This window comes from Alexandromys fortis, unplaced genomic scaffold, assembly GCF_014885135.2.
Source record: "Alexandromys fortis isolate MF-2015 unplaced genomic scaffold, M_Fortis_MF-2015_v1.1 scaffold_1, whole genome shotgun sequence".
NCBI lineage: Eukaryota > Metazoa > Chordata > Mammalia > Rodentia > Cricetidae > Alexandromys > Alexandromys fortis.
The window spans coordinates 39,153,801-39,291,972 of record NW_026067927.1 but is presented as its reverse complement, the minus strand read 5'-3'; the positions used below and the strand labels follow the sequence as shown (position 1 = coordinate 39,291,972).

The window sequence follows — 138,172 nt, the reverse complement described above, 5'->3', positions numbered from 1 at the left end:
AAGAAACTAGACTGTAAAAGGCTAATCAACCCAATTATAAAATGGGGCACTGAGCTGAACAGAGATCTCTCAACAGAAGAAGTTCAAATGGCCAAAAGACACCTAAGGTCATGCTCAACTTCCTTAGCGATCAGGGAAATGCAAATCAAGACAACTTTAAGATACCATTTTACACCTGTCAGAATGGCTAAAATCAAAAACAAAATACACTTTAAGAGTTTATTGAGAGAGAGAGAGAGAGAGAGAGAGAGAGAGAGAGAGAGAGAGAGAGAGGGAGAGAGGAGACGTTACCGCTTCGGAAGAGGAACAGAAAAAGAGAGCTTGGAGTAGGCGTATCCAGCTTTTAAAGTCTGCCTAGCGCATGTGCACAGGGGCTTAGGTAACTGTAGCTGTGTCATGTGTAAATTACAGGACCATGCTGCATGCAAGTCAAGTAAGGCTTGAGGACCCCTTGTGGCTATGTAAATTGCTTGAGTGCTTGATGGTGCATGCGTGGCCTTGGGCGCTGACTGGGAGAGCCGTCCCAGCCTTGTGTAGATTTCTCTTTGTGTGGGGAATGCTAGCCTTACCTTCAGGATTCATGTCAGAATACAAACTTCACAAATGTCCTCTGAATTGAAACAGCCTATAGGACTACCCCGTCTCTTTGGGTTTCCAGGTTTCAGCTCAGATGATTTGAAGTTGGGACTTCAAGAGGGAAAGACCTCTCCGTAGTTTTTCTGGCCCCTCTAGGACTAATAAAAGCTTGAAATCTTGCAACAGGAAAATACAGTCATGTTTTAGCACAGAGCGTTAAGGAATGAATCAGAATGAGTGTTTTCTCACAAGGACTGTATCTGAGGGCTGGAGAGAACCAAAGAACTGTCTGCAGCTTGGAGCACATCCAGGGTCACTCCCACGGGCAGCCGAATGGGCAGTGGTGGACCCTGAAGTCTGGAAAGTGGGAGAGGACCTGCTGTCACCGTGAGTGACCTGCTCTGACACTGATGGCCACTCCCAACATTCCTGCCTGGCCAGTGTAAGGAGGACATGGTGTTTGTGAAGGTCATAGAAGGGTCAAGGCTTCCATCAAAGTAACGAGGGCTGCAATGAACACGGATAGGACAGTGGGCCAGCTCACACTAACTCCAACATGGATAGGACAGTGGGCCATCTCACACTCACTCCAACATGGATAGGACAGTGAGCCAGCTCACACTAACTCTAATATGGATAGGGCAGTGGGCCAGTTCACACTCGCCCTGGAAGACAGGCAGCTGGAGAGAGCCTAGCAGGGAAAAGTGGCTTTCTTGATTCATAGTCATTAAGTAGATAAATTTCTTCTTACACTGAACGGATTTCTCTAGAATAGTGTAAGACACGTTGCCTTCTTTTTACCAAATGCCAAAATTATTTTCTGTCAGTGGTTTCCTAATACCCAGGAGAAGGAAAGCAGACTTTTGCCTTGAAGCTACGGGCAAGCATCCTCCCCGCCAGCATCAGCTCAGGAATTCTGATTTATCTTATCTCCTCAGACAGCTGCCAGGAAAAAATGCTAAGAAGACAGAAGGTCATTTGAGCTTACAAAAGAGACGGGAAATTTTTATTTTGCCTTTTCACCATTAATTTTGGTTACAGACTGTCTGTCCTGTACAGCTAAGAGGTGATTTTAGTCACCAAAAGTCTCCCAGTCCACTTGGGTCCACCGTCTCAGAGCAAACCCCCGCATTTCAGGTCTCGCTTTCCTTCTTTAGTCAGAGGGAGGGGATCATGCAGAACTTGTCAACCACACCGTTAGGTTGTTTGGTGGCTTTCACAAATGAGGGCCTCTATTAACTGGCACTGTTGGGTATTTTCTGCCTTAAAATGTCCTTGATTAGAACTGCCCTCATCTTAATCTGATTCTTGAGAGCATTAGAGTCGAATCATCTTGTTCCATGCAGAGAGGTCCTGCAAAGGTGTTTGTTTTGCATCTGTTTTAGACATTATAATTTACCTACGGAATGCCATGTTTTAAGGAGGAGATAAGGAGCAGTTATGTGCTTAAGGGCTTCAGAACGTAAGTCCTTCTGAACAGACAGATCCTGCCTCATTAGTCCAGTCGTTTGCTTTGGCTCATCTCTTTATTTTACCCAAGCATCACTTGTGTTGATGGAGTCTATCTGCTTTCTAGATGCGCTCAGGGCTTGAACAAGGAGACAACGTACTTTGGACAACTGGTGTTTATCCTGCTTCAAATGGCGTTCTTCCTTCTTCCAAAGGATCCTTGTTGTTCATTCATTGGTACTTCTGCAGGCCTTGGGATCTACAGCTTGACTGACTGCAGATCTCACTCCCTACTTTGTTTGCTGTTTGTGTTTTCTCCCTCACGTGAGATATGCTTGTCACCCTTTGGTGGAAAGATACCCAGAAGAAAACAAAAAAAAAACTCTAAAAGCTCTTCAGTCAGCTCAGATTTGTACAATCTGCAGCAGGAGGAGCTCCGCTGTGGATGTATAGAAGCTGACTCCCCGTCATGTCTTACCCCCAGGAAGCACAGGGCTCTGAGAAGGTGGCTGATGGGAGAAGAGAGGGAAGGGCCCCCCGTGAGAACAAACTCAGATGAAACTCCAATGGTTTCCTTCAAAGGGCAATCACAGCAGTCTATAGGACAGTGTGGGGCTCTGGATCTTGCTTGTGTGACCTTACGAGCATCCCAGAATATGTCCAGAGACCTGGAATAGTGTGCAGGGCCTGTTTGTGCTTCAGTCAGGCTGACAGGGTTGAAATGCATGCAACCTTCTTCCTTGGCCACCAGGGAGTTTCCATACAGCTCTATCCCGTGGAGATGTACCACCTCTGACCATATCTGTGAAGCTTGGATTACTAGGGAAGGACAAGAAGACCATTTCCTCTCATAGCCAAGTCCTTGTCACCTGGATTCTGTGGCTATTGCTGACTCTAAGCTTTATTTTAGTGAAAATGCTATAAATAAGTTGTCATGCTGGTATCAAGCGAGAGACCCAGTTTCTCCTCAGATGGTAGCGTGGGGAAGGTCGGTAATTCCAGTTAACAGAGAGTGTGCCAGTTGGCTTTAACCATCAGCTTGACATGGTCTGTAACCACCTGATAAGGTAGTCTCAACCAAGGGATTTCTCAGATACAACTGACCTGTAGGCATGTCTGTGTGTGTGGTGGGGGTAGTTTAATTATTAAATTACGTGTGAGGCCCTCGTCTACTGTGGGCGACGCCATTCCCTAGGCCGGTGGGGGGGGGGGAGTCGTGTCAGAAAGCTAACAGGGCACAAGCCAGGGAGGAGCCAGTGTTGCTCCATGATCTCTGCTCCAAGCTCCTGCCTGAGTTCCTGCCCTGACTGCCCTCAGTGATGGGCTCTGACAGGAAGCGTATGACACATAAATCCTTCCTCCGCATAGACTCTTGACCACAGCTGCAGAAGGAGACTAGAACAGACAGTCCTATGGGGAAAGTGTCAGCCTTTATGCTGGAGGGCCATCCTCGCAGAGGAGAAATACGTTCAGAATCGTCTGCGTGGAGATGGTGGAAAAGGACACAGAAATGCACAAACCTGGTGTTTACCAAAGTTTCATCATCATCACACAGGCCTGAGGCCTGGAGGTCGGATCCCCGGGCCTCAAACATGGCAGCATTTGGGGCGCAGTGAGAGGGGATCCCGGGAGCAAGCTGCCTACTCGGTGAGCTCTGGATTCAGTCGAGAGACATGATCTCAGTTTAAAGGGTGGAGAATGAGAGGAAGATTCCAGCATCAGCCTTGGCGTTATATACATGCACGCACGCACGCATGCATGTGCCTGTGTTGGAACATGCATACACTTGTGCAGGCAAACCGCATACCTGCGCATACACAGGGGAAAGGAACTGAACAGACAAATTAAAAATGTTTGTCAAGCCTCTGTTAACCTTGAACTGTAATATAGAAATAAAACAAAAATACCTTGAAATTAATATTTTACGTTGTACTCATGTGTTCAAAACTTCATAGCCAAATTTTAGAAACATATAACATAAACCCCGAAAGTACCATTTTTCTACAATTAAATTTAGTGTTGGTCAAATTCAAATTGAGTTCATTTGTCATGAACAGAATGTCTCCCGTTATCCCACTGTTCCAATGGTTCAGTCTTACTTTCATCTATACTTCCTCTGAGAATTTATTTTGACTCTTCAGTTGTAGGAGCCCCACAGCCTGAAGAGGGAAGCTTGGGTTTGTGCGGCGCATCACGCCCGTCTGCGCTCTATGCGCCACCATATAGTTCATGAACCGGGCAAGGGGCTGGAGATTGAAACACACAAAGACTCACAGACAGAGACAAGGTCATCCTTGATGCCAGAATGCTCCAAGAGCACCCCCTTTATTGTGTCCAGGGGCAGCTTATATAGGGATAGCCACACCCAGCCAAACGCACCAGAAACCATTCCCCTGCCATCAGGAACTCCTGAGGGTCTCGTGCTCAGAGCAGCTGTAGGCACTCAGATCAGGGAAAAGCGAGTTGTTTACAAGAAATTCAGGATCTGGGGGTTCGCAGCTCCCAACAGGTTTGTGTCCCTTTGTCTTTAAGAAACCCTAAAGCTGAGTTCTGTCAGAAGTCGAACTGTTTCTCCATCTTCAAGGACTTAACTTACCCAAGCTGGATGAACAAGGATGGCCCGAAGTCCTTCTGTGCTGGGGTAATGGTCTCAGCACCAGGAATGAAACTCGTGGTCTTTCTGAGCTGTGTTCCCTGGCTTGAAAATAGAGCTGACATCCTGCTGACCACCCCACCACCCGACCCTTAGAAGCAACAGAACACATTTGCTTGAAGTAGGTTACGTGGCATCTTTTTTCTTACTAGGAAGGTCTCTCCTTAAAGGCAATAGGATGAAAACCATTTCCACCCTGTTTCCCTTCCCATTGTGTTTGGGAATCCAGTCCTTCTTAGCGTCTACCCTGTTTATTTTAAATCTGTGCATGATTTTAAAATGAGCCAGATGGCTAGTAATAACATATTTCAAAATCACTAAGAGAAGAGAGTTTTAGTTTTTCCATCACAGCAGAAAAGCGTGTGAGGTGATGGATATGTTAATTATCTTGACTTAAGCATTCTGTAAGGTGCACACGTGTGAAACCTCACATTATACACTGTAGACCTTTGTAATTCATCTGTCAATCGAAGCATGAGTCAGGCTTTTACCATCCCAGAAACTTCAAGCTTCCCAGCAGTGGGACTTGGGAGGCCAACAGAATGAGATTTTGGCAGCTGCACCTCAAACAGCAGGGCCCCGTGCCAGGAAAGGTATTAAAGTCCTCAGTGTTCTCCCCCACCTGCTCTCTATGCCCCTTCTCTCTTCTCCCCATCATCCCCAAATCCTCTGCCTTTTTCCCTTCCTCTCATTTTCCATCTCTGTGTCTTGCATTTCCTATTCAAACAGCGCAGGTTCTCCCAAGCCTCCCAGAGAAACCATCTCAGGAAACAAACAAAGCTGGCAGGTCACCTTTGTTTCTAACTATCCTTCATTTGCTAGAAGTTTGTTGTATTAAACTTCTTCTGGGGGTGGGAGAGGTTACCTTCTTCTAAGAGAAGTGGGGATCCCTTTACTTTAACTAAAATTTAAAAATGAATTCACAGCTGATGCAGAGAACCCTTCATTAATGGCTCATCACACAAGTCTGGATTCCTCTGAGTTCCTGTTAAATTCAATTAACTTGAGGGAGAGGTCCAGTTTTCAATGGTCCACATTGAAAACTGGACCACATAAAAAAGATAGCCCTGGCTTTACTTCGTGTATTTTTTTTTTAATTCTTCACACCTGTCTCGGCCATTAGAGGTAAAGACACAAACAACTTCTTACTGCTGAGCATACATTAACAGTTAGAACACCCTGATCAAACTGGCCAGACTTGGATGGCGTTTAAAATATCCCACCAAGGGCTGGGGAGCTGACTCACAGAGCCCTTGCTACACAAACATAGGGATAGTAGTTTGGGCCCCAGGATCCACGTAAAACCTGGGTGTGCACCTGCAGCCTCAGTGCTCAGAGTTAGAAGGCGGCAGATTGCAGGGTCTCTGCCTAGCCAGTGTAGCTCGGAGAAGTTTCAGGATGACTCCCTGGCTCTACCTTGTTTGCTCATCCTCATAAATTTATTGCTCACTAGGAGCAGAGTAGAGGAATGAGTGGATTTGTGTAGACAAGCCCTTGACAGTTCTCTGTCCAGTATCCAAGAGATCGATAGCCAGGGGCATGCCACACCCTGGTACACTCGTCACCAGGTACAAGAAGTCAAGAGGTCTTGCTTCTGCTCCCCTCAACATAATGTAGCCCACGATTTTAAGTTCTCAGGGAAAGAGTCACCAAATTCCCATAAGTCAAGGTATCCGTCTCGTCCACACCCTGTGATCCGTGTATTGATTCCAGGACATCACACCCTGTGGTCCGTGTACTGATTCCAGGCATGTTCCCACTACCTTTGTTCTTACTCTGAGGCTCAACATGGATTGGACTCCATTTCCTAAGCTTATGGTGGCAATTACTTTGTACCCGTGTTTCCAAAATATGCTTAATTTTGACATCAGACCTAACAAAGAAGAATACTGACTTTCAAATAGTCCAGGCATTCCCATCACCCACTTTCCTTTGACCTCAAGAGACTCAGTGTCTTAAAACCCAAGTGTCAGATGTTGGTGAGAACTCAGGTCTTGTTCTCCAGCTCTCCAGAGGACTTCCACACCTCACCACAGGGTGGACATCCCATGGCAAAGGAGCCCCCAGAGCATGACCACACTGAAGATCAAGGTTCCATTATAAAAACTTTTAGTAGGCACACCCATAGCATCCTCACAACCATATGGAAATGGAAGAGGACCATTCAAGACAAAACTGAGCTGGGAACGGAGAGAAGCATTTCAGCAAGCAGCAGAATAGAATAGAAGGAGGCCACAAAGAGATGAAAATGCCTGGTTAACAAGATCCAAGGCTTAGTTATAAATCTCCTGCAGCTATAACTATCCATATGAAATTGGAAGCATTCCTAGTTGATGTCATTTAGTGTCCGGGGAGTGATTCCTACTGAGGTCTGTTTCCAGGCGAAACCTCTAAGGATGTGAACTGATTCTGAGAATTTTCCTGGCTGTAGTTATGGTTGAAGTCTGGGATCTTGATGTCTGTGCATTTGCTTCAGATCTCTGGAACAACTGTTCCAAGTCATCCCACTGAGAAGCGGGTAGTGGATATTCCACTACAGACTTACAAGGGTCTGAGGGAGTGGGTTCCCAGACTCCTTCTCCTTCCTTCTCTCTTGTGTGTTCTTACACGTAGGACTGCCTCTCTGTCCATTGTGAAACCTGTCCTCAAGGCCTGACAGAGCCCTGAACCTGAGCAACCGTGGCCCTCATATGTGAGACTCTCACAAGATCAGACATGTTAGCATTGTCTCGAACTAAAAAGAGAGAGAGAGACAGAGACAGAGGTCAACCTTATGTGACATTCCAGCCACTCACCTTCTACCACATTTCATATGGTCCTGCCCAGCTGCGCTGGACTGGAGGTGTGGGGCCCGGGATGGGATAGGGTACTTAGGAGGTAGAAGGCTCACTAAAGAGAGGACTCAGCCTACGTAGCTTACAGAAAACTTTCACCCAAGCGTGATTTTAGGAGTCCACCCACATTCCTTGCTCCTGGAAGCCAGCTCATTGTGTCCCCAGGCTGAGCTTCAGTGAGCTTCAGTGGAGTGATTGCTTTGATGTGTTGTTGGTGTCCACCACGGTAAAGAGATGCTTGTTCCTGTCTCTCCAGAAAACATCCACGCAAGACTGGCCCAAGACCAACTTGGGTTTCCTGTTTTCTCTTTAGCAGGACAAGCTTGACTCTTGTCCCTCGCACTGATCAGGCGACCTGGGGGGAAAGCTGTTAGGTTTTGTTGGGCATTCTCCATTTCTTCCCAGACTGAAAGAATAAAAAGCTCTAGGCGATTCCTTGTTGTTTAGATGTTTTTGCATTTCTTCTTAATTTAAAGAATATTTTAAGCTGAGTCTCTTTGGGTGACCATTCTAGCTGATTTATTATTATTCTAACATTCTACTCTTTAACAGAGATTCACTAAAAATCTTCAGGAGATTTTAAAAACCTTAGCTAGCATGTGTAAGACATGGAGTGATTTTGCAGAGACAGTAAAAGGTGAAATTACGCCATTGAGAGGCAATGGACTGCAAGCGTGCAAGCTCAGAAATTTTGTTCTTTTAGTATTTGCCTTGACAGAGAAGAATGTAATCCTGTCAATTCTCCCAGTTCCCCACCTGGAAGAAAACCGCCCAGCTTCCTGCTCTTAGTGAGGAAGGTTACTGTTGTTTGCTGTGAACGTTTGCTGTGAGTTATAGGCCCACGTTTGTTGACCTTTGATGTAGTGAGATTCGTGTTCTTAGAGCTTAGGTTTGTGGAGTAAAACAAGCACACAAGGTTTCTCTTGCATCTTTAGACCCTGTCCCCTACACCAAGGCCTTGAATACACTGCTTTGCCGCAGGCCCCCGTGGATTTTCTTGCTCCAAAATGCCATAAGCATAGAACAGTGAGTAACATCTTCAGAGCGAGCGGCCTTTTCCAAGAGCATATTTTATTGCATTTATTGGACATTTGTTCTTTTTAAACGTGTATTTCAGTTTGACCCTTCAAACGGTCCCTTAAGTTTGGTCTAGAAGACTATGAGGAGTCTCAGCAGGGGTCAGGTGACCTACAAGGTCTCTCTAGAGAGCAAGTGTGCCAGCCTGGGCTCTAGGACATCCTTGGTACAGGAAAAAGACCTTGGTGCTGCAACTAGTTCACACTGGGATTCTCAGATGTGCGTGCTGACTCCAGAAGGAAAGCCCTGTTCTGCATCTCCTGCTACACAAACCACTGTTCGTGGCTGAGCAGTGGCAGCACCTGGAAGGCTATTGGAAACACAGATTCTTAGATTCCTACCTAGAACCTTCTGGCTCTGCCCTAGGGCCCAAAGGCTGCGGGATATTGCAGAGAACCTTAGCTGGACTTCCTTAACTAGAGTGGGAGGTGACACCAAAGACCCAAGAGTGGACACTGCTTCCGAGTCCTCTCTTCACATTTGCTTCCTGCAATGCAGTTATGAGCTGATTTTCCATCCCCAGAGAGTAAGGGGGCTTGGGCTGACAACAGGCAGCAGCTGATGGGAACCGGCGGGGGCTGGCTTTCCTCAAGTCAATAATTATATCAGAAAAGACTTGGTTGAAAGCATGCAAGCTTTGGGGCCTCCTCGCTTTTTAAAAGAAAGAAAATCTTGTTCTTGAAGTCTTAGCGACATGTTTATCTGCTGAAAAAGCACACAGAGCAAATGATGTCTAGATTTTTTTTTATTGTGATGTTCAGGGCTGGCTGGAAAGATGGTCTAGTGGATAAAGTCCTTCCCCCGCAAGGGTGAGGACTAGAGTTAAGGGCTTAGAACTCATGTACGTGTGGGGGCAGGGAGACTTTTTGTACTCCTTCCACTGGAGTCAGACCCTGGCTCCCCAGGGCAAGATGGCTAGCCAGACTGATTGGCATTGGTGAGCCCAGGGCTCAACAAAGACCTTGTTTCAATAAATATAGCAAAGAGTGATGGAGGGAGACACCCAGCATCAACTCAGGCTTCCCCCACGTACACACAGCATGTGCATGCACCACACTCGTATGAACACGAGTACACACGTGCACACCACACACACATTTTTTTCCATGACTTTTCTAAAAGAAGGTTAAGGAAAGGTTTCCCACCTGCTGAGCTAACAAAGAAGAGCTCAACATAGGATTCGGTGCAGGGCACAATCTGTCTCTTCCACCCAAGGGTGGGGCCGGCGCCGATGGTTAAGGCTGGCACAGGGACCTATGAGCCATCAAGGAAAATCAGCTCATACTCCTTGTGCACGAGGGTGAGCTGACCTCTCCTCTCCCTGCGGGTCTGTCTTAGGGATTTCAGCTTTTCTAATTAACTATTAACGAGGCAACTGTAATTTATTGAATAGGGCAAGGTGAGCTAGCTGGGCCTGGAGCTGAGTTATGTTTCCTGAGGGAAGAGAACAGTTTGGGAGTAAATCTCGCCCCCTTTAATTAGTAGCTTTGGCTGGCCCGCTTGAGATGACGGCGCAAAAAAATGGCAAAGGAGCCAGCACTTCAGTCTGAACCCAGCTCGGGCCTCACGTGCTGCTCACCGAGAGATTTATGTAGCTGGGGATGAGTGTCAGATCTGCCTAATGACAAGAGGGCCGCCATGACATGTTCTCACTCTGCTCCGCCTCTGGACAAAAACCTAGAGGCAGAATCTTTGCTTTTGCAAATGAATGTTGTGTTCAAACTGAAAAAAAGCCAGAGAACACTAGAAGTGAGCTGCCATTCTCGCATCTTCTGATTGGTTAGCTTTGCCTCCCTCTGGCAGATCAACTACCAGGGCTTTTCTCCTTTATCCCATTTTTTTTCCTGCCCACCCTCTGTTTGACCTGAGTGCTCTGAGCAAAGTAAAAAGTGCTCGGTATATGCTCAGCTTGTGAGCATGCAATCGGTGTGGTGCTGGCTGTATAGCCCTGGGTTTGTGGTCAGCATGTGAGCATGCAATCAACTGTGGTCAGCATGTGAGCATGCAATTGGCATGATGCTGGTTGCATAGCACTGTGGTCAGCATGTGAGCATGCAATCGGTGTGGTGCTGGTCATCCTTTATTGGGTGCTGACTATCACATATAGGATGCTGGGCTACAAGTCGTGAAGATGAGCCTCTGAGTTGGTAGATGATATTGGAGAAGTATCTCTGGGATTTCAGGAGTAACTATACTGAAGCAATTATAGAGACACTTTGCTTTTCTTATCATGAGTTAGACTCATTGAAACAACCCTTTCAGAACACAGGTTACACTCAAAAGTTCAGCCACAGCCTTCCACACCATAAACCGCACAAGCAAAATGCTCACTCCACTGTTCTGGTGCTTCTGGGGTCTTGAAGCCGGCATTGCATTATCCTGTGTCAGAGCCACTGTCTGGGGCCCACCTCTCTTTTCATGCAGAAACCACAGCAGCAGGGTGGGCCTGAAGCTTGGTTATCTAAATCTGGATGACCTCAAAACTCACAGATTACACTTTCTTGAACACGTGTGAGATTTTAACACCAAATAAATCCGGCCTCTTGAACGTTCTGTCTGAACTCCCAATCTTAGCAGGATGCCCGGAAGGGGTGGGGCACCACCTGCAGTTTTCAGGCTGGTGGGGGGGGGGTTATCAACCATCGCTGTCTCCTTCCTGTTACCTCATCTGAAGGCAGTCTAGAGGAGTCCACTCAGGGCTCTATCTCCCGCTGGGCAAGTGCTGCACCCCCACCCCATCCCAGCTTCAGAACTCGGAGGAAAGGGAACACCAAAACTGTTCCTGGGGCTGTGGGCTGCCTTAACAGCCCCGGCCTCCCTCACTCCCCATCGTGTTCATTTCATTAACAACAGCAACAAAGCAGGGGCTCTCAGAAGCCTGTTTCTGCCTCTGTCGCTGTGTTTTCCCTTTATTTTGTGTCTACCCACTTGGTCAGCAAATATTTCCGCAATTAAACCTGATCCTTCAGTCCCTTTCCCGTGCGTGGTGTGGAAGAGAGAACTGGTCCTCCCAGGGATTAGTGTCTTCTCTTGTCCCCGTGATGAAAACTGTCCTGGCCCACCTGCTGCCGGGGAGGCAGAGGCAGATTAAGCTGAGGCTGGGCCCCAGGGGTGAGCAGAGGGGAGGGCTCCAGTGAGGAAGAACAGACCACTAATAAATTGCACAGCCATTACCCTTTATGCATACTTCTCCTAATAGGTGTTGCAGATTCCTGCCTCCTAATAAGGAAAGGAAGTGGGAACACATAAATTCTCTCAAGGGAGTCAGACAGCCTGCAGCCACGCTCCACAGCCTGCAAACGTTACCATGAGCACACAAGCAAAACAGGGCTCTAAAGAGCGGGCCAGGGCCAGATCCTGGCGCGCTTCCCTTGGATCTACACTGTGTTTTGCATTGCTTCAGCTGAAAAGGAGAGGTTTCTCCTGCCTGCCACATGGGCTGGGCTGGGTAGATTAAATAAACAATGGCATTAATTGATGGAAAAAGGGCTTTATTGAATGCATCCCAGCCTTGGTCTTTATCCCATAGATTTGTTTGTTTGCCTGCTGGAATGTTTAATTGTTTGCTTTAACTGATCTCTCCCTCTCTCTTTCCCTCTCTCTCTTTCCTTCTTTCCCTCTCCCTCTCTCTCCCTCTCTCTCCCATTCTCTCCCTCTCCCCCCTCCCTCTCCCTCTCTTCCTCTCTCTCTCTCTCTCTCTCTCTCTCTCTCTCTCTCTCTCTCTCTTGGCATAAGAAAGCAGCATTTCACAATTTTTCTAGCCATTGCTGCTGCCGTGCCACGTGTCTGTCACTTTAATAACGCTGACGGTTACCCCACCACCCCAACCACTGAGGCTTGTCCCCTAGAATCTGCTTTCCCTAGATCATCTAAGGCATGGTTGGAGATGGGCTGCCCCATACCCATATGGTGACTGCAGCGAAGGAAACAAGGCCCTGTTTAACAGGCCGTTACTCCACCCTACTGCCTCCCACCCAGGGTTTATGGTTTGCTGAGAAAATTTTCGAGAACATGGAGGGTCAGAGTTTACAGGGAGCTCAGAAGGCCAAGGCAGCAGACAAGAGTTTGCTGCTTATTTCTATTCTGACTAAGTCTGCGTTTGGGCTTTGTTAATTATGCCTGAGCTCAGGTGGGTTCTCCACAGTGAGGGCTTCTTTCTCACCCAGTCTGGCTCACACCAGCTCTGCAAAGTGACTCAGACCAACAATGTGTGATCCTGAGCTCTTCCATTCTTCCTCAGGTTCATGGTTATTTTGTGCTGTTCTTCAGAAGCAGATGCTGGGATGCTATAGTAAGGCCCCTGCTCCCAGGACCAGCAGAGCTCTCCATCCCCCTCAGATGACAGGAGGGGCTTCTTTCCACCATCCTTTTATAGGGTACCCAAGTGCTGCAAGAGACTGCTCTCTGCCTGTGAAGGGGCCTCCATCCACCTTCAGATACAAACTCACTCCAGGCAAACGGGAAGCCAAATCTCACCAGGTCTTGTTTGTTTGTTTGTTTTCTTTTGTTTCTCCATTCTATATCAAAACAAGAAAAACAAACTCTCAGACAGATGCACACATACACCTCAGATTATAGCGCATGTGTGGAAGGAAGCTTCAAGCCAGTGATCTTCATGGAGGTCTAGGAACAGCAAGGAGTCCGTGACGGCTTCAGAGGGAGAGTACCAATCTAAGCACAGGACTTATGGGAAATCCCAGTGATGTTTACTAAAATTGCAAAGCTGTTCAAGCCTCTGCAGATGCAGCTCCCTTTAAAGTGCTTGTCCCAGGAGCATGCAAACCAGAGCTCCAGTGCCACAAGAATAAAGCAGCAAACTGTGCGGCCTGACTCAGTCCCACACATTGGAGGGTCTCCTCTTAAACATAAAACGCCACTAGAATCTATCCTCCCCATATTTCATCTGCCATCTATGTATCTAATATCTATCTATGACATGTTATCTATCATCTATCTTTCTGTTATCTATCTAGATATCATCTTCTATTTATGCACCTATCTATCATCTATCTGTTATCTACTTACCATTTATCCATCAGTCTACCTTCTGTCCCTGCTTGTAAACACACAAGGACACACACATACACACATACACACACACAGGAGTCACTTGTGCATTGCACACCCTGCTACTTGGTCACTGTTTACAGACCAAGATTCTGGGGATATTTAGCTGCCAGCAGTAAGGAAAAACTGAAATATAGAGACACATCCTTCTAATGTCCCTGCTGTGTCTTAAATAAAATCCACAGATGAAGAACTTGACATTCTAACCTTCAGTCATTGTGATTTGAGAATTTTGTTTTAATTTGTTTTTTTTTTTTTTTCCAAGACAGGGTTTCTTTGTGTAGCTTTGGAGCCTGTCCTGGAACTCACTCTGTAGATCAGGCTGGCCTCAAATTCACGGAGATCCACCTGCCTCTGCCTCCCCAGTGCTGGGTGCCATCACTGCCTAGCTTGTGATCTGAGAAATTTAGTTACAGATTTTATGGTATGATTCTGCTCTTTATGTGTGAGAGAGTTTATGCACATGAATGCAGCATCCACAGAAGTCAGAAGAAGTCACCAAATTCCTTGAGAGTTGGAGTTACAGATGGTTGTGAGCTGACAAACACGAGTGCTGGGAACAAAACTCAGGTCCTTTGAACAAGCGCTCTGTGCTCTTAACTGATGAACAATCCCTTTAGTCCTTATATGGTTTTTAATGGATACACAATAAGCACATATTTATGAGGTACAGAGATATGGATTAACCCACACACTTGAATAATGAGCAAAAAATTACATCTGCCATTCACTGCCAATATCAGTCAGTCCTTCATAGTGAGAACATTCAGAATATACTCTTCTGGTTCACTTCCAAGCTGTTAACTGTGCCCCCACCCCCCACTGTTGAACAAGACTCCAAACTTATTCCTTTATTTAATCATGTGGTTCTATCAGTTGACCAGCCTCTTACCCATCATCCTCTTCCCAGGCTCTGGGAACTGCTATGCTACTCAGTGTTTCCATGACATCAGTTTTTTCAGATTCCACAAATGAGTGAGATCATGTGTCACAAACACAACGGAATGCTATTTGGCCATACAAAATGGATTCTGACGTATGTAGCAGCAGGTATGTACCTCGGGGATGGCATGCTATTCACTATTCTCACTTAGCATGAAATCCCTGTCAAACATAGGTCATGTTCTGATTTTACCTAATTATCTGTCATCAGTTAAGCCAATGTCCTCTCTTTCTATCATAGTGACATGGACTAAGTGATTCCACATTGTTGGAGTCGGCTACATGGACTGTGAGGTAAAGGGATGTCAGGATTGCCTGGTAAAATCCTTCATGTTTACAGGGATGTGAGCACAGACAAAAAGGAGAATGTCCCGTGCTGCAGCTAGTGGGGGACAAAGCCTCTGCTCCAGTCTCTGCCATCAGCTTCTGTGTCCAGTTTCTCACGACTGTACCACACCACACTGTGGGTCTCAGAACCTCTCCCCAGCTCGCTGGAATTAAATCATCCTTCTACAGTATCAACTGTTCTACTTTCCCAAACTTTCTCCTGTGGGAGGAAGCAAAATGCAACCAAGCTTTGCCTCTGTCTTGTAAATATTTAGAAGGATGGGAGTGGACTGTTGGAGCGAGCGTCTGTTCCCAGTCAGAGGAAGCTGCCTTGTGTAGTGATGAACCAAAGTCCCTAGCCTCGTGGGTCAAGAACAAGCTTAAGTTTCTAGAAAGCACTGCTCTGCTTTCCAGAGAGCTCAGCACACGGCACAGAAAACAGCTTTCAGGAGACTTGACAGTTGCCATGACGTAAACTCAGCAAAGCTAAGTACATACTGATGTGATGTTGGTTGTAAGATACAAGGATTCAGTTTCAATTAACTCAGATGCTTTAAACTGTAGAACGCCCAGATTTCCCCAAGGGCTCCTTGGCAAGTCCCTGGAGCCCAACACAGTACACGACGTAGATTGAAGGAACTCAAACCCAAGGCATGCCACAAGCTCTGGGAGATCTGATGCCCTCTTCTGGCCTCTAAGGGTAAGCATGAACACGTGTGCATGTACGTAAAAACAGAGCAAACTTTACAAAAGCGCTGTCTTCTAGCCCATGCGCAGGAATGTCCCCATGCATACTGAAGGGTGTTTCTTTCATTGGTGCATCAAAACTTCCACAATTCACATTTCTACCTCATTGGTCACCTTTTTTTTTTCAGGGTATGTGTTTTGAGGGTACTGCAATCAGCAGAATTATTTTTATAATTTCATTTCCATTATTAAAGCATAGAAACATAATTGATTTGTGTAGCCACTTTGTTGCCTGTAACCTTGCAGAATTCATTTATTGGCTCTCCTAACTTTTAGCAAGAATCTCAGGTTTTCTCTGCGTAAGATTACTGTCGTCTCAGAGTAGACATGGTCGAGTATTCTGTTCCAATCCAAATACGTTTTATATACTTTTGTTGTCTAGAGACTCCACTGCCAGGTGAGGCAGTGGTGGTGAGAAACTGCGCCTGCGCCAGAGGAAGATGCGCAGCTGTTCTGAGTGAGCCACGGCTCACCACAGTGGGAGAAGCCAGGAGTTATCTATCGCATCAGAAGATGGCAGTTACTGGTCAGAGAACCAAACTAAGGACTCAGTGAACAGCTTGTCTGGGTGCAGGGAGGGAGGTTAGCTGGAGATGGACAGCTGGCTCTGAACCACCATCCCTCATGCAAAGGCCCACTGCTTTGATATTCATTCTGATGTTATCTGGTGCTCCGCAGTCTGTAGATCTAAAGATAGCCTATGGGCCAGGTCTCCCCGCTGATGTTTCTCTCTTTCGTTTTTCCTGGAATAGTGGACTCTAGCTAGTAACAGTTTAAAGTTACACGCAGGCCTTTCTGTAGAGAGGGGCAGCAAAGGGAACAGAAACAAAGGATGATCTACCAAGAACAAATTACTCCCTCAAATGACTCCAGGAATATCTGAGAGAGAAGGGAAGGCAGGTCCGGCCTGCCCACTCCCAAAGCAAGTGTGCAGTGACTCACACACTCACAACATTTCTCAGAGAAAGAAACAGATTTGTCCCCTTGTCTCACTGCTTTGTGGGATGATTATATAATTACATCCCTTTCCCTCTCTTCTGAAAAGCCTCTCGTTTGCCCCTTGTGCTGGCTCGTTTTTATGTTAGCTTGACAGAAGCTAGAGTCTTCTGAGAGGAGGAAGCCTCAGTTGAGAAAATGCCTCCATGAGACCAGGCTGCAGGCAAGCCTGTAGGGCATTTTCTTAATTCATGATTAACATGGGACAGCCCAGTCCACTGTGGGTGATGCCACCTCTGGGTTGGTGGTCTTGGGTTCTATAAGAAGGCAGGCTAGGGGAGCAAGCCAGCAAGCAGCACACCTCCGTGACCTTGGCATCAGCTGCTGCCTCCAGGTTCTTGTCCTGGCTTCCTTCAGTGATGAACAGAGGTGTAGAAGTGTAAGCCCAATAAACCCTTTCCTCCCCAAGTTGCTTTTGGTCATGGCGTTTCAACATGGCAATAGAAACTAACAAACTTTTATCTTTTCCAAACTCATGACCTCTTTGTTCACTAATTGTCAGATCCAGATACGTAAGAATGTAAGTACAACCTGCTCTCTGTGTTACTTGTGTGTTTTCAGGGTCAACCATTCAGCACTGGATAACCAGTCCCTGTGCTCTTCCCTGGAGAAGAGGATTTCTCCTGCTCTGAGCAGTTCATAGATGCCTGTAGTTCTTTGTGTAGGGTTGAGACCTCCTGCCCAGCCCCACCTCCCCCTACCACTCTCATCCACGTTAGTGTGCCTATCGTTCGTCGTCTTTGCTCAGCTCTTATTTACTGTTGGTGAGACTTTCTGGGTATAGCTTCTGACGTTACTAGGAGACACCATCTCACCACAGATTCCCTTTGCCTCTGGCTCCTACAAATTTTCCCACCCCCTGATCTGCAATGACCCCAGCCAGAGCCTCCAGTGCAGGAGGTATGCTGTAGATGTGTCCATGGGGACTGGATTCCACAGCTTTGCATTTGGAGACCTCGTGGTTTTCTGTGATGGTCTGTTCGTTACAAAGAGAAGTTTTCTTGATGGGGTGCTGGGATCTTTAGTGGGGAGCATTACCATCCTGAGTGGTATACGTTTGTATTTACACACACACACACACACACACACACACACACACACACAAAGCATCATTAGTGTTATTTCCCCTTCCCGTTCCATCTCTTCTGCATTGTCTTCCTTCCCCCCCTCCTAGCTAAAGCCCTCTCCATATTTTCCCCTTCAGATCACCTGTAGCCTTAACATACAATCTTCTCAACACTGAGCTGAGGAATTCCAGGCAGTTTTCACTGGTGCCATGCAGTATGACGGCATACACAGTGGGAAATGAATAAGGTGCTCATTTAGAAGCAATGCTGCAAGTGCAGCTGCGTGGTACAGCACGGGTGAGCCCTGCCAAAATATCTCAGAATCGGTTCCCATTTGATTTTGACTGGATTCTGGTTGTTGCACAGGCAGACACCTTTTATTGTTTCCAAATGTTTGGTGATCCCCATGAGCAGCTCTGCAGCCCTCTGTGGGGCAGTAATTTTAAAAAGGCAGGACTTTATCATAAATGTGTTTCATTTTACGTTGGGTAGAAGCCCTAGAGGCCCAGATGCTGCAGGTGAGTGGAAGCTGACTTACTAGACTACACCCTTAAACCCTCTCCATCATCAGCACCAGAACTGGATTAGCCATCACCCTGTAGCTCCATGCTTTGACACTTTCCAAAGCTGGTTCCTTCTTCCCAGTGGTGCAAGACCCTTCTCGCTGGTCCTGAATTCCTAGACATGCATTCCTTTATGGTCACCTGACCTCAGCTACACAAGAAAGGGTCTTCACAGGGAGAGAGAAACTATGGCCAAAGCAGAGAGCACTGATCACAAGAGCTGCTTTAAAATACATTTAGTAACAAAACAAACAAAAGACTCTGGACCTGCCATGGTTTAGCAGATGAAGGGACGAGACAGCCGGTGGAAGGAAGGAGGCGACTCCTGTACGTTGTTCTCTGACATCTACGGTGAACTGTGTGATGTATCCCCTCCAGTAAATAAATGACGTAGAAAAAAATTTAAAACAACATATAGGGGTGTTATTACTCTGTCACCCTCGCTATGCTGTCTGGTCTGGTTGATTGCAGTGGCTGTCACATGAGGCTCTGGAAGGGTACAGGAACACAGTGCGGTGATCAATTTCACCATGCCTGGCAGGATCACAGGCAGCCTGCTTGGTGTTTTCTGTTTTATTTTGCTTCTTGTTTGTTTTGTTTCGTTCTCTAAGGCAATTAGCAGTGAGTCTCCTCCCAAAGGTGACTGTTTTTTGCAAAGCAAGCAATGTAAAGAAGAGAAGGGAGGCACTTCCTAGTCTAAGGAGGGGATTAGACGGAGTGCGGACATGCAGAAAAAACACAGTGATATAGATGAGAAGAAAATAAAGCCATAACTGAGAAATGAAGCAAGACAGAGCTGGCTTTGAAATTGCAAATAACCCTGGATGAAATCCCTACCTGGGACTATCGTGGGTGTGGCTGCCATGATGCAGGTCTGTTGCAGTACAACATCCTCTGAGCAGAGTAACAGGACCCAGAGAACAGAGGACCTAGAAGCCTCTGGACTGAGTCTGCCTGTGACCCATGATCTGAGAGGAAAGGCGGTTTCTTGTTTTCCTCTATGCCTATTCCCTTCTGACCTGGTACAAGAGGTGCCCCTGAAAGCTCAGATTGGGACGTGCAATGAGCAATGTCTCCTAACTGGTGACACAGGGCATGGGCAGGGCGTATGGGAACCCAGGGCAGCAATTCTAGCTGGTGGGTCACAGGAAGCCATCAAAATGGTGATGAAAATACCAAACACCAGCCACGGTCGTCTCGATGGCATGTGCTGGCCACATAGAGCCAGACTGGAGGTCGAGGGCTGTCTGTACATTTGTTAACTTGAGAATATTCCAGACAATGTCTCACTTCATCTCTGCATTTCTTTGTGTGTGAAAAGGGCTGGCAGCAGTCACTGACTCTGGATTGAGTGACATATGTGGTATTCATGCAATCTGAGACTGTAGAAACGCATAACTGCATCTTATCAGGTTGGATGCATGCGCGTTGAGCTTTAGGTGCGAGAGTTCTTTGGTGTGGGTTAGAAGTTCGTTTTTCTTCATTTCTAGTCCTGTAACCAAACCATCCCTGAGTACGGGGAAGAGATCAACACCAGCTGGAGAGACAGAACACAAATCAAAGGTTTGTAGGACTGGGACAAAGAGGCAGAGGAAGCAGGAAAATGTGCTTGGCAAGAACTCCCAGCACCCAGGGGCCTGACCAAAGACACACAGGATGCAATGCTAACTACTCACCATCTAGGACTGAAAATCCTCACCCAGGGCTGATGGGATGGCTCAATGCGTAAAACATTTGCTATGCAAACAGTGGTAACTGTGCTCAATCCCTGGACCCCCCCCCCCCCCCACAGCACACACCACATCTCTCTCTCTCTCTCTCTCACACACACACACCACCACCACCACCACCACCACCACTACTTCTACTACCAATAATAATAATGATAATTTTAAAGCAGAATTCTTTAGCCATTGGAGGGATTGTGCCAGGACTGGGTCAGGATACTGTATATTCCAGTATGTGTAACTTCTTAGGCTATTTCAGGCTTTCTGAAAGAGTCCTTTAATTGGCTTCAGTTGCAAAACTGCAAAGATAAAGTCTGGGAGCCCTGTGCTAACTGTCCCAGGACTCAGACTGCACCAAACATTCCTGAGTCTCACGCAGAAGGAGCTCTTGATTTATAATTACGCCATGATGGATTACCTGGAGACTCAACCTTCAGGCAACTGTGATTAACTTGACCAAAGACATCTGGGAGAGCCATCCGTGGTCTGGAATTATGATCTTAGTAAGCTACCCTGAAACTAGACACCGCTGATTCGCTTTCCTGTGAGACGCCAGCACGGGGCCTCTGTGGGCTAATCCTATAGCCTTTGTTTCTCTCTCTCTCTCTCTCTCTCTCTCTCTCTCTCTCTCTCTCTCTCTTTCTCTTTTTTTCCTTAGAGCCTATTAACAAACAAACAAACAACAACAACAAAACCCCACAAAATAAAATCAACAAAGAAATAAAACAACTGTCACAGGGACAATCCACAAAGAGACACCACAACTTCCCAGCTCTGCAGCTGCTTTTAGAAAGAAAGCAACCTTCGTCTTGTTGGCATCCTAGAAGAGCAATTAATGCCTCCGTGATTAGCAACTGCTGAGTAAGGCCTGTCAGAGCCATGGACTAAATATAAAACTGGATGCCGAACACTCATATGCTCACAATTAGCTGGGCTCTGTTGCCGGATACGGTGAAGCTGGGAGGTGCTGAGGAGGGGGTGCTTTTCCGTGGCTATTACGTGAGAAAGGTTAGAACGGAAGGCAGGGCAGCCATACAGGTGCTAACACCCTAGATGATCAACTTGAAGCACCCTCCTTTGTTCCCGGAGCCTTGGGAACTTCCCAGCTTGTTTGGTGCTATGGAGTTAATGATCCAGCAATGAGCAAAGAAGTTGGACTTGGAAAGACACTAAAGACATTTTGAAAAATTTAAAAAGCCCCTCCCCTTCCAAAAGGGCCTTTCAAGAGACTGTTTGGGCTTAAAACAAAAGACCTTTGGGGACACGTCCTCTCCTTCCTGCCCCTCCCACCGACACACTGGTTTCTAATCTGGGTCAGTTGTTCTAAAGGGATTTGAAATGACTCTAACTGGGCCTTTGAGGCCCCAAAGCCTGTGCACTAAGGACAAGGAGACTACAGAGTGTGTGGCCATTGCTTCTTAAGGGAGACAAGTTGACATGCGTGTTTGTTTGATACTTGAGGGGTCTAAAAGACTCTGCAAACAAATTAAATGGAAATGTCCAGCGTTATAAAATCAGTCAGCATCAGGTAGGGATGGGGAAGCAGGAAGAGGGAAAATCTTTTTCCAGGAAAGAATGAAAGCTTTCCTCCTTCTAAAAGACTCAAGCGCATCCTCCCAGAAGAATGTCAACATAAATTAAGGGATTATGTTGAACTCCGAAGCAGAGTGGAAGGTATTAAATGGCTTTGTAAACACTGAAAGTTTTACTAGAGTTTAAAACTTTTAAATGATTTGGTAGCATTTTCCTCTAATGGGAAAGAACACGTGAGGATGGAAAATACAAACAGATAGAGGGTACCAACAGCCCAGAATAGAGGTACCAACAGCCCAGGATAGAGGGTACCAACAGCCCAGCATAGAGGTACCAACAGCCCAGGATAGAGGGTACCAACAGCCCAGGATAGAGGTACCAACAGCCTAGCATAAAGGTACCAACAGCCTGCCTTTGCAGCCATTTTCACACAGGATTAGTTATTTTGTTTAGTTGCTGTAGGGTCAGAAGGGACTCAACTCATCATGGAGGAGAAGGCGTGGTATGAGCCTGTGAGGTAACAGGTCACATGGTCCCTCAGGAGGCAGACACAACTGAGCTGGTGCCCAGGATACTGTTTCCTTTTCATTCAGCTGGAAGCCCAGCCCGTGGGATAGTGGCACTCTTCCTCAGCCAAAGCTTCCTGGAAGCAAACACACAGATGTATTTCCAAGGTGATGGTCGAGTCTTGCCGACAAAGAAGATCAGCCATCACAGTGAGGAGGACTGGAAGACTGCAGACCCACAGCCTATTGGGGACTCATCCCTGGGAAAGACTCCCACTCTCGGTAGTTAGTCTGCAGTTACCTGTAGTTCTTCAGCTATGGGTGGGGTACCATGAGATGTCCCCTCCCACGCTAGCATGTCCATTGGTATTGTATTTCTTTAAGGTTTGTTTAGGCAGACATATTGTTAAGGTATCACGGGTGTAGTTCCCTGTGGTTTCAAGGGGGCACAATCTCATAGCCCCTTTCCTGGTCTTCCGATTATTCCAGTCTTTCTGCTCCCTCTTCTGCCATCTTCCCCGAGCCTTAAGTGCGGTCAGGTGGAGCCGAGCATACCAGAATCCGTTGGTCCTTTCATTTTCACCAGCTGTGGTTTCCTGTAGTGGTCTCCATCAGTTGCAAGAAGTCTTTTTGATGAGGGAGGAGTGCTACACTTATCTGTGGGTATAAGGATAAGTATTTAGAATGCAGCTAGAAATTATGCTGGTCTAATAAACTGGTGATAGTAGGCTCTCCTCTTAGATCCATGACCTCTTAGCCTTGGGGAATTGGCTTATTTGTATTTTTGACCTGGCCTCTCTAAAGTTTTTATCTCATACCCTATGTATTAAACCTAGAGCATTGCCAGCACAAGGGAACAAGACTGACCAAGGGTGCCATCTCATCTTCTTCCTCTTCTCCCATCCCTCTCCTGGACCTGCTAGGTGTTGGGAAAGGAATGCCTAGAACACACAAGAGGTAACCCATCCCCACAGCCACGTACCACCCTGGCTAGGTTGGTACCTAGAATCAAATGCTTTGAACTCCCTTTCCCCCATACACACCCAGCATGGTTCCCCAGGAGGGCCTCAGCCAGGGAAGCAGCTATGGTAGGTCAGTCCAAGTGCAGCCCGGGACGGAAAATTCCAGGTTACATGGACAAACAGAGAAACTCTCAGCCATACATTCAAACTGCCTTCTACCACATTCCTGAGTTCCGTCAAGCTAATGGAACACAGAATACTAACCACAGTCTTCAAGAATTTTGTTCCTGAATCCCAGAAACAACAGAGATTTTTTTTTTGGGAAATGGAACCTCACCTTTCCTGCTGCTCAACCCCACACTCCATCTTTATCACTTCCAGTCCCTCGGCAGACTCTGTCAGCACAGCCTTCACAGCACACCCCCAAGTCAGAGCTCCTACACCCAACCCCGCCTGCCTGAAACCCGTCAGCAGGCAGCTGGGTCCTGTCAGATTGCTGTCTCAAGTTCCACACTTGCTTCCTGTCCATCGAGTGAAGATCAAGAGCCCTAACATGGCCCGGGGAGCTTCATCCAATTGGTACCCATCCACCCCACGAGCTCTCTGACCTCATCATCCCCACAGCATCCTATCAGCCCAGTCCTCCAGCTTCATTGTCACTCCACCGCCGGCTCTGGCCCCATCTCCTTTGTCTGCTTACATCATTTCTTTTGCTTGGCCACCCAACTTTCCTTATACAAACCCATGAAAGTCACTTTCCCAAGGACACTGACCCAGATCCCCTTCTACTATGATTAAAAGTGCCCCCCCAATTTATATACTAGAAACTTAATCTTCAAATTCATCTGTACGTGGTATTTGGGGTAGAGGCTCAGGAGATAATCAAGCTATGATGAGCTCATGGGAGTAGAGTTCCTCTATAGCAGGGATGGCTTTTTCTAAGAAGAAAAAGAGGGACCTGCGGCCGACAGGCATGTGTGCTGTCTCTCTGTTAGGGTGCAGCAAGAAGGTCCTCCCTAGAGACTGACTGCGGTACCCCACAGCCACTGGCAAGCTCTTGGACACCACCCTCTCCGGACCACGAGGGCAGGTAAACCTCTTCATAAATTAATCAGCCTTAGGTATTTTGTTATAGCAACCAATAGTGAGCTAAAGCTGCACCCTCGTCCCTTCTTATCTCCTCCCGTGCTGTCTGCCCCGTGCAGCCTAAAACACGCCTGCCTTTCGGTTTTATATTCTACAGCAGCTAGAAGTGATGTGCCCGAGAACTAAGGTGATTTTTCCCTACTTCGGTCCTTGGCGTACGTAATCCCGAGGACTTTTAGTAATGAAGACGTGAGAGAACAAGTGGGCGCGTCATTAACAAAGATCAGACTTGTTGACCGTCGAGGAAGAAGCATAGATTGGTTCTAACGGAGCAATTACATGGAGACCTCACTCTTGAAAAGAAAATAAACAAGCAACTCTAAAGTGGGAGGAACTTGATTTAAGGACTAATTTGTTCTTTTGGGTTGGCTTCATGCAGCTCTTTGGCAAATTAAGACAGTTTAAAACCCCACTCTTCAGAAATAATGGCAATGCTGCTTCTGACCCCTTTTCTGAACTCTGGTATTTGTTTATTCAGGAGAATGAATTGACCCATTAGAAGCAGGTATTTGGAATTCCGTCTCAAAGTTGCACTTTGGAATTCATAACGGCATTTAATCACTGCTGTGATTGTTTAAACTCATGAAAATAATTTGCAAAGGGAAGCCGCCCAGTATTTAGCACAGCCTGGCAACAGACTCGGATGCTGTAAGATGAGTCTCCAGCCATCTATTGCCCAGCTGATTTAAGTCTCAGAGTGGAGCTGGGCATCCTGAAACATGGGATCCTACAGGAGAGATCACGGGCATCCTCTGGGGATGCTAATCTCAGAACCATGGCCACAAGGCACAGGAGGGATTCTTTCCCCATCGTACAGGAGGTCACAATTATGAAGGGGGAAAAGGCTTGAGAGATAGAAGGATGGGTGTTCTGAAAATGTAGCCTGCTTAAAGAGAGAAAAGCCATCTGACACAGAAAACACCGGCCCCTTCCTTCATCCACAAACACAGCTTCATCCTGCCCTATGCCCTGAATAAAGAAACTGGTTTGGACTGATAAGGTAGAGTAGAGCTAGGCAAGGAACACTAAACTGAATGCTGGGAGAAAGGAGGTGGAGTCAAGGAGAAACCATGGAGGCCCCATAGGAGACAGATGCACTGAAACTTTGCTGGTTGGCCAGGACCTCCTGGTGATACACAGATTACTAGAAATGGGTTAAATTAAGATATAAGAGTTAGCCAATAAGAACTTAGAGCTAAGGGGCCAAGCAGTGATTTAATTAATAGAGCTTCTGTGCAGTTTTTTCGGTTCTGGGCAGCCAAGACAAATAAGCCTCCTCCTTCTACACCAGTTTGTCTTTACCATGAAATGGCTTTCAAGTTCACGAAGGAGGAGACAGGCTGGTTTAGCACCCTTCCCAGGCTGGGTTGCTGCTCAGCCTGGCGGCTGGGGCCCGGTTTCCCCTTAGTTGTGTCTTCCTCTTTCCAACTGCCCATGAGCCACACTCAGTTTCCATCAAGAGAAACTTACGAACTGAAGCAGCTAGGCAGACAGAGGCTGACTTCTGCATTTGTTCCTGGTACAGCTGCCATCTTGACTGGATACCAAGGACAAACAAATTAAACACAGAGCTATCTGCAAGCAGAGTGTTCGGGTCAGGGGCTGGAGTACTGGAGAGACTTCTCCACAGCATCCAGCAGTGGGTAAATATGAGGGGGGGGGTCAGTAGGGGTGAGGAGAGAGGAGGAGAAGTAAAGGAAGAGAAAGGGGGAGGAGAAGGAACAGGAGGAAGGGGAAGAGGAGGAGGAAGGGGATGAGCATTTCATCAATGTCCGGTATGTTTCATTGTTTGTTTTTTATCGTATCCTATCAACCCATCCCATATCTTTCATCTTCTCTGAGACAATTCAGATATCAATATAAGAGTTATTGTAAATTATCTTTTCTTTTTTATTAAACATCAGAAATAAGAATAAACTCATAACTAGATAGAAATTTGAAGACTGAAAAGAGAAAATAAAATGAAAAGGAGGAAAGGAGGCTGTTTAAGTGACCACCCTGCCAGCACTTCTCACCATGGCTGGCTCTGCAGCACAGACCAATTAACTCCACAGGGAAACACTATAAAATAGACTAGTTATGTACAGACACCTACTGCTCAAACATTCTGTATGAGGATGGGCATTTGTTGCTTACTTATTTCATTAGAAAGTAAAATGGCTATATTTAATTTATTCTCATTTATTAATAACTAGAGGGTATAGTTAATATAAGTGATTATTTATATTCATATCTTTATATTTTCTCAAAATTAATGAATGTGTGATAATGTATTTGTTACTAAATAGGCATAAATTTAAATATGATGGTTTTTTTCCTTTCTTGGAATATTTATTTTGATTTTAAGATATGTAACCCTTAAAACTATAGAAAATAAAGCTGTAAATGTCTTAAATAAGTCACATGCTACTTCAACTTAAAATACTATCATTAAGACTGTTTTGCATATGTTCTAGGATATGTACAAAAATGTTTAAATGAAGAACATAAAAATGTATACATGGGCATATATATGTGTATATACATGTTTCTTAATAGAAAATGTAGATTTATAAGTATCAGCACATTTATAGGTATAAACATATATATTCATGCATGGGTCTATTTTTATGCACATGTAATAAGTACACAAAAGCTAGCATCTGTTCTCTGAATTTTTAATATATTGCTATATAGCTACTTCCAAAAATTACTATCTAAAGAATACAGTTTGTCTTTTAAAGATTATGAAGCTGGAAGTAAGCTTCCACAGCAGAAGAGAATTGTTGCTGGGAGCACACTTGAACTGTCCCCATGGCAACCAATGCCATGCGTAAACAAGCAAGTAAAACATAAAGATGTGTCCATTTATGAAATATAAAAGTAAACAAATAAAATCATGCACATTTCAGATCTATGGGATTTTCATTAGGAAAAAATAGAGACAAAAGCCTATTTTTTGTTGTTGTTGTTCAGAGACCTGTTAGTGGTTCGGGAAGTCTGTGAAGAAAGATTGACAGGGGATGGAATCACTGGTTTGAAAGATTGCGGGAAGACATGAGAGGAAGAGTCAGTAGGTCCCAGAAGAGATGGGTTCTCTACACAATAGTGACAGCCATTCTAGATTACCAAGAACACTTTGAGCTTCTATCCACGCCTACTTTCTGAGAGGCTCCTTTCAGAAACACATTTTTTCCCCAGGAAGATGAACACAGCTTCTCTGCTGTCAAGGAAAATTATAAGGATTTTTGTAACTTCCTTCCTCCCTGAGGACCCTTCCACCACGGGAGCTAAGAGGCACACACTTGGGAATTCCACACTGTGATCTTCACCCCAACCCCCAGTTACAACCTCTCTTTGGTCCCTAAGGAAGACAGTCATGGGGGAGTAGAGTCTAAGACTTGTTCCTTCTCCGTGGCGGAGCCCTTTCTGTTGTCCTCCCCATCAAGAGAGCGAGCCCACGGAGAATGGCCGCCTGCACTGGATTTTACTAGCCTCTGCAGCCCCCACCCCACACCCCAGAGAAAGGGAAAGAAACACACCCGTGGATAAGCACGAGCTCCATCAAAGCTCGAGAAACTTTTCTGAGGCACGTTCAAGGCGCCATTGCCCTCTACAAACTCAGGGTTTTCTTCTGTTGCAGCTGCCTCGGTCTGACTTCCTCCCTCAGGGCAAATGAGTGTCCCACCCAGAGACCTCACAGACCTCCAGGGCAGCCTCCGGCCCACACGATCTTGTCATTTGTCGACGCATCTTGGGAGGTTTGTTCGTACCACGGCCTTGACCCCTGTCTTCTGAGGCACCTTTTCCACGAAACCTCCTTCCTACTCTGTGGTCTCATTCTGTCTCTCCCATACTCACTTATGCAGAGAAGATCTACTGAGAGAAACATCGGGCAAGCTTTGGCCAAGGAGAAGAGGGGATTTCAGTCATCTCTATCAGTGGGTTCCCCACATCCGTGGATTCAACCAACCACAGATACAAATATTTGCCAAGAAGCTACATCTGTACCAAATGTGTTCAGAATTTTTTTCTTGTCTTTGTTCTGGGAACAACACAGCACAACAACTATTTACTCAGTTGCACGCAGCTTTATGAATAATCTAGGGCGGAGCTGAAGAGAGGATGTGTGAAATGAGCTTTGCGCCGTCCTGGAGCGCAGACGTCCGTCTTTGATGTTTGTGGGAGATCCTGCAGTGAGTCCTCTGTGGATCCTGACAGCAACTGTCCAGTTCATTGATGGAGGTGGGTCTTGTATCTTATCTGTTGCTTTCATTGGTTAATAATAAAGAAACTGCCTCGGCCCTCATAGGACAGAAAATTAGGTAGGTGGAGTAAACAGAAGAGAATGCTGGGAAAAAGAAGCTTAGTAGAGGAGTCGCCATGATGCTCCCACTCCAGACAGATGCAGGTTAAGATCCTCTCTGGTAAGCCAGCTCGTGGGCTACACAGAATATTAGAAATGGGTTAGAACAATATGTAAGAGCTAGCCAATAAGAAACTGGAACTAGCCGGGCCAGGCAGTGTTTGAAAGAATACAGTTTCCGTGTAATTATTTCTGGGCATAAGCTAGCCATGCGGGCAGCCGGGTGCCGGGGACGCAGCCCTGCCGCCGCTCCTAATTCAACAGTTCATTAAACCTCTATCTCTACACAAAGCCATCATCACACGAGCGTTCCCTGGATCGTCAGTCCTGGGTCCTGTTCTAGGTGTAGGAAGAAAGAGCCCCCTGAAGAACTGCCTTCCAGTATGGCACCTCAGAACCTGGAGAGGCCTTTACCTACCCCAGTCCATAGCGGTGACACTAAGAAAGACGCATTCGTTTGGTTTACACGTAATAACATATGCCAGACCTAAAATCTGGGCTCAGAGGCACTGGGCATAGAATACGGAATGTTCAAAAATATAACAACCAAAGAGAAAAAATATTTTTAAAAAATTACTTGAAGGGGCTGGAGAAATGGCTCAGAGGTTAAGAGCACTGACTGTTCTTCCAAAGATCCTGAGTTCAATTCCTAGCAACCATATGGTGGCTCACAACCATCTGTAATGGGGTCTGGTGACCTCTTCTGGCCTGCAGACATACACACAGACAGAATACTGTATACATAATAAATAAATAAATATTTTTAAAAAAATTACTTGAAGTTGGGCCTCTGCTAATATTAAGCATTCTCATTTAGGGTTTTTAAAATTTCATTTTTGATGTAGGGTGTTCTGTCTGCGTGTATGTGTTACAGCTGCATGCAGTAACAGAACAGGACATTAGATTTCTCTGGGGGTAGAGCCACAGTACACACAGGAAGTGAACCTACATGTGGATGCTAAGAATTAACCCTTGGTCCTCTGCAAGAGCAGCCGTGTCCAAAGCCTCAGTCATCCTCACTCAGGTGAGAACTAGTTTTGGCCTGTGAACGCTCTTTCCCACAGGTGCACTATGGGAAACGACTTTGTTAACTAATTAAAAATAACTATGAAGCACAGAGCTCTGCCCCCAGCACAGCAGTGGTGTCAGAATGTACGCACATCTGACCGGCGTCATGGTCAGAGTCAGATTGAAGGGTTCAGTCATGAGCAAACTGTGCTGCTCGTGAAACCTGGTACCTTCCCTCAGGATCGTAGTCTTCAGAGAGGCGAGACCACTCACTGCTGACCGTGATGGGGAAGCCTCTGTCCTCCTGTCCAGTGTCTCGGCCCAAAGTGACTTCCAGCAACCCACCTGTCTCTGCCTCCTGAGAGCTGACCTTTACAGATTTTTAAAATCACCCCACACCCCTGTGTATGTGTGTGTGTGCGTGTGTGTGTATGTGAGTGTATCTGTGTGCATGTGTGTATGTGTGTGTATGTATGTGTTCACAAGGTATTTCCTTCCCTTCAACCCTAACATTTACTGATTTGTTTAAAAGGGAAGTCTTATATTCCCTCACAAGAACAAAAGCAAGGGAGCTAGGGAGGAGTTATCAAAGCGACAGCGGAAGAGTGGTGAACACTCTTGCCGGCCCTACCTAGGAACTGAGCCTCAAAAACACTGCTTATGAGATTATGTGGGCTCTTTAACATCCCCAGAACTCTTACTTTGGCGAAGCGTTTTTCCCATCATCTGGTTAGCATTTCTGGACCGGTGAGCTCAGCTCTACTGTTTCCTCTGCAGTGCTCCTGCAGGCCTGGGGAGGAGAGGCCATTATTCAGCAGGATTCAGGAATGAGAGGCAATTCCAGGGCCTGGGCACGGGGATAGATGAGCACAGAAGGCTGCTTGTCTACACTTGGGAGCCACTGATTGGATGTGACCCATGTGTCTGCTAAGTCACTTCTCAGGTGCTCTCCCTGTCTCTAAAAAGAAACCATTGTGGTCCTGACAAGACAGGACTACCGCTGCCCTCAATGAGATGGATTTTCCGGATGGACACAGGACTGCACCTCGCTATGCAGACATGTGCATGCACACACACACAGAGACACACACAGAGACACACACAGAGACACAGGCACACACATACAGACACACACACAGATACGCAGGCACACACATACAGACACAGGCACACATATACAGACACACAGAGACACAGGCACACACATACAGACACACACACAGAGACACAGGCACACACATACAGACACACACAGACACAGGCACACACATACAGACACACACATACAGACATACACACACACAGGCACACACATACAGACATACACACATACACACACAGGCACACACATACAGACACAGGTACAGACACACACACACACAGGCACACACATACAGACACACATACAGAGACACAGGCACACACATACAAACACACACATCTCCTGAGGCCTCCTGCCTGGTGCCAGGGGTGTATGCAAAAACTGCACTGGAATTCGGGTGAGGTGCCTGGGTCTCATGTGTGCTTTCTTTGGCCTCATCTGCTTAATTGAGACCTGCTTTCTGGCTGGCTGCCAGCATTCACAGCACATGTGGGCACCAGACTGACTCACCTCTATTTCTGTCCACTGAGTGATACCACACCTCCCACCCTAGCCTCCTGCCCTGGGGGAGTCGTGTGTTCAACTAACTTGCCTGAAAATAAGTTGAAATTTGTAGTGCCTGAAGATAAGGGTCGAAGTCTCTGTTTCTACTTGGACGGCTGTGCTCCGCCAATGAGGACGGGAGATCAGAACCCACCCTCATCTACTGAGCAGCTGTCGGGTTCTGGTAGCTTCGGGGACTGCAGGTGAAGAGCCCCGAGACGTGAGAACCACCAGAGAGTGATGTGTGGACAGAGGATGGTCATGAAGACAGCCTCGGAGCAGATCTACGGCAGAACTGTGAGCAGTAGGGTCGAGGAGGGGACTCGTCTCGTGCTGGAGGACTGGGTGGAGCTTTGGAAGAAGCCACTGCTACCTGAAAACTACGGCGAACATGCATGTGCACAGACCTTTTCTAGACGAGAATTTGAATTTGATTCCTGTATGTTAAGTATTCATATATTCCAGTTTGTGTGTCCATACTTAGTTTTCAGCAGGTGGCAGACATGGTGGGTGCAGTGCAAAACTGAGGCAGTGGGATTGCGCCCATCATTACACAGTCTTAGAACACTTTCTCCACTGCACTATGAGACATTGTTGTTCACCACTCACTGTGACCAGCACACAGGTGAACTAAACTTGGTTGTGTGTCTATTGACATAGATACCTGTTGGTGGAGTTCGGTACTGCAGACTTCCACAGAGGTCTTGAATTATGTCCCTTGCAATCAAGTGTACAGGACTGGGGTGGTGAGAGGATGGAGAGGGAGGGACAGAGGGACATTACAGTTTCGAGAGAGTGGGAGAAAGCTTACAGTTTCTACAAATATATACAGGTTTAAGTGTGGGTGTTTGTATTTAAGCAGAGAAAATATTAGGATCTTTAAAATTATATTTTTTAATTATTAAAGCAATGTGATAAATTTACAAAGAGAACATGGTTGAGCTAATCTTTTATTTGTGAATATGTGCATCCCTATTGGTCAGGTTTATACGTATCTACCGGGAGAACAGAATAATACTCAGTGCCTATGTGCTACATGAAGTAGTAAGGGAGATTGTTGTCTTTCTGTTACACATTTGCTTCTTTTACACACATTACTGAAGAGCTAACCTGTTTTATTTTCAAGAAAGGGTAGGAACAGTGCCTGCAGGCTGTCCATTTCTATTTGGCAAATTTGGAGAAATTATTCTATGATTGACCCTATCTTGACTAGTTCAAAATTTTGTACTTAAACCGCTTCCTGTCATAACTTGTATTACCATCCTAAAAATATCTTTCAGGCCTAAAAACATTTTCTTAGATGAACAACTTAAGCTTTTATGTCTCTCAACCTTATAGACTTTACATCTCTTTTGTAAGTCTCTGCTTAGGAAAGCCCACTGGCGCTGTTTTCCCACACTTTTTGTTTAATTTGCTACAGATCGCCTTTAATCCGAGCACTCAGGAGGCAGAGGCAGGAGGATCTCTGTAAATTCAAGGCCAGCCTGGTCATCAGAGTGAGTTCCAGGACTGTTGGGGACTACAGACCACCAGACCCTGAATTTCTTGTAAACAATTTGTTTCCCTTTGCTCTGAGCAGCCTGCAGCTGCTCTGAGCACAAGACCCTGACGGTAGGGTGTAGGTTCTGATGAGTCTGCAGCTGAGAGATCCCGAGAGCTGGGGCGTGGCCAGAGCCCTACATAAACTGCCCCTGAGCACAATAAAGTGGGCATTCTTGGCATTCTTGTCTCAAGGATGGCCCGTGTCCCAGTGTCTTTGTCTGTGTGCCTGTGTTTTTACGTCTCCAGCTTAGTTCCTGGCCCGTGTACCATCCCGTAGTGCAGGCGCTACACAGGAGGACAAGGACTGTATGCAGAGAAACCCTGTCTTGAAAACTCAAACAGACAAACAAAAGAAAAGTTAATCCATACCGACGATGCATATTGCTCATATTCTCACCCATTTTGCTAACTTTTGCCTGTGTTTGTTAATCCCCTCTCTAGGTTCTGAGTAGACCTCATTTGCTTCTTGCCTCTTCTTTAACTTTAAGAATCTTCATGGTCGTTTTTTTGAAGTAAGTTTTTGAAACATTCTTCTGGCCGTGTACCCACGTTAGTATGTTTAGATTCTGTAGGTGAAGATCTTTTGGGGGAGTCAACCAAAGGCAATTGGGCTTATAAAGTTTTGGGAGCCTCTTGGACAACCATGACCAAGAACTCAACAGAGGACTTCTCACGCTCAGTGTTGAGGCCTATAGTTCTTGGGGGGAACATTGTCTAGCCAGACAGGAGATTTTCCTTTAAACTATATGTGCATGTGTATATAAAGGCTTAGAATGTATTGTAGATGATTTTAGGTAGATACAGTATGATAAACTGTCCAAGAGACAGGGAAAGGTGTTTTTAAATAATGACTGAAACTTTTGTCTTTTGCACCCTGCCACACACACACATACAGGAGGAAACTTGATGATCTCCCAATCAGAGGGAACATGAAGTAAGCAACAAAATATAAGAAATTATTCAAAATCCATAAAACAGAAAATCTTAAAGAGACCCCCCCCCCCCGGAGCTGGAGAGATGGCTCAGTGTTTAGGAGGACATACTGCTCTTACAGAGGACCAGAGTTCAGTTCCCAGCACCCACATGGTGACTCACAACTGTCTGTAACTCCAGCTCCTAGGCTCTTCTGGCTGTGTGGGCAACTGCACATATGTCCACATACTCATATACAGACATTCATGCAAACAATAATTAAAAATAATTGTTTTCAACTTTCCAGTATAAGTAAGCAGACAATGGCATGGGACTTCTAAGGTATAAAAGAAAATAGGCATCAGATAATTCTGTATCTATAAAAATATTAAAATAAAAAGAAATTAAAGAGTTCCTTTTCAAATGTATGAAACTGAGACAAGTTGGCTCTGGTACCTTCTGGGACAAGGAAACAATTCCAGATAGAATTATGAATCTACACAAGGGATGAGAAAGTTAGTAATCATATAACAGATATATTTTTCCTACAATTTACCCTTAAATCTCGTTGTTTAAACAAAAAATACTTTTAAATTATGCGAGGTTCACAGCATAAATAACAAAATGAATTGGAGCCAAGCTACCTCCTAAATATTTATGTTGATATCTGGTGACAGATGCTCACCTCAGCCTTCCTTGGGAAGGAAGCTTCTCCTTGAGGCAAACGGTGGTGATAGCAGAATTCATGGATGCTCAAGGGGATGCCTGAGCTGAGGACATTTGAACCATGTTGCCTGAGGCTCAGGGAACAACACAGAAGAGGGAGAGAAAGAATCTAAGAAAGTCTGTGAAAGTCTGACCTCTGGGCCCCGGCACAGCCATTGCAAACCCAATCTCACAGCAGCTGGGGTTGCCTGCACTGTGGCTACAAAGATTGGGCCTATCAACAGTCAACCATGGATCTGGAAGGAGCTTCCTGCTGAGCTATGGAGACTGGTGGGTTCTGGGGGAGGGGCAGACATCTTCTTCAGTTGTGCACCCACAGGCAAACCTCCGGGCTCCAGCAGCTCGCTCTACTGTAGTGGCATTTCATTTGTACTTCAAGAAATAAAGTTTGCTTGAAAATCAAAAAAATAAAACAGCCACACTGGCCAGCTTTACAGACCAGGTATCAATGACACACACCTTTAATCCCAGTAGCCACACTAGTTTGCCATAGAAACCAGGCGGTAGTGGTGCACACCCGTAATCCCAGAACTAGAGAGGAATATAAAGCAGGAGGAGTGCAATTGGCTTGCACTCTGAGTATGAAATCTGTGAGAGTTTTGCTTGGTTTTGGTTTTTAAAAGTCAGAGAAGAGGCCTATTCAGGTCCCGTGGATAGGGGAGTCAAAAGGTCTCAGGCTTAGAGCACACATAGGCAGACCTGTTCAAAGCAGCCAGGAGATGGAACCTGTTGTAGTCCTGTAAAAAAGTTACCCTGGCCCAACAATTTTTCATAATTCCAATTTACTAATTGAATGGGGGGGTCTGTTGTAGTCCTACTTATTGATTACGGAATTCATTTTTCTATCCTGAATTTGACATTCATCTCTAAACTAGGCTTCCCCATTGTAAAAATAGAAGGCTTGGAAGAGTGGATTGACTTATGTCTTTCTAGTCTTGGGAGTTAAAAAGGTGCTACTGAAATTCTATATAATAAACTTAGTCCAAGGGAAAAAAAAAAAAAAGCAGGAGGAGACAACCCTCAGGCTCAGTCTCATTCTGAGACTCCTGGAGGCAGGATCGCCATTTCCGTCTGAGGTAGAAGTAAAAGCCAGTGACTGGCTGTTTTGCTTTTCTGACCTTCAAATTGAACCCCATTTTCTCTCTCTGGGTTTGTATTAATCGTTCTTCACTCTAAACAGTGATCACACAGCTTACAAAAGGATAAAAATGTGAGGAAGGGAACTGGGAAATGGGGAAAGGAGGGGGGAAGATGGCAGGGGTGGAGAGAGAGAAGAGAGGAAGCATAGGGTAAGCGTCAACAGGAAGCCTTGCATGCATACACGAAAAGGTGTGGTTACAATAGAACAATTATGGAAGAATAAATGTGTAGCATGATAAAGTCCTTATTCCATATGTAAGTGGTAAGTATACTAATAAATGGACTATGGTGAGGTGAGTTAAATATAAACTATAACCTGTAACCAACCACCCGCTTGACAAAGTACGGATTTCAAGCTATTAGCTAACAAGGGAAACAGTGAGACAAAAGTTTACACAGCTCAAAATGGAATATAAGAGGGTGGGTTGTTTTGTTTTGTTTTTAACAAATAAGCAATAAGACAGACGGGAACCAAGGACCAAAGTGGTAACTTTACACTTAGCCCTCACTAATATCCATATTGAGTGTGAACAAGTGAGATACCCTAAAATGAAAAGACAAAGCCCTTGAAGAGCTGAGGGTGTAGTTCAGCAGGAGAACACTGGCCTCGCCGGTGTGAGACCCTGGCTTCCACCTCCAGCACCACAGAAACAGAACAAAACTCTAAACTATCAGATGGAATAAAAATCGAGGCTCAAATCATTGACAACGTAAAACACAGGCTTGCATGTGACCTAAGTCAGATGTGTGTGCAAATGTAAAGATGCATTGATTAAAAGAGAAATGTCATGGGGAAGGACACGATGAGCTTGACGAACACTACTGAAGCTGCACACTGATCACACTAGCCAATGTCACAACCGGAAGCACCGATGGTAACTAACAGAAACACCTGAAGACAGGGAAGAATTGGCCAACACTGTCAACGTAGCCTGACGGACACAGCCACCCAATGACAGCAGGAAACGCACTGTAAGGCGTGCAGAGAAAAATCACCAGCATGGGTTCTACTGGGAGCAGAAGTCAAAGGAGGGAAGGCACACCAGGTGTTGTCTCTGACTAAAGCGAAACCAGACGGAGAGCAACAGAAGACCATCTGGAGGGGAAGGATAGAAACTTAATGTCATATCTGATGAGATGTAAATGATAAAATGATTTCCAACCAGAATGCAAGATGTTAATAAAATGTCTAGAAAAACATTGTAGAAGTAGAATGACCATTCAGAGGAGCAGAATACATATTTAATAAAATATTCACTCAAACGTATCTAGAAAAGAATGGCTTTACCACAAGTCCAGCCAAGTATTTAAGGAATGACTAATTCTTGTAAGACAGACATTATTCTAGCTCAAAGAGAGGGCTGCTCAGGGGTCTCATGTGCAGAATGTAGGGTTCATTTATATGGTTCAGTAATAGGCAGAAGCTAATGGAGTAGCCAGGAGGCATGGGAACAAACACCCCGTGACATAAATATTCTAAATACATGTTGCAGGGAAATACCTGGGCTTTAATTCTTAAAATTTATTATGCTGAGTGTGTGCACGGGGTGGGGACAGGGAGTACAGATGGCAGGAGCTGGTTCTATCCCTCCACCTTCATGTGGGTTCTGAGAATGAACTCAAGGCGTCGGGTTTGCAAGGTAAGCTTTACTACTGAGATATCTCTCTGGCCCCAGGTGATTTCCCATATGTGGTCATCAGAAATTATACTGAGAATTTTGTAGTTGCTGCTTTATTCAAAATAGCAACACATCTATAAATGTTACCTGTGTGCATCAACGGCCACTACACACACTACACAGGCAAAGAGGTATTGTTCCCCAGCCACCACCAGTAGATATGCATGGCAAACATCACCGAGGAATCTGTCCTCCTGGTTTATTGACACATCTTACAGTCAATGTGTGAAATAAGAGGTTTTCTTAAAAGGCAAATGGGTGTAGAGTTTATGGGAGCCGCTGTTCCTGGAGGAGAAAAGAGGCAGCTGAGGTGGGGCTTGCCAGTGCTTTCTACAGTGTCAGGAACTGTGCTTTGGGGGCCTCTGTTGTAACTATTTAACTCTGCTACGCCAAGGAAACATAGGCAATGTGCAAAGACACCCCCATCCTGCATACCAATCAAGCATTATCTACCAAACACATGGTGTTATAATCTGCTGGCCTGGTCTGTCACCTGGGTACTCTGACCCTTTAAGAGACAAGCTCCGCCCACTCCCAACCTTCCCCCACCTCCACCAAGGCAAAGGATCTCCTACCTCCTCTTCTGCCTGCTCTCTTCCCATCCCTCTTCTAAAGAGATACTACTCCCTTCCCCCTCCCCTCATTTTCTCCCTTCTTCCCTTCCTTCACTTCCCCCTTCCTTTTCCCCTCCATAACCCACTAAATAAACTCTATACCCAAACTCTCTCGGCATGATGTATCTGTCTCGCACCCAGGGAGACCACCTGTCAAGGAGACCCATGGAGGCCTTGGGTGACCCCCCCCCATGGGACTGATTACCATATCTTTATAAATGATAATACAAGCAGGAGGCTGGAATTGGCTGATGGGTTTCCTGATTCTTAATACAACAATGTATTTGCCACAGATTTATGAATGTTCAATAATTAAGCAATTAAAGAGTATACACATATCTGTATGTGCACACACACTTATATACATTCATTGTGTGTTTCAAAGTAAAAGCTCTAAAGCGTGTTATTTGAGTATTTAAAATAAGTCAAGACTTGGTGTATCTTTCCCAAATTCCCCAAGAGTATCAGCAACCATTCTCCCGGTAGATTCTCCGGGCCCCACATTCCGCTTGGATGTCCCTGTCACCCCTCTCTTCAGGTGTTGTCACCGGTCACCATCAGATGCTCTGGGCTGCCTCACTGCGGCATCTGAAGTTGGACTGTTTCAAGTCAGTCTGAGACTCTACCACACCATTGCGTCCCTTGGACAAACTGCCCACATTCCCTGGGTCTGGCTCCTCATCCGACAGGGGGAGTAGGCTACAACTGTAGATTTAATCTAGGATTGTAGCCAGGTAATTAATTTAGCACGTATAGTGCTTAGGAAACCGTACATGTTGGTTTTAGTTACTGCATTTATCAAAGGATTACGTTGACGGTGTTGCTCTCGCGTGTTGAATACTGCCTGCTTTCACAGGAGAGATATTCCCCCTTAGAAACCGTGACCTCTGTTGAAAACGCGGGATAGAACCTAGAATAACTTGAGGTTCATTTTCAGGAGTGTTGCTCTGCTCCCTGCCCTCTTCGTTCCTTATTTTTCTATTATTTCTCAGCACAAGTATGATAAAAATTACCCACATCTGTTATTTATCTTTCTGCCCGGGGCAAGGCAAATGTGTATAGTTCTCCTCAAGATAACAGGAACCATATGGGGCCCATGGAATTATATATATTATCAGTTTACAAATTTGAATTTTTCCAAAGATCATCCACAGGCTACCCTGGGTTCGTGGGTGTAAGAGTTTGCTCTGGTGTGTTTACGCTCAGCGAAGTGTTGGTGTGAAACACACTTGCCACCAGCACCTCCCCTGGTGAGGCTTCATTGTGGTAGGCTGTGGGTTCTGGGGCTTTGCACCTTAGTGTTGCCTTGCATGCTTTAAAAGCCCCAGTGCCCAGGCCACACCCCACCCAACTTAAGTTAGGATCTGTTGAGCAGAAACAGCAGTGTCGGTCTTTGTTGTTCTGGTTTAGTTGTTGTTCCCTCCAGATACTAATATTGTGCAGGCACGCTCCACCGAGAGCTTCAGAACTAAAAACAAAACAAGAGACTCGGTCGTTTGGCCTCTGCGGAGGAAATGCACACACTGAAATGGAGCATTTCTGGCAGTGATTTTGTGTTCTGATTACATCATACATATGTCTGATAGAAGCTTTATCTTACTCAAATACCAATTAACCCTGAAGTGATGTCCCTCAAGAACACACTTAGAAATATAAGCATTGAGTTGACAAGGCCCAGAGAACTCAATCTTGTCAGAGAAAGAGAGAGAGAGAGAGAGAGAGAGAGAGAGAGAGAGAGAGAGAGAGAGAGAGAGAGAGAGAAAACACAATCCATTCATCCAATTTTCAACTCAATTGCTATTCATTCAACAAGTTCCGTCCTGGACTTAACACAAGCTTTGTATCTGTCGCCCGTAATCACATGCAGTTGGCCTTCAAACGGAGACCAGAGAGTGACCCAGGAGTTACGTTCCAGACACCAGCTGGCTCCAATTCAGCCTCCTAGAGGGAGCTGAGCCCAACAGTGGGTCACTTTTCAGAGGATGGCCCTGTGACGCCGCTCTGAGGACAGCCCGCTTTGATCTCCAGTGGGCATTTTCACCCTCGTGGAAACCTCTGGGGCCATCGTCCCTGACAATGGTCTCAGTGTCTATAAATTCTTTTCCCAAGCTGTCTCTCATTGCAGAGGGACAATGAAGCATTTGAAATCTGATCCACAGCTTCATTGCCTTCCAAAGTCAGGTTCCTCATCTCACATTTTTGAAAACGTATTTATTTTTTAAAGTTGTCATGCACATATGTATTGGGCACATTCACCCATAGCCGCTACCCTTCCTTTCCTTACTCCTGTCCCATTTAGTTAACCTCCTTTGTCTCCCTGGACAGTGTTTCTTCACTCTTAATTTTTTAGTTAATTTTTCACTCTCTGAGATTATTATATATGTACACAATGAAATATGATTAGCTCTAGCCTCCATTTCCCCCTTCCTTCCTTCTATACTTCCCCAACACCTCCATCTCCTAAGTCAGTGTCTTACTTTATATTTTCATAACCCACTAAGTCCAGTTAGTGCTGCTCACAGTGGGCATGAGTGTTGGGAAATCCACCAGGGACCACATTCTTAAAGATTCTCACCACTTCTGCAGCTGCCATCCGCCAATCATGCCTCAGCATGGAACAGGCCTATTGATCATCTAAACGTCTATGCTAGGGTTTTGGCTGACTTGGTCTCGTGTCGGTCATGTGATGATAATCATTGCTGCTGTGAGGTCACAAGTGCCACAGCCCTGTCATGTCTGGAAGAGCACTCTACAGCCCTCCCCCATCATACAGCTCCTGCATTCCTCACGCCTCTTCTCCTGTGATGCTCCCTTGGCACTGGTGGCAGGGAAGGTGATAGAGATGTACATTTAGGGTTGATCCCTTTCTCAGCACTTTGACCAGTTGTGGGTGCCTGCATGGACGGACTGCTGCCCGATGGAGAAAGGCGCTTCTCCAGCCCATGCTTTTAACCCTTGCCTATCTTGGTTGTCAGCTTGACACACCTGGGACAGCCACCTGTTCTTCTGTGCTAGAATAATAATAATAAGGTGTGATTTGGCCTCTCCTCTCTGAATGTCATGTCCCCTGGTCTGATGTACCCAACCACAACCCTTTGTGCTCCTAGACAACCTCTTATTAGCGACTGTCAAGCACATCGGCAGATAAACAGTTCTGGTCATTCCCCCAGGTCCCTCCAGTCTCATTCCCACGGGAACCTGAAGCTCTTCTGGGGCGCTGTGCCAGTCCAGGCTGCTTTCTGCTTTATCCTCCCCACAGTTTCCACCTTAGTTAATGAGCTGAGAGCCATGTGGCTCTGATGTCCTTCTGGGAAGCCCTTTTCCGTGAAGCTGGGCTCCTGCTGAGCGCTTCTTCTTCTTCTTCTTCTTCTTCTTCTTCTTCTTCTTCTTCTTCTTCTTCTTCTTCTTCTTCTTCTTCTTCTTCTTCCTCTTCCTCTTCCTCTTCCTCTTCCTCTTCCTCTTCCCTGCTCTCTTCATTCCATTTTTGTTTCCTCCTTTCAAGCTCAAATCTCTTCAGTGACTTAGTTATGATGATGAGTTTGTATTTAGAAGGATTCAGATGTAAATTCCAGCTATTCCCCACACTGCGCATTTGGGTCTCAATGGGATTATCTCCAAATTAGCTGTGACAGTGGCACTGACCGCACAGAACTGTAACGAAAACCACCACAGTGTGGACCTGAAGTCACAGCTCCAGGGAGGCTGAGCGAGAAGGAGGTCTAGGAGCTAAGAGGTTAGTTAGGGCCAGCTTGGACAATACCACTAGAGCTCAGCTATAAAGAGGTAGATAAGGAAATAGATGAAGATTAGAGGAAACAACATATCCAAAACACTTGGGGCAGAGCTTGGGACATGGGATGTAGTCACTGAAGCCATTGTTGCTAGCGATCCCTGTGTTGTTCAGGGCTGGTCATTCCCAACACCACACTGTTGGGTGACAGCAAGAGCTTTTCACACATGCTCATGCCCACATCTTCTCTGCTGGGTTCTCTGAGCCCCATGTTCATAAGAATGGTGTGTATGACCCAGCATCAGGCCGTAAGCGTCGACTGCATCTGAAGGAACCAGGCTGGCTCGTGGCTCAGCTCTCAGTCTTTCACCCTGTAGACAGTTCATCTGCACACACCACTGACTCAAGTACAGCCTCTGTCTCGCTGTCCTTGTCCAGGGAAAGATTGAAACTCCAGCAATTTAGTCAAAGGAAAAGAAAAGCTGACGAACGCGCGCGCAGCCAGGGAAGGAGGCAGAAGATCCAGCTGTGCCCGTAGAATGGCCTGTTCACTGCGGTTTCCCATTTAGCAGCATTTCGCCACCTTAAGATGATAACCTTGCACCCTCCGGGTGGGAGCTAAGGGTCCCGGTGTGAGCCCTTATTTTCTTCCTTGCCATGGACGATCGAGAACTCCTGATGCATGCTAGATGGCAAGTGCTAGCTGGGTTCTCTGCGGGTGTCATTTGCAAATCTTCACGAGGTTCTAGAAGCAGAGGTCCTTCAGCTACAGCTAAGAGACATGTACTGTTTCATAGAGAAGAACATGAGAGGGAATGGCCAAGGTCTCGTTCAACAATCCTGCGATGTCACACAAGGCCCAGGCTCTTTCCCAGCATCCCCCACCCCCCGCCGTCATTAGCACACCGGTTTCCATTCTTGTATGCATCACCTCATAGACGCAGGACAGCTGCAAACTCTCCAGGTGCTGTGCCCAGCAAAGCAAGGGCCAAAACCTTTTTCCTCTTACATCGTCTGTCTCCATTTCTAGAGTTCATAATTGTGCACACATTAGGGCAACCAGTAATGAAGAAAAACATTATTATTAGTAGTATCATCATCATCATTATCATCATGGACTGGGCTAGGATTGCTGAGATTGCGGGACCTCTGCTAGCTACCTGGACACGATATCTGGGTTATCTGCGCAGAGAGGATGATGCTGAAGGCTGGAGCAGGAGCTTCGTGCATGAATGCCCATTTAATGCTCACAAGGCTCTGGATCTAAATCCTCAAAATGAGAACAAGCGAGGCACTGAGTAGCTGCGTGGCATTTACGAACGGATCACAAGTATCGTCACCAGCTCATAGATGGAAGAGATTAAGCAGGGCCATCGGCATTCTGTGTTTGGCTCACGAGCGGGACAAAGACGGCATCCGTGATACTACCTCCAAAAAGCAAACAATAATAAAAGACTAGGGATGAAAAAAATAGAGTAAATTCTTTAAGATCAGAGATGAGGACATTCCAGAAAAAAAAAGAAATAAAGAGGAAAAAAGGTGAAGAGAAGAAAGTTATTTTCCAGATTCTCATGATAGGCTAAGGCACTGTGTTATTTCCACTCTGTAAGATTTAGCACCACTTACTAGAGAGTGTGGCCCAGAAAGACATCCGGTAAGACCTACACATCACAGTGAGACAGCCCAGCCATTCTGCAGACTGTGCCTTTCCATGCTCCTGCTCTGCCCTTTTAGGTGACAGTACAAAAGATTTAGTGTTTGAAATCAGCACTTACCACCAAAAACCATGGGCTGCAAGATCCAAAATTAAGCGAGGGGTTTCTAGGCAGGAAGACCCATAGGTACCCAGAATTGCTGCACTTGTCTAAGTGGGGCAGTCTGCGTGTTCAGACTGGATTAACTTTCCCACTACCCCTGAACCTGGTCTCTCGGAGACAAGTCTGACCCCTACCACAACGTAACACAGTCCCAATTCCTACTGAAAAGGAGTCACGTGTCTGAAGTCCCCCGAGCTGCACACCCATGCTACAGGGTGAACAGGTCTTCTAGACTCTGCGATATCATCGCCTTCTGTCCTTCATGGTTGGCCAGAGAACTACCTTCTGGGTATGAAGGTGGTTGATTTTGAGTTGAGCATTGATCATTACAACAGCCAAGCCCTTCCTACTGCACGCAGCTCTCTGTGACCAGGCGGGACAGGAAGGATAAGATTTAAAAAGCAAACAGCTAAGTACCTTCTCAAAGTTCTCTCAGGACTAAAGATGAAGTGTTGTGGGCCGAGAAAGCTTCACAGGTTGGGAACTTTGGTTTGACATTACAACTTTGCACTTCCTGTCAGCTACCAAGGGCTGGCTCTTCTCTGTACTCCTTGTTGGTTCGAGATGTGCCCTCCAAGTTGGTCCACTGAGGGAAAGTCAGCACCCTGGCAGTGTGGGCTAGGCACGGGCGGCCATCTTGTCTTGCCCTGGATTCTTGTCCGGACCACCAGATCAAAACTGAGAAGCAGACTGCTCCAAGGCCTCTGGGTCCAGCCTGTGAGTGGAGATGAGTGGAAACCTGAGAGGCCTCAAAACACTCGGCAGCACAGACACATCGCCGAATGCCGCAGGTCAGACTTCTGCACTGTGGCTGAGGAACATGGTTGCCCTCGGTGTCTGGAGACTAAGCAAATATATAGACATTTCTAAAACTTCTTGGGGTCAGGATTGGAGAGAGGAAGAGGTAGGAATGGCGTTATGTTATTTTATCAAAGGCTCAAATTAATCCAGATCCAATTAGGACCACTTCCCACAGATGTCAAAAGTCAAGGAACCAACGAAGAAAAGCCCTCTCCAGCAGCCAGCACACAGTACTCATACACATTCCATTTGTCCACCTCCCCTTGCTCGCTCTTGTTTTCATCCACAGCCGCTGCAGGAAAAGCCTTGGGAAGCCTGGGATGACCACAGTCTGGGATAGCATCTCCCTCTGAAATCCGGAGAGCAGCTGGTTTTTGACTCTGCAGCAGATAGGAATGTCATTTACTTACTTCTCCAGGCATGCCTGTACCATGGAAACAGCTGTGTCTCCCCAATGAATATTTCTGTATTTCTGCACACAAGCCCTGTTGCTTCTTCCTCACCCCCCCACTTTTTTTTTTTTTTTTTTTTGCACAGACTTCTAACTTAATAAGGAACGGCTGGATACTGTAACTTTTTGGCAGAGAGAGGGGGAGAGAGAAGGAGGGAGAGGGAGGGAGGGGAAAAGAGAGGGAAGGAGGGAGGGAGGTGGAAAGGGGAGTTCTTTTTCAAGCTGGAATTGTTTGCCCTCTTTGTCTGACTGGTGCCACCTGACCCCCTGGGAAGGGTAGGGTTTCTCCACATCCATCACGCCTACAGAGGGCTGTGTCAAGAGCCCTGAGGCCCTCCCTCTGCCCATCTATGACTGATGAGCCACTACACTGTGCTCTGAGACACCCCGGCTGGGATGGAGAAGGTGCATTCCTGCCTCACTGCACCAGACACTGTAGCTTTTGTGAGCTGACTCCTCTCTTAGGTCCGTATCTAGATCCTCCATCTCTTCTCTGTGGAGACCATCCTAGCATACATGAGCAAGGGATTGCTTTTCCAGCAATGAAATAAACTCGAGCCTAGCACAATGGGATCCTGGAGAGTGACTTGCAACGTGGACTTGGGGGAAGCTGATGTGAGGCCAGAGTGTTGTTAATCTGGTAAGAGGGGAGGCAGTTCTCCAGCCTGGCTCTGCACCCAGGCTAACACTGCAGAAGGCTGGACTGCTTTTGTTCTGTTGGAGCTCAGCGGCTAGTGTGCTGGCTGCGTTCCAGCCTGATTTATAAACCGTTTGAAGCTCCTCTGCTTATCTGTTGAAGTGAGATCTAGATAAGTTCCTCTGCAAGCAGAGATCTGGCTGATCAGAACTGCAGCCATTAAACAGGCCTGGAAATTCCCCGCTGGACACCAAAGCCAGCGAGTCTTGGTACGGCCTAGAAGAATCTCGAAGAACTGGGGGACCTGGCCACACTATTTCATCTCTGAGAATCCTACCCCTAAAATTATTAAAGGCACTCTTTGCTACCGCATCTGATAAAGTGTTGAAAATTGTTAGATGGCGTTCCGTTCCTCCCTGTAATTACAGCAGACTGGAAAGTCCTCTAGACACAGGCCGCGTCTTGGGAACTGCAAACTCGGGTGGGGCCCGATACTAGAGTGCGCAAAGGTGTGAGACGTGAGATAGCAACAGCCAGAGGGAACTTGTCCTATCTAAAGGGACACTCACCCTTCCACACCCTGAGGAACAATCCTGGCTAGTTATGGATTGTGACGCTCGGGTGAGAGTTTTGAATATTTGCCTCCAATTCAACTGCAAGCCAAACATCTAAGTGTGTTCCTAAATAACCACAAAAGTGTGAAATTCCCCAGCATGGAGAAGTGATGTGCATGACACAGTAGTGCTAATTACTTTGGTTTGATCATTACACACTGTACACATACATTGAGTTATCAAACTGGACTCCACAAACATGCACCAAAAAGTGCGGTGAGGTACGCAGATATAAGCCTCAGATCCCAGCCCTTGGAAACAGGAGTTCAAGGCCAAGCTAAGCTAAATAGCAAGTTCCAGACCAACCTGGTGTGTACACAGTGAGCCTCTGCTTCCAGAATCAGTCAATGAACCTATTAGGACACGGACAATCTAACTCTTGAGTCTGGGACATGGGACATCAGTTTAAATATCTGTACCGGACCAGGACTTGGGAGTTTCTCTGGCCACACAATGCAGGGCTTTGAGTCAGGAGATGCCTTGGTCTTTTCCAGAATGGATGAAGCAAACCTGTCTCACATGGGCACCCCATGCCCCATCTGCCAGTCAAGATGAACACACTGTGCTTGCGCCTTGACCAGACAAAGAGTCACGCCAGCTTCCAACCTAGCAAGAGGCTCTGGTTGTTGTTCTAAGCCACGGTGTTTGAGGTAATTTGTTGCAGGGGATGCAGACAGCTAAGAACTGCACCGGGAACCTGCTCCAGTATGCTCTGATGGAGAAACTTTGTGAGTACTGAGTGTCTAGAAGGTGTTCAATGAAAGTGTAGTTTGAGAAGCCCACCACCCCATCTCAGGACATCACAAGGACACAGGCTGGGGGGGGGGTCCCATGAACTTCACCCCTGTGGGCCGTGCCTGTGTTTGTAATATATGATGAAGGCTGATAATCATATGATCTTGAAATAATGAGGTATCCCTGGATTGAGAGGCTGAATTCTCTGTAGTCACAGGGTCCTAAAGAGCAGAGGAGGAGGGGAGATGAAGGAACAGCAAGAAAACTAGGGGTACAAGAGGTGTGCCTGGTAGAAACTGTCGCAGTGTTCCTGCTTCTGAGCTGTAAGGACATCTACAAAAAGTGGCAGAGACTTTGGAAGTTGAGGGTAGCTCCAGACAATTGCCAAGAAGGAAGCTGGAACCATGGCCCCACCCCACCCTGTGGACACACAAGAGCCCTTCCCCACCCCACCCTACCCTGTGCACACACAAGAGCCCTTCCCCACCCCACCCCACCCTGTGCACACACAAGAGCCCTTCCCCACCTCACCCCACCCTGTGCACACACAAGAGCCCTTCCCGACTCCACCCTGTGCACACACAACAAGATCCCTGACCCCACCCCATCCCATACACACAGTTGGTCTCAGCCGGAGAATTTGCTCGCAGGTCCAGCCCTCCCTTCAGATGTCCGCCAGTCCTAGCAGCCCCTTGTGGTTTCCTCTCAGAAACACAGACCATCCTCAGATCAAACTCTTTAGCCCACCAGTCCTCTGTGGTAGCTTCTCCAGCCAAGGTTCCCCTGTAAACCTATTTTAAACTCTTTTAGCAGAGAGAAATATTTGGATCTCTGCCTATTTTGCGAAGGCTTAGCATCACATTACATAGTCAGAGCTTCTGTTTTTTTAATCTTATGTGTCTATGCTGTTTAAACACACATGGAAAGTAGGACCTCTTCCCTAACACACTAAAGCTGACTGGCGCCAGTTCTGCAATGGGAACTGTGACCGTTGTGTGAGCCATGGTCCCCACCAACTGTAGGACACAGTCATCTGGATGTTCAGGATGGAGCTGGAGCCAGAGCCGAGCTGGAAATGTCAGCCTTGCCTTTGCCTGTCTGCACTGACAGTGACTTTCCAGTAATTTCTCAAATTTCAGTCTGCTTCTCACAGTGCGCCCCAGAGCTGGTCTCTGGACAGAGAGATGTTATTCCCCTTATATTTGTGGAGGATCTCTCTTAATCAGAAAGGCTTTCCCCCCCCTTTCTGTAATCTTGTCTTACATTTTATATTAGTCTCTGTTCTACTGCACCACATTCGTTAGGGTTTCTATGGCTGTGATAAATGCCATGACCAAAAAGCAAGCCGGGGAGGAAAGGGTTTATTTGGCTTACACTTCCAGATCAAAGTCCACCATTGAAGGAGGTCAGAACAGGAACTCAAGCAGGGCTGGAACCCAGAAGCACAGGCTGTAGTTGGACTTTCTCATCAGGACCGCTAGCCCACAGATAATGGCATGGAGAATTATTACTAATTATGAAAGCTTGGCCTTTAGCTTAGAATTATTCCCAACTACTTCATGTAACTCAAATTAGCGGGCTTTTATTAATCTATGCTCTGCCACGTGGCTTTTACCTTTCCTCAGGATGGCACACACAGCCTGCTCTGAGTCTGTCAGAATCTCCCCACCTCTCTTTTCCCACAGTTCTCTCTCTTCCCGGAAATCCCGCCTAGCTATTGGCCATTCAGCTCTTTATTACACCAATCGGAGCCACACATCTTAACAAATATCCCACAGAAAGAGACCATGGAGGAGAGCTGCTTCCAGGCTGGCTTCCCCGGGCTTATTCTAGAACCCAGGGCCACAAGGTGATGATGGCACCACCCACCATAAGCTGGGCCCTCCCCCGTTGATCACTAAATGAGAAAATGCCTTACAGCTGAATCTCATGGAGGCCTTTCCTCAACTGAGGCTCCTTCCTCTCTGATGACTCTAACTTGTGTCAGGTTGACACAGAACCAGCCAGTACGGACACCGTAACCAAGGCAACTCTTATAAAAAGGAAACATTTCATTTGGGGCTTGCTTACAGTTTCAGAAGTTTAGTCCGTTATCACCATGATGGGGGGCATGGCGGCACTCACTGTGCTGAAGCAGTAGCTGAGAACTGTGTTCCAAGTCTCAGGCCAAGAGAAGGACTGGGCCCACCTCCAGGGACACACTTCCTCAAGCAAGGCCACACTTCCTACTCCTCCTAACCCTTCTTAAATAGTGCCACTCCTTGATGACTAAGCACTCAAATATATGAACCTACAGAGGTCATTCTTATTCAAATAACCACAGGTTTAAACAGCATTCTACCTAGGTGTCTAGGTTATGAGAACACGTGTACTTTGTAATAATGCTGTGTGCTTCGAGAGGTCAAGAGAGAGCAGCTCGGAACAGTTTCAGCTAAGCCCAGTTGATTGAGTTTATTTCATAGGGACCAAGAGGATGACTCAGCAATTAGGAGCACTGGCTGCTCTTCTAGAGGAGCCTGTGTCACAACCACCTGTGACTCCAGTCCCAGGAGACCCGACACCCTCCTTTGGCCTCCTCAGCCTCTCGGTACAAAAGTGGTTCACGGATATAAATGGTTCACAGAAAAGACTCATACACATAAAATGAAAATGAAATAAATATTTCTAAAGGAATCTGTTTTATCTTCTATATAGTTTCTCAGTGACACGGTCAAAGTCTTCCACTCCTGGACAGCACAAGGGCAAACACCTGAGCAATGATGCCCTGAAGGTCCCAGGCTTTATTATATGAATTATACCCCAGCAGCGTGTGTGTGTGTGTGTGTGTGTGTGTTGTACATGTGTGTACACAGGCACATGGAGGAGTGCATGTGGGCACCAGAGGGTCAATATCAGTCATCCCTCTTGATCTCTCTCCAGCTGGCTCTTTTGGAACAGGGTCTCTCATTGGTCAGTCTGTAGCATACTGTTTGGGCTAGCCCGACTGGCACCACCTCCTGTATACTTTGAAGCATCTCTGAACTATTTACAATGCCTAAAATAATGCAAATGCAGAAACAGCAATAAACTATTGTAGAGAATGATGACAGGAAGTAGTCTATGTTTAGCCCAAACATCCTCTGAGGCGTGTGTGTGTGTGTGTGTGTGTGTGTGTGTGTGTGTGTGTGCGCGCGCGCGCGCGCCAGTGTGCATGTACCAAAGCCCCTGCACGTATATGTGCCCGCCACGGCACACGTGTGGAGGTCAGAGGACTAGCTTGTGCGTCAGCTCTCATCTTCCCTTATTTTGAGACCAAGCCTCTGTTGATCTTTCCACTGCACACATCAGGCTAACAGTTCCACAGCTTCTCCCTGGCCTAGTCCACAGTATTAACCTTTTAGAACTGTTTCAAGCCACAGCTGGATGGAACCTGGATTGAATCTGAACCTGCAGGTGTGGAGAGCTGGCTGTTCACATGAAGGAATTAATCCTGTGACTACAATCAAAGATCTGATAATTGCAACATCTTTAAATGAAAAGAACAAAGGATTTCACAAGTCATCCACTGTGGGACAGAACGTGTCGCTTATGGGAAGAACTGCATCATGGGTAGTGCCGAAAATTGTTATAAAATGACAGTGGGATTGGAGCCACATGTTCCGAACCTGTTGGATGTGGCTCCCACGGGGCCTAAGGCTTTGCTTTAGAGCATCTTACAGCACTCACAGTTTGGCTTGTCCCCTATCGCAAACACTCCTGGGACCTGGCTCTGTAGGAAATTAACTGCATCTCCTAGGTAGAGCAGGGCCCCTGCTTCCCTGCTCCCATCATGCCTTGCTGTAGCACCTCTTCCCAGAACCCACCATTCTTCCTTTAAGTTAAAGAGACACTGCCCCACCGTATCCCAACGCTCTTCCCAACTTCCGCAGCTCCTCCAAGCGCTGTATAATTCTACCTTACATGAGTGCTCCCAGCTTGCCTGGGTTCTGCCCCACCTCAGAGCACTGCCTCGTGACATCGAAATCCCCATTCTGCCTGTCGACTTTATCCAGACAGTAATCTTTACAAGGTGGATGCGAGCTACTATTCCTACAGCTTTATTAAATAACCTTGTGGGGGTGCGGGCTGATAAACCATTCCCATTTGAAGCCATCCTGAGGTCCATAAACCCAGGTTTAAACAGCAGAAGTGGGCAACAAATGGCAGAATGAGGAAAGACTTATTTTGTTTACTTGTTTGATTGTTGAGTCAGGGTCTCATTCATCCCAGGCTGGCCTCCAACTTGCTAAGTAGTCCTGGGTAACCTTGCCTTTCAGTCACCCTCCTTCCCCGCCCCTCTAGTGCTGGGGTGACAGGCCCACACCACTACATTCCATGTATGTCGTTCTGCTGGCGATCCAGCCCAGCACGTTGAACTTGCTAAGCGAGTACTCTGGCCCCTGAGACATGTTTCCAGCCCTCTGGCTTGACTTTTAATCGAATGAAGGAATTATCAGCACTGATGGAGTTCTGGAAACCTGGCCTTAGCCACCTCAACTAGAAAGATTTAAGACTCTGCTGACTTTAGATGATGTCACCAACATCTTGAAACAGTTTCTCCCTCTCTGGAATGCCGTTTTCATTACTCTAACGTTGAAGTCATTCTCACCTTGACTTCTCAGTCAAGAGCCTAGCAATGTGAGCTATTGTAAAAGTCTCCAAAGTCTCCGTTTCCAACATTTCTTACTAGTTTTATCAGAAGGAATGGCCACAAGAAATGTTGTAACTCCACCCCACCCCACAGTGGAGACAAGTCGTGGAGACAGGTATTTGCTAAACACAAGTTCATAGAAAGAAAGGGTTTTCGTCTCACAGTGTTGCAGGGCTCAGTCTGTGGTACAGAGCCCCTCCCCATCTGCACCTGTGGAGAGAGAGACAGCAGGGTAGCAGAGCCATTCACCTGGGAGAAGAGAGTGGGGACCGGGCCTCAGTATCCCCTCAGAGTTACCTTGTCAGGGTCAGAAGACTGCTCACTTTGTCCATCTCTTCAAGCTTCCCACTGTCTTCCTAAGGTGTCACTGCTTATGGTCCACGGACAGGGACCTCAGGGGGCAGTGTAACCACAGCAAACGCAAAGGTAACGCTTCGCTTACAGAATTCACAGGGTGTGACTGTTGATTGTCAAAACTGTGTTTTGTCATCGGTAAAAAGATAAAATATCCTGACGAATGTGACTTTCTAAAATGGAGAAATATTTAAAAGAAGAATGTGAGCCTAAGACAGGAGGTTGTTGCTTTGTTATTAGTTTGAACTGTTACCACCTGTGCCTGTGGGTTCCACGCCTGGGGATTCAACCGCTGTTATTTGGAAAGTTTTTAAGAAGTAAAATCTCATCTGCACCAAAAAGTAGGAACAAACTTTTGTTGATTATTTCCTGAGTAGCTAATTGCACAACCACTTACCTGATTAGGAAATAGAAATGGTCCTCAGAGTGTTCAGAGCCATGTGTGCAGGTCCCATGCTACTTCTCCACTTTATTATCGAAGGACTGCAGCATCCTGGCATCCTTGGCACTCTGGGGGGCGGCGGGGTCCAGGCATTAAACTCTGGGTCCAACATTATGACTGCCTTCAAGGGGTGCTGACCACACCAAACAGTGTGTGAATCCATCTCATAAACCTCGCCAATAAAAAGTGCATTGAAGAGAATTTCCTTCAGGCCAGTTCATACTGCGTCTATAGGAAAGAAAAGGTAGCTTCAGAGCATGCCATAGCCACCCCAGAATAGAATCTGCCCTTCCAGGGAAACCAAAGCATTCGACAAATTACAAGACACACAGAGTATCTGAATTCAGGACCACAGTGAGAGTACTGCTGTTAGCACTGTCTTGGAGGAGCCGTCCGCTGTGAATCTGTAGGGGTGAGATATGGTCTCTTTCTGTCCAAACGAGGTGCACTCTCATGATTTCCCACAAAACAGCTGCAACAACACCGCAGCCAGGCATCTGGATTTCTTAACGGTGACTTGAGGATTGTGGCTCGTGAAACATTGTGAAATAACACTGGGCATGTTGTAAAAAGTACCCTCGGCCATTTATTAGGACTTTAGAGACAGAGCTGAAAGGTGCTCTGAGCACAAAGGAACAAAGAAGCGATGTGAGGGGACGGAGGGCCAGCATGGACTCTGAAGCCGCCGCATTCAGGCTCACTGAAGGTTCCGGGGCCTGTTGTGACGGCTGGAGCATGATCATATGGTCAGTCAGCCAGACATCATCAACAATAACTTGTTTGTTCTTTTAAAATGTGGTTTTTATGTGGACGGCAAGCATTGGCTATGTGTAGGGAGCCAGGGTGATGGAGAAACAGAAAAAACATCTCCTAAAGATGTTTTTCGCTTTTACCTCTCACAAAACAGGACTGTCAAAATGTCTTTCCATGAGAACTTGGGTTAAACAAACTATGAACCATGCCATCATAAGATGGAAAAGCTGGCTGGTTTAAGAAGAGCAAATGTTTCGTCATTCTTGAACATCTAACAGAAAGAGCTGAAATGCAAAATCTACAAGTCTTTCCAAGCTAAACACAGGTCGGGGAGGAAAACTAACAAGTTATTTTTGACACAGAAAAGCCAACGTGGAGGTAACACAGTAAATACAAATTCCACCGACGAGAGGAGGCAGGATTAATTCTCCCCAGGAGTCTTTTTATACGCGTGGGAATGACGAAACCGTCAGCAGGGAGAGGCATTTAGATGGCCACAAATCGAGAGCCTAAGGGAGCAGCTGAGGTAGCCCCGGAACTCGGAGACTCCATGAGGAGCCTTAATTTCTCAGCTGAAGCAGAGGGATGAAACTGTGCAGTGGAGACAAGCGGGTGTGGTCATAGCTTGCAGAGGGACAGGATGGAGGGACAGTTGTCCATCTCTTTGTTCTTTCTCTGGGTTGCTCTCTCCTCTATGGACATGTGTATGGACAGGAGTACGGACAGGTGTCTGCCTGTACCTCCTGTGCCGGCTCCCACACTCCCCCAGTCCCTCCGTCCTTTAATGTGGACCTTGGCTCATGCTGCCGACATTCTCTACCTGCTGCAATGTGCCTGGCTGGGGGTAATGCTTTCTCTGCTGCATCCGAGGACCAGGAAAAGCATGAGATGCCAGCTTGTGACCTGGCCGCACACATCCTTGCTACATGGATGATCAGATTTCCTCCAATAGAAGAGGTATCTTAAGGCAGTTATATCCTCAGAAAATATGATTGGGCTCTAAATCCGGCAGCCTTGTCTCCTTGTCCTACCCTCTCTCCAACACTCCTCATTTCCATGGCCCAAAGCTCTGGGAACCTTTTGGGAAACCTAATCTTCCACTCAGATGTGTTTCAGTCTGTTCTCCTTTGCCCACCCCCAGATCCTCACGTTTAAGAAGCTTTCTGTGTTTGAGGAAGAGGTCAGACACTGCAGACTAGCCCACGCTGCCCCTTGACCTCTGGGGTTGGTATAACAAGACACTGGTATGAAGGAACTACCATCAGATTTAACAAGCATACCAGCATGGCTCGTACTCCTGACTCTGAAGTCCCAGAGGCTCATGGGAACTTGGAAGATCAGGACCGTTCCCCAGCACCCTCCCAGATCAAACTCCGCCGCTGTACGCAGAGGACTGTCCAAGCCTTTCTTAATCTCTAACCTTCTCCTCCTTCTCTCTCTCTCTCTCTCTCTCTCTCTCTCTCTCTCTCTCTCTCTCTCTCGGCAAATATTAAAAGCGAACTTTTGTTTGTAGGGTAAGAACACTGATGTTATTTGAATTGTTTTTGGACTCTGTGAACGTCCAGGAACTCTCCATTTTTCTGGGAAAAATCTAGGTAGTCATTATTTAGTACTTGATTGTTGAAGGAATGGCAACATGGGTGGAATCACCGATAGTCCAAACAGCTCAGTGTTGCAATTCACTTGGTAAAACTGACTTCAGAACACACCTGCCGCTAATTTGGAAGCGGTTCTGGAAGCAGTTCCAATTAGAGAGAGCTTCGCTTCCAGGCAGAGTCTCAGAGCCCTAGCTCCAAAGCAGAAAATGGTTTTGGGGAGAAAAGTAGCTTTATGTGTTCTCTGAATTTACCTGTCTAGCATGAAAAGAAGAGAACCCGGGGAGAGCTGAATCCAGAGAGAGAGAAAGGGGGCAATAGCAGCATACGAGACACCTGGGTCGGTAGAAATGGGCCTCTGCTGCGTGCTGCACAGACGCCGCCAAAAACCAGCATCTACAGCTTTCAACTCCTTAAGCACAAGCCTTGTGTTTGCGGAATGCTATCTACCGACATCCTCTGCTCTACGGTCAGATCTACAGTCAGAAACGTCCTTAAAGAGGAGAATCAGGAGGGTGGGGAGAACGACCTCTGTAACTGCTTTAGCTTCAGTTTATCACCAGATTTGGTGTTTCCATGCTGCTGAAAGAGAAATGCCTGAATAGAATTTCCAAGCCTGCTAAGGCATCCAGTTTTGCCCATCCTTTGAAACCGAATCACTGTGATACCCAAAGGTACCACTTTGTAAGGAGCCAGATAGACTATCTATTTGATCTTCTTTGATTGATACTACAAGGGGGCTGCTGGGTAATAACCTCCAACTAGCCTATAATATTGATGGGGTGTCAAGCGAGACAGAGGCAAAAATGGACACTACACTTGAATTTTAAAATACAAGTGCACGATAAGATCCTGATCTAAGAAGAGGAGTGAAAATGAATGGAAGCTCCTGCTGCCCTCCCCTGTGGTCCTCATGCCTGCTCCCCCCTTTCTCTCCCACCCCTTTCTTCTCTGATGCTGAGTAGACACAGCTGAGCTCGCTGAGGGGGCTGCTCTGGGAATCCAGCAAGGGGAGTCAACAGCCTCCTCCAGCTCTGAGCCTAACAGGAAGAGGAGGCATGGTGAAAAGCTTTGTCCAAGGGCTGCAGCTCACCTGTGAGCCAGCCAATGACTCTGGCCACAGCAAGGCTCTCTCTTTAATGGCTCCTCCCGGAATAGAGTGCTTAGTAATATATACAAAGACTTGTGGGCGTGTCTTAGCCAGTGGATATTCACACAACATGTGTGCCACATCCTGTCATGACGGTCCTAGCCAGTGGCTTCTTTGGCCCCTGCAAAGAAAATACCAGTTAGGTTGGGAAAACACAGAATGCTTTCCCACATCTCCTCTCCTCACCCTGCTGAAAGGCAGTCTGCAGGGGAGCTCAGGCAGCAGTGTCCCCACCCCCACCCCACCCCTGTGGTGTTGAACAAGGCGTAGGCAAGGAGAGAGGCAGGGATCTGAGAGCCTCACAGAGATGGAGTGTGCTAGCCTCCGCTGCGCTGACACTGGGTGCTAAATGATTTCATCACTGACACTGGGTGCTAAATGATTTCATAAAGGAGAAGGGAACAAATGAGCAGGAGTCAGCGTGGGTGTAGATACACACCTGCCTGTACCAAGATGGCTCAACGCATTCAGTGAGAAACTCGTAAAAAACTAGATATGGGGATGTTTGAAAAGTTGTGAAGTAATTTTACCACTCTCTTCTCTCTTGCCGAAATGACCAAGAGCGATCTGGTTGGATATTGTTAGAATTACCATCCTCAGTCCAAAGCAGCTAACTACATAATTTCCTTTGTCTTGTGGGGCTATCCAGGGAGTGCCTACTTCTCACACATGCTTTCTGCTCAGCTGCTACCTACACGAGCACACACGCATGCACACTCAGGTCTCAAAGTCTGTGATGGTGCCCGGCTTGTTGCTAGACCACAATACTGTGGCGTTGGAAAGTAGGGGCCGTGCCAAGCTGACTTCACCATGATGGTATCAGAGCTGGGGTGGAGTTTCCAGTTTCAACATGCTGATGTCAAAGCCAGCCCACACCTCCAGCTCCCTCTATCTGCTGGCTAAAATCACTGGCCAACATCAAGCCACGGGCTACAGCTGAAGGATCATTTAAGGACCTGGTAGACTAGGTTCCCCGTGCCAGTTGCTCCAGGTAAGCCCTGTATAGTATGTTGTGCGTGCTGAGTCTAGTCTGAGACAGGCAGCTGTCACTCCAAATCCCTTCTCTTCGTGTACCAGCTGGCAGGCACTGGTTGCACGTCCGTCATCTGTAAAACAGAAAGAATAAGGTGAAGCTTCGGGACACAGGACACACGGAAGCCCACGAGGCTTCCTAAGTGTTTGGCCAGCAACACCTCCTGTAAGTGTGGGTGTTCATTCACAATTAATCATTGATAAAAATGAGATCCTGAATGAGTTCTAGTGACAAAACTGTGTCCCGGTCCATTTTTTAAAGCTGGCAAGATTGTCCTTCCCCCACACCTTTCTTCCTTTTTATTGAAAATAGATTTTTTTTTTCTCACATAGTTTATCTTGACGGCCGTTTCCCTTCCAGCTACTCCTCCCAGTTCCTCTCCACCTCCCCTCCCATCCAGATCCACTTCCTTTCTGTGTCTCATGAGAAAAACAAGTAGGCTTCTAAGGGATAATAATAAAATAAAATAAAATAAAATAAAAAAGATAAAACAAAAACTAATACATCAGAACTGGACAAAAAAAAAAAAAACCGACACAAGAGCCCAAGAGAAGGCACAGGAATCAGAGACCCTCTGGTTTGCACAGTCAGCACTAAACTGGAAGCCACAATAGAAGTGCAGAGGACCTGGAGCAGACCGTGCAGGCTCTGTGCACGCTGCCTCAGTCCCTATGAGTTCCCCAGGGTTTTCATCGTGTCAATTTAGTGGGCCTTGTTTTCCCAGCATCCTCCATCACCCCTGACTCTTGACTATTTCTTCTACTCTTCTGTGGGTTTCCCTGAGCCCTGAGAGGAGGGATTTGACGGAGACATCCCTTTTAGGGCTCAGTGTTCCAAGCTTCCCTTGCTCTTCATGACAGTCCAGATCCTGCAGGAGTTTTCCAAGCATAGGAATAAATAAAGAGTCAGAGACACTAGCAATGGTGGCCTGCCCCACTCGGGTTCACCAGCACTGGGAAAGACTAACTGTGGGTATCTTCCCTTCTGGTCATGTAGAGGGTGCCATGTCCATCTGAAAATGATGGCAGAGCCTCTGCGATTGCGGTTGTACTAATCTGGGCACCATGAGCCACAGTAAGTCAACGTTTGCAAACACGGCACTATGCCGTTCTCAGAACCCAGCATTTCCCTGGTCCTCCCTTCTTTCTGCTGAGCGGCTTTGCCCTCCTCCTGGGCTCTCTTCTTCCCTCCTGCCTCATGCACACAGCACCTCCCCATGAAATTAAATCTGCTGAATTTTGTGGAGCAAAACTTCCAGGAAACCGTCTTTAAAACTGTGGTGCACATCCAAATAATTATTTGAGGATCTTGTTATTTTCATTTTTCAGAAATCTGAACACGAGAAGAGTCCAAAAATCTAGGCAACTGCTTTTTCCTTGAGGGAGTATGTTGACATATCCAGAAAATAATTTCCAAAGCACTGTGAGATGTTTGAAGTTGTTTTTCTGTCTAGACAATGTGTGTGGCTTGCACAGCACATTTGTTCAGTGTGTCTTCTTAGACGGCCTTGCCAGGTGATTGGAAATAAGAAACAGGTTCTTTAAAATCACCCCCTCCCTTGCCCATCTCCCCCAGCTCAGGGGCTTCCGTACATTCCAACCGTACAATGTTTTACTTTATCGCCCTGTGTGGCCTTGCTCAGTTTAGATTTGAACCCGGTTCAAAAAAAGCCCAAGTGGGGAAAAGGGTTGTGCAAGAGTTGCGTGTTTATATTGCACTGTATGTTCTTGACAATCTGGCTATGTGATCCATAAACATGAATCTTAAATTTTATGAGATTACCAATCAACTTTTCAGCAAATCTTACAGATTGCAAGTCAAAAATGGGGAACATGCTAGATAAACCAATATAAGCCCTAACCGAGTTTATATAAGACAGTGAACACAAGGGCATTTATCAAGCCAGAAAAGCAAACTTTTATGGAGCCTCTACTGCGGCATCATCCTGTTGCTAGGTTATCAGGGATACAGACATGAGCAGGACCTGGGCGCTCAGGCAGAAAAGCCAGTGTGTGCGCCACGTCTTTATAGAAAGATTGGTTCGAGTTCTCATGAAAAGGCAAAAGAAGAAGAAGGGGAAAAAAAAGACCCTGGAGAATATAATACAAGCATTAAGCTGATTAGTTCAATTTCAAATCAAACAATTCCTCATGCTGACTTCTATTTACATGGGAGCAGCTCTGAGACTGGATGAGACTTGATGAATCTTGTTGGCTACAGTTTCCTGACTTATTACTACACACCATCCTCTCATAGGGCATTGTATTACAGGTTGGATATACGGTCCAAACAGACTTATAAACTTGGCAGATGCCTTTTGCCTGCTCAAACATAGAACAAAAACCATCATCTTTAACTGATTTATGCACACCTCACATTCCATACTTGTGTTACTACAGTTATGTATATTACCTTTAAAAGTTTGTGTGTTTTCAGAAAAAAAAAATCAAACACCAATGAGGACAAGTATCCCAAGTGATCCACTTTCTCAGAATGCCTCTGTTACAGTTTCAATCTGCTGCGTGACGTGGTCCAGCCTCACAGACTACTCCAGTAAGGATCTTAAAAAAACCCTGTGCTTTCCCATTACTAGACAACAAAGGACTTGACTATTACCCAGAGTTCCCTAGACATGCAGTCAGCCCCAGACAACAGGAAGCAGTTTAGAGAACACAATAATTGTTTAATGGATGTTTATCACCAAAGTTTAGGAGGGTTGGTTGTAAGTTGTTGTTGGTCATGGTCAGGAAAAAAAGCTGAACAAAGGTGACCAGATTCAGGAAACTCATTTTGAAGGGCAAAGAGGGGGTGTAGTACAGAAATGATGGGTTAAAAGGGTGGCGTGTTGTGTCTACTTTTGAACAAAAATCAACTACTAGTCTCAAATATTTTATATTGATATGGGTTTTTATATATTGTTACAAATTTAAGGTTATTTTTGTTATACTGTATATGTTTCTACTCTTGTTCATGGTGTTGGACTTATGCAGATCATTTAACAATGTAATGCAAATTTTTATTCCTTGAAAGCAATTATTATAACTATTTAGGATAATTTAGAAATGCAGGCTTGTAGATAGTCATCTATGACAATCAAACTTAGAGTCATGCTAGCACTGTTTTCAAGGTAAAACAGAGATACACTTTAAACAGATATAGGCGGTCTTCAAACACTTCAAAGACTGACAGAATGTGGCAATTAAAATGCTTTAATAACATAAGGCTTTTCATGATAGTGAGACCCTTCTCTTTGCAGCACCAATATACTTCAAAAAATACTGATGTACATCAAAGAACTTCAATATTGAGGTTGCCTTCTTTGTAGCAAAGTTAGTCATTGGGCAAGAAACTGTTCTTGCCTCAACTGCTAACAGTATGCTGACCAAACTGAATAAAGAGGACACAAAAGAAGGTGACTGTCAAACTTGCCAAGACAATGTAGGACAGTCCTTCAAAATTCCTGCTTCACAGAAAATTTCATCAGATATTCTAGGCCTGTAGGCTGAAGATGGATGCCCCAATATTGCAGAGGAACCTTGGGTGACTGTCCAGGCAGCCAGAAGTCTCTGTTGTTTCTATAGTTTTGGAAGGTGCTTGTTCTGCACTTCCTATTTACTCAGGTAATATTATATCCTGCTGAGGTATTTGATGGGATTGAAGACTAGATAGTTATAGTGACAGTTTTTCTTGCTACCAAATGGAGAAAAGAAATTACATAAGATGTGTAAAGTATATAAGGTTGAAAGACATAAGAGCTTAAGTTTTTTATCTAAGGAAATATTTTTAGGTCTAAAAAGGTAGTTTTGGGTTGGTAATACAAGTTAGGTTATAAAGTAAATTAGGTACAAAACTTTTGACTGGCCAAGTTAGGTTAGATAATGGAGAATTTTCTCTGATTTTGCCAAATATAGACAGACTGGACATTGTAAATGTGATTCTTATCTGACAGTTGTTCTTCTTGTATGTAATTTTACTGTGTTACAGTTACAACTTTACCTTTTATTTCTATAAAAGGAGGAAATGTGGGATGTCTGCACACTGTGGATGGATTGCTGTGATTGGTGTAGTAAAAAAGCTGAATGGCCAAGAGCCAGGCAGGATGGGCAGGACTTCAGCGCAGAAAGAGAGAACAGTGCCATGAAGAAAAGTGGGGGAAGCAGAAAGGGCAGTACACAGACGAGGTACTGAGTCACACAAAAGAATGTAGATTAATAAATACAGGTTAATTTAAGTTATGAGAGCTAGTTAGGAACAAGCCTAAGCTGAGGCCGAGCTTTCATAATTAATAATAAGTCTCCATGTCATTATTTGTGAGCTGGAAGGCCAAAGAGAGATCCAACTACACCCCTTCATATGCAGTAGTGGTTCCAACCCTCCTAATGTAGTGACCCTTTAATACATACAATTCCTCGCGTAGTGGTGACCCTAACCATAAAATTACTTTCATTGATACTTCATAATTGTAGTCTGGCTACTGCTGTGGGGAACAAAGACAAGCAGGAGACAGTGCCTCTTTCCTTCCTCCAGCGTGTAGATGTCTGTTGGTTGCCTCGCTGACTCTGGACCACAGGGCCCTCCTCAGCTGTCCCTTCCTGCTGGCCCCTGTAAGCCACCTTTGCTTGCTCTATGCTACCTGTAAGTCCAGTTTGCCACTTGATTCAGCTCCTCAAAGAGTGGAATCTGATTGGCTGCCAGATACCAACCTGCAGGCTAGCCCACAGCTAGGATCTTCAAATGGACATCTGCATGGCACTCTCCACAGGATCCTCTCTGTGGGAGGGACTCTCGGAGAAACTTCCACCTTTGTGGATCACGTCATTGCTGGTGGCAAAAACGAAAGTGACTGTTGTCCTATGAACATTCTTTGACAGTGAACTTCTAGTTACTGAACATTACCAAAGAACTGAAAGAAAAAGGGAGAAAGGGGCAGGGAATAAAAAGGAAAGTTAGAGACAGGCTGACAAAGAGGGACTTCTCCGTGGGAACTGCTTCCCCGTGTACACATGCCCACGAGAGACTCACAGCTCAGCAGGAGAGGAACAGGTCTGTTTTTAGAGAAACAATAATGTAAACGTGAAAAGTAAACAAAAGGGAAGCCCTGGCTGGATTGGAGCCAGTTTCTCAGCTCCACACATCTGGAGCAGAGACAGGACCAGGTGAGGCGCTGTCCCAGCTCCGCAGTTCTTGCCTCCCTGGGAACCGGCTGCTGGGGATATTTACATTACTAGACCGTGGCTGGCTATGCTGTGCTCGGCACTTGGATATGTGGTTAAATAATCTGTGGTTTGGCTGCTGGTTTCTTTAGTGTGGTTAAATAATTGGTGTTGTCTTGGTTGCTAGCTACTTTAAAAACGTCTGTGTGCACTTGTCTCTCCCTCGCTCACTTTTTTCTTCCTCTCGAGCAATTCTGACAAGCCCCTGGCAGAAACTGGCTGCCGGCTTTTGAAGAGACATCCTAACCCCTGTTGCCATGAACCCTTCCCCACAAGCTTTACAAGGGCCTGAGAATCTCAGAAACTCCTTGCTCAGGCCTACAAGGTCCGCAGAAGGAATTCAGCTCACCTCTGCTTCTACGAGAGAGGAGGCTGTGGGCACCTGGGGCTTCCGGCCTTCAAGGCCAGGACTCACGTACTCCCCAGATTCCCAACGAGAACTGGGGCAGCAAATGTGCTGACCTTGGATAAATGACCAGGAGGGCACAGCTTCCTCTGTGACTTGATCTGTGGGATCTGGGACGGGCCTTGACCCACAGAGGTGGTCAGCATTTGCCGAATAACCAGCCATGAGAGAGGGAATTTCATAATTCAGGGCGAACTTAACTTTTGTTGAATGCTCACCAAACTGCCAAAAACCACTATGCGCTGGGGCGAGGAGAAACCATCTACATTATATCTCCCCTGCCACACCCCAATCCTCCCCTCCACTCCTGACCTGTGATGATAGAGGGAGATCCGCTGTCTTCTAAAGGCAAGCTGATTCGTGCAGTTGGGATGGTAGTTGGCTGAAGTCAAAGACGAGCCTACCTCTGACAGACCTATCTCCAACACCTGCACAAGAGCTGGGTAAGACTTGAGTGTGCACTGGGAGGGGAGGACAGAGACAGGGGCCCCGGGGTCTTCCTGCCCAGCCCAGCCAAAGCAGGGGGCTCCCAGTCAGTGACAGACCCTGCCTCAAGACAATAAAGTGAAGACAACCGGGAAAGATACGCAGTATCCCACGCTGGGCTCCACGTGCCTGATGAGGAATGCCCTTCTGTTTATGTGTTGCTTTTATTGACTAATGAATAAAGCCACTTCGACCAATGGCTTAGCAGAGTAAAGCCAGGCGGGAAGTCCAAACAGAGAGTAGAGAGTAGGCTGTAGCCTAAACCGGCTCAGGACACAGCCAGCCCACAGCTGCTGCTTCACGCTCTCCCTGGGCCTTGTCTGTCCGCTTTCTTCTTGGTTTTCTCTCGTTTTTGTATAGCTAAAACTTGCTTTATTCCTCTGTCTTCTGGCTTTCCCATCCTGATTATAAGAATTTTCCTAAGTTATAGATTAGGAGCCATCGCCTAGATTTTCTTATTTGATTTCTAGAATTTTACTTAGCAACATGTAAGTTTTTGATCCGATTGTAGCGATCATATTTCTTGATAAACTGATGGCTGTGTTTGTTTAAGAAACTTTCTTCTCCACCCCAGAGCAAAGTCCCTTCGTAAACTTTCCACATGACAACGGCCTCCCTGTAACAAGTACATGTTCAGTACTAACACGGATGAGCTTCGTACACCCCAAACAGCAGCTCTGCAGCTTCCATCAGCCACTGCGTTTTCCATGTGAACGTTTCCTCAATTCCAGGAACCCTATAGGTCTTTAGATGGTACTACATATACTTTGGAAATTTAACATCTTGTTACATTTATCTTCCTATGTGTCTACATATTTTAAAGCTTTTTTAAAAATATTATAATTTTATTCATATTTTTATTTAAGTTGTCCTTGCCTGCAAAATGTGTTTCTAAATATAGTTTTTATCAAAACATATATAAAATATTTCTGAAAATTTCCTTCCTTCCATCTGACATTTAGGAAAGAAGCTTTATGTGGGATATTTGTCTGGAATGTAAATGTTTTCCCACATTTTCACAGTAAGCTTACTGCATCCATGACTTCATCATCTGTGTGGCCCACATACCTGGCAGAAACAGTACACAGGAGGAAAGGTGGACTTCTGCCCATGGTTTCAGGTCCCTGTCTGCTCCGCCCTCCATGGGGACAAGACTGTGTGGTAGATGCTGTTCACATTACAACAGTCCAGGATGCAGACAGAGCTGAGCTGGAGCCAGGGGCTGGGCTCTGGAGAAGCTGCCCCTTGTGTCCTCAGCCCCACCTCCTAACAGATTTATAGTCTCACAAAACAGAGCCACTAGCTAGGGAACAAGCGTTTAAAACATGAACTTGTGGGGCATATTTAGGACTCAAACCATAACGTCAAACCATAATGTTTCTGTTCATTTGCTATTGCTTTTGAGATAGAGTCTTGGTAAGTGTCCCAGCCTCTTTTACTTTGACTATCACCTGACTCAGCCTCCTGGGGTTGAGAGTATGGGCATGCACCAAACAAATCAGCACAACAGAAATTTATTTTCTAGTCATGAAAAACATAGCTGTAGGCCCAGAGAAGTTGTTCCCCAGATACTAAAAATTTGCATGCCTGTTAGTCAGCTTTCTGTTAATATGACAAATGCCTAGAGGGTCAGTACATGGGGCTAGTAAGAGCTCATAATTTACGGACTTCAACCTGCAACCTAACAGCCCTGTTGCTTTGGGCCTATGGAGACACATGATGTTGGAAAACAAGAGCAGCACATCAGTGTGAGAAGCTGTTTGGGTCACTGTTCACCCTTATACAAAGCTGGATGTGGCAGTGCACACCTGTGCCCCAGCATTGCAGACACCGAGGCAAGAGGATCCCAGGGCTTGCTGGCCAGCTGGTCCAGGAACTGGTGAGTTCCCGTTTCAGTGGAAGACACTGTCTTAAAATATAAGGTGGAGAAGAATCAAGGAAGACACTGGGTATAAACCTCTTGCCTCCATGCGTGGGCATGCACGGACACCCCAAATCTTTGTGTTCCACAGTTAAGCCATGTGATTCTACAAGAACAGACAATTTTGCCAACACAGTGTCCACACTGGAGTTCATAACACACCACAGTCTCTGACCGGAGCTGAGAAGCATTGGGCAGCACTTGTTGGCGTTGCATGGCATTAGGGCATGCACAGTGCAAAGGTTGCTGGGAAATCATTTGCTGCAACCCAGGGGAGTGCTGCCTGAACCTCCTCTGATTCGTAGGTGTTGGTTTTTCATAAAGTTGGGGTCATTGGACATTCAGGGACTTTTCCTGTTGTCAGTTTGACGCCCAACATTGAGTGTAATGACTCACTTGTATAAGAAGTAATGTTTTAGGGGGCTGGAGAGATGGCTCAGCAGTTAAGAGCATTGCCTGCTCTTCCAAAGGTTCTGAGTTCAATTCCCAGCAACCACATGGTGGCTCACAACCATCTATAACGAGGTCTGGTGCCCTCTTCAGGCATACATGCAGACAGACTATTGTATACATAATAAATAAATAAATATTTTTTTTAAAAGTAATGTTTTAGAGTTAGTGGTTCCAGAGTGCTGGCTGAAGAGGAACAGGCATGCCTTGTGTGGTCTGCTTATATTATATTCATACTGAAATTAGAAAAGAAAAGCTTTAAATGTGTCAATTGAAAGGCCTATTCTCTGGCTATTCCTTTCCTGTCCACAGGCTTCTCATAGCCTTAATTTAATAGAACACTGGGATCAGTGGAGGGCAGTAAGAGGTTGGCTTAATTTTTATTTATTTATTTATTGCTTGCCTGCCAATATTTAATAATGAAAGTTACCATTTTCCTTGAGGAGAATTCCAATTTTCCAAATAGAACAGTTTATAAAGTTTGAAAGCTTGATCATCAGAAGAAGAATTAGTTAAGCAGAAATATGCTTAAGAAATTTCCCCCAGCCCCCACCCACCCCAACCCTCCTTGGTACCTGGGGAGAAACTGAAATGCAGTGAGTTCGTCTCGGCATTTGTGTTCTGAGAATCGCACATATGCTTCTTGGATGCCTCTAAACATGAAAGCTCAGGCTTCCTCGGAGCAGTGACCCTATTTCTTATTTATGTGGTAACTGACTTCTCCAGAGCAAACACCGCAAGACACTCAGGCAGGTTCCACAGAGTTTCCTGTGACCTTACCTTGAAAGCACCAGAGACAGTTACTTCTGCCATGTTCCATTAGTCAATGTCAGAAAAGCCTGCCTGTTGTTTTTATCTAAGTTGTTCTATTTATCAATAAAGACTCGGGAGTCAGATGTTGGGGTGAAAACCTGCTAGATCAGAGAAACCGAGAAACAACCAGCTGATCTTCCTTCTTGGTCAGAGATGTCTCACCACGCTGTGCAAAACTGAAGAGATCTCTAATCGCTAAGTCCCTCCCTACTCCTTACTGTGTGTCTCTCTCCGTCTGAATTTCTGGCTCTTCCATTTTATCTATAGCTAACTTCTGTCAAATAGTTACTGGCTCTGCCCCATCCAAGGTTAAATCAATTAACACATTCTTGGAGATTCACAGCACAATCAAATATCCCACAACACCTGCCCAAGATTCTCAGGAAAGGGAAACCGATTCAGGTCTTTATCTGGTGTCAGTGCTAGGAATGGAGGGAGAAAAGCTGATGGCCACCCATGTCGGAGACTATCCACAGGCCTCTGAGAAATAAAGAGAACTCTAGCAGAGCTTTCTCATCAGGACTCCAGCATGCAAACAATGACACAGAGATGTGTTATTAATTATGAAAGTTTGGCCTTTAGCTTAGGCTTGTTCCCAACTAGTGTAGGCTGAGACTGATTGCTCATTTCCCAGCCACTCAGACCCGATAATCACACAGAAACTCTATTAATTACAACACTGTTCAGCAGTGATTCAGGCATATCTCTAGCTAGCTCTTACGTCTTGAATTAACCCATTTCTATTAATCTGTGTATCACCACGAGGCTGTGGCCTACCCAGTAAGGTTCTCACTGGTGTCTTTCTCCTTTGGTAGGTAGCTATATGGCATCTCCTTGACTACACCTATTGGCTCTCTATATCTCTGTTCAGATTTCCCTCCTTACTTTGCTAAGCCATTGGCCGAAACAGCTTCTTTATTAACCAATGGTGATAAAAACATATTCACAACATACAGAGGGGAATCCCACATCAAACTAGCTCTTATAACTTGATTAACCCACATTTTAAATCTGTGTTCTGCCATGTGGCTCTCTAGGTCATCTTCCTCCTGCACATCCTGCTCTCCCTGAATCTCGCTAGTGAATCCTGTGCTCCCTGGTTCCTCCTCCTCTTCCTCTCTCTCCACATAAATCCCACCTATCCCATTCTGATTATCTATTGGCCTTCAGCTCTTTATCAAACCAATCACAGCAATACATCATCACACAGTGTACAAATATCCCACAACAGAGGAGGGGCTTGGGAAACAGCTCAGTAGTTAAAGCACTTGCCACGCAAGCACGAGAACAGGAGTTTGGATTCCCAGAACCCATAAATCCAGGGTGGGCTTTCCTGTAATTCCACCCCTAGAAGAGAGCGACAAAAAAGACAGTGATGTTTTGAATAAGAATGGCCTCTATAGGCTCCCCTGTTTGAGTGCCTAGTCCTAGAGGAACTGTTTGGGAAGAACTAGGAGTTGTGGCCTTATTGGCAGTGTGACACAAGGTTCTCTCTCTCTCTCTCTCTCTCTCTCTCTCTCTTCCTCCCTCCCTCCCTCCCTCTCTTTCTCCCCCTCCCTCCCTCTCTCTGTCTCTTTGTGTATGTGTGTGTGTGTGTGTGTGTGTGTGTGTGTGTGTGTGAGAGAGAGAGAGAGAGAGAGAGAGAGAGAGAGAGAGAGAGAGATGTGAGCTCTTAGCACCATGCCTGCCTTCCTGCCACCATACTTCCCACCATGATGATCATGAACTAATCCTCTGAAACTGGAAGTAAGCCCCCAATAAAATGCTTCATTTTACAAGTTACCTTAGTCATGGTGTTTTATCACAGCAGTAGAACAATAATTAAGACACAGGGGATCCTCAGAGAAAGCTAGCGACCAAGATTATGCATATCCTCAAGCTCTGGGTTTGATTGAGAGACCTGCCTCAGGGAATAAGGTGGGAGAGCCCATGAGAATGATTTCAGATACCAAGCTGGTGCCTCTGCATGCATGTGCATACATGTACAGGTACATCCACCACCTTAGTCACTTTTCTATTGCTGTGAAGAGACACTGTGACCAAGGCAACTTGCAAAAGAAAGCATTGATTTGGGGGGGGGGGGCTGGCTTACAGTTTCAGAGAGTGAGACCAGGCCCATCATTTAGTGTCTGTGGCAGCATGCAGGCTGGCATGGTCCTGGAGCAGTCACTGAGAGCTGACAGCAACCAAGTGACAGGGAGCAAGACAGGACCCTGTGTGGGTTTTGAAACCTCCAAGCCCGCTCCCAGTGACACACCTGTTCTAAGGACACAGTCCTAGCCTTTCCCAAACAGTTCCATCATCTAGGGACCTACAGTTCAAATATATGAGCCTATAGTGACTGTTCTCATTCAAACTAACACACATATACAAACACATACACATACATGCACACGCACAAGCTCACCATAGGCATATACAGAAATGGAAAGAACAAGAGAAAAACAAAAAAAAAAAAAAAAAAGAAAGTCCATAAAATAAGTTTAAACAGTTAATAGCACAAGCTGCTCTTGCAGAAGACCCAGGTTCAGTTCCCAGGACCCCCATGGCAGCCCACAATACCCTCTAACTCCAGTTCTAAGCCACCTGAAGCCCTCTCTAGCCTCCGCAGGTGCTGTGTGTACATGGCACACCAGTAGTCCAGCTGGGACAGCATCAGTAGGCGAAGCCAAGCTTCTGTCCTTGGCGCCCTGGGGGGGGGGGTGCCAGCGGGATTCAAAACTGAGAAGTCAAGAAGAGGAGGGAGAGAGGGAGGGAGGACTGAGTGTTCACAGACATGGTATTCTTACCTAGTAGGAGCCTGAGGTGCAGAAAGGCCTATGCGTAAGATAGCACAGCCTGCGGTCGCGGCCAGCTCCTCTCCCCTTCCATGACAAGGCCCTGAGTCTCTGGAGAGGCCTTCAGGGCGAGCAGAGATCTTGTTCTCCCTTAACTCCCACTAAGATTTTATCAAGGCTAAGATTTCACTTGAGTAGTAAAAATGAACCATTTTATAACCTCCGGAACAGAGACGGTCAGAGCATGTCCCCAGTAAGCAGCTAAACAGCAACAGTACCCCTGCTAAATTTTGCTGGACATGTAGACTTCCAGGCATTCCTGGGGGTTAGCTGTCTGAGACTCCAGGAGCCAGGAATCCAGAATTGAACACAAGGTCTCCAGATGATTGTCCTGTGGGCTGTTTTGAGATCTCTCTAAAGAAGCCGAAACAAACACACACTTGAAGATGCATCTCAGGACTGGCCTTCAGGGGAGCTTGGAAGTACAGATTGCTCAGGATGTTAGCAAGTGTCTAACCTGGCCCTGACTAGATGGAACCCGCAGGCCTTGAACTTGCAGTGAGCCTCCTGCCTGTGCCTGGGATGAATAACCTTGCTGCAGCATGCCTGCACAGTGTTTGAGGACATATTTGCGTTTGTTTTCCGCTACAAAAATCAAAGCACCATAGCTAGCCTCCGCATAGCTCAGTCTGGTTCTCCCATGGTTTGAGGCGATTGCAGAGGCACAACTCCCCAGCCTGAGCAGTAAGCCTTTTCCAATCGCCAGGTTAATCCACCTGGGTCTTGGCTCTGGCCCTCACTTTTACCCTTTCAAATACCTTGTCTCTTTGGAGAGGGGGACAGTTCACTTTCTGAGCGCGCTGCAGCTGGGATACCCTATGCTTCGGCAGCGACTTAAAATTAAAATTTGTGACAGATGGAATCGACAGGCTCACCAAGAGCGCCAGTTTTTGACAGGCCGCAGACTCGCGGTGCCTCTGGTGGCCAAAGGCTGTTTTGCGCCACAGTTAAGGTAGCTTGTGAGAGTTCTGTTCTTCAGCTCTGCCGGCAGCTTTGCTTCAACACACTGAAGAACTGAAATGTACACTTCAGAGCTCGTAGCGGGTCGGTTTACCTCGGGCCCCTGTGCTGTGACTGCAGCTAGGTCGTAGCGCTCAGCATTCCACGTGTGTTTAACGCTACGATTTGTCGTTGCCGTTTGTGTTACAATCGTGAGTTAAGAGATGGATTTCAGTTCTTTGGACTTCTTACATCTGGAAAACGACGCTCAGGGCAAGGGTCTTACCTGCCCGATTAAGAAACTAAAAGCTAGTGGAAAGTGCCTGTCTTTCTTGTGATGGTGGTAGTGATTGTGGTCATGAGTGTGTGTGTGTGTGAGTGTGTGTGTGTGTGTGTGTGTGTGTGAGAGAGAGAGAGAGAGAGAGAGAGAGAGAGAGAGAGAGTCCGCGTGTGCCTGCACACGAACTGTGTCTAAGTTTCTAAAGTCTTACACTAAATTCTCAGGACCTCCTCCCTTCGCTATACTCCCAGAGGTAATCAGGACTCAAAGACGGGGAGCCTGAAAATTAAAGTGACTTTCGAACTCTCTCGAATGCAAAGATGGGGGATAAGTAAGAATTAATAAAAGTGCCCCCCCACCCAAACAAAAAGGGGGCGGGGGAAGCGAACAAAAAGGCTGGTGGCTGAGCCGGATGCAGGCAGCTGGCCCTAAGCCCTGCCCGCTGGCTCTGTGCGCGAGCTGGGGTTCGGTATCCCAGCCTCCTGAAGAGTGGGAGGAGCTGGGCCTGTGTCAGGCTCCCTAAGCCGTTCCTTTCAAGCCCTGAATGCCTGAATGTGAGCTGCCCACCGCCCTCCCCCACTCTGCAACCCCACTCCAGCGGCTCGTAAAAAAAAAAAAAAGTTTCAACAACAACAGGCTGGACCAATAGCAGCGCGCAAAACCCGGGAAGGGGGCCGAGCAAAGGGCGCCCGAGAGTGGAGAAAGGAGAAAGCGGGCAAGCCTGGAGCGCGCGGGGCCGGGGCTCGGCGATCCGAAGGAGCGTTGCTAATGTTTTTGTTTGTTTGCTTTTCTATGCATGCATAATGAGGGGGCGCCGCGGCACCACACGGGGGCTCCAGGCCCATTTTTGTATTTAAAGCCTCGCCGCGAGCGAGTCGGCAGCCGGGCTCCGCAGATCCGCTCCCCAGGCTCCAGGTCCCCAAGCCCAGCAGCACGCTCCGAGTTTCGGGGTCTCCTAGCGCCCGGCGCCCAGAGCTTCCCGGAGCGTGGCCAAGGCCAGGGCGGAGGGGGAGGGGACCCGGCGGCCTGGCCGCGGGAAAGGGGATGCGAGAACTGCGAAGTGATACGCGCCGCTGAGCCGGGGACGGAGCAGTCGCCGGCCGCACGATCGTCTGCAGGCGCCGAGCACCATGCACCCCCGGCGCCGCGCGCTCCTGCAGCCTCGCCGCGGCCCTCCGGGGCGGCGTTGAGCGCCTCCAGCCGCCGACCGACCAGAGCCGGACCGGCGTGGCTGCTCCTCTCAGGGAGCCCCGGCCGCGGTGCCGGAACGAACACCCGCCTCTACCAGCCGCCGGGCCGCGAGCATGGATGGATGAGGACGCCCATGCCAGAAGTGCGCGGGACTCGGACAAACTTTTTCAGCGGCCCCGCTGCCGCCGCCCGCGCCTCATCTCCGCTCTGCACCGCGTCCGGCGGCCGCTGCTGCCTGCGATGCTAGCCGCGCTGCTGGGCGGCGGCGGGGCCCGCAAGGGGACCACTCCGGGCGCCTTGCTGTGCCTTATGGCGCTGCTGCAGCTGCTAGGCTCGGCGCCGCGGGGCTCGGGGCTGGCTCACGGCCGCCGCCTCATCTGCTGGCAGGCGCTGCTGCAGTGCCAGGGCGAGCCCGACTGCAGCTACGCCTACAACCAGTACGCTGAGGCGTGCGCGCCGGTGCTGGCGCAGCGCGGCGGGGCTGACGCTCCGGGGCCCGCCGGCGCCTTCCCCGCTTCGGCCGCGTCCTTCTCGCCGCGCTGGCGCTGCCCGAGCCACTGCATCTCGGCGCTAATCCAGCTCAACCACACGCGCCGCGGGCCCGCGCTGGAGGACTGCGACTGCGCGCAGGACGAACACTGCAAGTCCACCAAGCGCGCCATCGAGCCCTGCCTGCCTCGCACCAGCGGCGTGGGCCCAGGCGCGGGAGCTGGCTCGGTCATGGGCTGCACGGAGGCCCGGCGGCGCTGCGATCGCGACAGCCGCTGCAACCTGGCGCTCGGCCGCTACCTGGCCTACTGCGGCAAACTTTTCAACGGGCTGCGCTGCACCGACGAGTGCCGCGCGGTCATCGAGGACATGCTGGCCGTGCCCAAGGCGGCGCTGCTCAACGACTGCGTGTGCGATGGGCTGGAGCGGCCCATCTGTGAGTCGGTCAAAGAGAACATGGCCCGTCTGTGCTTCGGCCCAGACGCGGGCAACGGTGCGGGCAGCAGTGGCTCGGACGGTGGGCTGGACGATTACTACGACGAAGAATATGACGACGAGCCGCGCGCGGGCACGGCGGGCGGCGAGCAGCCCTTGGACGATGACGACGGCCTCGCGCGCCCGGGCGGCGGCGCTGCTGGGACGGGCGGCCGCGGGGATCTGCCCCACGGGCCCGGGCGCAGGAGCAGCAGCAGCGGCAGTGGAGACCACTGGGCGACCCGAGGCGCCTGGACCCCGCTTGTTTGCTTACTGTTGCTGCTGCTGCTCGGATCACACTTGTAGTCCCGGCTGCGGGCTGCTGCAAGCCGGTGCACTCGATCCGGCTGGTTCCCGAGCTGGGCACCTGTGGCTGGGGGTCCCGGGGATGGTCTGGAACACTGACCCGCACTCTCCCTGTGTGGACAGGGCCCAGCATTTACCCCAGCCACCATGCCCGGCCCTCCACTGTGCGGTTTCGAAGCTGGAAATAACCGACTGACCTATCCTACCGGCTCGAATCTGCAGAGTTCAGGACACCCTGCAAAAAGCAAGGGAGGCCTGGGCTCTGCTGAACGGTGGAGGTCTTCACAACTCCAAGGGACTGGGGGAGGGGGTGTGGAGGGAATTGGGTTTGTTTTGTTTTTAAACCGTTTTCCTCTGAAGGGATGAATAGTACTGGTAACGACTTTAATTGCTTGTGGCCACTGAGAAACAGCAATCGTAAGTAAGTGGAAGCGGTCCCTTGCCGGTTCATTCCTGTACTGTGTATAGCAGCCAGGAACCCCAGTGGAGCTGGCGATTGCCTTGTCTGGGACCCCGAAGTCATGTCTGCATTATAACCTTTAACCCCCGCCTCCAGTTTCACTGCCACAGTTCTGATCTCTGAGCACCACGTGTCTTAAAATTAAGGGTCCAAAAACCTGGCCTAGAAAGTTACCATGGTGTTGAACAATGCAACTTTTTATCTTAAAGCTCTGTACTGCCATCTAGGAAAACCTCTGTGTGGTGTTTGTTTTGTTGTCTTTTTTTTTTTTTCACACCAAGAAATTCTAAGTTTGAGTATGCAGAGATTGAATACTGCCTCTGCCCCTATCGGGGTTTTCCACCCTGGTACGTCGTATATAAACTGTATTAAAACTGGGGTTTCTTACCAGTTGCTGTACTTTGTATATAGAATTTTTATAAATTGTATGCGTCAGAAATAATTTATTTTTAAAAAGAAATTAAAAGTTTTAAATCTGCATCAATGTTGCATCACCCCCCCATCCAAGAAATGTATAGAACACATTGGTCACCAGGAACCCACTCCTGCAAGCCCGTTTTGAAGTGTGCTCTGGGTAGAACAGTCTTAAGAATGTACAGTGTATTTTACAGATTTGAAGTAACGTCGTTATTTTTAAGAGAATTTATGGACATTGTAGAAATGTATAAATGCATTTCCAGACTGCCTTAAACATTGTATTTTTATAGACACCATTTTTTAAAGTCCTGTGTTTTAAATAACTATGACTTTGTGTATTTTTTGGTTGTTTTATTAAAATGCACACATCAGTAAAGAGTTTAAACAGTGGCTTTGGGGTAGTTGCCTTCACAGTTACACGGTGGTTAACCCAGTGGTGGGTGGGAGGGGAGTGGAGGGGGCGCGGGAGTCCATCAAACAGCAAGTGGAATGGGAGCTAATGCTGCCTTCAATTTAATGAACAATTAGATGTTTGTAAATGAGGCAACTAAAACAATTTGTAACCGGCCTCTGCTGGTGCTGTTGGCCTTTGTGAAGAGACTTCACAAAATATTGTCTCTTGTGTGAGCTAACCTCTGCCTCAACTCCGAGACCCACCCTGCCCACCCCCTCCCTTCTGCTCCTGACCCCCAGGAGTGTCCTCTCTGCCTTCTCATTCAATCAAACATGCCAATAACATCTGTTACCAATAGGTCTAGGAAGCCTATGAGACTCAATACTTCAAAGCCATTTTCACACTTTTGGTGGAAAAAAAAATACAAAATTTTGTTACAAAACATTGAGGCGTGCAAAAGTAAACACACCGTGGAGGGGACTAATCACCAGGACTGGTAATATTGTCCTGAGGAGCTGTTGAGCAGTGGGCTGAAGGTTGGGCTTCCGCCAAGCCCCTGATGCACACTCAAACGCCCTTACATAAATAATTACGCTCTTAAGCTGTGTCGAGTGCTGATACACTTGACCTTGTAAACAGAGATGTTTGCAGTAGGAATAAACTCCAGCGTTGGAAAATCTTTTAAACATTAACACAAAAGAGAGCAGTCTGTCCTCTGGGGATTTGAGCCTGAACCTCGGCAAGCTAGGCACTTGCGAGGGGGAAAAAGTTTATTTATCTTCTATTCCTGGTGTTTATTTAAAGCTTTTCATTTTAAACTCGGTGATTGGAAGGCAAGTCAGGAGTTTAAAAGTCACCACAAATAAACTTTGTCTGAGGGGTCGACAGATTAGCAAGATCTGATGTCTCTTTATGTGAGACTAGCATGGGCTGGGAAAGCAGCTAGATTTCTCTGCTGCGTCAGTAATTAACCAAATTGAGTGCTTTCTCATGCATTCCCACCTCTACTTTTGAGGCCTAATTTTTTGTCTCTTTCTCTTTTCCTAGCTATTGGTGGGGGAGTCCAAATTTCTCTTCATGTCCCCCAAAGCAAGATTCCCCCATGTGTGGTACCAGAAAGCCCCAGATATTAGCCTGGAGTCTAGGAGAGCGGTGTGTGATTAGACTGGAGTCATCTGAATGGTTCAGCAAACCTGTTAAAACAAAGCCAAGAGCAGCATTTTATTGGAAGGGGGGGACTAACAAAGAATATCCCTAGCAGCTGAAAGGGAAATCAGATTTTATTTTATTTTAACAAAAGGACTACAGGTTAGCAGTACTCCTGCATTTTTTGCTTAAATATATTTAAACCCTCTCCATTCCTGGTTATTTTAACACATTCTTGACTAAAAGTTAAGTCTTTGTCACGGTAAAAGGCCGAGTTCCCCCCCACCCCACCACCACCCCGGTAGTAAGTTAGACAGCGCCAGAAAAGACCCTGACAATTAACGGCTACAATAAACTCACAACTTGATTTTACAGGGTCCTGTCAGAGGCATCTGCCTAGAATAAATCATCACAGCTTAGTCTGGGCAGGAGGGGATGTAGCTTTATGCTTTCTCCCTTGAAGAAAGTGAACATTGATCCATGGCCCACCTATTGAAACAAGGAACCATAGCCCCGAGTCCCCAAGCCTCCGGACAGGTCTCCTGCGTTGTAGGGCAGATTGCAGAGGTGAGAGGGGGTGCAAGGGGCTTCAGGAGTCTGTATGCCACCAACCACTCATCCGCTTCTAGACAGAAAAGATTTTTACAGATGTTGACATCTGCAATATCTCTAGGGAGGCCTTTGGAATTCTGGACATTCAGCAAGCTCAGATGTCTCCTGGAGACGCCTGGAAGTGCCATTAATGAGAGGAAGAGGTAGGGTTTTTTTTGGGGGGGGTTGGCTTTTCTGGAGAATTTCCAGGAAGTTCCCCCACCCCCACCCCATGCGCGCAGGGTTTAGATTTCATGTCTGATCTATCTCCAGGCTGTTTCCATCTCCTCAGTGAGTAGGTTGCGATTCTCTGTGCCGGTTCCTTTGTCTTTGTCAGCCCTTCAGTGACAAAGGTTTGAGGGAGTGTGGGACAATGGTTACGCACAAGGGGGGCAGTTCATTGAGCTGAAGTGGCCATACAGTACCCAGAAGAGGCTCAGCTTCACCGCTCACCCGAGCACACAGCAAGGCTTTTGTGTATGATCACAATGGGCATAGCATAAGGTCTCTGTTGGTTTTTAACCATGTATAGTAATGTACACGTGAAAGCCCCAAATGGGAAGTGGGAAAATGGCCCTGGGGAAAAGAACTTGTCCACTCAGAGGACACCTCTAGACTCGAGTAGAACTCCTGCAGTCATCCATGAGGATAAAAGCAGCTCCTGGTCCCATGTGCCACCTAGTGAAGGGACGACGGGGCTCTAACACGTCCCAAGGGGACCACAGGTCTCTAGTGGAGCCTGCATGAGGACAGGGTCGCATCCCTGCCTACCCTGGAGAGTGTGGCAGGGGAACAGCAGAACATGGCGTTGGGAGGTCATGCACTTTATTTGCCTCAAGCTCATGCATTTACCTCCTTCCAACCGTGTTGCCCAGGATCCTAAATCAGGAAACCCTAATGCCATGAGAACTTCCAGAAACATACAACCAATTCTCAGCTTCTCGGGTTGGACTTGGCTGTATGAGCGCTGAGACACGCTGTGAAAGCTCCAGCATGTATCGTGTGTGCGTCTTCTCCAAAGCTCGGAAAGGAAAAGCACGCCACCATTGTTTTCTGACCCCTCACACCAAGAAACGTGGGGAATGCTGTCAGTTGACCCGGCTTTCCCCCAGGACTCCAAGGAGGACGGTGGGGAGCATCGGTTCATGCAAGCAGTGTGGCCCCGGCTGCGTTTCCAGTGGGGCTCACTGTGCGCCAGTTAAGTTGGACATCACTGTATTCTGTTTGAGAGATTGCTTCTGGGAGAGAGTTGACAAAGTTCACCCTTGACTATCCCGATGACATAAGTAATGTGCTGTTAGCATCAATACCCCCCAAGGCATCCGTTTAATCGATTTCGCAAATAACACAATGATCTACTACAAAATAGTGGACTGTATACACTATATTTTGGCACAAAGATGGTCATTCTCCCACTAGTAACCAGGGGCTCTAAATAAATGATTTCAACAATGTTTTATTAAAGGCGACAAGAGCCCTGGAGCTGCATTAATCGGGGAGAAGTCGAGTGGCACCTTTGTTATGGAAATGTTGAACACATAATGGCAGGGCCAGACAATGTGCGGCCACTTCATTCTTTCAGCCACGCTGACACCTCTTAAAGAGGAACTGCAGGGAAGGATGTGGGAAAGATTTGCTTTCCTAGGAAGCTCTCAGCTCATATTTTGGAGAGCTACCTCCAAACCCTGCGTAAAATGCACTTGAGGAAGCCAGAGGGCTGTTGAGAATATAGAAGGGTTTCTATTCCTTATTTCAGGGGCCTAAGTTCCCTACAGAGTAAGCATCTACTTCCTCTTTTTTTTTTTTTTTTTTTTTGACATGGCATTTCTAAAAAAAATACTTTGCAGATTGTTTTTGAGCTGTTTTTAAAGTGGTTCAAAGGCTCCATGCCATGTATTGCATGCATAATTTGAACAAAGTCTCTTTAAGCAAACTGAAGCAATCTGAAGTCTGTCAACAGGTAAATATGCACAATTAGATCTACGACATCTTCATCTGTGGCCCAAGATAAAATAGTAGTGTCTGCCTCCAGACCCTCCCTGTGAACATGTTGCAATTTTATTTTTTAAATCAATAGCTGTCTTATTAAGGTACCTACAGTGTCTAAGATCTTGGATACTGGTTCCTGAGTCCTGGAGAGAGCAGCCTTCCACAAGAAACTTAGTGTGTATTTTATCCCTGATCAGTCCCTAGTAAGAATCTTGTCCATGTCTATGAGATGTGAGCCTTTCTCGCACAGAGTTCTTTTATGATGTCAGCATCCCTCAATCTTCAGTTTTTGCCTGTCACTTCTTGCTCATCAAATAGTTCCACCTATTTGGAGGATTTTTCATAAGAAGCTTAAAAATGACTTCGTTGGCTGGGTGTGGTGGCTTACACCTTTAGTCCCAACACTCAGGAAGCAAAGACAGGTAGACCTCTGTGAGTTCAAGGCCAGCCCAGTTTGCAATACTGAACAAGTAGAGGGGCATAAATTTTTTTTACAGACATCACGGAGGAAAAATAAACACATGGGATTATTCTTAGTCCATATGGGGACAGATAGTTTTATCACACAGTGAAAGAGGATGGCTTAGCTCCATGGTGGGTTTAAGAAGATCTGGAAGAAACTGACACAGAGGCAAAGCCTGGTGTGTGTGTGGGGGGGGGGGGGGGGGGGGGGGGGGGGGGGGGGGGGGGGGGGGGGGGGGGGGGAGGGGGGGGGGGGGGGGGGGGGGGGGCTGGTGTGGGGGGGGGGGGGGGGGGGGGATCTATGCACTGTGCGTGTGGCCTGGCAGTGGGACCTGAAGTCCTTGATCACCTTGCATCTATCCTTGAGCAAGGAGGGAAGCATGCTGGTGCTTTTGATCCAGTCTGGGTCTCTAGCTGATGAGATGGACCACTGCCCTTCAGAGTACGTTTCCCTCCTCAGGTAGCCTCTCTGGAAGCATTGTCATAGACACACCCAGACGTGTGCCTCCTAGGCAGTTCTAAAGCCACTCAAACCGACAGTCAAGATGAACCATGTGGGAGCCCAGAGCCACCCAGCCAGGAGAAAAGTCCAAGAGGTCTAAGTAGCAGCAGGAAGAAAAAAAAGAAAAGAAAAATTCTGGATACAGACACTTGGGTACTAAACAGCTTCCGAGACAAATAAAATATGATCCAAGTAGCTCAGCATGCAGAATGGAGCCAATGGATTTCATATGTACATGTATATATGTATGTATATATATATATATATATGTACACACACACACAAAAGACTTCAGTCAGGTGATGGTGCTGCATGCCTTTAGCTTCAGCACTCAGGAGGCAGAGGTGGGGATCTCTGAGTTTAAGGGCAGTCTATGAAGTAAGTTCCAGGACAGCCAGGGCTACAAAGAGAAACCAAAAACCAAAACAAAACAAAAAAGAAGAAAAAAAAAGGAAATCCATAACATTTAAACAATTATAATAATAAAAATATATATAAGAATTATAATTACAACCAACTCTGGGAAAATACAAAAGACCAAGATTATAGAAGTTCACATAATTCTATATGAATTATATATAACTATAAAACTATAACAGCTAACGATGATTGACATGACTGCGTATTGTGCCCATGCCCTGACTACATACGCGCACCCCATGACTTACGCATTGTGTCAGTATGAACAGCTGTTCTTTATGAATGAATGAACGACTCAAAATCTTGGCTGTGGGGGTCAGTGAGACAGCTCAGTAGGTAGACGCCCTTGCTGTGCAAGCCTGGCAACCTAAATTGGACCCCTGGATCTCAACAGAGATAGAAGGAGAGAACAACTCCACAGAGCTATCCTCCGATCTCCACACATGAATCATGGCGGTATAGAACCTCACTCACGCATTTATACTGCACACTCACGCAGACGCAATAAATAAACAAATTAAATCAATAAAGCTGGGCTATGACTGTGGTGAATAAGTCAGCAGGTTTAAACCCGTGTCCATTTGTGTCAAAAGATTGACACAGTAACCTCATGCTGATTCTCAAAATGGCAAAATTCTCAAAAGGCGAGAAGACTCTAAGAGCTTTCGACATAGCGGGTAAAGTTCAAAGGACTCACTGGCCCTTTGTGGGAGTCCAGCACTTGCCAACGGGATCCATTCTGAAAACTGTCGAGGAGGATTGTGACTTTATTACCTGGTCTCTGCCTAGCAGCAGTCTACCCCAAACTTCACTGCAGAAGTTTTTAATCCTTTATCTGATCACCAAGCTGTGAATTTTCTGCTCGACTTCTCAGCCTCACTTGGCTATCAACAGCAGACAGGTGATGGAGATGAAGGTTGGAGCCAGGTGGACTGGCTCATCTGTTTAATGCCTGAGACATCCAGACCATACCCTTAAGTCTGTGATATTTGGGAGGCTGGCTCTTATGGCAGGGACACTCACCAGATTGTCAAGGCAGGGGAACCCAAATGAGCAAATCCACTTGCCAAGGTCTCCTTGGTCAAAGCAAACCACATAAGTGGGTCCAGCTTCAGGGAGTGGAGGAAGAGTCGGCCTCTTGGTTTCCTCCCAGAGGTGAAAGGTGAGAGCCTATTGCTGACAACACTATAATCTTTGTGTCCAGTCTTGTTCTGACCTAAAGGCCTCCCCTCTAAGGAGTAGCTTTCATAATACCCCAGACTCCATCCCAATTGATACATTGTTTCCATGTGATAAACCCAACGTCTCCTGTTGTCCCAGGAAGAAACTTAACTCCCAGACACCAAAGAAAAAGCAGACTTCTTATGGTAGGATCAACATGTACTCCACAGAGGCTGAGGCAACAGAATCATCAAGAGTTTTCAAGCCAGCTTGGCTATATAAGGAGCTCCAGGTCAACTTGGACCACTGGACTATCCAGTGCAATCTGTCTTAAAAAACAAGCAAGCTAACAAACAAACAAAAGCTTTTGGCAAGCATAGCTGCGCATGCCAATACTTGGGAGGCTGAGGCAGGATGACTAGAATTTGGGACTACATTGGTCTATGTAGTGAGACTGTCCAAAACGAAAGGAAACCACACTAGTAGGGTGGTAAGACTAACATCTTTGCTATTGTTATACAGTGAGTTTGCAAATCCATATTCACCAACTTAGGAGTAGAAACATCCAATTTAAAACATTTAGTGATTAACCCAAAACACTAGCAAATGCATATCATAAATAACACATTTGCATGTAAAAATAATTTTTTTCAAAAACCTGTTACAGTTTTACTTTTTTCCCAAAACTCTTTAATGTCTGACTTTGTTGACAGAGGTTTCTGTACTGCCCAGTCCCACAGCTGTTCAGTCCCAAAGAAACACACAGAGGCTTCCTTTAATATAACTGGTTGGCCTATTAGCTCAGGCTTCTGATCAACTCTTACATCTTACATTAACTCATAGTTCTTGTCTGTGTCAGCCATGTGGCTTGGTATATTTCTCATCTTGCTTTCTCTGTGCCTGGGTGACTACTGAAGACTGAGCTTTTCCTCTTCCCAGAATTCTCCTGTTCTGGTCTTCCTGTGTATACTTCCTGCCTGGTCGCCTCGCCTCTACTTCCAGTCTAGCTACTGGCCAGTTAGCGTTTTATAATTAGATTTACCAGCCAGTATTTTCACCCTATCACTGAACAAAAGCCAACACAATGCAAAAAGAAGAGAATGAATTCACATGAAATCACCTTTTCATGTCCCCAGGAAAATCCTGAGAAAGCCCTAACCGTCCACATGTCGCTGGCCTGTCTTTACACAGGGTGTCCATTTCCTTCTCAATACTTACACAATTGATTCCATACTTGTTTGTTAGGCTTTCCAGTCAACCTGGGGTGGGTGGTGGGTGGCTCCTCTTGAAGACTGACCTACCATGGTCCCCTTGTCATGCTTCACGGAGATTTCAAACCTACACTTCACACCTGTGAGAAGTTCTTCAGTTTCTTCTCACTTGCTGCTTGGTTTATTCTTCCATCAGAGATGCAAACTTCTCAAGTCTTTGTAAGCAGTTTATATCCTTCTATAGAATAAAACTGACTTTTTAAAACGTGCTATTGTATTCATCAAAATAGTTTTCCTCTTAAAAACGCGTTTTCTCTTCATCTTTTCTGTCTTTTAAATTTCACGTCCGCTGCAATCTTTCTTAGCCTTCTATCTGCAGGCCTTCTCAAGCTTTTCTCAGAGTATTAACTTTCCAGACAGCGTGTTTTGAAATTTATCTATCCAATGCTTCCTGGGATTGCTTCTTCTCCTGCTCTGTTCCTATTGGTTGCTCTCTTTTCTCATGTATTTAACTGCTTTTTCCTGGTAAGGTAATTTTCCCTAGCCTCCCTTCCCACTTTGATGGTTTATAATAGTAACTGCTCTGTTTTGTTGTTGTTTTTTCTCTTCTATTTCTCTGCAATCTCTACTCAGCACAAATAATATGCATTGCCAGATACACCACCCCAGCTCCTTTGTGGAAGGGAGGAGAGCTGAGTTATTCAGCCACATCATTTAGAGAATGCCTAGGAAAATTTAATATATATGGAAAGTGTCCTGGGTAGTTTTATGTCAACTGGACACAAGCTAAAGTCATCTGAGAGGAGAAAAACCTCGATTAAGAAAATGCCCCTATAAGATTGGGTTGCAAGCATGCCTTTAAGGCGTTTTCTTAATTAGTGATTGATGGGGAAGGGTATGCAGCCCATAGAGGGCAGGTGTTCCTGGGTCTCTCAGAAACCAGGCTGAGCAAGCCATAAGGAACACTAGCCAGGCTCTGCCTCAGCCCCTGCCTCCAGGTTCCTGCCCTGTATGAGTTCCTGCCCTCACTGCTTCTGATGGTGAACTGTTCTGTAGAACTATGAATGAAATAAACCCTTTCCTGCCAAAACTTCCTTTGGTCATGGTGTTTCATCACAGCACTGGTGACCCTAACTAAGGCAGACAGGAATAAAATGCATTTTTACCAGCTCAGAATCAGGTTGTCCTCAGGGAAGAAACGGTCTCCTTAGGAAGAGCCTTTCTGAGGTGGAGAGGGACATGAAGAAGGACAGTCCCAAATGGCAGCACCGGGTGGGAGCACAAGATGGCCACTGTTTGGTATGTGAGCCACAATTTGTGTTAGAAAGCCAGAAGCGAGAGACGAGAGTAAGAGAGATGGGATCAGCACGGAATATGGTGGCCCAGCAAGAGTCCAGGCCTGGGGAAAGAGATTGTGTTGACACAATCACAGAGCATGGGACATCTAACCTCCTCGTGAGGACGAGAGAAGAAAAGCAGACCACTAGATCCAAGAGGTGCATCTTCGAAAGACTCAGACTCCACAGAGCTAAGGCTGTGTGCAGCCACCTCAACCTCAGAGCCCAGGGCAGGAGTAGATGGGCGCCGTGGCTGGAGGACAGTGAAGGAGATTTCCAGCCCAGCAGTTGCCCAGGGTAAAAACCGGATTGCATGAGTTGAAGTGTGTGACGCCATACATGAAGGCTTCACACCACACTTCATGGAGCCACTTCCAAGTCTTAGGTTGTTGTGGTTTACATGAGTGACCCCAAAGGCCCACATGCCAAATCATTGGCCCCTATTCAATAGCACAGCACTGGATATATCAACTACAGCTACTCCAGGGCGGGACTCATGTTCAGGAGTATATAATGGACTCCACACGGTTTCATGTATTTTTATTTGGTTACAGTTTGGCAGGGTTTTGGTTTGGTTGGTTGGTTGTTTTTTTTTTGGGGGGGGGTTATTTTGTTTTCTTGGTTTTGAGGAATTCTGTTGTTGTATTGGAGTTTTGTTTGTTTTTTTGGAAAAGAAAAAGTGGGAGGGGGAGAGAGGGACAGAGGACCAGAAGAACCCGGGGGAGGGGAAGAGCATGACCAAAATTTATTTAAATTTAAAAAATGTTTTAAATAATAAGAAATATAATAAAAATGTGTGTGCTTCTCCAAGGAAGATGTCTACTTGGTCTTAAGGGAGGCCTCGGCTTCCTCAAGCTTTATTGGCTCAGTGTTTATTTTTCTGCTGCTGTGGGTTTTGATCCTACTGCACGTACTGGCTTTGTGGGAGCCTAGGCTGTTTGGATGCTCACCTTACTAGACCTGGAAGGAGGTGGGAGGTCCTTGGACTCCCCACAGGGCAGGGAACCCTGACTGCTCTTCGGGCTGATGAGGGAGGGGGAGTTGATTAGGGAAGGCGGAGGGAAATGGGAGGTGGTGGCGGGGAGGAGGCAGAAATCTTTAATAAATAAATAAACAAACAAATAAATAATTAAAAGATGCCACTACCAAAATCAACTCAAAGAAGAAAAGCTGTTTACGTCGGTTTGTGTTCCAGGGGATAGGAGTCATCACAGCCAGGGCAGCGCAGCAAAGAGAGGCAGGCATGGTGGCAGGACCCGGAAGCTGAGGGCCTAAATCCTCAACCTCAGTCATGAAGCAGAGAAAATGAACTGGAGGGGAGAAAGAATGACGGATGTCCATTCTTTAAAAGGGAGAACAGTGCAAACGGGCTCTGCGAACGGTACGGAAGTGTGAAGATGCAGACGGGCTGGGGCGGTGCCCCACAAGTCAAGGAGCAGCCCCGATGAGCTGTGTACCCCCTCCTGCTCTCCACTCTCGGGAGGAGCTAGCCTTCTGAACTGTGGGACAGTCCTGGCGCGTGAGTCACCAAGACGCCCAGTAAGCAAAAACAGAAGACCTGGAAAGAATTGGGAGTGAGAGAAGTAACAGGGTTATTCTTAAATACCTTATTTCTTTTGTTGAGAGAAATGAGGCTGCTATGAGACTATACTTTGAAGACCTCTTCACGCCTAAAATAAACACCTGATACATACTATAATAATAATACACCTAATAACACATGGACATTCAAATGTGATTTAAGAATAAATTAAATAAATAAAATAAATTCCTCCTTTGAGCTGAGAGCTGTGTTTTGTACCAACACCAGATAACAGCATTAATCCATTCCTGGGGGCAGAACCCTATTGATCTAATAACCTTATCTTTTTTAAGACAGGGCTTCTTGTACACCAGGTTGGACCTGAACCCCCTGTAGCTGAGAATGACTTTGAACTTATCCTGCTACCTCTGCCTCCTGACCACCATGCCTAGTTTATGCTGTGGAGGGAACAGAACCCAGGTGTTGGTGGAGGCTGCTCATTTGTTTCCCCGCCGCCCAAAATAATCACTCAGAAACTATATTAATTGCAACACTGCTTGGTCAATGACGCTAGCTTATTCCTAGCTTGCTCTTACACCTTAAATTAACCCATTCTTATTATTTCATATTTTACCATGAGGGTTGTGGCCTACCAGCAAGGTTCCAGCTGGTGGCTTGTCTTTCTCCTCTGGTGGCTCCATGGCGTCCCGCTAACTCTGCCTCCTCTCTCTCTCTATCTCTTCCAGCTTGGCTATATTCTGCTAAGAACTGGCTGAAAGCAGCTTCTTTATTAAGCGCGGTAATCACAGCATACAGAGGGGATCCCACATCACCCAGGGGCTTCACGCATGCTGGGCAAGCTCTCTGACAAATGAGTCGCATCACCACACTGATTTAATCACCTCTTGAGTGTTCCCCAGGACTCAGGACTGTCCCCTTGGGGGTCACCTTCCAACAGGAACACTGGAAGGCACATTCAAGCCATAATAGCCCAGCACCACAGACAGTTCTGAAATCCTACCAGAGAATAGCAATCTTTCTAGCTAAACATCGGAGGAAATAACCCCAAGTATTCATTATGGATCTTAACTTGAAATGATCTTATTAGAGAACTCCACAAACCACACCATTATAGTTTAATGAAGGAGAAAATCGCTTCAGATTGAGTTTCTATCCTCAAATAAAGAGACAAGGACTAGAAAACGTATCCGTTCATCCAATGTGTCGGGCGTCTTCTAGGCAGGAGGAAAAGGAGGGTGCTTGCTTGAGCCCCCGACCTCCCAGGGCTGACATTCTGGGGGACGGCCAAGGGCAGACGGCGGCAGCAGCCCTAGCTGTGGCTTCACACTGCCTTGCGGAAGGTGCCTCAGTTGGCCCTATGTATAAAATGGGCATGATGACTATTTTTAATAAAAGGATGCGAAGCCTATATTTGCATAAATCTCTAAAGTATTCTTAGAGGAGGAGGAGGAGAATAAATTATATAAATTCCAGATAAAGATTCAAGACAATCTCACTGCCCTAAAAATGGACCAGTGTTGTTCCAAGCGATGTCCACAGCTTTTCATGCAGGACCTGTCTAGGAGCCCTACCCCAGGGAGGGAAGACTCCTGAGGCTGGCCCATGTTAATTGCTCCCTTTAGCCAGCAGCACCCCAGGCAGGGACAGGATCCCGTATTCTTTGTGAGGACTTCAGGGAGATTAAGTTTCAGAGACAGGGTTGATCACAGGTTTGCAAACAGAATGGAAAAGTGCTAACAAAAAAAAAAAAAAAATCAACACTTTAAAGGCAAAGAAAACAAGAATCTGGGTTATTCTTCCTAAAAGCTTATAAATGGCCAGTGAGCTCAGGAGAAGGCAGATCCCAAGCAAAGGGTGAAACGGGGCTGGCTGTATGTTCAAGTTCAAGGTTTCAAGGTTAGTTTAATTTTGACAGATGAGGCCATAGGAGTACCTCCAGTGAGCAGAATATTAAAATCTACACTATTAAGATTGTGGGATTTTTTTTTCTCAATGTTTGCATGCCTTCTTTTACTACCCAAACTGTGTGCTTCTTAAAACCCAAAGCTAGATTTGGAAATAGAACTTGGGGGTTGGGGGGAGGCAGCCCTGGTTCCATACCACACTCCTGCAAACAGGAAGAGACGAGAGGAAAATTGAGCAGCAAAAGCTTGTTTTTCATCTAAGTTCCCAGTCTCATATTTCAGGTTTAGTGGGGCATGTTAGAAAGACTGCCGGGGACACGGTCCCTAAACCCACGGCCAGCTTGAGAGGACAGAACGTGCCTATTAATAAAATTGTGTTACTGCTCCTTTATTGCAGAGAGTAATGATGGTCTGGAAGACTGGCCCCTGGGCTGAATTTGCGCTGAAATGTTTCCCATTAACTCTTGGCACCAGCAGGACAGGAAAGCATCGGACCTTTCCCAGGCTGAAATATGAAAAAAGTCTGCGGGGAACGTCTCAGCAGGAGAGGAATTTCATTAAGACCGTCATCGTAATCTAGCGACTTCTGCTCTCGCTTAAGCCTCTCCAACGATAAGGGATAAGGCGTTCTCAGGGATTTGTGAGCAGAAATGATTTCGTAAGATCTTTGCAGAGCCCTTGCTGTGGCCCAGGCTTTTGGGTTAACTGCTCGCTGATGAAGAAACGGTTAGACGGTTGACTTCAGTGTGGCCGTGGGATGTGAAGCTGGACTGCGTCGGGAGCGGCCCTGCTGCCTCCTGAGCAGCTGTGTTCTGTGGGCGGCTCCCTCGGATGTGACACCCGCTCTACTTTCCCAGCTCTCAAGTGGCTGTTGGAATCTGTTTCCAATGAGCCTCTTGGGGAGCTGGGAAGCAGCCTGTAAGGAATGTAATCAGCAGCAGCCCGGGACACCAGCCTTCCAAGGTGCAAGTCCGCTCCACAAACAAGCAAACAGGCACAACAAAAGGCGAGAAGATTGAAATTATCCGGTCTAGAGTACAGAAAAAAAAAAGTGAATTTTTATTTAGACAGTCTTAGAATTTCTGAACATACTATCACATGGTTAGGACCTGAAAGGAAAGAAGAGGAGGGAGGATAACTGTATCTAAAGATATTAAAATAAAAACTCAAATGGGTCAAAGAGCACAATTTTAAGGGAAAAAAAACATACATTTTATTTTATGAGTCTTTAATTCCAGTACAGATTTAACAACAGAAACAGAAGTTGAGTTGGTGGCGGGGGTTGATGACAAGTTTGTCTATTTTAAAACTTGGTAAGCTTCAGCATCTCCTGTCTGGTCCTTCCCCAGGACCTCTCCCCATTCCCACTGCAGGGAGACCCCCAACCCTGGCCAGATGGGCAAGGGTTTTGTGTGTGTGTGTGTGTGTGTAATGAACTTGCACCTTGAAAGCTTGTCAAGTCTGTGTAGAACATTTCCCACTTCTGTTATTACATTTTCCAAAATGAAAATTATTTTGCTTCTTTTAGAAGTAATTTGTAGGACCAATAGATGCTCAGTGAGCCAAAGTCCCTGACGTGGGCACAGACCTGGTGACTGTGTGGCCATGGGTGGGAAACCATCCGTGAGACCTTGCTGGGCTCATCAGTGGGCATACAACTAAACACTGTGCCCCTCTCAAGTCTGTTAGTATCCAGCAATTCAGCAGTGAGCAATGAGGCCCCCTGAGACCCTTCCTACCCGTAGACACTGAGGGGAGAAGGTGAGTTCTGGCTATCCAGCGGGAACAGCCGCTGTAAGCTCATGACTGTCACAGCTGAGCTGTGTTTAGATGGTGAGACTTCGCAGCCCTTCTCCCCATTTCCTGTCTCTTACATTTGTCCTGTCCACGCTACTGCAATGCACCCCTTAAGGGGGTGATATACATGTCTTGTGGCATAGCCTTCAATTATCTCTACTCTCAGGACCTTGAGCAGCTAAAGGTCTCCGCATTCACCTCCATTCCCAGGTCAAAAGAGGATTCTCCGATAAAGGCTGAGAGCAGTAGATAAAAGGCACAGCTATTCCGAAGGCAGTTTGGTGTGATGTCAACATAGGGTTCTACTAGGCCTGAAGCCCTCCCTATTCGTGGAGGGGCCAATTTACAGGACCATGTATGTACTCCCTCTTACGGAGGGTGCCTTGGGCCTAACCAGTTGTTGGTCAGCCCCACAACAGCCCAGCATCATCGGCTAGCATCATTGGCCACGTTTGCCTAACAGGTTGGTATTATAACTCCCAGAGCTCACGTCTGCAAGGACTGCTGCTGGCTTGGCTGTCCCAGCCTTCAGAGCACCACTCAGCACCATGGAAGCAGGAAGGAAGCTTACAGATCATCCAGCTTGGCTTCTCTATGTCTTGCATCCTAGATGTTCACAGGAGCTTTGGGGATTTTCCTAAACGCCTAAGGCTTTGCTCAGGGAAGTTAAGAGCACTGATTGTGCTTGTCGGGGACCCAGGTTCAGTCCCCAGCACCCACCATCTGTAACCGTGGGCCCAGTACTCTCTTCTTTCCCCTATGAGCCCTGACACATGCGGTCTATACATGACGGTGAGACACCATATATGTAAAATACAAATAAACCTTGACCTGACAGACAAGTCCGTGGGGCATTCTCAGGCCACCTTTTCTTTTTCATGTACTTTCTCTCAGTGCAGCACATTTTGGTTTCAGATTTACTTTCTCTCCCGTGTCTACTTGACGCACTTGTCGCTTCTGACACCACACCATCATCAGGAAGAGTCTGAGAGTGTTTTGAGGGGGAGAATATGAAAGAGGGAGCGAAAGTACCTGGGAAGCTGGCTTTTGTGAGAGACACCGTTCTTTATAAGCACACACGCTTTTACCCAAGCTAAGTGTTACCAAAGCATCCTTCTGCCGCACAAATCAGCCGAGTCTCACCTCTCGCCTCTTCCCGTCTTTCACCTCCTTGCAGAGAGTCCTCCAGGAGAGCACACGCTTAAATACACGCTCCCCGCACGTACACCTCTGCCAGGTCTCCCCAGGCGTGTCAATCTTAGGAACTTCTGCTCTAAATCACTCCCAAGTCCAAGCTGTCACTTTGAGTCCATCACATCAGGCCTTTGTTGGGATCAAACCTCTGAAAGGAGAAAAGATTTTTAATCCGTTTATAGCAGATGGGGCCCAAGCCTTGCCGCCTTGGAGCTGCGGGATTGGGATTTTGCAAAGCTCTCTGCAGCTCTGCCCGCCACGTGCCCGGTGCATCTCACTGCTCCTTCAATCAGATTGTATCAGCGTTTGCCTTGGAACAAGCCTGGGCTAAGGCTGCTCTTTCTATGCCAGCCTTTCTGTGCAGCAGTCTCCAAACACTGTCTTACCCCATACAGATCAGCAAATCCAAACGCAAACAGGGTTCTCTGAAAATCAGCTCAGAGCCAAACTGCATCCCTCCACCCCCCTCCCCCCCAAGGACATCAAAGTAAGCCTGAGATGGCGGTGCAGAGATGCTGTGGAATAGACTTCCCGGAGACAAGTGATAGAAGGGAGTTTCTTCAACCACAGTATCGAAATTTAGAGTTTAAAAATCGTGCTCTAATCTGAGTTACCACCGGGATAAACATTTCGCACACGTCCTGCCTCAAATTTTGCTGTCCCTTCAAGGATCATAATGTCTTACAGCTGTCACTCGCTCTGCAGAAATGGTTTTCTTTTCTTTTATGGCCAGTAGAGGAAAGCACAGTGTGGCTATGATCTCGGGTTGCATGACAACACCGGAGTATTCTCAACGCTGTCTGCTGCCCACAATGCTGGATTATCTGCCATCAGGAACAAAGTCCCTGGGCAGGAAGAATCCGGGTGGAGTGGTGGCACTGGATGGCCCTGGGCTCCTGCAACATCTTTTCTTCAAAACCCAGGTGCCTCTGAGGGCACACCTTCTGACTGCCCAGAAACAATGGAGTCATGACTGAGAATTACATATGCCTACGAGAAAGACCCACTGGTCTCTGGTTCTGTTTATAGCAGGATGTTAGCCAAAGCCATCTTAAACTCAAAGTGTGTGTGTGTGTGTGTGTGTGTCTTTGGTAGATGCACGGGTGTCTGTATGTGTGTGGCGTGTATGTGTGTGACTGTGTGTGCATATGTGTGTGTGTTTGAGCATGCATGGGTTGTGCCTGTGTATGTGTTTGTGTGTTCATGCATGCATGCATGTGTGTCTGTGAGTGTGTGTGCATGTTGGAGATGGCAGGTGATTTCCATTTGCTTAGACTGTGATATATAAGTACTTTTCTTATATTACCTGTGTTAGGAATGTAGAAACTTAATATTTCCTAGCTCACGCGTGACTCCATGGAACAGAAGAACAGAAAAACACTCATGGTGTCATCCACAGTCACAGAGGGAGCCTTGACCTCTGACATCATCCTTCTGAGGAAAGTCCTGCATAATCCCAGTCAGGTGAACTACAGGCCTCTAAAGCAGTTGGCAAATCAAGATGTCCAGGGATCTCAGCTGACTCAGGCAAACTCCCCTGCTTCTCTCAGGCCCCTTACTAAAGAAGTGTCCATCGGGGCACCAGCAGTGACATGTGGCTCTCTGGTGAGCAGAGGCTAAAATCAATGTCCCCCCAGCTTCCAGCCCTACATCAGCTAACACTCGAGAGGTTGGGGCCCAAGTTCCACAGTCCTTCTGTCTCTGTGGGCCATTGCAAACAATTCCAGCTGACCATACCACCCGGCTGGATTCTCCATGAGTTTTCTCAGTATTAATTGACTCAGGGATGCCATACTTTCAGGCACTGTCCTTCATTTGTTGTTCTTAAACTCCAGCAGTGTGCCTCACACGATGAAAGTACCACAGACGCTTAAAGAATATCCCACACTGCTTCCAATCCAGGGCATGCTTTGAGTCATCACAAGGAAACTAATCTTAAATATGTGCAGGTTCAGCCTCGAGAGTTCAGTCAACCAAAGCAGAATAACTTTAAAAATGGAACTAAACACATGCGGGTCTTTCTCCTCTCATCTAGTAAACAATGTAAACAGGTGTATCAGAGCATTGCATTAGACGTAAGCAACCTGCAGGCTGAAGCAGACAAGAGAGTGCGTGTAGGTTGTAGGCCTCCACTCTGCTGCTTTCTGTGAGAGCCTGGCATTTCTGCAGGTGCTCATGGAAGCAATCTCTGGCGGTGTCAGAAGACAGCTGTATGTGGCTTCCCTCCTCCTAGGGTGAGAACTAGAAATAGGATAGGAACAAAGAGACCCAGGCACAGACTGGGGCTAGCTGTGGGTTGTGCAATTTGGTGAAAGCAGAAGTTCTGAGTGTAGGACCCAAGCCATTCTGGGCACTTCCATGGCAGGCATACATCGTGCCCACGCAGCTCAGAAGAGTAGGGTGGGTAGCTTCATGGGACAACCAACGACCAAGGAGAGATGTGGGAAGATGTTTCTGTGTTGCAGTGGGCCTGCCTCCTCCTCTCACCAGCCCTCCCAGTTAAGTGAAGCTCTGCAGAGCCTCCCTGTTAGCTGTGGTCTGGTTGTTATACCAGGTCAGGAAGCTACATCCTCTCTGCAGTGATTATGTTTTACCCCAGAGCTGACTGAGGGACAGGACAGGCGAGGAAAGCAGCCACAGGAGAGATGGCAAGTAGATGCAGACAGACCTTTGCAGAACCTTTAAGTGGTTGTTTTGTTTTGCTTTGTTTTATTGGTTTTGTGTTGTTTTTGTTTGTTTGTTTGTTTTGTTTTTTGAGACAGGGTCTCTCTATGTAACAACAGCCCTAGCTATCCTGGAACTCGCTTCTAGACCAGTCTGGTCTCGAACTCACAGAGATTCGTCTGCCTCTGCCTCAAGTGCTGGGATTAAAGGTGAAGGCAGCTCCCTCCTCCTGGCTGTTAAATGGTTCTTTATTTAGGACATCTTAAAGGGGGTGGGCAGAGCAGGAAGGACTAAAGACAGCTCAGCACAAAGGCACCTGTCGATCTCCCAGAGGACCAAAATTTAGTTCCCAGCATTCAAATCAGATGGCTCCCATGACATGTCAGATAACCCCACCTCCAGGGGAAGATACTGCCTCTGACCTCTGCTGGAACTTGCACTAATGTGTGCATCCCCACACATGAGCACATACCCACGCACACATACATACATATAATGTAAAATTATAAAAATAAATCTTAAAAGAAAAAGAGGGAGGCCTACATTTGAATGCTGTTGAAGGGTTGATTTTTCTCTCTCTGATGAGTTGCACTGTGTGGAGAGGCCCCAGGGCTATTAAGAGGTAGTGTGTGTGTGTGTGTGTGTGTGTGTGTGTGTGTGTGTGTATGTGTGTACCTGGTATGCATGTGTGGTGGGGACTGGTGTAAGAGCAGGGGTTTGTAGGGAACAGCCCCTCTAAACCCTCCCTTCCAGCTCCCTTTGAAGGACACTCTGGTTTGGCCCCTGCTTCTGACCTGGGGCAGGGGTGAAGGGTCTCCACCAGACACACCTGGCTGAGCAGAGAGCACACAGGGAAGTGTGGTTTTCAGGGGAGGGTGTCTTTGCACTCTCAGGAGGATGCAGCCCATATTCTGGGCAGTTGAGTTGATTTGGAGGGTTCAGGTCAGATCTGGGAGGGAGGGCGAAGAAGAGGAGGTAGAAAGGGGAGAAGGAAGCCAGGATGTGTGCATGTGTGTGCGCGCGTGGGGGGGTGAGAACAAAAGGCACCATTTTGCTGGCTCTGCTCTGAAAAAGGAGCCCATCAGCTCCATTTACTGGGTCTCAATAGCTGAGGCTCAAAGCACAGCCGCCTGTGGGCCAACTTCTGCCTCTGCTGGGATGCGCACTTCCCAGCAGGACAGTGAAAGGGCAGAAGAGGCCATCGAGGAGGCAACTCCGGAAAGAGAGGGAGAGGAACGGAGGCTGGGGGGGGGGGGGGGGGAGGGAGGGAGGGAGGGGGGGGGGGAGGGGGGGGGGGGGGAAGAGATGGGGAGAGAGGGAGCAGGGTTGGTGGGGGGAGGGCATGGGGCACCAAACCACAGATCATAAAGGAGTCTGGTGGGGGAGGGGAGGGAAAAGAAAGGGGTAAAGCCCCTTGCTGACACGGGGCATAACTTAATTTTCACGGTGCTGGGACGGCTGTATCGTGTAATCTGCCATGGCACGCCGTTAAAGCTTCAATGACTTTACTGACCCAGAAGGGAGACTCAGACCGTGGAGCCGCTTTTGAAAAGAAGTGGTGATCTTTCACGATTTATGAGCTTGTCTTAAAGAAACAGACTCCGCTCACTTTAAATTAATCACCCTTTCCAGGGTGCATAGAAATGGGGGTCTCGGGGCTGCACGCTGGGAAGGCCCTGGTGCGCCTGGGCTGCATGACCCTGCTGGAGGTGGAGGATGGAGGAGGATGCAGGAGGACGGGGAGGGGGACACCAGCACTGGAGGACGACGATGGAGGAAGAGTGTGGAGAAGAGGCGCTGAGCTTTGGGGGCTTCCCCACCCCAGCACGGGGCTCCGCCGCCATGCTAGACTGGGACCCTTGCATCAAGCCCTTCGGGGCGCTGGGGAGGTCAGACCAGGAGAACTGACAGGTGGTGGGAGAGGAGCCTGTGTGTGTGGCGGGGAAGGGCTTTATCCACGTTCCTGCACTTGCAGCCATTGTGCGAAAAGAGAAAAGAAAGCAGGGGAAATATAAGGCGTTTCACACCCTAAGGAAACATGAGACCTCCCGAGTGAGTGAAACTCTGAAAGGAGAAGGGGGGGGGTATTACCAAGCCTTTTGATCCACCCTCATTTTCCATATTTCAGAGAACAAAAGGTGAAAACCTCATCCTAATGGGCATCCACTTCCCTTTTAAAGGTTGGCAAGGACAAATTCCCGGGGTGGAGGGAGAAAGACAAATTCCCGGGGTGGGGGTGTTGGAGAGCTGACAAGCTGATGGTCCTAAAATTATTAGTCACAGTGTCCTAAAGAAAAATCTCCGACCAGAAACCCTTTGTAAATGGGTACAACCAATAGAGCACAGGGTCGCATTATCTTTAAGGCCCCTTAACCAAAGCAAGCATTTTTCTCGCTGGCACATTTCACCTCTGCACCGGACAAATGAGCCCAAGGTGAGGAGTCCCTGGCTGTCCCGTCCTCTCTTTGGGGCTGTCCTTTGTGCCATTTTATGTCCCCGTGGCCCTGAGCTTTAACACTTGGGAGCCTTTTGTGTTTCCGAGGCCTCACCAGCAGCTGGTTAAATGGAGCTACCTTTGAACTGGTCTCACTATATGGAGGCCCCTCCATCTCCTGAACACCAATGAATGTAAGTGGGGGGAAAATAAGAGTTGGCTCAAAAGAATTTCCAAGGAGAGCAGACAGAGTAAGCCGACAGACGGGTTCTTAGTGGTTTTCATAAAAACGCGGGTTGAGCATCCCTAATCCAACATGACAGCTATAATTCTGGGACATTTCAGATTTGCAATATCTGGATTAAGGATGTCCAGCTGGGAAAGTCTAGACGAAGATTCCAAAATGGGAAAAAGTCATCTGAAGATGTTTGTTCCAGACCCTCAGATAAAGGGCGTCTCCCGTCTCAGTTCAGGGCTGTGACTCAGGCAGTCTTGCCTAGAATAATGGTGTTGGTCCAGAGACCCAGATGCTTAAGAAAATAAAAGATGCAGGCCAAGCTCCCACCTGACCTTGTGGGATGCTGAGACATGGCCCACATAGCATTCAAAGCAGCGCCTTTCCCTAAGGGTCCCCAGCAAGGCTACAGGCTTGGAAGATGTTGTCCTATGAGGTACCCATCAGTTCACGTCTGATGATTGGCAGGCTACAAACACAAGCTGAGTCCTGGCAGGATGCCACTCCTACATGGCATGGCAAAGGTGGTTATGGCGGTGACCCACCCAACTTGAGTCTGACAGAGCATCACACTTGCCTGCAATCTTAACACAGTTAAGGTCCTTGCCCAACTCCAATACACTGGGATGGGGCCCGAGCTGAAATCAATTACAAAACCGTTGTAAACCACTATTGCTATACATATTGTGTGACATAATGTCAATCATTTCGAAATGAACAATTCAGTGGCGTCTACTGCTTTCACAATACTGTGTAACCATGACACCCATCTAGACGGAGAGCCTTCCTAACTCAAACATAAAGTTCTGTGCCCCCTGGTAAGTGTCGTCTTCCTGTCCAGGTTCCCTAGCTCTGTTTCTGGCAGCTGCTGGCCTCACTAGCTCTATGGACCTGCCTGTTAGGGATATTTCCTGTAGGCAGGGTCATATCACGTGTGGCCTTTTGTGCCAGGTCAGGCACACATGTTCATAAGATGGTCACTTCATCTGGGTAATCACAAAGGCTCCTCTAGGGTAGATTGGGTATTCTGTTTTTCCCTATAAACTTCCCATTCCATTATTACCAAACTACTTTACAACATCAATAACAAAACATTCATAACTTCTTTCCCCTCACAATCTGATAGTAACAACCCGAATATCTTTGAAGTCTCACAATTTCTGGACTGTAATGTCAATTTCTCTAGCTGTAATGTCAAAATGAGCTACATACCTGAATCTTTTTTCTGGTTCCTGCCTTTCCCTTCATACAGACACCAATTCCATGAGCTTTCTCCTTCACTACCACAGCCATCCCCTGTCATCTTCCAAAAGTGTTCCTAGCTCCCTCATTTTTTGATATTGCCATTCTGAATATTTTCATTCACAAAATTGCTTGAGTATTATACATTATTTGTCTTTCATTAGGATAGATTTCCAGGTGGTATTCTTGAGAGAAAAGCACTGTTTTTAAGGAAACAAAACCTACATTGTTTCTCATTAATGAAATTCATGTTTGTTCCAATCATGCTCTTAAAGAACGTTTGACAGTCTGGGAAATAAAGACCAGCTCACAGCAGTTTCAGCATCGTGCATGTGGGGGGGGGCAGGAGGGGTGTAGGGTGTGCATGTGACTTGTCAGTGTTCACAATTTGTCTTGTGATGTATGCACTTTCTCCTGCGTCCATAGTATGACGTTCTCACTATAACCTCTTCTGGGATCGGAATGAAATGGTGAAGGTGAGGTTTCCCAGCAGGATGACCTGTACTAGGGGAACCTACCAGCCACGAAAGAGATTTGCCATGTTTCCATGTACCAGCCGCCTTCTAGTGAGGTCACAGACTGCAGCCATCCCAGCCCAGTAAGGATGCTTTCCTGGCATGACAGCTTGGAGTCTTTTTATGACATCATTAAGTTCACCGAAGAGTTGTGGGAGAGGGCAGAGCTGATGCTGCAAGAAGCCATTCATGAGACTCCAGTGATGGGGGAAACGGAGGGAAGGTGAGGCCACAGAGGAACAGCATCAGGGATTCATACCGCCATTCAAGGGACCCTCAGGACCTGCGCCACTGAACAAGCCGAACTGAATGTTATGAGAAGTTCTTATTATAGGAAGGCCATGGTGAAGTCTTTTAAACCAAGTGTACTTGCTGAACTAAGGCTCCCTGACAGTGCACAATGCTTGACTTAATGAGGGACCAACAGAGGCATCCACCAGTTACAATTCTGCTGTTCAGCAGGTGTACTTTAAGACTTTATTCTGAAATGCATGGCCAGCGATCACAGGCCGTGTTCATCAGGTAAGATGCCAATGAAAGCATTTCAAGTCTATCTGCTTCAGGCCAGAGTTCCCAGAATTATCATGGGGACCTTAGATGTTGTGGTGTGGAATTCATTTCGCAGGTTTCCCGAATCTAGAGGTAAACTAGATGACGCCGAACCCTGACTTCCATGCGGGCCTCCCCTTCCAGCCCTTCGGCGCTTCTGCAGTTGGCTTCTTCTGTCTCTTGATTTCCTTCTCCACAGACAGTTTGTTTACACTAATGGATTACAGTGGCGATGGCTCAGGCCCCATTTTATTGGTAGCGTCGGCAGTTGATAGCATCTGATCAATAAAATAATATTTCCTTACACAGCTAATTTATAATTGCCTGAGAACACAAATCAGATTGATTTTGGAAAAAGACAGAACTCATCTTTATAAACCATCAAAATTTTATTTTAGAAATTAATTTTGTAACTGATAATATATACTTACATAAAACAAAGCACTTTACTCCAGATAATCTTTGTCTCATTTTATTATAGTTAAACAAAGAAAAAGCTTTTTAATGGCCTAAGACAATCTGTTTGTCTCATTTTGTTATAGTTAAACAAAGAAAAAGCTTTTTAATGGCCTAAGACAATACTGTAACAGAGTATCACACCCTGGGCAGTTTATGAAGAACGTAATTGACCTCTCGTAGTGTTGGAAATGGACAAATCCAGGTGCTAGACTCCTGTGAAGTCTGTTCCTGCCTACACAAGGAGGAGACGCTCAGAGGGAAGAGCCCTTCTATAAAGGCCCCGTCATGAGAGCACCTGGTCCCTGCATACTCTGTCCCCCTTACTCTGACTATGCCGACCACTCTTGAACTCATGACACAGAAAGGCCTTTGTTAGGTTTAACATCCTCATGAGCACGGTTTTCAAAGTTCTGGTAAGCAAGCTACAGGAAGCTGACAGGAACCAACCGGAATCCTCCCTGGGTCATCTGTCCCTCTTCCTGTCCCAGGCCCGCTTCAGAGCACTGGCCTCACATTTCTTGGAGGACAGTCGAAGGGTACACTTGTCGTCCTGAGATAGTTGAGATGACAGTTATGGGCTCCGAACCCCCAGCTCCTAGAGGAGAAGCCAGTGTGAACGGAGCAGGTGCCCCACTGCTCACACCCATGCTGGGCCTCTCTCCCCCAGCCCCCCCCCGTTTGGGGAGAGTTTGCAATGCTATCCACAAAAGTCACTGCATTCGCGACCAGGAAATGCCACCCTCACGCCAGCACATCTGGAAACTGTTTTAAAATGTAGATTTTGTTATTCAGGTATGGCCACACATGGCCGGGCAGAAAGCAAGGGACTGGGGCCAGGTTCGTTCTTTTTACAGTAATTAGCTCTTTCAGGAACTGAGAAAGTTCTAATTAGAATTGAACCAATCCCATTTCAGAAAACCAAATTACCTCCCATCTGGTCCCATCCCTTCAAGAATCCAGCACCACACTGGGACAAAATCTGCAGGAGTGAACGTCGGGAGATACTCAAGCCACAAGTGCCTTGTGACTCTTGACAATAACGTAACAACCATGCCTGTGTTCCAGTCACATCACAGAGCGAAGCTGGCAAGAAGAAAGAAAAGTGTCTTCAGTCTAAGGCCAATCCTAAAAGGTGACGTTGGTCAACCACGGTCAAGACCCGCATGAAGATCCCCTGTCACTGACTCTGATCTGCAAAGGAGTAGCTCCCAGGCACAGTGTGTGTGACCCAAGGCATCCTGCATCCCTGTTGCCACCTTTAGAGAGGGCGCTGGTTCTAAGTTCCTGTAAGAATATAGCTTGATGATGGACCAACCTAGGTGTCTACCACAGAATAGATAAATCAAATGTGCTTTATATACACAGTAGATTTTGAAAAGCTTTTTAAAGATTTGTTTATTTTATTTTATGTGTGTGCTTTGTCTCCAGGTATGTGTGAGTACCACAGGCATGCCTGGTTACCTTGGTCATCAGAAGACATTACCCCCCAGAACAAGTTAAGCATGGTCATGAGCGACCACATGAGTGCTGGGATCTAAACATAGGTCTTCTGCAAGAGCCAAGAGTGCCCTTGACTGCTGGGCCATCTCTCAATCCGCAATGAAGTTTATTTTTTTAAACATTAGGAAGAATTAAATTATGTCATTTGCAGAAAATAAATTGATGTAACTGGAGATAGATTAAGAGAAGTCAGCCAGTCTTGGGAAGACAAATGTCATGTTTTCTCTCATTTTTGGTTTCTGGATTTTGGGTAGCTATATATCACCCTGTCTGTGTATATGCAAGCAGAAGGAAGCCTCGCTGAGGGACACGGGGACGAACTAGAGGGGGAAGGAGGATAAAGGGACAGAGGCAAAGGAGCATGTGTTCAAGACACAATTTAACAAAGCAAAGCAAAGGAGAAAAAGAATGTAGCATGCTCCTCACACCTAAGACCCCAGGTGAGAATCCCAGTCACACGATGTGAACCCCAGTGACTATCACCACAAACAACTGAGTTTGGGGTGCTCCATTACATAGCAATGGAGAAAAATAAAGATTAAGCTCCAGCCTCCTTCAGCAAAGTGCTCCGAATTGTTTCATAGCACCCAGAAAGTAAGTTCACTGTGGAAGAATTGGTGGCAGTGAGTCCCAGCACAGAAGGAGTCGGTGTGCTCTGAGGTCGGCCATGAAGATAAGAGCTAGATCTGGGTGTTTACCTTAGGAGTCTCTCTGTGCTTGCCTCAAGGGATACTTTTAGCTTGGAGGTTGAAGGGCAGTGTATCGTGGGTAAAAACACGAGAGGGCTCAAGGAACATCTTGGAGTCAGGCTGTGATGGAGCAGTCCACCAGCAAGGGCTGCATTCCCAGTCGTCTCTGAACAGTGAGCGAGAGCTGTTTGCGTCGGACAGTTCCTGGTCAGTTCACACCTTCAACGGACATCTTTCCATATCACAACAGAGTAAATTATTCTGCGTGCAGTGGGGCGGTTGTGAAATATGGGGACCCATGAGATCTAGAGCCTCCTGAAAAGTCACTGGGACGTGGGAGCTCATCCTTGTTAATTGGTCAATTAACAAGGCCAACCTGGTGGCTTTAATCAAGTCAGACTGGATTTGGCTGTGAAATAACGAACTGTTTTACATGACCCTGGAGTCCTCTTGAATCCTCCGCGTGCTCTGCTGGCCATGCTACAGTGTCCACGGTTTCGATAGGATGGTCCCCATAGGCTCATATGTTTGAACACTTGGTCCCCAATGGTGGCTCTGTGGAGAGAATTAGAAGGCAGTCTGGTTGGAGGAGGTGTGCCTCTGGTATGGGCTTTGAGATCTCAAAAGACTTGGGTTCCCAGTTGGCTCTCTCACCTCCAGCTTTTGGATCTAGGCATGAGCTCTTACCCATCATGCCTCTGCCGACCCATGCTTGTTCTGGCTTCACTCACAGCAACAGCAGGGCAAATCAAGTGGCAAGAAGAAGGCCAGGTGAGAGAAAGACCAGCCGCCTCCCTTTCTCGTGCTCCTCTGTTACTGGGCTACCACAGTACATCGCCCACATTCTGGGTGAATCTTTCCATGTCAATTGAGACAATCGAGAGAATTCCTCAATTGAGTCTTCCCGTTCAGTCTTTAGAAACAGTGGCTAGTTGACATCTGAGACCAGGCAGCCTCTGTGTCATATTTTTGCTTGCCAGAAAAACAGTATTTACACACAACGATACACAGAAAATAATGTCAGGGGATTTCTTCTTTATTTTGTTTTGAACTGATTTGTGTGGTCTTATGTGTGGGTGTGGGTGTGCGCTTGGATAACCCCAGATGCCAAGCCTCGGGATTCTCAAGCCATTTGTTTGTTTGCTTGTTTTCTGAGGTTCCCACAGGTCCGGAACTCACTGAAAAGGGCAATGAGTCCCTGGGATCTGTCTGTCTGTCTGTCTCTGCCTCCCTAATGCTGGGATTGCTAGCTCATATCACCCTTTCTTTCTCTATGTGTGTTCTGGGGCTCAGCTCACACTTACATGGCAGGGACATACTGGATGGGCTACTTCCCCAAGCTTCAAATTGAGTCTTCATTTTTTTTTCCCTCACATATATCCCATGAAAATCATTTTCTTTCATCAAAGAAGCCAGGGGCTGTTATTCTCCAGGCATCAGTTGTACTCTGTGACCAAGCTGCTTACCATTTTAAAAGCACTCCTAGTCAGAAAATAATTGCAGATATGCAATGAAGACAGATTCAGACAGAAATAAACCTCTGAATGGGTCACAGTACGTTTAAAAAAATGTATATAGGTTTGAGAGAGAGAAGGAAAAGAGTATAGAAAAAATAAAACAAAATCTTTAAAGAGACAGAATATAGGCAGGCATGACAGCATAGATTAAAGGAGTGAAGAAAAATAAGCCATGTAAAGATGGGATATACACAGAGAGCCTGGATTATATACATTATTATGATTATGTTTTCTTTGAATTTTTTGACTGTAAATGACCTAAGTACAAAGAGATATTAGATTCTGGGAGCTTCTCAGATAAACTAACATATATATTTTTAAAGTATCCTGACTTCAAAATTTGGGTCTAAGGATATGTTGCTTTGGAAAAGATGTTCTGCTTTTGTTTCCACAGAGGATGACAACCTGTGGATTCCTTCCAGATTAATGTGGTTTGATGGACCAAGACCCTGAAAGGTCTCTGTGAACCCCCAAATACTTCACACAACAAAAAGCAGGAAGCTGCCAAAGATGACAGATGCCTCAGAACCTTAATGGTAAACCTCGACGAGCCTCATGGTAAAATATAAAATAATAGAAATGGGTTAATATAAGATGCAAGAGCTAGCTAGAAATACACTTAGGCTTTTAGCCAAACAGTATTGCAATTAATATAATTTCTGTATACTTATTTTGGATCTGGGATGCTGGGAACAAACAAGCAGCCTCTGCCCACAACCCAATGGGACTTGAAGTCAAAGCCTATTGGGAAAATCCAAGGTACAAATAGGACAAAAATGTCATCAAAATTCACAAGCCAGAAGTGTGGAAGACTTGGTAGAGACTTCAGAGCTGCACACCTGGGGTTAACTAGTAAGAAAATGACCATGGAGATAGGCTAGGAGCTGGCTTACTACAGTCACACAGAATTTGTGGACCACATTGGAGTTCTATTGGCTGGTTGATGAGCCATGGGGATCATTGTGGCCGAGAAGAACAATGAAGTCAAAGTAAGTACTTGTCTTGGGTTGGATTCCCCTGAAGATACACTCTGGACATGAAGGAGGCTTATTGAGAGCATCTTTAAGTGCCAGAGTGAACGTAGGAGACAGGGACACAGCCCAGCGTTGTCAAGGTTCAAGGCAGGGAAGCTGGACTTTCTTTTTGCATCTGCAGAGAGTATAGATGGCTTTGAGGGGGGCCTAAGCCTGACATTTGACTTGTGCCAAAAGCAAGGATAAAAGGAAAACCCAGAATGATGGCAGGAACCAATACCTCTATCCGGAGGGAGCTTGGGTGACATTTGATGTGGCATCTTGCAGGAAGTCAGCAGACATGGTTTGGGAACTGTGGGTTTTGCTGCCAACATTACATACTATTATCTCAAGCACTGACAGCACTATTAGCCGTGTTGGAGGGGGAAGTGAATGGCCATACCTGTTGGTGTGCATGCCCATAGTGCCTGCTCTCTCCTTACAGCCTACCTGGATTGGGAGTAGTAGGTAGCTTGAGGAGGTGCAGTATTTGACCTGTGCACTTTGCTGAGTTAGCAGGACTGGGGAGTATGTCTCCACTGGTGAGGAATAAAGAACAGAAGATGAGAGACCAAGAGTGGCCACCTATCATGGATCCGTTGGGTGCAGGTCATTCTTCATTTCCCAGGCCCCTCTGATACAAATGTGCTTTACATCGGGACCCTTGAGAACAGGAGGTCTTTCTACAGAGATGCCTCTGCTTTGTACGCCCCCCCAGCACACACAGACAACACATGCACATAAGTACATCACTGTCTCACATGTCCTTAATTGTGCAGATCTCCTCCTGCTCAAGGTTCCGACGAACAGTAAGTTATTTGCTCAGAAAGATTTTACGGCACTCATAAAACGTCAATTACAGTTTTAAAATAACCCGTAGGTTTTCTGTAACTCGATGTGCCATCTTGGTTCCCAGAGGGCATATTAAATTCAAGTAGCAATAACTAATCATTTAAGTGATACATAAATAACAGAGATGGAGCGCCGTTAAGAGTTAATAGTCTCCCACACACTCCATAGAGGTTGAGGCTACACTCAATTAAAGTGACCCTGGGAGGGGGGTGCAGGGGCCAAACTGCGCCCAGTCGTTTTGTTGAAGGTATTCAACCCACACACATTCACTTCCTTCTTTATGTCTCCTCCTTTCAGCAGAGCAGGCTCTCTGCAGCCCCTGGTCCAGAGAACAATCACGGTACAGTCTCGGAGGACAGAAAGAAAACTGGGGCCATAAATATGTTAAATGGGTGCGTGGGTTTAAGTGGCTTTGTAAATGAAACACGGAGGAAACCTCAGACTAACGAATGAATATGTGGCGGCCGGAAAGCCGGGGCTGGGGGGAGGCAGCCTCTTTGCGGGGTGAGGACAGAATCCACGGGAGATAACTCCTTTTCTTCCCCAGGAAGGAGAGCTTACTTATTTTGAAAACATTTTTCAAGATCTAAATCACAGTGGTTTGATGGAAAAATATCTGATGAGATTGAACATACACAAACATTTGAAACAAAACGAAACAAAACTCCTCTTTAAATGGTAGTTTCTCTGATTGGGGCCCCAGAGAAGGATTCTGTGGATTTTAAAAGTGTTATCCTTGTATTTGGAGAAAGAAACAATTATTCAAAAGAGGGCAAATTTATCCTCTGGATGTATTCACAGAGCATTGGAATGTGTTGATGTTTTCCTGGTGCAAGGCAAATTCCACATCGATAAATTCCACTTAGATAACTTTTAGTTTTAGATGGGGAGGAGCTGTATGCTGTGGCTTTCCCGTGTGCTCTAAAATGCTCCGATCTCTGTTTCAAGAACAGAATATCTTTATCTTTTGAGGCATTTGTATTAGCTTATGTATTTATTTGGGAAGTTAGAGGCTGCTCACATGTGTCAAGCAGCCCATTGTGAATCTGCGAAAGTTTCCTTGATCCTGCCCTGTAAGGGGAGCTAAGCTGGGCCAGCACTTTGAAAAGCAGCCCTGAATTTGGAGGATACTCTTCTGGAAGAGCTAACTGGAGACCAACGACCAAACAAACCACAGCAGAGAAGAAAATGGATAAAAGGCAGGATAGGGATGGGATGGTGAGAGGAGGGGAGGGAGGGAGGAAAGGGAGCAGGGAGAGAAGAGGGGATAGAAAGGGGGAGCAAAGGAAAGAGGAAGGGTAGCACGGTGTGAATGGGCAGAGTAGACAAAGTCATGGGGGGGGGGCCCAAAGCAATAGAAGAATAGCAAAGTAATACTTCTAGTTTGTCCCTGACTTCCTTATTTAAGTAATAAATTAAACAGTCTAGCTAATTCAATGTTAAAATACTAAAGTAAGCAGCCTAAGCCTCTTGTCATTGAGCTGGTTCAACGACTTTAGCTCCAACGATTATAAAAACAAACAAACAAAATCCCTTCTAAGTCCTATCTACACTGACTCAGCCAAACTCACTCTATTTCCACTGCATATTAAGCTACAGAATCACCAAATTATAATCCTTAAACACAATTCATAAACGGCATTTACTCTTCTGTAAGTTTTGCTGAATATCATAGAAAAGACAGAAGATTAAGGTTTTTTCTTTTTTTTTTTTCCCCAAAGAATCCGCAAGTAAAAACTTTAACAGGTCTTTTTAACTTTTTTTTTCCCTTTAGAGAAAAACTCTTTATGTATCCCTGGATGTCCTTGAACTCACTATTGTAAACTGAACTATTTTATTTATTCTTATTTCAAGTGGGGGCATACATGCACGTGGGTCCTACATGAACGCCGGAGGATAGCTCGTTCTCTCTTTCCAGCCTGAGAGTTCTTGAAATTGATTCAGGTTGCCTGGCTTAGCCGTGAGCACCTTAGCCCACTGAGCTATAACCCAGAGTCTGAGACTTTCGCAGTTAAGGAGGAGATGCTCAGGTGGACCCTAGTAGGCAGATCAAAGCAAAGAGATGGAGAAGGAGAGATGCCACGGGAGAAAACCCGAGCTGTGAGCGAGGAGCAAGACCCACAGTATAAAAGGAGAACTCTCACAGGACCGAAGAGGAGGGCAGCTTTTCTCTCTTGTATCAGCACCCGTCCCCACAAACCGCCAAAGAACTTCTGCTTCATGCCTGCACCAGCAGTATGGTGTTCTCAGAACACCCTGTGGCTCTCCCAGCAGGGTCTGAGAGCTACTGTACATCAGAGAAGGAGCAGGAAGGAACCAGTGATGCCTGGAGGCTGAGAAGGAGAGAGAGCAGGGGATAACTAGATCAGGCACAGAAGGGATTTCAGGGAGAGACGGAAATATTATAAAAATGGTGTAACAGCAGCTGTACAACGCAGCACACTTACACGAACCATTGACTTGTACAGTTATTATGCATACATTTTATCTGTACATTATAATTCATTTTTAAAACATGTCTACCAAACCAAGGTTATAATTCAAGGCCATCCCAGGTTATATTCTTTTTTATAAAACATCACGCCCCAGCAAATATTTAAGAGTGTTCCTCAACCTGACAGGGTCACAACTGCCTCCCATATTTCACGAAGCATGAGATTTGTTAATTAGAGTTTTCATTTACTTAATTTTAGTAAAGACTCAGTTGTACGGAAATATTTCATGAGCTGGAGGGTAAAATGGTGTTGTAGTCACATGGGAACTAGAAGTCAATAACAAATTTTCTGCATGGTGCCTCAGTAGGCAGTTGTGAGGTCCATGGCAGCCCAGAGGGACACCCAGCTCCAGACACCAGCCTCTACTCAGCTTCAGTGGTACTACCATGGCAGAGAGTTGAGGTGTTGTTGCCAGATTTTGCCCAAAAGAAGCTTAGAACAAACTTCTTCAGAAATCTTGCATGTTGGCTTAGATTTTTAAAACAAACCACAGTGTGGTCCAAGGAAAATAGGATCAATTCCGCTGATGGACTGAAATCTTGTACCTTCTGAACTGTGGTCAAAACCTCACAATTCAGCACTTACGTACATTCCCAAGACTTTATGTTGGCTAATATTAACTTCCCCTAACTTGTTATAGCTTCTGAAGCCGGAAGTTGGGAAAAGGGGTCAGGACCTGACAAACCCACTCTCCCTTTCTCTGTAAATGGAGACTGTGTATTGGTTTCCCAGCTGCCCAGACCTAAATAATCACACAGAAACTATATTAATTACAACACTGTTTGGCCAATAGCTTAGGTGTATACCTACCTGGTTCTTATATCTTAAATTAACCCATTTCTATTAATCTGTGTATTACTATGAGGCTGTGGCTTACCAAAAAGCTTCCAGTGGCATCTTTCTCCTTTGGCAGCTGCATGGCATCTCCTTGACTTCTCTCTCTCTCTCTCTCTCTCTCTCTCTCTCTCTCTCTCTCTCTCTTCTCTCTCTCTCTCTCTCTCTTCAGATTTCCCACCTGGCTTTACTCTGCTAAGCCATTGACCAAAACAGCTTTATTCATTAACCAATTAACCAATAAAAGCAACACATATACAAAAGGACCTCCCACATCATCCCCCCCCCCCTTACCTTGCTTTTGTTCTCTCTCCTGGCCTCACCATGCTCCCTAGCATCCTACCAAATATATATCACAGACACTACTAAGTTTAATTAAAACAGTGAAATCCTGTGTTCGCAAACAGGGCTTTGAAGACTAGCTCAGCTGCAAACACCACCCAGCAGGTGGGATAAAGCCTGGACTCAAGCCAGGGTCATGAGGATTACCTGGAAGTGGCATTGGCTCTGTGGGTTTTCTTTAGCTGGATCTGGTTTATAATGAAGTAAAACTAAGAAGGTTTGTAATATAATGCCATTTTCTTTCTGAAATATGGAAGAAACTAGATGTCTTCTCTCCAGATACTCTCTTCTTGCTCAAACACACAGAGCTAAGCTTCATTCTCTCTGGCAGCTGACTGTGGAGTATAACCAGATAATATGGACCCTTTTCCCAGAGCTGACCACGTAAGTCCCTGGCAGGGCCATCCCCCACAGCCATTTTCTTGCTACGTATGTGGAGGTTCCATATTGAAAATGAGAAGAACTCAGATCCCTGAGTCATATTTTGGAGGAGAGTCCTGGGACAGATGAAAAAGAACATTATAAAACAACATTACGCTAGTGGGAGTCAAAGGCAATTTGTCACGTCAGTGAGCACAATGCTTCATTTTTAGAGTGGGTCTGGGAAAAACTGCTTATGCTTGCAGGTGCCTCGTGTTCTAATGAAATTAGTAACCCCAGATTCTCGAGGAATTGCTCACCTTCAATAAACAAAGTTTTGTCACATACTATGTAGTTGAGTGCTCACAACAAACTCTGCCAGGGGTCTCCTCCTCCTTGGTACAGAGGAGAGAAGAGTCATATCTCAAATGCAGTGCAAGGAGTCCCCATCTAGATAGACTACAAGACTTCTTTTCTTCCTGTGCTGCCCAAAGAGGCAGGGAGGACTTAAGTGTTAGAAGATTTTCTTGCATTCATATTTTGATTTAATTTACTTGGTGTCTATGCCCAGTCTTTGCTCTTATGCTGATGACAGCCATTTTTTCTTTAACTAGTCTTCTATAAGAAGAGAGAGGCTATGCGACTTCTGTCCCATAGGACAAGCACATAGATAGAAATTGGAATTCTTAGAATACAATATACCTTTTGGTAAGGCATGGAACTACTCAGAATTTTCCCCAAAAAGACAAAATGAACTACTATAGAATTTTAAATAATATTAGCCTACTTTTGTTACAGTTTCTTTCTCAATTGGTATTGAACAAAAATCTCTAATTTTGGAAAAATTAAAAAAATGTTCACTATCAGGCAACAGACATAAACATTAGACAAAACGAAACATGAGACATGGAGTTTCTTGGAGTGCTTCCAAACTTACCTTCTAGAGTTATTCTCATCTAACCAACTTCATCCAATCACCCAGGGCCACCTCATCCAATCACCCAGAGACACCTCATCGAATAACCTAGTCAAGTTCTCCTTGTTCCCACGGCGTAAATAACACATCTCAAAGCTGTTTTGACTCTCTTGTTTTCCACCACACCACTTAATACAGCCTACTGTGTGTGGCTCCTGGATTATTCTCCACTGCAGGGAATTCTACCCTTCAGGGAACACTTGGAAGGTCTGGAAACCAGGGCTGGTTTAATGAAGGTCAGTGTGTTCATCATGACAAGGCTGTGGCTCAGTGGGTAAAGCTCGGTTCAGTGCTCTACTGACACTTATAAGTTGTCTCTGAACTTGAATTCTGCCATGTGCACATAGCAAAGAAGAAGCTTAACATGTGGGGAGCCATTTCTTCTCCTTCCCTAGTGCACAGCCTTCATGACACCCCACGATCACAGAACTCTGGTGGTCATGAAAAAACTGGACTTCATCAAGATGCAAACAATCACATCTCACACGTAACTGAGTAACAGTGCCATGTGGAGCCATACTTTCTATTAAACCAGAACTTTCTTTGAATTAGGAAAGCTGAAGGTATTCTAACTGTGAACAAACAGGAAACCCTCTCCTGCTGTTTCTTAGACAAGCGATCTTCCAGTACCAGTCAGCCAGCCTGTGCCCCTGAAAATGGTGCCTGGTGCGGGAACAGAAAGGTGGTGGTGTGGACCAGAGCTCTAACCACTAGACCCTCTGTACGCGGTGACGAGCGGAAGGTGGAACGCACCGGAATGTGGACATTTCCTACAGCATCTCCAGCACTCCAGCGATGTCCCCTGAGGATGGGACTGTGAGGGGCTGTGCACTGTGTGCCAGTGCAGGTATCCTACCTTTAATCAAAACTGGCGGTCTTTGGTCGTAAGATAAACAGTGCAATTATGATAATAAGGGCTTAATTGTGATGCAGACTGACTTTAAGGAGAGAAAGAGATTTTCCTATTCTTGTGCCTTTCCTGGAGTTTGAACAGACTGCCTGTTGCACATGTGTTGGCTGCAGCAGCTGTTGGTGTGACCCAGACTGTAGCTGTAGCAACAATACGGAACGGGAAGTATTTCTTGACAGTGTTTGTTAAATTCCATACTTGTGCCGGAGAACATGCTGGATGCTATCAGGAGGGTTAGAGCACAAGACAATTAATATTATAAATGGGCCTCAATGATGTAGGAGCTCTCTCAGCTCAGGTATCTTTCACGGTCTGTGTAGTGGGCAGCCCTGTGCCCTATGCTGTGTTTAGCGTCTTAAGAGCTCTCTTGAGCCGATATTGTCTACTTGCCCTGGTTGTGATATCCCCAAAAGGTCTCCATTCTGGCCAGTTGTTTGCTTGGCCTAGCACAAAATGGAAACATAGGCCTTCTGTTCCCATGGGGATCAGATAGTCCCCTTCCTTCGCACCCTGAGGTGTCTTTCTTTGGTGTCGCGTGCATGCAGATGTGTCGAAGTCAGATTTCTCAGGCTTTATTTTGACCTCTGGGAGACTTCCTGCTCCCCGTCTGTTTCCGCCAGGCCCATGGTATGCGTGTCTAGTTAGCCAGATAAAAAGCGTGAGCTCTCTCTCAAAGCCATGTTCCTCCTCCTCCTCCTCTTATTGAGCTACGATTACTGAAATACATGCAAATTGGACGTGCATTACTGGAGAAACCAGAGGAAGAGGCACTGGTAATTTTCGAGGGACAGAAGGTTCAAACCCAGGGCAGCTCCCCAGAGCTCCCTCATTTGAATAGCTCCTGCTGTGAACGTCCTCCGCATTCCCTGCCCCCCAGATTTCTGCTGGGCACCAGCCAGAACTCAGAGGTATGACCTTAAGTGTGATGCTAAGCCAGCATTCTTGTTCCCATCCTAAGGATCCCGGCTCATGAATTCAGACGTTAGAAGAGTCAAGAGCACCGGCTTTCTCCTGTGGACCATTTCTGAACACCAGTTTGGTGATGCTGTCATGGCTGGATTTGCAATTTCATGCTTCGGAACCTCCCCGTTTGAGGCAGGGTCCCCTTCAGAGCTGAGGAAGGCAGTGGGTCTTTGTCTGAGGTCACCGATTCCTGGCAACAGACCCTTCGGTTTGGGCTAGCTTTCTGCTGGAGGTCTGCCAAGCCTCACACCGAGAAAACGGTGGCATTTAATTGGGGAGGGGGCAACTTTCTTTACAAGAAAGAGTCGGGGAAATGAAAAAAATTAATTCATGACTATGTAATAGGTGTAAAACACTTTAACTGTGTGGAGATTGTCATGCGACAAAATAGAAAGCAAAGAAAAGAAAAGCTGTCTTCTTATTAGACCACAGTGCGGCTATCTTGACCACTCCGGGCCTTGGCAGCCAAAGGCAACTAAAATGGAAGCAAAAAAGCCATTGCAATAAACCTCTGAGCTTTGCCCTATTAAAAATGTCAGACTCATAAATCACAACCTTAATGACCGAGGAGGGAGGAGATCAATAAGTTTGGGGAAGTCGTCTATAGAAGAGTCATATGGTGTTATTTGACACAAGATCACCAAGGTGGCTGACATCTCCAAGCAAGCCACAGTTCAACATGAAGATCCACATTAGAACAAGAAGGTTCAGTTAATTTTTAGGAGTTTTTGAGTAAAGGCTTCTAATTTTAGGCAATAATCTTTCAAGTTGTATTTTGTGTTTAATCATAAACAAACTTGTTTTCCAAGCTGTTTCTTTTTTATTTTAGGAATCTTCAAACTGCAGCTTTAAAAAAATGGGAATTTCACTAGTTTTATTAGCCAGAGTATTTAAAAACCATCCTTAAATTTGGCAACTATTTAATATGTGGAAACAGCAGGAAGTCAGATCAAACAAAAGGCTAAAACTGACTGCTAAGGTCATGGATGTAAGAATGAGAATAATGTATCAATAGTTCTGTGGCTTCTGTCCCAGGATCAAACTGTCAAGCTCAGAGAAAAATGGATGCCGTGAAATAAATAATCCAGGGCTTAGAATTCCCCTCGTAGCTTTTCCTTCTCTCTTCTCCGCATCTCTGAATTACAGCAGTGGTCACAAACCTTCTCCCCAGGAGAGAGAAAAAGGAAAAAACCCCGCATTTTATAAGCTATTGATTTTAGCAGAAAGTTTCCAAATTGCCTTACTTAATGAGTTACACTTCCCAATCACAAAAGACATAAACGAGACACCGTGGTAGCCAAGGAAAGGAGGTCTTTTGAGGTCTTGGTGAAATCGCCTTTTTTTTTTTTTTAAGCAAGGACTGAAGACCACTTCTGATGCTCATTCTAAAAGAAATATTTTAAGCAAACCATAAAAGTGGGCTTGACCCTTCCCTGAGCCTATCGTAAATCAATTGTTAAAGGAAGGGTAGAAACTGGGGAGGAGGTCAGAGGTGGCAGAGAGGCCACCGGGAAAGGACAGTGTGAGAAAACAGGGCAAAAACCAGAGGGGAAATAAGGCGATCAGGGCTGGGGAGAATCCCGCGTTCAGAGCCTTGGGTCATATCGCTCCTGGCTGAGGACAGACAAAGAAAAGTATGAAACTCCCAAACCTAACGCAAAGGGCTGATCCAGTTATAAAGCCCTTCACAGCCGTACTCAGATGAGAGTTTGGCCAGAAGCAAACACCAATAGGTCCTGAAGAAAGCCCGCTGCGAAGATAGGGAAGCTGACGTTAGTTCCTTAAGTTTCATGGGAAGACAGACTTAAAATATCCAGGAGGGATAGAAGCAAACCCTGCAGGTGTGCTGTCTTACAGAGGCCATTTTTGTCTCATTCTGGGACGCTGACGTGTTTTTAATATCTTGCCAAGCTCGTCCTTACACACACACCAGAAACACTTTATAACACCCTTTCTCAAAGAGAAAAACAGTAGAATGTGGAGTTAGCTTGTTGATTAATAATAATTAAAAAAAGACCCTGCTTTTACATTTAAAAAAGTACTGTTAAGTTTAAACATCTAGTCATTTGTGTCCTCTGAGTGGACACAAGTTTGAATCCCAGACAATTATCACGATTCACATTGAAATGAAGCCGGCTGGATTGATTTGTAACAACACAATTTATTTGGTAATAATGACATTCTCGAGTTGAGCCAGCAAAACAAAGGTTGATTTATTCCCTAATAACAAAGACAAATGGCCCTTCTGCTAGCCTCTTCCTTACACGCTGGGTGAAGGGCCAGGTTGCCAGTTGACTTCCCTGTCTCTTCCTCCGCGCTGCAGGACAATTCTAGACTAACAACAAACAACAGTGTGTATGATGCTTTCGAGTCTGGAAGACACATGGCTGTCCTCTGGACTCGGTCCAGAGAAGTCTTAGCTCCTGGTGACTAACTGAAAGGCCAGAGAGCCAGCTGCTCCGAGCTATTGTCTAACTGTGGATTGGAGCATTATCTAAAGACTGTGCATCCACAGGCCAGTGGGAGCGATTGGTGGATGAAAGGGACTAAAGACTCCTTTACGGAAGAGGTAGAGACCCACCAAGCCCTTCAAAACAAGATCCTGTGCTCAGGGGTGCCATGCGACCCACGGAGACTCTTCCAGCAGTGTCCCTGGTGAGCCACAGGAGGCTTGACAATGCAGAGAGTCAGTGGAGAAGCAGGGGATCCCCTGAAACAAAACTGCAGAGCATGTGGCTTCCTGGCTGAGCTGGCCTCAGGTGACCACGGCTCCCATATTCCCAGCCAGCTTTGCCCTGAGAGTCAGCAGTCTCCTTTCTAACTGTGGCTCTCTCTCCCCGAGAGCTGTCAGGGCACTTGGCTTGCCTCTCTCCCACATACCATTCTGCTTTTCAAAATTAATTGACATGAGAAGAGCTTGAATCAGAAGCCACCACTTGGGTAATTAAACCCCAAGACCTCATTTGCTTGCGATTATAATGTGATACAACTCTTCACTTAATGAAACAGAACAGCTGCCTTTCCTGGCTTAGAAACAACGCCAGGAAGATCTGCCTTCCCCCGCCGCGTGGAAGCTGCTGTGTGACTCAGGTGGGAGAGGTCTCTCTGACAGTGTGTGGTCATCGCAACAGACCCGGAACCAGAAAAGCCCACTCTCTTGCCGCATGGTAGTCCCAGGTGGCCACAAGGACAATGCCAGAGCAGGCTGAAAACACGTGGCTACCCCAGCCACCTGACTTTTGGGTAGACCCCAAGAACGGACACCTGTTGAATGTCAACATTGCAAGCAGTGAGCCCAGTGATGAAACAAATGAAGGACGGAGAAAATGGCAGCCTCTGCAGGAGAAGGGAATAAACGAGGGGGAGAAGAAAAGGGGGGAGAACAAGGAGAAAATTAGATCGAAAAAGAAAAGAGAGATGGAAAGAGAAAGGTCTAATTCCAGCTCCACTGTAGAGAACACTTCAAAAGAAACAAAAGTATCAAAAAAAGGGGGGGGGGGGAGAGAAAAAGGAAACATGTTCTTTCCCTAACTAATGGTCCTGAATTCACCAAAAAGTAAACGAGTCTTTGTCCTAACTCAGGAAATTGAGGAATTCAATTCCACAATTATTTTGGCCTTCCTTGGAATTGTTGTATAATTATACCTCTTCCATATAGACATTTCTTGCATGCTGGATCCTTTACCTCCCTCTGGCCTCTTGTTACTTGACAGCCATGCCCCAAGTATAGATGTCTACACACGCAATGCATATCCTTTGGGGTATCTGTGTTTCTGTGTGTTTGGCTAACGTGGTCACTCATGAGTCAATTATAAGATGGTTTTACTTAGGCAAACAAGCGTTCCACACAGCAGCTACCGAGTCCTGCCCACCTTCCCGTGATGGAGCCAGGTCTGTGGGGCGATTTACACACTGGGTAATGTATAAAGTGGAGTTCTTGGCTGCTTATTTTACATCTCTAGGCTTAAAAAAAAAAAATCATCCAAGATAAACGGCTTTCCTGATCCTGAGTAAGTTTTTAAATGAATGGGATCTAAGAAGAAAATAATGAAAGTACGTATAACTATGTGCTTGTTTTGTGAAATGCATGTTTCCAGCAGCTGCCAGCATGGTTTTGTAACAAACTATTTTTTCCTTTTTCAAAGAGAATCACTAAGCTTACTAGAAAGTCTGGCAGGGAGACTTACCAATGTGGCATATTGGCATGTCTTATGGTGATACCTCAAACACAGAACTTTCTGTGTGGAAACAGTGACATCTTCATTAAAACAGATTTTCACTATATCTAGTATATTGGCCGCTTGTCCGTGACACTGTGGCAGTTTTTGTGAATGTTTGGGTATATTCTATTTATTTTGTCTGAAATGGTCTTGAAATGAGCTTCACACTGGTTTCTGGTTTCGAGGACCAATGTTAGATGCTTCCTCTTTTGCTTCACTCACAGTCCTTAGTAGTACGGCCAAAAACACAGAATTAACAATTTCTTCCTGTGCTTTTTATTTTTGGATTTTTGAGTCAGGGTTTCTCTGTAGTTTTTGGTGCCTGTCCTGGAACTAGCTCTTGTAAACCAGACTGGCCTCGAACTCACGGAGTTCCTCCTGCCTCTGCCTCCCGAGTGCTGGGATTAAAGGTGTGTGCCACCACCGCCTGGCTTCCTATACTTTTTAAAACTGAAGAACCAGGGGTATCATGAAAGGCTTTGTATATAAAAATGAAATTTTATATGAATAAGGATTTCCAACAACACGCTAGTAGATATAAATGCTTCTTAAGCTTCTCATGCCATCAGCATCTGTGCAGTTTAGTTCTCCATCTCGTGTTCCCTCATCTGTGCAGTTTAATTCTCCATCTCGTGTTCCCTCATCTGTGCAGTTTAGTTCTCCATCTCGTGTTCCCTCGTCTGTGCAGTTTAGTTCTCCATCTCGTGTTCCCTCGTCTGTGCAGTTTAGTTCTCCATCTAGTGTTCCCTTGTCCCAACAAGTTAGGGCATTATGCTATAAAGCACTGAAAACCGACCCCACCCTGGAACAGCCCCAGAGGCTCTAAGCATCTTGCTATGACAACTTATACGTTTTTCCAGTTGGTAACTACAGACACAGCTGCTAGCAAATTCATGGCCATAAAATCCACTAAGTCCCCTTGGCCTCGCAGGCTGGGGAGCTATATCAACCCTTGACCAGCATCCAAGCTGGCTTTCCCAGGTCAGACTTGGGGATCTCGTACGTCTTCCAGCTTTCCCTTACCTCTGCTCAAATGTCATGGACTCTGTACCCACACCTTTTCCTAGAGTTACATCCACAAAGCTCACACATCTTCAGCTTTTCCATAGACTGATTACTCTCTTAGCCCATAAAAAAGAAACTCTTTTGTCCAGAGTTTAGTCAGATGTAGGGCTAAAGCCAGAACTTTCAGATTTTTAAGGCTTTGTTTTGTCTGTGCTAATTTTGTAAAAATTTAGTTATTTGGTTAATCTGGATTAATAAAAATAAGAAAAAGATAATTTTAAAACCATTTTTTAAAAATAAGAAAAAATATCATTTTAAAACCATTTAAAAAAAAAAGAGCAAGGGTCTGAAAGAGTGGCTCAGCAGTTAAAAGCGCTCTCTGCTCTCATAGAGGACCTGAGTTCAGTTCCCAGAATCCACACTGGGGAGTTCAAAACCTCCTGCAACCCCGCTACTCCAGCTCTGGGGGATCCGATGACTTCTGTGACACCCGTGAAGGTTTTAGATGCCCACACAGACATACACATACATACATGCACATGTTACTTTACTGTTATTACAATTTTAAACTTAAGAACTATCAAACACTACATAAATGTTCTCACACCAGTGTGTGTTATAGCACTGCTAGCAATGGCTGTAGTTGAAAACGAAGAATTAGTATTTGTGAGTTTTATTTCTGTTAATTGTAAGACAATATAAATCAACTCATTTGGGGTTTTTTCCATGAGTTGTGACATGACTAATGATTCAGAAGAGTTATATATAATCCTCCCTTATTAATCTGCCATAAAATAAAAGATTTTTATGGATCTGCCACTTCCCCCAGAAATAATCTCAGCATTGTTAGTATACTTCCCTATAATATTGGCATGCCTTATGAAATATCTCATCTGAATAAAAGTCATTTATTTTTACTAAAATGAGAGAGAGAGAGAGAGAGAGAGAGAGAGAGAGAGAGAGAGAGGTAAGAAAGGCGGGAGAGACGCTGGGAATCTTTTCTTCCCTAGAGCCTTAACAAGGCAGCAGATGTTAGTGTTGGCATTTAACAGCTAAGGAAGACCAGACTCGGAAGGAAGTCACTTGTCGAGGACATGGGAAGAAAGGCCAGGAACCGAACTCTCAGACGGACTCAGTGTTCTATCTCTCAATCATTTTGTGGATGCAAAATTCTTTATATTGATAACTAAAAATAGAAATAGATCTTGAATTTGAAAAACATTGACTGTGCTCTGTGTCCTAGGGTGTCTAAGACTCAGTCAATATTTAATCCCTCATATAAAAATAATTAACATGCAAATTTGCACTCACTTTTATTTATCGGTAAGTTATATTCACATCAAAGAATAATTTTAAAATAAGTTTGTGATTTATTAAAAGTAACCATTTGATTTGTAAATCTATATTCCATGGATTATATAACAATTTTGGAGTGAACGGGCAGTCAAAGGGAAACTTTTCTGAAGCCCTGCTTTGTCTGAGGGCCCCCGGGACCTCCTAGGACTCCCTAGCCCGAGGGCCTAACCACTGCAGCTGTATCATCCCAAACAGTGAACCACTAATAAACTTTTTGTTTGTTTTTTTTTGTTTTTTGTTTTTTGAGATAAGATTTTTCTGCATAGCCCTGGCTCTCCAGGAACTCCCTCTGTAGACCAGGCTGGGCCTGAACTCAGAGAGATCCACCTGCCTCTGCCTCCTGTGCTGGGATTAAATGCAGGCGCCACCAGGGCATGGATTAAACCCTTTTTCTCTATATCTCAACGGTCTTGGCTAGTTTGCTGCAGTCACGTGATACTAATACACCGGATGCCTCAGAAATGCCTGTCCCATCACCCTGCATACTGAGGCTCTACGGCCAACCAGTATCATAGCCCCCTAGGTTGTTTTAATTCCTCTCCTTTTCTCCACCTAAAATTATTTGTTTTCTAGAAATCCTCCTTGCTTATCCCTAACACTCAGCACCTAGACTGGAAATTAGGGAATCCTAAGAATTCTGTGGAAAGGACTCAACTAATCACTCCTCCTACAAAGGGTGGGTTAATCTCTAGTGGAGACAGACATGATCAGAAAGGTTTTTCCTTACACGTACCCCTGAAAGGCTTAGTAATGAAAGCAGTGGCCAACCATTCTTTTATTTTGTTCAAAATGGCTGGCTTTAGAGGCCAAGGAAGCCAAGATTCCACTACCTCTGCATTCCCTGTCAGAGACCAGTCTTTCTTGTCAGCAGAAGCCAGGCTGCTGGAATCTTCCTCCCATCCCCTCTGCCCTGGCATGCATTCTGGGCCTCCTGGGGCTGCCATTTGCTGGGGTTTGTCAGGTCAACACGGAGTAAATATTTTCAGTACTTGAATGCTAAGGAGATCTGGGGGAGATCAAGTGGCAAAGCAGGGAGTAATGGCACCTCCACACAGCTGCAGGCCAGGGCTCCATGCTGTCCTTGTGCCCAGTGACCAGTGTCGCTGGTTAGGAGCTGAACTCCCCTGACCTCAGTGACTGCTGACGGTGCTTGGCACTCTGAGGAAGAAAACCCACGTGTGTGGGGCGTTCTCCAGCATGTAAACACCCTGCACACACGCAGGTGGGGACTGTATATGAGGACAGGCAGGAGAGAAGGATAGGTGTCAAATCAAAATGAGGAACACAGATAGCTTGGCAGGGTAGTTATAATGAAAGAAAAAGAAAACTTTTCCTTCTAAGCTGAAGTACGTAAAGAAAAAAAATCAGTTTCCCCAAAGTGGGTGACTGTCTCTTGCTCCTTCCTCCAAGGGAGAGGGAGGTCTCTTGGCAGCTGACTGAACACTAACACAGCAATAAAGCTGGACCCACCCTAGTCTTTCTCATGTGGCTGGCAGCTGGGGACTCAAGATGCTCTTTTCTTGGCCAACCTAAGAGAATCTTAATGCTGGTTTAGACAGGCCCCACAAGGCCCTTTTATTTCCTGTCTGGCAAGATTAATCTAATTTGTTTTAGGTTCTGGGAAAGAGGCAATACTACAGGGTATATGCCTAGGAGAACTTATAACCAGATTCTTGAGTAAATTAGATATTAAAGAGCCAATTGTTTCACTACGACAAGCTGCTCCCCAGGAAAAGGTGAGCTATTTAGAAAAGGCTCGGATGTTTAGGAGAAATAGAGTACTGGCTCCATCTTTGTGGTCCTTTGTGAGCTTTCCTGGACTCTCTGAAGATCTGTCACCAAAGGTGCTCAAGGTGTTACCATTCGAAAGAGACTCACTTGAAGTAGGGGGTGGGTCTGACACAGCCATTTCTCTGTAGGCCTGCAGCCCTGAAGCAGAAGTGTCCTGCTCTAAGGAGAGCTGGCTCAAGTGGTTAAGAGTAAACTGCTTTTGCAGAGGACTCAAGGTCAGTTCCTAGAACCCACATCAGGTAGCTTACAACCTAACTCCAGTTCCAGGATACCTGAAACTCTCTTCCGGCTTCCACAAACACAAACATGCGTGTACACACAATCATGCACACCATGCCTGTGGTGGCAACAGAGCTCAGAACAGGCAAAATGGCTTCCCGGGTAAGTAGAATCCTGTTCAAAGACAAGCATGGCCTACGACCTAAAGGGAACGTGTTCCAGAAACTCTGTCCTCTGTTTTCTGGCCCTTGCCATCTTGATTCTGTGGTAGTGACGGATCTATTTCAGCAGTCCCCAAGGTGCGCATTCCTGGGATTGTCCTCCACATGCCTGTTTCCATACACGATGTGACAGGGTGGCGTCAGGACACGGGACTGTCGGTCTAAGGCCTTGTGTTCTATCTTCGGCCTGGGGTTAAGGTAGGGTTGCTAGCCAGTGGATGCCAGGCATTACCACTTGCCCTTCAGTCTCTCCGTGCTGGGGCTTTAGGAACATGCTGCCTTGCCTCGTTTTTTTTTTGTGTGGATGCTGGAGACTGAGCTCAGGTCCTGAGTGTGCTTGCCCGGTCGGTACTCTACCGTCCTATCTCCTGTCCCTAGACAGTATTGTTTGTTTCTCTTTAAGACACATTCCCATTGTCTGAGAGTGGATGGCAATCCCCAACCAAATCTCTCAAAAAGCCACAGATGGACACATCCATTTTTCTCTCTAGACTTCTTAACTGTCCAAGCAAATAACTGAGTCTTCCAGCTGTTTGAAAACATGTACTTGAGAGGAGATGGCTGAGGAGAAGATATTTTGGCAAGTACATATTACAGTTGGTCTCAAAGTTTTCCTCTAAAGGTAATCTCACTTATCCACAGGACCAAACGTCACGCCCCACCTCAACAGTGAAACAGTCAAGGCAGATTTTCAATTCTCAAACAAACATCTTTCTTTTCCTTCATACAGAAGGTGATTTAATCTCTCTTTCCTTTCTAGGAAAAGACTCAACATAGAAACCTCTTAACAACAGGACTTTGTTTTAAAGTAAGAAAAATCGTATCACCTACCTATGCCAAAACCGGATGAGATTGAAAACATGCCCAACAGTGTAGAATGTGGAATGCAGTGCTTTGCTCAGAGAGGCACCCAAGAGACAGGCAGTGTCATCAGTGAAGCCCCAGGGTGATCTGATATCAAAGCTGGAGGATCTGGTGTCAAATGCATCCAGTTATCCTCAAGATCAGCATTTAGTCACCTCAGTTAACATCTTTCAAGGGCTCCAGCTTCTGGACCAACTCCTGGAAGTCTACCAAGAGAGTTGGGAAACTCATTTGTTCAGCAAAGCAACCATTGTTCTCCGTCAGATCCAAGATAGTGACATGTAAGACTTAAGAAAACCGCATCTACTCTGATGAGAGGCTTGTTCTTAGCAACACCATGAGATTCAATGGGGAGACTCTTCTCTGTTAGGACTGCTTAGGTTCATGAGGAAGTGCAGATCCAACAGCCAAACAGTTCTCTGTGGCCTGAGTAGTAGCTGGACACTCTAGCCATTGTCCTTTATTCCAACCAAGATGGCAGACAGAGGCCAAAGGGGTCCCCACCCAAGGGAGCCTAGGCTCGGAGAATCTCAGGAATACCTTTTATGGTCTCTTATTAGGCCTGAATACACTCAGCTAGATGGACTAACAGATCCGCTGCCATTTCTATTAAATTACCAAAGAACTAGCTTACTCTGGGTGTCAGTGCCTCAGGACAACCTGATTTGTCTGTAGACATTAAGTGGTGCTTGCTGAATATGCAGTGACCTCCAAGTCCTGGTTTTCCTGGTATTTCTCAGTTTTAATAGTAAATTTCTCATGTCTCAGAAAAGTCCATGTTATGTCAAACTGAGAAAGCCAGTTGCTTTAAACACATTAACAGGCTGGGCGGACGCTAGACTGCCTACGCAAAGCTGTGTGGTTTATTAGTTGTGTGGTTACCCACCCGATGTTTAGGACCCACAGGCAGCTAGCAAACAGATTGTCTAGCAAAACTGTTTGAAAAATCAGTTAATACAAAATTGAAAGGTAAATAGAAAAAAATACAAAAATGAAATAAGAAACATGGCAAGTGATTTCTACATATTAGACCCATGGACTGTGTCCCTTCTCCAAATTTTTTGCTAAGTGTCTTGCGTCACACATACTGGTCTATTAATACCAAGTAGGCAAGGGGAGAAACCAAATATTTTGGTAAGCAGAGATAACTCAGAAAGGAAGGAAGGAAAAGAGAGAGGAAGGGAAGGAGGGAGGGAGGAAGGAAAGAAGGAAGGAAGGAAGGAAGGAAGGAAGGAAGGAAGGAAGGAAGGAAGGAAGGAAGGAAGGAAGGAAGGACGGACTTTGGGGGGGGGATGACCCAAATTATTCTCCCTTCCTTTCAAAAAGGAGAAAAGAGATTTGTGCAGAGTCAGCCCACGGCTGAGTGATTCTGCTGTAAATTCCCCCTGCACGTTCAGAAACCCCCTCAATGAAATGCGAGAGGAGAATGCACAGCCTACAGTCTCGAAACATATTTAATATGCTGTTTTTACAGCCGCCGCTGCTTTCAAAGAACTTTAACCCCGTTGTGTAAATGCGTCACCAGGAACATACCCGGGTTGTCATGGCAACAACCTCAGTGCAAGGCCCTTTGCTCCGCTGAGCGGGTGTCAGCTTTCAGCCTCCCCTCGCATTCCAGGCTGGCATCCACCCCAGGCTACAGCTCAGACTTCATTAGAGGCCCAGATGAAGGACACAGAAAGAATTCTCGGGCTATTCGGAGAACCGTGGGGCGGCTTTCCACCCACACACCTGAAGGGCGGAGCTGAGGAAGAACCCAGCCGGAAGGAGCGCGCTAAGCAAGGTCTCTCTGGTCTGTTCCTTAGAGAACCCCCATAGACCCAACGGCCTTTCCCTGGATAATTTTAGGCACATGCATTGTCTGAGCCGGAAGAGACAACATCTCAGCTGCTACCTGAAAGAGTACTGCAAGTATCACATGACCTGTTCTTGGTCCAGGTGCAAGGCCAGCTCCTGAGGGCAGCTCAAAAGCTTACAAAAATGTTAAGGATCCTCAAGGAAAACACAGTAATAGGTTGGCTGAATCCTGCTGCCTGGTAAACGTTTTTTAAAGATACTAGGTTTTGTTTTCTTTTTTTTTAATTTTTATTTTTTATTTTTAATTTCATTTTGACTCCAGCCCCAGTTCTCCCTCCCACTCCGCTCCCCTACCCCCCAACCCCTCCCCCATTCACTCCTCCCAACCGGTAAGGGCTCCCACCGGGAGTCAACAGAGTCTGGCACATTAAGTTGGAGCAGGACCAAGCTCCTCCCACCGGACATCAAGGCTGAGCACAGCATCCACCATAGGGAGTGGGCCCCTGCAAGGCGGCTCATGCACCAGCTATCCTGATCCTACTGCCAGGGGCCCCTCAGATAGCCCACGCTTCACCACTGTCTCCCACGTATGGAGGGCCTAGTTCGGTCCCATGGAGGCTCCACAGCTGTCGGTCTAGAGTTCATGAGTTCCCACGATCTTGGTTCAGCTGTCTGTGAAGATTTCTCCTTCACGATCTTGACCTCCCTTGCTCAGACATTCCCTCCTCCCTCTCTTTGGATTTCCGGAGCTCAGGCTGGTGATTGGTCGTGAATCTGCCTGTGATTCCATCAGTTACTGGATGAAGGCTCTATGATGATATGGTGATGATAGTTGACATAGTCACCAATCTGATTGCAGGGCAAAGCCAGTTCGGGCACCCTCTCCACTCTTGCTAGGGAGTCTTAGCTGGGGTCATCCTTGTGGATTCTTGGGAATTTCCCTAACACCAGGTTTCTCCCTAACCCCACAGAGGCTCTCTCTATCAAGATATCTCTGTCATTATTCTTCCACTCCAAAGATATTCTAACAACTGACTTTAAACAGCAGTATGTTCGAAGAGGTGGTCTAGAAAACAATGACTTCAAAAGGAAAGCTTGATAGTCAAGTAGTTCTTGAAATGCATTGGAAAGGGGGGAACAACAAAATGACTGTTAGCTTGGCCAGCCACTGTAGACAGAAAATTATAATCAAACACTTCTGAAACAGCTCGGTTCTAGGATCTTTATCTGAAGAAAGCAACCTCATTTATTGTACAAGGAACGTTCCTGAATCGTCCTTACCAAACCGGCCAGAAACCTGAAGGACAGAGTAAGTTCAACCATCAGAGTAGAAGAGGAATATTTGGAAAACTGAAGCTTCTGCAGACTCATCCTTATGGAAGTGACAGAAAGGCTTCCAGCGGGTTCACAAACACGTGCACAGGAGACTGGATGGGTGTGAAAACCTACGTTTAAGAAACCCATTAAAGTGCAAAGGAACGATGAGCCAACCTTGAGTTGCTTTGTGCAAATAGAAATTCTTATTTGCTCAGTCAAACCACCTTTGGCTGGTCATGTGAGGAAAGACATAGGTCCAGGCTTGCTCGGGTTGGACATGGTAGAGTACACAGCTGCCTTAGGCTCTCTTCAGAGAACTTGCATACACCAATAACACAGCAGGGGTCTGGACTCATCTTTGTGGGGCTCTGGGACTTGCACACAAGCATGCAGGGTGACGCTGCAGCTGAGTTTCTGAAAGTCACCTTCAGAGTTATCAAGTGCTGTATGGCTTCAGAAAAGGCTGGGCCACCTTTTCCCTAGTAGTCTATTGCTTTTCTCTGTCATAAACACAATCAGAAGAATCCTGTCCTCATTCAGACCCATCGCAGAATACCTTCAGGTTTAAAAAAGAACCCCCAGCCGGGCGGTGACAGTGGTGCACACCTTTAAACCCAGCACTTGGGAGGCAGAGGCAGGTGGGTCTCTGTGAGTTTGAGGCCAGCCTAGTCTACAGAGAAAGTTCCAGGACAACTGGGGTTGTTACATAGAGAAACCCTGTCATAATAATAATAATAATAATAATAATAATAATAATAATAATAATAATGGAACCCCAGGCAGAAGCTTATAAAGAAAGGAAATTTAAAACCAGAACTGATACAAAGTTCAGTGTTTTTAGAATGGTACAGTTAAGAAATAGAAATTCTACTATGATGGCCTGGCTAGATTAAATCTGGGCTAATATTTAAAAATCTTAAATGTCTAAATTATTCACATTTCTAACATAGAATGTCCCAAAGGGGCTCAGCTTCCACCACCCAGAGTGTGAAATCAGATAAACTGTGAAAATTTTATTTGAATGAAGGAACATATTCAGAAAGAAGAAAAACACCCACCTTAGATAATTTATTTGCAATTCAAACAAAAATCATAATCAGACATATCAAAAGTTAAGGTCCTGAACATAAAGATTGCTAATATTTATTCATAACTTTTGTGCCCCAAACCTGTTTTTCTCCAGAACATCTTTGAAGTTTCAGTATTAGCCCAGTTCCAGCTCTTTCACAGATATAATCTTTTAAGTTGATGTTTAATTCTGCGACATCCCTCAAGTGTTGACCAACAAGACTATGGAGATTCCTGACCTGAATGCTGGAGTTTCCCCATCTGTGACCTGACATAGAAAAGTCTGTAATGCGTCCCACCCAGCAATACCGTAATGAGACACAGATTTGGACATCCCAAGTCCAGACGAAGTCTCACACTCACTTCGGGTGAGAGAGTGTTCTGTTGTTATTCCTTTGCCTGAAATAAGTCAAAAGTTTCATCAACAAAATTTGAATACAATTATTTAGCTCTTGACAGAAAACCCAGGAGGCAATAACCAACCTCTCTCTCAATTCCAAGGAAGATGTGTTTGTACAGAGGAGAAAGAAGCTGGTATAGAACCAGGTGGGCTCTACAGAGTTCCTGGCACTGCATCCAGTGGTAGCTAATGCCACACAAACTAACTCCACACAATCTGAATCAGTTACAAGGCCCAGAACCACTGAGTTTTAGTTTCTTTGTTTAAAAAAAAAAAAAAATCCCTTGCAAGTCCTGTGTTACCAATGCCCCTGTTAGCATAGCTAGTCCATGGGGAAAATGCTAATGACTCAGCCAAAAGCAATCGAGAATCCAAATTTGAGAAAGCTCAGCAGCAATTTGTTCCATTTCGCTCGTGTTTCTCTTTTTATATATGCACGGTAATTCATAGTACCCCCACATGACTAAGAAAATTCAAATGAGATTTTTGTTAAATACAAAAAGAAAATTCCGAGTGCTTAGGAAGTCTGGTGCCAGAATGCTGCTGGCAGCCCCTGCCTTTGCTTTGGCAGTGCTTGCTTTGAATCTGAAATGTCCCACACAGCTAATGCTTTGAATGCTTGGCCCTCATGGGGTGCTGCCCCTGTGGGAGGCTGGGGAGCCTTCAGGAAGTGGGGCTTGCGTGGCAGAAGTAGGCCACTGAGGGTTGGCCTCGGAAGGTTACAGACCGGCCCTCGCTCCTGCCCTTCCATCTGCTGCTTCATCCCCCATGGCATGAGGAACCTCATAAGCTCCCGTGGCAATGGCATGAGCTTCCCCCCAAGACTTCAGACAGGAGCTGACCCCCTGAAACCATGACTCCTTCCTCAAGTTCTTTCTGTCAGGTGCCGTGGCCACCAAGACCCAGCACCACCATATTTTAGTTTCTGTGTTAAAAAGAAAAAATCCCTTGCACGTCCTGTATTACCAGTGTCCTTGTTAACTCAGCTGTGGCTGTGGGGAAAATGTGAATGACTTGGGGAAAATGTAAATGACTTAATCAAAAGCAACTGGAAATCAAATTCTCACTAGCAGCTAGTGCTGTGATCCCCAAAGAAAGCTTCATATTCCAATCACTGGTGACTTTGTGTTGATGAACACAGGGCACCCAGTGTGTATGAGGTACAGTGTTAAACATTTGCTGTTATCTTTCTTGATAGTAGGTTTCTGGATGCTTAATTAGTTTGCTCAGAATCTTTGTTTTCTAAACTGTCCACATCGGATACTTAATTCAATTTAACACTTCGTTCCCCTCCCCCCACCCCCAGAACCTGCAGCAGATCTACAGGGACCAAGGGTATGCTCTGATCATGTGACGTGGAGTTTGTGGACACACAGCAGCCAACCTCCAGTGATGCGGGATTAAATGAAACAGATGGGCAACTCTGAGCAATTATCTCTGCAGAGTACAGCAAGGCTGACTCCCAGCTGCCCTCAGTAGCGGAAGGCTTAGCAAACAGAGCCAATGGAGGGTAGAACGGTATTTCACTTGAACTTTAATAAATAAAATTTGTTTGAGGATCAGAAAAGTAAAACAGCCACACTGGCCAACCTTATAGACCAGGCAGGAGTAACACACACCTTTAATCCCAGTAGCCACACTAGTTTGCCATAGAAACCAGGTGGTAGTGGTGCACGCCTTTAATTGCCGAACAAGAGAGGACGATAAGATGGGAGGAGACAGCTCTCGGACACAGTCTCACTCTGAAATCTTAGAAGCAAGATTGCCATTTCTGACTGAGGTAGTGATAAGAACCAGTGGCTGTTTTGCTTTTCTGACCTTCAGGTTGAACCCCAATTTCTCTATGTTTTTATTAATCATGTTTCAGGAGGGTCCTCTCCCTGCCCTCCTCCTTCCCACCCCTTTACCCTTTTCTGGAATCATTGCCCAAACAGATCACGTCCATAGGATTGCTGCTTTAGCTTCTGCTTTGGGAGACCTAACACAGAAATGTTAGGTTCTGACCTTCGGTAAGAAGTCATTGAGAGCCAAAGATCTAGCTCAGTTGGTAGAGGTTTGCCTAACACACAGGAAACTCTCTGGGCATGGTGTCCATGCCAGGCCGTCTCTCCAGCTGTGACTCAGCGGGGTGAAGCTATAGTTTTGCACTGTATCCAGAGGCTTCTGTCAGCGGTCACATACCTGGCAACAGCCACTGGGAATATCACGGAATATAAAGTTCCCCTTGACTAATGGCATCGGCTTTATTTGATTAGAGCACAATGTATTCTCACGCATTTGTGGTAATAGTGTCATAAGCAAACCTACTGAATTCCAGCTGAATAAAAGCTCAGCATCTACCATCACGGGCATCCCAGAATCCAGACAGTAACAAGTAAGCACTACTGGCTTATTTACTTACTGCCTCGTGTATTTTCTGGTTGCTTTAGAGTATTCAACTTCTGCTCATGAAAACACATGCTGGACCACATAACAATCTGTCCTAGTACCCCAGCAGCAGCCGCAGAGGAAACTCAGAGTAGTGGGAACACAGAAACCACTGCACCGTGCACAGGTTATGGAGGAGCCCACAAGATGGTTCGTCTAGAACAGGCAGGCAGCTAAGGGCTGCACAGCAGAAGAACCAAGGGGCCAGATGTTCCGTGATAGCTGTGCTGGAAACTTTGATACTGGTGGTGAGGGCCCCGGTGGGTCTGGGAAAGAAATGGGATGGAAGGTGGGGTACACATGGGCACAACGTAATTTTATCTAGTGTGTTCCTTGAACACGAAGTCTGCTCTGACGGGCGGGCCCAAAGCTCCCCACATTTGAATGAATTAGAACATTTTAGGAGATTGGCAAATAACTGATATTCAAGAAGGTTAAGTAAGAAAGTCAGACCAAAAAGGGGAATAAGGGGTACACTCATCTCAGGGATAGGAGGAAGAGGCGGCACTAACATGGTTTGGGGATCACTATGAGCCTCTAGAGACATTTATGACCCCTTTCAGTCACCTTCTCTGACCTTGGGAAACTCCTATTCCTTGAAGATACCTGAATGGCAGAGACACCACCTACCTTAGTATCTGGAAGTGCAGAGAGTCCCTCCCCAGCCACCTTTGCTAGTTGGTGACAGAGGTCCTTCATCTCTAGGCTCTTAGAAAGAGTGTTTTCTGTTCCACTGGAACATTTTGCAATGAACTTCAAACACATATGAGCAAGTATGCACACATCCCCCAACAGAAAATACTCCCTGTGGATCTCGGCCAGAATCCCCCAACAATCATCATTGCCAACGCTGCCTCTGTAACCTTTGCTCCCTCCTCTCTCTGGACCTTCTCACCCACTCAGCTGTGTCTGATGCCCCTGTGTCTTTCACCTCCACCACCATCCACGGGAAACCCACTGGTTGCCTTTGTGTTAAGGCTTCCCACAAGTCTTTCCATCAACGCCAGCCCCCTCTCATTTTTTCAGACCACCGATTTGCTGGTGAAACAGTTCATTTTCCCCTAAAACCCAATATCCTTGCCATAAATCTCTTCTCTGCTTAAATCAGCCAGGATGGACTTCACTTGATTGCAACTAAGAATTTCAATGGAAAGACAAGCCTTCCAGCTCAGCAGTTTCGCAGAGGAGGAAATGAGGTTCAAAGGGGTTAAAAAATGTGTGAAGTTTTTAAAGCTGCTAGTATCTCAGCTGGAGCTGAAACTGAAAGCTCTGGCTTCCCCCTCCCTTCCCTTCCCTCTCTTCTCTCAACTCACCTCCCCCCTCTGTATACTGAAGCTTCTCCTATCCCCTTCCCACAATCCCAGCTTCCCTTTCGCAGTGGCAGTTCCGGGAATGGAGCACCTGGATCATCATTGCCAGCAACTGTGTCTGTTCCACTCAGGTAGAGCGCAAGAAAAGGGCCCAGTGCGTACTGGTTTTATTGCAGGCCACTACAGTTCCTGCCAGAACACAGGTGCAGATGTGGGTATGCATAAATGTGCTTTATGCATGTCTTTATTGGGAATGCAGGCCAGACCAGTTCTAGCACCCAGGAACTTGCCAGAAGACACCTCCGCAAGACTGAGTCAGAAACCGTTGGTGGAACCAGCTCCTAAATGATACTCATGCCCAACTCAATTTGAAAGTGCACATTTCTGTCAATTCTTATGGACATTCAATCTCCACATCCAAGACCATTTGCTTGTCTCAGCCCCTCCTCAGGGGACCCCCGCTCTACACACTCAGGGCTCCTCCTCAGTAGAAGCCATTTGCCTGCCCTTGAGTTTTCTTGCAGACTCCAGCATTTAGCGAAACACCATTCCTTCTGGAAGTTGTAATCTAACCTCTCCTTCTTCAGAAGTGGTTTTTAGTGCTATCAGCAGAAAACTTGGATTTCAGAAAATGGCTCAGAAAGATGCTCAGATCTGCAGACACGCCCTGAATGCAGAAGCTCACCCGACAACCGGATGAAGCCTTCTGTCCCTGGCCTGGTCCCCAGGTCCAATCCACTGTGCGACCTAATGGGGACCTAGGAAGAACACAGACATTTTGGGGAGGCAGGGAGTTAAATAGGGTTCTGACTACTGAACAAGGAGAAGGCTTAAACCTTGTGCTGTTTCCTCACGCTCTGGAAAGTCCCATTTACCCCGTGTCACCACACCCCCGTGTCTTTACAGGTAGCCTTCTGCCAAAATACCCATCCGTGGCTTTACACAATCTTTCCCATGAAGAGTGAAGGCAGACACTTGGCTCATTGCGATGCTGGCCTGTTACATGTCCCTGCAGCTGGGCAGTGTCTGCCTGGTCGTCCCCAGGGCAGCCCTGGGCACCAGAATCAGACATGAGCAGGCCCAGGTCATCTGATATTGATGGCCAACTCTCAGTGTGTTCTTGGCTTTCTGTTCAGCCCCAACCCTGCAGCCACATTAATTGTGGCCTTTTGGGGACACAAAGAAAAGCTGCAGGGCCATTCTTTGAAAGACGCCATCTGTTCTTCCTCTCCAGTACCTTCTTGGACAGAGGGATGTTCATGAATCATTTTACACTTCTCTTCTTGACCAGTTCAGAGTCCTCCCTCCAAATTTCCCACCAATGAGAAGTGGGCAGATCTCCTATATTATGTCATATGGCAGCTATGTGACAGGTATACACACACACACACACATAGAGAGAGAGAGAGAGAGAGAGAGAGAGAGAGAGAGAGAGAGAGAGAGAGACTCTGCTTTCCCCTCCACCCCCGTTTTCCCTTCAAAAAGTTAATGAAATTCTCCCATAGCAACCAACCCCACCAACACGGATTTTACATGGTAGAAACACCCGACATTCCTGGGAAGGGTTTATCCCATAATGTTTGGACTTTAGAGTTTGTGTCGGGTCATGTCTTATCCAGGACATCACTCTACTTCATTAAGTGGAGAGGAACTGTATCCCCAGAGTTACACAAACAAGCTGCTCGTTAACAGAGGCAGCCATCTGAGCCCAGACCCTCCTTCTTGGAGCCTGGAGAGGTAGGCTGGCAGGAGACTGCGGTCTTTACAAAGTGAGCAGGCACTGATGCGTGTGCCAAGGTGCCTGGCCTCCGAGAACAATAAAAGGAAACTCTTTATCCCCCACCTTTGCTGGCTTTCTCCATTCCTTTTAGGGCTGTCGTGGGCTCTTAACGTGATATGAGGGGGCGCCCGAGGATCGTTTGCTTCTCTTGGCATGGGAACAGTGAGAGGCTCTGTTCGCCATCAATCTCCCATCTCTCCGTCACTCCTTCTCACCAGGCTCCAGAGTGAAAAACGAGAATGCTCCAATCTCACATACTAAACCATAACTAATTATTATTAGATCAGTTTTCGCTTTCTCCCAGCCCAAATGTCAAAAGCAAAAGTCTTAATTTACTGGTTCCAGCAGGCCTCCAGCCAGGGTGGGAAGGAGACGGATGCTCCCAGGGACTACCCAAGTTTATTTTTTTTTATTTAATTGGCTGTAGGAGGGGCTAGAGAGACGGCTCAATGGCTTAGAGTACTGACTGCTCTCCTAGAAGACGCAGGTTTGATTCCCAGCATGCACATGGTGGCTCTTATCCATCTGTAACTCCAGCTCCAGGAGGTTCCACTCCTCCTTCTGGCCTCCATGGGTACTGCATGCATGTGGTATATAGCATACACATCAGGCAAGATGCACATAACGCATCAAACAAACAAGTAAATCTTTAAAAAAAAAAGATATTCAACAAGAGAAATGCCAACTAAACTCATACTATTCTATTTCATGGTCACCAAAAAAATCGAAGCTATCCTTAGGAGTCAGATTCTAAGAAAGAGAGTACCATCAGTTTAGAGAATTATGTGTCAGTGTGAATCTGGTCAACGTGAAAAAATAAGGAGAAATCTTATAATGACCATAGTTCTTGTGAATGGAGATTGTTTCTTAAACTCTGAGATACTACATCATGAAAGTAACACTAGAATTAAGGAAGGACTAGGGGAGCAATAATCCCCCAAACTCTCCCTGAGTTATTACTGTCCTAAGTCCATTCAGTGAAATTTATTAAATTCACGGCCATGACTCAGACATTCTCACCTTACAGCCGAGAAAGCTGAGGTGTGAACATTTTAGTGAACTTGAACAAGCCAAGTCTGAGACAAATGACTTAAATCCAGGCAGCTATCCCCAGATAGTTGAGTGCTGCTGTTTTGTTGACATAGGATCTCAGTAGGCAGCCTGACTGGTCTGGACTCTGAGATCCTCCTCCCTCAGCCTCTGGACTGAGGGGAGCACAGGCACGCACACTCGAGGCCACATAACTGGTTACACTGGACAGCAGACAGGGAAGAGAACTCGGACCAGAAGGAACTGTGCTAAAATGGCCAGAGGTTGTCCCCAGTGGCTGTCTCTCACCAGCCATGTCTCCTACTGAAAAAGACCACAGCTGCCCCCAAACAGCACTGCTGGTTGGGCAACATGTGTTGAACACGGGAGCCTGCAAAGGACATTTCACATTCCGGCAGTGCAGGGCACTAAGCTGCGAAGCGCTGCACGTTCGCGAGCTTTATTAAACTAGTTCAGAAAGATGCTGACAAGTTTGAAAAAGATGAAAGAGCACACACACACACACACACAAAAAACCTTTTTAAAATGCTGAAGAGGTAGCTCAAGGTTAAGGGTACCCGCTCTTCCAAAGAATTCAAGTTCAGTGCCAGCACCCGTCAGGGGGCCCACAGCCACACCTAACTCCAGGTTCAGGACAGCTGGCACACTTTCTTGACTTGCATGGGCACACACATAATCTACACACAAGTAGACACATACCTAAACACACGAACAAAAATAAATCTTAAGGAACATGTTTAAAAATGAAGCCAAATGCCCTGCTGGAAGACTACTTGTGTCTGTTCTCTAAAGCAGGGGTCACACAATGCCTGGGCCACACTGGCCGTCGAGGACCGTTTTCCTGGCACACTGCCATGCCATCTTGTTTGTATGCAGCTACAGGCTCTTCTGGGTTCCAGGAGTCAAGTGGTTGAAGTGCAATCTACATGGCATGCGAGGTCTAAAACACCCTGTCTCTCTCTTCTCTTTTCAGAAAATGTGTGCTGGGCCCTGACCTAAACACAGGGAAGAACAATCACCCTGGTGGGAATGCCAATCAAAGAGCGGCTTACAGCTTCCACAGTGGTCCTACCTTGCGGATTGAACAACCACACTTCCTGTAGCTTACAGCCTCCACAGTGGTCCTACCTTGCCGACTGAACGACCACACTTCCTTCATTAGACACTGGTCATGCATGTGACTTCCTGTCCTGAAAATGTCATAATAAAGGACCAATTTTACCCCTGAAATGGTTAAGGGGGAGGCTCCCAGATCTTAATTGCATCATTTCCTTTATGAAAATCAGTACAATAAGTAAAATGTGTTCTCTGCTCTGCCGCACGATGCCGCCTGTCCTCACAGTGCTGTGCAGATAACCACACTTGAAGGGTTGGCTTGGGTTGATGGTGTGTTGGCCCTGTTGCTTGTGACCCGAGCTGAGATGTGCAGCTATGATGTAACAGGGATATGCGGAGGAGAGCAACCGCTTTCCTCCATGGCGAGAACAAGAGAAAAAGGCAGAGGCAGAGAGAGGGGCTCCACATCCTCTCTGCCGCACTGACCTACGAACCATCCATTAGGCCGTGTCTCTCCGTGTTTCTGTGCCCTAGGAGCACCACTGTGGAAACCACGACTTCAGCTAAGTCCCTTGCTCTCAAGACCCAGCCCGAGCACGGCCTCAGGTGGCTGCGTACTGGTTCATGGTGTTGTCACGGTGACTCCATTTCTGCAGTAATTCAGTTCACTAGGAATTTCTAGACCTCACTTCCTTCGATAGAAATCAAGTAAACTGTCTGGAAAACAGAGAATATGAATTATACTTATTTTTTTTCAAGATCCAGGTATTAGGTTCCCTGTTCTTCAGAAAAGGGCCCTGAGACTTGTGGAGACCTTGGGATATGAAGAGTGTGTTGGTTTAAATGAGAAACATCTCCCATAGGCTCAGGTATTTTAACACTTATTAAAAAAAGATTGAACAATTCCCATGCATTGGTGACACAGGATTACTTACATGCGGATAGGACTAAGAGCAGAATCTGGAAGCTAATGGCTGCACTAATAAAATTCCTACTCAGGGATGTAATATGAAGATCTTTTCCCCCAGAGGTCTGACACCCCAACCCTACTGCTTCAGTAAAGGATTATACCAAACACCGAGGCAAACATGGGTTCTGCCTCAGTTGCTTAACCTAACCCTACTGCTTCAGTAAAGGGTTGTACCAAACACCAGGGCAAATGTGGGTTCTGCCTCAGTTGCTCATATTATTTATTACACAGCATCAACATTTAAGACCAGCTGCTTCCTTTCCAGCACTGACCATGCATCCTGGATAAAGGTCACTGGTGGCTTTTTTTGTCCCCTTCTTCAGAGGGGACATCATGGTTTAGTGACAAGCAAGACTGCTCATAATTAATTCTACAGTGATCTGGGATTTTCAGTCTCAAAGATGGAAGATCACGAGTAGACACAAACTGTGTTTGTCTGGCAGCTTTCATCCCCTCCGCAGCAGTCCAGTTCCTATTCTGCTGCCCTGCCTATGACACCTAACATGAGTGAGCTTTGAAATTCTGAAAAGCTGAGCTGCTCCCCTTCCTGCAAAAGGAATTCTGTGAGCAGTACAACGTTTGCTTCATGATAATGACACTTGGCATCCCAGACAGACAAATGGACAGACCTGGGAAGGGGGCCCACAGGCAAAGGCATAGGTAGGGGTGCCAACGCTACCCAGTATAGAGATGTGCTTTGTGTCTTTAACAAATGGCAACGGAACCTTCCACGTGCAAAGGAACAGAGCAACCAGCACACCTTCTGTCAAATATGAAAATTAACTTCAGAATTTGTAGTAGGGGGCGTGGGCCCTTTGTTTGGTCCTGGCCGCCCAGCTCCCGGCCGCTTATACCTAAAATAACCATACGGAAATTGTATTAATTAAATTACTGCCTGGCCCATTATCTCTAGCCTCTTATTGCCTAACTCTCACATCTTGATTTAACCCATTTCTAGTAATTTGTGTATTACCACGAGGTCATTGCTTACCAGGAAGATTCTAATCTACCTCCTTCTCAGGCCAGAGATTCATGACGTCTGCCACACTTCCCTTCTTCCCAGCATTCTGTTCTGTCTACTCCGCCCACCTAAGGGCTGCCCTATCAAAAGGCCAAGGCAGTCTCTTTATTCAACCAATGAAAGCAACACATCCTACACCAAGAATTGATGCTGGGTGTGCAACAGGAAGTCATGTCATTTCCAGAAGCAAGCATGAGGCTATGGTTTTACGAACTTAGAAGAGAGACAGAAAGACCAGGAACACATGAATAAATGTGCTAAATCTAATTTTATCAAGATTTTCTAAAGCTCTGCTTCGTATAGGTCACTGTTAAAAAGAAATAAAATAGAAATGAGATACATCAAGGTAGACCACCAAGTAACAACACCCATTGCCAAGCCTAATGCCCTGAGTTTTATTCCTGGGACCAGCATGGTGGAAGGAGATAACCGATTTTTACTAGTTGCCCTCTGACCTCCACACATGTGGTATGGCACACATACACATACACACAAACACACACAAATATTTTTAAGCGGTCTTATTTTTAAAAGCCAGAAAAGAAAATATTTATGATACATTTGCTAAAAACATGTTTAGATCTAGGATGTATAAGAATCTCTCATAAGTAAATACACAATACAGTAAAAAAAAAAATAGAAAGTGACTAACAAACTGCCAAGATAGGTGGAACTGTCTTTGAAATTTCCTGCAAAGGAACAGAGCTAGGAGGGGGAAACTAAACTAAATCCTGGGAGAAAGAAGGTGGAGTTGGAGAGAAGCCATGGAGCCTCCACGGGAGACAGACATTCTGAAACTTTACTGGGAGGCCATGACATTGTGGTGATGCACAAATTAATGGAGGTGGATTAAATTAAGATGTAAGAGTCAGCCAGAAATATGCTTAAGATATTGGCCAAAAAGTATTGCAAACAATATAGTTTCTGTGTGATTATTTCAGGGCTGAGCAGCCGGGAACCAACAAGTGGCCTCCTCCAACACTTACCAACTATTATCTTATAACTTGTTCAAACCAAATCCAAAGTCATTAAGACAGGGAAAAACGGATTTACATTTTCTCAGAGGAAAAGAGAAAAACCGTATCCTTCAGGCTGACATTGTTGCTCTTGTGTCAGCCCAGCTAAACACCGGATTCCATCGACTCCTGTATTTTCTCATTTATGTCCCAGAACCATCACTGGAGACAGAGATCCTTCATTCTTCCTCTGCAGAGGGAGAGAGGACTGCAGCTGAGGGAGGCCCCAGCCGTGGACAGGTGGCTGGGGTTGAAAGCCAGGCTGTGCGTTCACGGTGCTGAACCTCTTCTCCACTCAGCCCTGTTCCACCCTGTCTAATGCCCACTCCAGTTCCCATGAAAAAGCCATTTCAAAGGCTGTGAAAAGGAACTGCTCTAGGAGCCAAAGTTTAGAAAAAGCAAAATCCAACGACCAACCAACTGTTCCTGGCCACTTGCCTGGGCGAAGCAGATGCCACTGATTGGGCAGCAGAGAGTTTTGACTGCAGAGGTGGTGGTTCAGGAACATCTGTGGCTCAGCTGTCCGTAGGATGTCCTCGCATGGCCTCCTCGCGTGGCCTCCTTCAGTGGCCTCCTCACGTGGCCTCCTGGAAACAGCCCCAGCCCTTCACTGTTTCCTGGGCAATGTGATGAGCACATCAAGAGAAAACTCAAGACTCCTCTGTTCTGGTGACCCTCTCCTTACTTGTATTTAAACCATAATAAACCCCCAGCCCCGTCCTGGCCTGAATTTCTGAACAGTGTAAACGGTTTTTGTTGGGGATGAAAGCCATGCTGAATTTCAGATTTTTGTACCCAGATCTCTTTTATTGATCAGCACAGGTTGCTTTGGGTAAGAAAGAGGTGGATTCTAGAGGAATAGCTTGGGAAAGGAACCCAAAAATGTGTGTCACAGAGAAGTAAAAGCGGATTAGAGTAATGGCCTAGAGGTGATGGCCGCCTGGCACTTAGTGTGTGCACACCACCATCCCTCTCTGAGCCCCGCACGAGCATCAGTTGACCTAGGGATGACTCTGACGTGGACACTGGCTCCTATGATCCTATTTTTTCAGGCGAGGAAACAGAAACAAGCAGTTAGCATGAAACTCCACCAGGCTTGTCAGAGCCAGGACACCTTGACCCACTGCATCTTCAGTGCTAGGACACTCTCGAAGGATGAAGCTGTCATTAGCAGTAGTGATATGGCTCTGTGGGCTGACAATCCTGTCGGGCAGAGCTCAATCCTGGGTTCCGTAGTGTGGAAGGAGGGAATCATGTCGTCCTGGGACCTCCCCATGGGTGCACCATGCTGCATGCACACCTACATACACACACACACACACACACACACACACACACATCCCCACAGGTGCACCATGCCACATGCACACCTACACACACACATACACACACACACATCCCCACAGGTGCACCATGCCGCATGCACACCTACACACACACACACACATCCCCACAGGTGCACCATGTTGCATGCACACCTACACACACACACACACATACACATAGGTATACCATGTTACACCAATACACAAATGCCCACACATACACACATCTACCCACAGGTGCACCATGCTGCATGCACACCTACACACACACACACATTCCCACAGGTGCACCATGCTACATGCAACCTATACACACATGTACACACACACACACACAAGATAAATAAAACTTAAGTAGAAAATGATAAAAAACTATAATAATTCAGGCATATGTGGGGAGCCTTAGATATCATAAGAGCAAACATCTAAATGTAACTAGTACATTGCTCTTCAAGTGACACTCCACCACTGGGAACGGAAGATCTGGTGCCTGTTCTAGTTGTCTCAGATCCTGGGGGGGGGGGGGAGGAAAGGGACCATCACATGGCACGCAGTACCTACAGACAGGGACAGAGACCAAGCCAGACGCAGCTAACCTTAGGCTAGCTAGTCTCAGGTCAAAACCAGGCATCTGGCCATCACCTTGAAATGTGCTGAAAATTTCAAGTACATCTCTTTTCATAACTTGGATAAACCTCAATCTAGACAGCAATTCCTACAGGGCCACTGGAAGTGGCACCTGGTTCCTCTGTGCCAGCCCAGAACGCCTAAGGGACGCTGTGGTGTGTGTGTGTGTGTGTGTGTGTGTGTGTGTGTGTGTGTGTGTGTATGGGTGGGGGGGTCACGCCGCCAAACCAGACTGGGCTATTCAGACGTGCAGAGGGGCCTTGCTGACTTTATGAGATCATCTGGGTGCGACGCCACCGCCCCTTCGAAAGTACAGAATTTCAGAATTATCCCACGAATGCTTGTAAACCTAAAAGCATTTATTTTCGAATATCAAATTTTAAAAAACCACTTCCAAGAGTCCCTTCAGTTGCGCCCACGTCGAAGGCTCTGGCAGAGCTGGTGCGGGCAGCTCCAGCCGCATGGAGGGCCCTGACTCGGCTTCGTCAGCCGCCTGTGAATCCATGATGTCATCCTTCCCCGAGTTTGGGCTCCCAAGCCCCCAGACCACCCACGCTGGCAGCCCATTCTCTCCTGCGTCGCCAGGGAGAGACCTGCCTTTATAAATGGTTCGAGGTCGGAACGGAGGCCTGGCCTGAATTGTTACACAGAAGCGCTTCTGGCAGCGGCGCTAAGCATTCGGACATGTGGGCGCAGTGATTTTGAACTTTGAAACTCTCTTTAAGGCTCAGTGGAAAGGCTTGTGCGTGGCGAGAGGCAGGGGGCTTTTAAGGGTGGGCCTGAAAAATCTGAGACACAACAGCAAACTGGGTTGAGGAAATACTAAATAAGAGGTAAGGGGGGATTAATAAAGAAGAAGCACCCGGTTCTGGGTTTAATGCCAGCCCTACCACCACCAGGAAGAAGGAGCAAAAAGGTGGAACTCTTCTGACACAGTCCTGCCTGGGTACAGATATCAGATTCCCATCTAGGAGTTTTTTTTTCTTCTGATTGGTCACTAGCAGAGGGAAATTGGGGTGTCTGTGGAGGGATGCTCAGGTTCCTGAGAGGGTTAACAAGAACAATACACTCCCCTCCAAAACAATTTTCAAGCATAGAAAACTGGAGCTCTTGAAGCACTGGATATTTCTGCCAATCTGCAGCCACAGGAAAGAAAGAGGCACATTTGGGGGGACAGAGTGAAGGGCACCACCAAGGCCTGTGCCATGTGCACATCTAAACCTGAGACGGGGCCCTAGTACTGGCGTCTGCCGGACAGTGCGGGGGCCTGAGGGATACTCCCCCTGAGGAAGCAATGGAGGGAGGCAGTCTCTGCTTGCTTGACAAAGGTCCTTCAGGTGCCCAGAGGAAGCTGGGATCATGATCTAGAAGGGATTACGGAAGCCTTGCTCCTCTTCTACATCTCATGCTACCTGTCCTGACATCTGTCTTGCTCCAGGTCCCGAGGGATGGAACCATAGACCAAAGCGCTATAAAACCATGAACCAAAGTGAACTTTTACCCCTTATGAGTTAAGTGTCTCACGGATTATTCCACAGCGACGCAAAACTCACTAACGCAATACGCTGATTATATATTTGTGTACATGCATGTGTAAATATGTGCACAGATGTACAACTGTGTGTATGTGGAGAACTCATCTTAGGAATATGGAACCAGCCAGTGACCTTTGGCATTGGTCTTGAGCACTGAAGAGTTAGCTAGTCTCAGAGAAGTGTCTGACCTATGGCACAAGCTGGGTTGCTAAACATGTTTTTAGACCGAAGGCACAAGAAACATATTTTGAGACCTCTCTGCCAGTTCCAAACAAATGCATATTGTCCTTGAGGCAGGAAAATCAATAGACTGAGCCCCAGGGTGATAAGAAAAAGGTAGAAAGAATTAAA

At 46.4% G+C, this 138,172-nt stretch overlaps 1 protein-coding gene and 1 long non-coding RNA gene across 4 annotated transcripts; one reads left to right on the top strand and one right to left on the bottom strand.

Annotated features, from left to right (window-relative positions):
* Positions 1 to 21,770: 21,770 nt before the first annotated feature.
* LOC126502436 (uncharacterized) lies at positions 21,771 to 70,510 on the bottom strand. 3 transcript variants are annotated; one of them, XR_007591931.1, is made up of 7 exons: positions 68,643 to 70,510; positions 61,268 to 61,467; positions 56,488 to 56,637; positions 55,475 to 55,652; positions 51,989 to 52,261; positions 51,535 to 51,764; positions 39,618 to 44,511 (listed from the first exon to the last, which is right to left on the bottom strand). It is a non-coding gene; the product is annotated as an uncharacterized lncRNA (long non-coding RNA). The 3 variants fall into 3 exon arrangements; XR_007591932.1 differs by lacking the exon at positions 39,618 to 44,511 and adding an exon at positions 49,719 to 51,447; XR_007591933.1 differs by lacking the exons at positions 39,618 to 44,511; positions 51,535 to 51,764 and adding an exon at positions 21,771 to 22,721.
* A 703-nt stretch (positions 70,511 to 71,213) lies between these two features.
* Gas1 (growth arrest specific 1) lies at positions 71,214 to 73,636 on the top strand. Its single transcript, XM_050143396.1, has one exon. The coding sequence runs from the start codon at positions 71,218 to 71,220 to the stop codon at positions 72,367 to 72,369; it is 1,152 nt and encodes a 383-aa protein (XP_049999353.1). The 5' UTR covers positions 71,214 to 71,217; the 3' UTR covers positions 72,370 to 73,636.
* The last annotated feature ends 64,536 nt before the right edge of the window (positions 73,637 to 138,172 follow it).

Bases quoted from the DNA above. Each gene is read 5' to 3' on its own strand.
- Gas1 (XM_050143396.1), top strand. From the start codon at position 71,218: ATGGATGAGGACGCCCATGCCAGAAGTGCGCGGGACTCGGACAAACTT.